Source organism: Dipodomys merriami, unplaced genomic scaffold (assembly GCF_024711535.1).
Source record: "Dipodomys merriami isolate MVZ:Mamm:240054 unplaced genomic scaffold, mDipMer1.0.p SCAF_3, whole genome shotgun sequence".
NCBI classification, from domain to species: Eukaryota; Metazoa; Chordata; class Mammalia; order Rodentia; family Heteromyidae; genus Dipodomys; species Dipodomys merriami.
This window is the reverse complement of record NW_027204492.1, coordinates 92,483,355-92,627,533: the sequence shown is the minus strand read 5'-3', so window position 1 is coordinate 92,627,533 and position 144,179 is coordinate 92,483,355. Positions and strand designations below refer to the sequence as shown.

General features: G+C 39.7%; 1 protein-coding gene and 1 non-coding gene across 6 annotated transcripts; both read left to right on the top strand.

The window, feature by feature from the left end:
- Positions 1-24,871: 24,871 nt before the first annotated feature.
- On the top strand, positions 24,872-139,243 carry Usp9x (ubiquitin specific peptidase 9 X-linked). Of its 5 annotated transcripts, none has more exons than XM_070040612.1 (46): positions 24,872-25,026; positions 25,619-25,718; positions 54,711-54,964; positions 59,394-59,539; positions 60,751-60,830; positions 64,131-64,243; positions 65,370-65,588; positions 70,662-70,777; positions 70,893-71,144; positions 71,220-71,358; positions 74,082-74,234; positions 76,049-76,153; positions 76,800-77,006; positions 77,543-77,679; positions 78,695-78,843; positions 80,294-80,381; positions 83,198-83,540; positions 85,443-85,538; positions 87,174-87,385; positions 89,092-89,332; positions 89,650-89,799; positions 91,461-91,581; positions 95,581-95,711; positions 96,143-96,415; positions 99,287-99,412; positions 102,025-102,150; positions 104,389-104,555; positions 108,100-108,208; positions 108,379-108,525; positions 109,053-109,199; positions 109,989-110,211; positions 112,116-112,336; positions 115,963-116,153; positions 119,436-119,609; positions 122,295-122,436; positions 124,076-124,829; positions 125,519-125,642; positions 126,997-127,222; positions 128,509-128,638; positions 131,028-131,213; positions 132,023-132,243; positions 132,326-132,414; positions 135,963-136,119; positions 136,274-136,534; positions 136,852-136,947; positions 138,871-139,243. In XM_070040612.1, exons 3-46 carry the CDS (start codon positions 54,869-54,871, stop codon positions 139,006-139,008), a joined length of 7,722 nt encoding a protein of 2,573 aa, XP_069896713.1. In that variant the 5' UTR covers positions 24,872-25,026; positions 25,619-25,718; positions 54,711-54,868; the 3' UTR covers positions 139,009-139,243. The 5 variants fall into 5 exon arrangements, with proteins under 5 accessions (XP_069896713.1, XP_069896715.1, XP_069896717.1 ...); XM_070040614.1 differs by having other exon boundaries at positions 24,873-25,026; positions 78,710-78,843; XM_070040616.1 differs by having other exon boundaries at positions 24,874-25,026; positions 78,710-78,843; positions 136,274-136,486.
- Positions 125,996-126,156, top strand: LOC138840556 (U1 spliceosomal RNA). Its single transcript, XR_011376122.1, has one exon. It is a non-coding gene; the product is annotated as a U1 spliceosomal RNA (small nuclear RNA).
- Positions 139,244-144,179: the final 4,936 nt, after the last annotated feature.

The following is a 144,179-nucleotide window of genomic DNA, read 5'->3' as shown; positions in this document are numbered from 1 at the left end:
TCTGTAATTTGTCTTAGAAGTCATTCCTTATGATAACATGTAGCTCATTCTTTTAAGCTGTTGTATAGTATCTCCCAGTATGTATTTACCATGTTTTACTTCACTGTTGCATATATTCACTATTAGAAAAGCTCTATGATTAATGTCTATGTTGCTGTCTCATTGTACTGGTTTGAGAATATTTCTTTAGGGCAGATATAACATAGTAAAAATGCTGAGTCAGAAAATGCATATTTCAAACATCTTATTAGATGTTCAAATGTGTTTTCTGAAACAGCTTGAAGTGTAATTCCAGTTCCAGTGTAGTGGAAAGGTGTCAAGGCCCTTCTTGCTACAAGATGTCCTAAGGCTGCATTTGCCTGCATTTCCCATCTGACAACTGCTATAGATTCCTTTTTTTTCTCCTTGAAGACGGGTTTTACTGTGTAGCTCAGACTGGCCTTGAACTTGAGATCCAAATGTCTTCACCTTCTGAGTGCTGGGATCACAGGCATGAGCCACCATACCCACTGCTTTGAAGACGGGTTTTACTGTGTAGCTCAGGCTGGCCTTGAACTTGAGATCCAAATGTCTCCACCTTTTGAGTGCTGGGATCACAGGCATGAGCCACCATACCCACTGCTTTGGGCTTCTTTAGCAGCAGCAGGAGAGAATTGTTCACCCTCTTACACCACAGATCACCAAGCACCTTCAGCAGTATATGAGCTCAGGAGGTACCAGGGCAGAAGCCCTGGTACCTCCATCTGAATAGCAGCAGTATCTGTGGTATCTGAGAGAAAAGTTTCACACAGACTGGGTGGACTTGTTCCTCAGTTCCTTCTTGACAACCCTTAGTAACTCCTGGAAATGATTAGATGCACTTTGTGGGGATCAGAGGTCCTTGCATGAACCAGGTGGCAGGATAATTAGGTTATTCCTAGCTTTTCTTTTAGGCCACCAACAGTGGACCTGGTTTCCCAGGAGAGTAGCAGCTGCAGGGAAAAGCTAGACAGGCTCTTTCCATTATTCCTGGCACTGAGATTCATGGTATATTTTGCACATGGATGTTAGCCGGGGAGTGAGGGTGGGAGGGGATTTTTCAGGCAGAGGAAACAGCCAAGGCAAAGGATTTGAAATGTTAGTGTGTTTCTCATGTGAAAAAAAGTGGTAAGGAGGCTACTTGGAGTGGAGGCAGTAAGAGAGAAAGGAGGAAATGAAGTCAGAGAGATAATGATGGGGGTAGAGACTATATCAACTTTCCCAATTCACTTCCTGCCCAGGAGTTGTTTTAAATCTCACAGCTTTCTGACCAGACTATTGGTTTCTTTGGTAATTTAAGTCCCTCACAAAACCATAGAAAGCCTCAGATCTGTTTGCTTCTAGACTATTCAATGTGCTGTAACCATACCCCAAGTTCTTTTCTAGATATAGTTGTAAAGTCTGCTTTGTGTATGTACCTGCTTTCCTGCTGTTATGGTTTTCTCTAAAATTAATCCTGGCTATCTTGATGCCATCTCAGACAACAGGCTTAGATGATTTTTCTTCAGTTCAAAAGTGTGTGTGTGTGTGTGTGTGTGTGTGTGTGTGTGCTGGTCCTGGGGCTTGAACTCAGGGATTAGGCACTGTTTCTGAGCTTCTTTTGCTCAAGGCTAGCACTCTACCACTTGAGCCACAGTGCTACTTCCTGCTTTTTCTGTGATTGAAGTCTCACAGACTTTCCTGCCTGGGTTGGCTTCTAATTGCAATCCTCAGATCTCAGCCTCCTGAGTAGCTCAGATTACAGGCATGAGCCACTAGTACCGCTGAAAGGGTTTTGTGGGGGGTGGGGGGTACTGGGGCTTAAACTCAAGGTCTAAGTTGGCACTCTACTATTTGAGCCACAGCTCCACTTCCGGCTTTTTAGTAATCAATTAGAGGTAAGAGTCTCATAGATTTGTCTGCCCTGGGTGGCTATAAACCGCAATCCTCAAATCTTAACCTCCTGAAAAGGTAAGATTGCAGGAATGAGTCACAGATGCCTGGCTCTAAAAGGATTTCAATGGGCCCTTACGTCAAGTGGTCAAGCAATCTCTAATCAGTGCCTAGGAGCTGCTATTGCTCCAGCTCTTAGACTGGCTTGCTACTTTTCTTTCGATTTGCCTGGTAACACACAAAGACACACAAATGGGGTTCGATTGTGTCTTAGTTACAGAGACTAAATAAGGGAAATCAGCATGGATCACACCAAGTAACACCTAACCTGAGGAGCCAAATGACAAATCACCCAAAGGAAGGGAGGGTGAGGGAGCCAACTCTAAACTGTAACCTAACAGTTTTATAGGACATCCCAGAAGCCTGCAGCTGTACTCTAGCTGGGAAAGTGAGGAAGGCCAAACAGATTGCCCTCCCTACAGTGGGGGAGCTAAGTGAGAAACAGCCTTGTGGCAGTCTCCCACAAGATAGGGAAAAGAAAGTGCTGTAGCAGCTCCCTCCTTATCTCCCCTTGTTCCAGGAGCAATCATGGGGCACACAGCCAAGACTCTGCTCATACTTCAGTCAAGCCTCATTCCTGTGGCCTACATGAAGATGTGCAATATCATCAGCATGCCCCCCTGGCACCATCCCCCTCCCACTGAATTACATAAAGCTGATCTCTAATTCTGCAGAATACAGAAATTTCTGTTTTTCCAACCTTTTATCCCCTGATTTCCTTTCTTTTACTCTTAAACCAGCCAGTTTTAGCCTAAGCGCTCTTCCCCCTTCCCCTCTCTGTTGCTCTCCCTCTCTGGTAATACCTTGCTAAACACAACAAATAACCAGCAGAACATACCTTTGCTTTTCCATCCTCTTTCCCTAAGGTTATTGGCTCCAGGAGGCTCTGGGTCTAGCTGCCACTTTATCACAGGTGGCATTTTAATCAAGAAGTGGGCTGCTTTTGAACATGGCTCTCCATCTTTCTAACTTCCAATATCAGTTCCCTCGCTGCCCATTGGCTCAAACACACTGAAATGTTTGTCATTGATCATTTTACAGTACTGGGTGGGTGACCAGGGCAATAGGGCAGTCCTCCTCCAGGCAGCTATTCAGAATCCCAGGCTGACAGAGGCTCTATTGTCTTCAACACCTTTGAGGGCAAGGGGCACAGCTGTCTCCAACATCACAAACTGAACAGGGAGAAAATCAGGTGAGAGTATGCTTGGAAGTTTTATAGGAACAGGCTAAAAGGAATATGGAATTGAATATGGAATCTGGTCTCATATTCTATTGCTTATATTTTCATCACATGGCTGCATTTAACTGCAAGGAAGGCTGAGGAAAACATGGATCAGGTGAGCAGCTAGCATGAATTAATTGGGAAGAATAGAGTTGCTATATATCAAGATGGAAAACTATCAATAACATGTGTGTGTGTGTGTGTCTGTGTGCGCGCGCGCGCGCATACGCCAGTACAGGGGCTTGAACTCAGGGCCTATGTGCTGTCCCTTAGCTTTTCCTATGCAAGGTTGAAGCTCTACCATTTGAGCCACAATTCCATTTCTGGCTCACCAATTGGAGATAAAAGTCTCACAGATTTCCTGTCCTAGTGAGCTTCCAATCTTGATACTCAGGTCTCAGCCTCCTGAGTAGCTAGGATTACAATGTGAGCCTCCAGTGCCTGGCTCAATAACAGTTCTTGAGATGCTTATGAATATCCACATGAAGATGTCAGATAAGCAGATAGATATGCAGGGCTACTATCCAAAGGAGTGGCAAGAATTGAAAATACATATTTAGGGCTCCTTGGAGTATAGACGATTTTTTGTGCCAATCCTGAGGCTTGAACTCATGACCTGAGCATTGCCCCTGAGCTTTTATGTTCAAGGATTTCACTCTACTTGAGCCACAGCTCCACTTCCTGTGTGTGTGTGTGTGTGTGTGTGTGTGTGTGTGTGTGTATGTGTGTGTGTGTGTGTGTGTGTGTGTGTGTGTGTGTGAGAGAGAGAGAGAGAGAGAGAGAGAGAGAGAGAGAGAGAGTTTAGCTGGAGATAAGAGTCATGGACTTTCCTGCTCAGGTTGGCTTCAAACCATGATCTTTAGATCTCAGCCACCATCTGGCTCATAGATGGTTTTGATTATTTTTGTTTTGCTTTGTTTTGTTTTGTTTTTGTGGGTTGTGGGGCTTGAACTCTGGGCCTGGGCGCTGTCCCTCAGCTCTTCAGCTCAAGGCAAACATTCTACCACTTGAGCCAAAGCTCCACTTCTGATTTTCTGATGGTTAATTGGAGATGAGTCTCATGGAATTTTCTGCCTGGGCTGGCTTTGAACCATGATCCTCAGATCTCAGCCTCCTGAGTAGCTAGGATTACAGGTGTGAGCCACTGGCACCTGGCTCATAGGTGATTTTTTAAAGCCAGTGAACACCAAATGCAAAACTGGATACTCAGTAGTACTGACTTTTTTTGGTCAGTCATAGGGACTGAATTCTGGGTGTGGGCACTATCGCTCAGCTCTTCAGCTCAAGGCTAGCGCTCTACCACTTGAACCACAGCACCACTTCCAGCTTTTTCTGCTTATGTGGTGCTGAGGAATCGAACCCAGGGCTTCATGCATGCAAGGCAAGCCCTACACCACTGAGCCAACTTCCCAACCCAATAGCACTGAATTTTATTCATTCTACAAAGTACACTTTCTCCTATCTTTGATAAAAGGTAAATGTAACTGAATTGTATGTTATGTAATTGTATACGTGTGTGAAAATATAATGTAACCCATAATTTTATATAATATACACTAAAAATTGAAATGGTAGGGCTGGGAAGGTGGCTCAGTGGTAGAGTGCTTGCCTTGCATGCATGAGACCCTGGGTTCAATTCCTCAGCAGCACATAAGCAGAAAAAAAAGCCGGAAGTGGTGTTGTGGCTCAAGTGGTAGAGTGCTAGCCTTGAGCTGAAGAGCTGAGGGACAGCGCCAAGGCCCAGAGTTCAGGCCTCACGACCGGACCCAAGAAAAAAACAAAAACAAAAAAACCTGAAATGGTAAAAAGAATTAAAGAAAAAATTATAACATCCCAAGATAATTTCTATTTCTGTATTTGCCAATAGAAAACAAAATGGAAATCCTATTTTTTATGGTAATGGGTTTTGAACTCAGGGTCTTGAACTTGCTAAACAGGTGCTCTACCACTTATGCCAGCCCCTTTTTGCATTGGTTATTGTTTATTTATTTGTATTTGTTTGTATTATTATAAAGATGATACATAAAGGGGTTTCAGGTAATTAATTGAGGACATTTCTTTTTGGATGATGTCGTCCCTTCCTTGGCTCTTGCCAAGTTTTTCCCTCTCATCACCTCACCCACAAGTTGTATAGTTCATTTTCAATATAGTGTCTAGTGAGTAGCACTGCTGCATTTGTTTGCATTGGTTATTTTAAAAATAGAATCTTGCTTTATGCTCAGGTCAACCTGGGCGACAATCTTCCTATTTGTGCTTCTCTTTGTTGCTGGGATGACAGGCTATGGCCACCATGTCCAGCAATTGGTTGAGAAGAAATCTCAAAAACTTTCGTGCATCACTATCTTTGAATCTCCACCTCTCAAGTAGCTAAGATTACAGACTTGAGCTACTGTAACTACTTGCAATTTGTCTTGAAGACAGAGTCTTGCTAACTTTGCCTCAAACTCAAGATGCCTTTCTGCCTCCTGAGTAGCTGGAATTAGAGGTGTGTGACACTCCATCTAGCTTGATTTTCCTTCTTTCAGAAGCACTTTTTATAGCCATTTTTTATTGTGATTAAGTGATTGCATAAATTTCACAGTATTGTGAAATAGTGATACTTAGTTAAAGTCACAAAGATATTCTAACATTCATGGGGCAAATTGTCTTTATTGTAGTCTATAAAGTTTATGAGTTCTATGAGCTTTGACAATACAGTTATTTCTTCCACATCCAGTGATATGTACATTTCTTTCCTTTGCTTAGTGTCAGCTGTTCCCTCTTTCCCACTCATTCCCTCCCTCCCATTGCTGCCATTGAGTTGCTTAGTTCATTTTGATCAATGACCAGCTGATGGGTCCCGCTGTTGTATGTTTTCCCCTGTTTCCCTCTGTTTCTGTGTCCTCCTAGTTTCCCTCAGTTGTAAACATATATACCATATATGTGGTCAGCAGCATGGGGTCATTTAGTAATGATTTGACCAGATGAGTTGAGGTCCTTTGTTTCTCGAGTCTTGTTTACTTTGTCATATCTCCTTATGTTTTGGGTTTAACATCCACTTATCAGGGAGAACATGTGCTCTTTGTCTCTTTGCTCTTGGCTTACCTCACTCAACATGATTTTTCCAGTTCCATCCATTTCCCTGTAAATGCCATTATTTTGTCCTTTCTAATGGCTGCATAATATTCCATTGTACATACGTACCACAATTTTTGGATCCATTCATCTGTGGTGGGGCATCTGGGTTGTTTCCATATCCTGGCTATTGTAAACAGTGCTGCAATGAACATGGAGCTGCATATGTCCTTGTATCCTGGTTCCTGTTGCTCAGGGTAGATGCCTAGGAGTGGTATGGCTGTGTCACAAGGGAGGTCTATATTTAGCTTTCTGAGGACCCTCCAGACTGCTTTCCAAAATGGTTGTATTAGTGTACATTCTCACCAGCAGTGCAATAGGGTTCCTCTTTCTATGCATCCTCTCCAGCATTTGTCGTTGGATGAATTTAGGTTGCGGGCCATTCTGACTGGGGTAAGGTGGTATCTCAAGGTTGTTTTTATTTGCATTTCCTTTATAACCAGGTGTTTCTTTGCCATTTTTATCTTTTCTCAGAAGTCTCTCTTTAGTTCCCTTGCCCATTTAGTAATTGGTTTGTTAGGTTTGGGAGGGATTAGTTTCTTGCATTCCCTGTATATACTAGATATTACCCCCTTGTCTGATATATTGCTGGTAAATATTTTTTCCCAGTTAGTTGGCTGTCTTTCTAGTTTGGTTGCTATGTCTTTAGCTGTGCAGAAACTTTTTATTTTAAGGTAGTCCCATTTGTCGAGTCTCCAATTTGTTGTGACCCTGGAACTCTGTTCAGGAAGTTCCTGCCTATGCCTATAAGTTCAAGTGTCTCTCCTACTCTGTCCTGCAGTAGTTTTAGAGTTTCAGGTCTGATTAAGGTCTTTAATCCATTTTGAGTTGATGTTGGTGCATGGTGACAGGCTGGGGTCCACTTTTAGTTTTCTGCATGTGGCCACCCAGTTTTCAGAGCACCAGTAGTTGAAGAGGCTGTGCTTCTTCCACTGTATGTCTTTGGCTCCTTTGTCAAATATCAGCTGACTGTAAGCGTGTGGTTTTATTTCTGGATCTTCCATTCTGTTCCATTGGTCTTTGGGTCTGTTTTTGTACCAAGCTGTCTTTGTTATTATGTCTCTATAGTAGAGTTTGAAGTCACAGAAGCACTTTTTAAACCATTTCTTTCAAGGCAATTCTGCCAGCAACAAATTCCTTTCATGCTTATTTGTCTAAGAAAAAAATCTTCACTTCCCCTTTACATCTGAAGGATAAATTTTTCTGAATACAAAATGTTAGGTTAGTGAGGTATTTCTTTCAACACTTTTAATATTTCACTCTATTTGCATGAGTTGTGAAAAAAGTCTTACATAAGCCTTAATCTTACTCCTTTATAGGTAAGATGTTTTCCCTGTGGCTCCTTTCAAGATTTGTATATGTGTTGATACAGATTTTTATTTTGTTTTTAATCCCATTTAGTGTTCTCTAAGCTTCTTGGATCTGTACTTTGATGTTTGTCATTAATACTGGGAATTCTCAGCCATTATTACATCATATATTTCTTCTGTTCATTTCTTCATTTTTTAAATGGCATTTCCAATACGTGAAAGTTGGAGTTTTTGTAATCATCCCACAATGCTTGAATATGCTTGTGGTTCTATTCTTTTTTTTCTTCTCTTTGCATTAATGTGGAGTTCAAACTTGGGGCCTGGTACTTGCTCAGCTTGCTTGCTTAACTGTTCCTCTACTACTTCACCTGCACTTCAGCCCTGTTTTATCTTGGTTATTTTGGAGATAGAATCTCAGAATTTTCTGCTCAGGCTGACTTTGATACTCTTCTGGATCACAGCCTCCTGAATAGTCAGAATTACAGGTGTGAATTCTCAGTGATATACAGCATTAAGTGTGGGTGTGGGTGGGTGTGGGTGCACACGCGCAAGTGTGTGCATGCTCGCACCAGACCTGGTGCTTGCCAGTTCTGGTGTTGAACTCAGACCTGGGCACTATCCCTGAACTTTCTTTTAAGCTCAAGTCTAGCCCTCTACCACTTGATCCACAGCTCCCTTTATGGCTCTGTTTCTGTTTAGCATAGCAGTTAATTGGAGGTAAAAGTCTTGTGGACTTTCCTGCTGGGCTGGCTTTGAACTGCAACCCTTCAGATCTCAGCCTCCTGAGTAGCTGGGATTACAGGAATAAGCCACCAGCATCCAGCTTGCTTTAAAGTTTTGTAAGTTACTGCTGACGTATCTTCAGACTCACTGATTACTTTCCCTTAGCCATTGCTGGCCTATTGATAGGTACAACAAAAGCATTCTTCATTTCTGTTGCAATCATTGTCTTTGGAGCCCTTGCTCTACCACTAATTTATATCTCCACACCAGATATACTGTTTTTTGTTTCTAGCATTTTTTTCTTTCTTTCTTTTTTTTTTTTTTTGGTAGTATTGGGATTTGAACTCAAGGTCTCAAGCTTTCAGGTCCTTTATCTCTTCAGCCACATCCCCAGTTCTCTAGCATCAATTCTCAATTCTTAGTTTCCAAATTTTTGTTTATATTACTCATTTGTTCTTGTATATCATCTCCTGTTTTTTAACTAGATCCCTTAGCATATTAATCATAGTTGTAATTCCAACATCTCTGTGGTATCTGAGTCTGGTTCTGATGCTTGGTTCTTAGCTCTTCAAACTGTGCTTTTAAATATTTTGTTATGTCTTTTTAAAAATTTATTTATTGTTATTGTGAAGATGATGTACAGAGGAGTTACTGTTACTTAAATCAGATAAAGGGTACATTTCTTTTTAAACAATGTCACCCTTTCCTCATGCTCTTCCATTTTTGCCCTCTCATCCCCACCCGTAAGTCTATAGGTTATTTTCAACATAGGGTCTAGTGAGTATCACTGCTGCATTAGTTCACCCTTTGTCCCTCCATTTTTGTGCCCCCTTACCCTCCCAAAGGCAAATAAACAAACAAGGCAAAAGGAAGTAAAAACAAAAACAGCAGCAAACAAAAATAACCCTCTTGTTTCCACTTCCTGGAGTTCATATCAATAAATATTATTTTATTTTATTTTATTTTGTTATTCTATGCAATCAGATGCACATAGCTATTGCACCTATGAGATTCTAAGAATATCCTCCTTGGGTCTCACTCTGTATGCATGACTAGAGACCTATATAATTTATAATTTATACCAGTGTATATTTTTCTTTTACCATCCAGTGTGTTTACTTGTAGATTGGACAATAGACATGAAAAAATGTTCAACATCTCTGGCCATAAAAGAAATGCAAATCAAAATAACATTGAGATTCCATCTCACCCCCAGTTAGAATGGTCATTATCAAGAAAACTAAGCTGTGTGCCAGTGGTTCATGCCTATAATCCTAGCAACTCAGGAGGATGAGATCTGAGGCCCAAAACCAGGCCAGGCAAGAAAATCCAAGGATACTCTTAGCTTCAATAAACTACTCAGAAAAATCTGGAAGTGGTGCTGTGGCTCAAGTGTTAGAGCAGTAGCCTTGAGCAAAAGAAGCTCAGGGACAGTGCCCAGTCCTGAGTTCAAGCCTCAAGACTGACAAAAGAAAGGAAGGAAGGAAGGAAGGAAGGAAGGAAGGAAGGAAGGAAGGAAGGAAGGAAGGAAGGAAGGAAGGAAGGAAGAAAGAGAAAGAAAGAAGGGAGGGAGGGAGGGAGGGAGGAAGGAAGGAAGGAAGGAAGGAAGGAAGGAAGGAAGGGAAGGAAGGAAGGGAAGGAAGGAAGGAAGGAAGGAAGGGAGGAAGGAAGGGAGGAAGGAAGAAAGGAAAGAGAGAAAGAAAACTAACAACAACAAATGCTGGCAGGGATGTAGCCAAAAGGGAACTCTATTACACTGTTAGTGGGAATGTAAGCTTGTTCAACCTCTCTGGAAAGCAGTATTCTAAATATAGTTTCCATATTACCTTCCATTTCCACTCCTGGACATTTATCCAATAGACTACAAACAAGGCCACATTAAAGCTACCAACACAACCACGTTCATTGCAACACTGTTTACCACAGCCAAGATATGGAATCAGGGCTGGGAAGGTGGCTCAGTGGTAGAGACCTTCCCTTGAATGCATGAGGCCCTGGGTTCGATTCCTCAGCACCACATAAGCAAAAAGAAAAAAGCCAAAAGTGGCGCTGTGGCTCACGTGGTAGAGCGCTAGCCTTGAGCTGAAGAGCTGAGGGACAGTGCCCAGGCCCAGAGTTCAGGCCCCACGACCAGACCCCCCCCCCGCAAAAAAAAGATATTGAATCAACCCAGATGTCCCTCAGTGGACAAATGGATCAAAAAAATGGAGTATATATACATGTGTGTGTGTGTGTGTGTGTGTGTGTGTGTGTGGAATTCAATGCTTCCATTAAAGAAAATAATACTGTACCATTTTTTTTCCATTGTAGTTCAATTTTTTTAATTCTGAAAATACTGTACAGAGGGGTTACAATTACATGGGTAAGATAATGAGTACATTTCTTATCAAACATTGTAGCCTCCTCCTTTGTTTCCCGTTCCCATCCCTTCCCATCTTCACCCCGCCCCCCTGCCCAATTCTCCCGGCTCCCCCCACCACCCCTACTGTACCATTTTTAAGGAAATAGAAAGACTTGGAAAAAATTATATTAAACAAGGTAAGCCAGGCCTAAAGAAACATAAGGTGCATGGTTTCCCTCATTTGTGATAACTAATATGCCTTTGTTGCTGTTGAAAGGTAATTATGTCCTGTGTAAAAGGAAATGGGGCAAATGTATCTTTAGAATATGGAAATAGTGTGTGGGGGAGGATTCTATAGGTCTTAGTGTTTTAGTGAGCCTATGTAGCTAACCACCTGGCCTGTGAACTTACTACATTTTCCCCATTCCTACTCCCACTTTAGGTAAGTGAAAACTAGAGGGGACTGGAGTTGGGTATCCTTTTCCCCAATGTGGAAGGCTATGGTAAAATTGTTTTCCTTGCTGGAGCATTTTGTTTCATTTTTATAATTTTGTATTATCTTTAAGTAGTTGTACAAAGGGCTTTCAATTCAACGTGTCAGTTTATGACTATAATACATCCTCAAGGTCACCCCCTCCATCATTTCCCCCAATTTCTCTCAACCTTATGCTAGCACATTTTGTTAAAGAGGATAGAAGGATAGAACACTCTAGGCATATCTACACATACACACACACACACACACACACACACACACACACATATGCAGGCATGCATGCACGCACCCATACATACACATACATACTCTAAGAAACTGGGAGGTTCCTGGAAAAAATCTGGTCTCCACCTGGAGATTTTTAACTCTTAAGCTTGTCCACTCCAGCCCCCAGAAATTCATCAATTACAGCTGAAATTTTTTGGCTGCAGCTGCAGGCTGTCTTCCAAGACTTCTGCTCCTGTAAGGTATGGTGTGTGTGTGTGTGTGTGTGTGTGTGTGTGTGTGTGTGTGTGTGTGTGTGTGTGTGTGTGTGTGTGTGTGTGTGTGTGTGTGTGTGTGTGTGTGTGTGTGTGTGTGTGTGTGTGTGTGTGTGTGTGTGTGTGTATCTGTGACTCTAATTTAGGGGAGGACAGCAGTTAGCCCTCAGACTTCAGTTTTCTGAAGGATCTAAGTAGTTGTTGATTTTCTAGTTTGTTCTGTTTTTTGGTGGTGGTGGTGGTGGTAGTGTCAGGTCAGAAATAATGAATTCCAAGCCTCTTACATCTACGATCAGAAACCGGAAGTCAACATAATCTTATCATTCATCCCAAATATACATTGGTAAAGGATTGGTTGTCCAATTATGCAGCATCCACCCATCCAGCTGAGCAAAAACCTCAGTTCTAAACGTTCCTGATGTGGAATGATCAGCAGGATAATTGAGGCAAAAAAAATTAGAGGTACAGACAAGGAAAGAGCATGCTAACATTTGCTGAATGTTCACTATAAAGGGAATGAACATTTCTTTGAAAAAACAGATATGCATACACACCTATCGTTCTTCAGAATAAATTTTAATATGAAGTTTTGAAAGATTAATAATCAATATTATTGTAATCACATTTTAGCATTAAAGTTTTTTTTGGTAGGTCATGGGGCTTGAACTCAGGGCATGGGCTCTGTCCTGGAGCAATTTTTGTTCAAGGCTAGTGCTCTACCACTTTGAGCCACAGCTCCAGTTTTGGTTTTCTGGTGGTTAGTTGGAGATAAGAGTCTCAGGGACTTTCCTGCCTGGGCTGGTTTTGAAACACAATCCTCAGATCTCAGCCTCATGACTAGCTAGGATTACAGGCATGAGCCACCAGCACCAGAGTATATAAGATTTTTTTCCTTCAATTTTTCGAACTTCTTTAATTTTATATATTCTTTCTATAATTAGGTTCTCCCCCCAAAAAATTGTCCTTACAAATAAATCTGGGAGCAAATATACAAAAATGACAGTGGTCACTGGTTTTGATGGTAGAAATAAGAAATATGTCTCTTCCACTTGTTAGACATTTTATAATGGCATCATATTACATTTACAGTAATGTTTTGTGTGTGACACCTAGACAAGTTTTGTTTGGTTTAAGTCTCTAGTGTCCAGATTACATAAACTAAAGTGGAAAGACTTTTAACAGAATGCTACTTGAGCCAGGCTGCTTCTGCTAGTTACGCCACCTGTTTCCCAGCCATTTATAGCACACGTTTAAAAGCTGTCATATATCACCATTGCAATATGCAATCCTATGTTTGCTGAAGGACTTGACCAAGCAGAAAAGGCTGACTGTATGCTTAAGCAAATTGAATGAACAGGCAGCCACAAACAGCAGCTTGTAGAGCTGGCAAACCGTAGAGCAGAGCTGAGATGCCTGGCTCAACCACCCAGCTCAACCCCTCAAAGAAGCAAGAGGTCCTGCAATGTACCCAAACATATAAAGATGAAAGAAGAGACTTGGCACTAGACAGTTGATGATTCACCATTTGCATTTTTCTCAAAAGAATAAATTGAAAAGATGGGAATGCAGCTTAGTGGTAGAGTGCACTTGCTTAGCATGCATGAAGCCCTGGGTTCGATTCCTCAGCATGACATAAACAGAAAGAGTCAGAGGAGGTACTGTGGCTCAAGTGGTAGAGTGCTAGCCTTGAGCAAAAAGAAGTTTAGGGATAGTGCCCAGGCCCTGAATTCAAGCCCCAGGACTGGCAAAGAAAGGATAAATTGAAAGGATATATGCCTAAAACCCAAGAAAAGATCATTGTTTTTGTTTGTTTGTTTATTTTGTTTTTTGTTTTTTTGGTCCGGTCATGGGGCCTGAACTCCCGGCCTGGGTGCTGTCCCTCAGCTCTTCAGCTCAAGGCTAGCACTCTACCACTTGAGCCACAGCGCCACTTCAGGCTTTTTCTTTTTGCTTATGTGGTCATGAGGAATTGAACCCAAGGCCTCATGCATGCAAGGCAAGTGCTCTACCACTGAGCCACCTTCCCAGCCCAAAAAGATCGTTTTTTAGCAATAAAACATGTTTAGAATACAGAAAATAAATAAATATACCAAAATCTTACCAGCACCAAGAAAGCCTTTTTGAGTTAGCAAAAAGTTTGAAGGGCATAATGTCTTTAGAGAAAACACACACACACACACACACACACACACACACACACACACACACATGAGAGAGAGAGAGAGAGAGAGAGAGAGAGAGAGAGAGAGAGAGAGAGAGAGAGAGAGAGAGAGAGAGAGAGAGATCCTGAAACAAGTGGATGTCTAACTTTAGTGGCCTGCAGGGGACCAACTTGGGAGTTATCGCTTTAAACTTGGACCCTTAGTGCTTCTTCTCATGATTCTAGAACATTCTATGTGGAATAGATCCCTCACATCATTGATATGCTGGTTCCAAGGACTTTAGAGAAATTTTTCTTGTGTGTGCCAGGATTGGAGCTTGAATTTTAGGCCTCTTGCTTTCATTTGGCTTTTGAGCATACCTTTAGTTCCAGCTTTTTGCTTGTTAATTGGAAATAACAATCTCATGGATTTGTCTGTCCAGGCTGGCCTCAAACCGTGATCCTCCTATCTCAGCCTCCTGAGTAACTAGAATTACAGGTATGAGCCTCCAGCACTGGGCTGGAGAAATTAATAAGAATGACTGAACAGTTTGTTCTATTTTATTTTATTTCACTTGCTTATCGTCTTATTTGTTTATCACATTGAGTCTCACTATGTAGCACAGAGTAACCTGGAATTTGCTGTGCAGCACAAGCTGGCCCGAACTTGCGATCCTCCTGTCTCAGTCTCCATCCTGCTGAGATTACAAGCCTGTTCCATCATGCCCAACTGAGAGTTTAATATTTACATTTTTCTAAAATATTCAAAACAACTGTATTAAGAAGTTGATTATAAATAATTCTCATAATGTGGTTGATACTGTGGATTTTTCTCCCTTTCCTGCAGTGATAGTGCAGCATGAGATTCAAGACACTTGCTACTTAGAGTACCATAATCTATTTTAGGGAGATCCAGATTAATACTGTTCTACTATATAAATTGGTAGCAAATAAGCATATTTGTTTGTGAACTTAAATGTATTTGCTTTTCTTTTAGGACTCATAATAGTATTTCCAGATTCGAGTAGACGTTGAAGAGAACTCTGGCAAAAGGAAGAGTGTTGAAAATTTGCATTTTTAAAATAAAATTTCCAGCCTGGAAAGTGGAGGTGTGGTTTGAATGATTAAAGCATCAGCCTTGAGCAAGCAATGCCATGCAGGAAGGAGCACAAGGCCCTGAGTTGAAGCCCCAGTATCAGCCCCAAAACAAAACAAACAAAAATTTAAAACACACACATACACACACACACACACACACACACACACACACACACATTTTCTAGCTTGGCCATGAAGAAATAGGAATGTGTGGTATCAGGCAGAAAGCAAGGACTGATTCTAGTCTGCAACGATACAGAGAAAATGTACAAGACTTTGACTTGATGCCTGACTTAAATTACTAAGTGGTTGGTCCTGGTAACTGCAGTATGGTTTTGATTGTGGAAAAAAATAATTGAGAAAATCAGATTGTTTTCACTGCCCACAATGAAATCACAAGACTTATGTTTTTAGCTAGGTAACACCTGGAAATTTCAGAATCTTCCGGACAACACAAGTCAGAAATTAGCTATACCACTGTTAAGAAGCAAGCAATTTATGAGAACTAGGGTCAGAAGTGAGGCATAATTTGTGCTAGAAAGAGATAATGGCTTCCACTGAGAAAATAGGTACTTTTCAGACCTAGACAAAAGAAGCAAGACTATGCTTCTGACTAAAAATGAAAGGATCAGATTATTTTGCACGGTGATGGTTTATAAAATATAGAAAATTGAATCTTTCAAATTTTAAATAAAAGCCAGAAGATCCAAAACTTCTAGAGTAAAAGGATTGACAGAATGCCTTTAATAATGACTAATAGCTGCTTTGGTAAAAATCTTCAATGATCCCTGTTGCCAGGGGTATAGATGCCAGAGGCAGATTGACTTAGAATCAACTTCTGCAGTTCAGCCAACCTGTACAGGTCTTGAATGTTTAATGCCCACAGATGATCAGGATACCTGTTAGTACCAAACTCTTAAGCCAGGTGCAGCGACTCATGCCTTTAATCCAAGTTACTACAGAGGATCATAGTTCAAGATCATCCACGGCAAAAAGTTAGTTTAGTGAGGCCTTATCTTAACCAATGGCTGGGCATGTGCCACCTGCTTGCCATCCCAGCTATGTGGGATAAGAGGCTTTCAGTCCAGGTGATCCTGAGCCATAAACATGAGACACTAATTGAAAAGTCAAAAGGGCTAGGGGTGTTATTCACATGGTAGAGTGTCTGACTAGTAAGCACAAGGCCCTGAGTTCAACCCCAGTACTATAAAAATAAATGAAAAAGTACTTTGTAGTTAAATAGCTGTCCATTGCCTAGGCTTCTCTGTGGCCTGTCATCTACGGAAGTTTCTGTCTCAAGCCTCCCAGCTGGCTCCTTCTGCCCTTCTGTTTCTGCCATTCTGCTCCTGCCCTGACATTCTTCTTTGTGTTTCCTGCAGAGCTAATCTGTCTGATGCCCTGGCTCTGGGTCTCATCAGTCACCTCCTCAGCTTCTCAAAGTTCTTCAGAAAAATCAAGATAAAAATGATGTGCCAAGCACTGATGGCTCACATGTGTAATCCTAGCTACTCAGGAGGCTGAGGTCTGAGGATCACAGTTCAAAGCCAGCCTAGGGAGAAAATTCTGTGAGACTCTTACCTCCAATTAACCACCAGAAAACCAGAAGTGGTGCTGTGGCTCAAGTGGTAGAGTGTTCCCCTTGAGCTGAAGAGCTCAGGGACAGCACCCAGGCCGAGTTCAAACCCTACAACTGACCAAAAAAAAAAAGTGATGTTACCTTGGCCAAGCATTAGTGGATCTTACCTTGAATCCTAGCCACTCTGGAAGCTAACTTTTGAGAATCACAATATAGAGCCAGCCCAAGCAGATGAATCCAAGAGACTCTTATCTGCAATTAACCAACTAAAAGCCAGAAGTGGAAGTGTGGCTCAAATGGTAGAATGTCAGCCTTGAGGAAGCATGAAGCCCTGAGTTCAAATCCCAATACCAGCACAAAAGAAAAATAATATTTCACCTTACCCCATGTATATTATTTTGTTGTGTCAGATTTTCTTTAATGACAGTATGCTATAGTTGATCTTTTTATTGTTTTGTTTTGTTATTGTTGTGGTGGTGGTTGTACGGCTTGAACTCAGGCTCTAGGCACTGACCTTGAGGCTCTTTGTGCTCAAGGCTAGTGCTCTACCACTAGAGCCTCAGCACCACTTCCGGATTTTGAGTGGTTAATTGGAGATAAGAGGCTCTTGAGGACTTTTCTGCCAGGCCAGCTTCAAACCACCATCTTAGATCTCAGCCTCCTGAGTAGCTAGGATTATGGGCATGAGTCACCAGTGCCCAGCTATAACTTGATCTTAACCAATAGGCTGAGAAGTAATTTTTGTATGTGCTGGTATTGGGGCTTGAACTCAGGGTCTAGGTGCTGGTCCTTAGCTTTTATGGCTCCAGGCTAGTACTCTATTACTTGAGCCATATATCACTTCTGGGTTATTGATGGTTAATTGAAGATTTTCAAGACTTACTTGCCTGGGCTGGCTTTGAACCTTGATCCTAAGATCTCAGCCTCTTGAGTAGCTCAGATTACAAGCATGAGTCACTGACTCCTGGCTAAGAAGCAATCTTTTTTTTTTTGGTCGGTTATGGGGCCTTGAACTCTGGGCCTGGGTGCTGTCCCTGCTCAAGACTAGCACTCTACCACTTGAGCCACAGCGCCACTTATGGTTTTCTGGTGATTTATTGGAGATAGAGTCTCATGGACTTTCCTGCCCGGGTAGGCTTTGAACCGTACTCAGATCTCAGCCTCCTGAGTAACTAGGATTACAGGAGTGAGCCACTGGTGCCCAGCTAAGAAGCATTTTTTAATGACTCTAGGAACATCATCATAGATTAGCATATTATTTATGATTATTACAATATGCCTTTTATTATCATTACCTTTTCCCTTTGAACAGGGACAAATCTGAGACTTATGACATCTGACACATACATACTGGGGAACCTTCTGGAGGAAAAACATTTCAAAATTACAAATGCAAAGTTAAGTACAAAAGGGAATATTTGCAATGAAAAAAAGGACTCAACATACCATTATAGTTGATCAAACTTCCTTTTTTCTTTTTCTTTCTTTGTTTTTGTTTCTGCTTATGTGGTGCTGAGGAATTGAACCCAGGGCCTCATGCATGCAAGGCAAGCGCTCTAGCACTGAGCCACCTTCCCAGCCCTTCTTTTTTTCTTATTAGAGAATTTTGTTCAGCTTTACCACTTGTCTCAAGCACATGGCTAAGATTATTATGAAATTTGAGGCAACTATCAGGTTTCTTTCATATATGAGCTGTGTACTCTTTTTTTATTTTAGTTTAATTTTTTGTGAACATACTGTACAGAGGGGTTACAATTACATGGGCAGGATAATGCGTACATTTCTTATCAAGCATTGCAGCCTCCTCCTTTGTTTACCCTTCACATCCCTTCCCAGCCTCCCCCCCCATCCTCCCCCCCCTTCCCCCCCCCATGCACCAACGTTGTAAAGCACGTTTTCGACATGACAACTTGTACTTCTCATTGTTGCAACAGGTCCACCTGTATCCTTAAACGACTTGTTTTTCCCCATAGCTGTGTACTCTTAAGACATGTAGTTACTAACTTTGATTTGATAATACTCATTAACTAGCTTATCCTTGATGTTCTCCTTGCAATGGCAATAGTATTGGATGGTGAATGAGCCTAAGACTAATTGGGCTGGAAAGGTGGCTCAGTGGTAGAGTGCTTGCCTTGCATGCATTAGGCCCTGGGTTCCATTCCTGAGCACCACATAAGCATAAAAAGCCAGAAGTAGTGCTGTGACTCAAGTGGTAGAGCACTAGTCTTGAGCTGAAGAGCTGGAGGACAGTGCCCAGGCCCAGAGTTCAGCCCCCATGACTGACAAAAAGACTAATTGGTCTATGCCAGATGCTGGTGGTTCATGCCTGTAATGCTAGCTATTCAGGAGGCTGAGATCTAAGGATCACGGTTTGAAAACATCTGGGGCAGGAATAAATATGGACTTGTTAGTCTCCCTGAAGTAATTAGGTATAGGGAAGTTTTGCTTTAGAGCCCTATATGTCTCCCCCCAGAACACAGGAATGATTCAAGGTTAGGGTTATTCCTGTGTCCTTCAAGGACTGTTTTCAAGTCCTTAGCTGGGACTAAATCAGTTTCAGATAGGTTCCAACAGAGCAATTATGGAGCAAGATGGACAGATGATTTCTAACCATGTATGTAAGCACTGGTATCTAAAATTCAGTTGAATACCATGAGCAATAGCATGTTATAAACTGCCATATTTAATTAATTAATTTTTTTTGTCAGTCATGGGGCTTGAACTCAGGGCCTGGGTGCTGTCCCTGAGCTTCTTTTTGTTCAAGGCTACCAGTTCAGCCACAGAGCTACTTCTGCCTTTTTCTGTTTATGTGGTAATGAGGAATCAAACCCAGGGCTTCATACATGCTAGGCAAGCACTCTACCACTAAGCCACAGTCCCAGCCTAACTGCCATTTTTTTTATTGTCCCTCATTCTCCTTAGCTAGTTTTTCTGCCCTGCCTGTAATCATGAAGGGAGATAAAATGGAACCAACCACTTAGATTCCTAGTTGCTGTACTTAAATATTAAAACTTCTAAGTCATCGTGGACTCTCTTCATTCTATTCAATCTCCAAGTCTTCTCTAAGAGACAATATTATGAAGACTCTTGCCTCTTTTGTATTTGTTTGCTATTTGTCCAGAAGGTATTTCTACAGACATAAAACATTTAACTCATTTTCTATAGAATTTCTTTGAAATCTGTACTCCTGAAAGTATTAAATAATATCAACTTACCCAGGAAATTCTGTGTGTTCTTTAAAATGTGTCTTAGTAAACAAGGGCCGTACTTATCAAAACTTTCTGATACAGTGGTGAGATGGAAGAGATTGTAGTGGAGAGACTTTGTGAGGAATGTAATAGAATAAAGCATTTTAAGGCCAGGCGCCGCTTGCTCACTCCTGTAATACTAGCTACTCAAGAAGCTGAGATCTGAAAATCATGGTTCAAAGCCAACCCAAGCAGAACTCAGTGAGACTCAACTCAGCTCCAATTAGCCATAAAAAGCTGGAAATGGAGCTGTGGCTTAATTGGCAGAGAAACAGTCTTGAGCAAAATTGCTCAGGGATAGTGCCCTGGCCCTAAGTTCAAGCCCCAGGACCAGCATAAACACACAGAAAGGTTCTTTGCTAATGACGTAGAACCAGGAAGTAAAAAATTATAGTCTTAAAGCTAAAGGACAGAGGTTACAGAAGAGAAACCAAAACAAAGGAAATAAAAAAAAATGCCTGCGCTGTCTGAATTTTAATTGGATTTGCACAGTGGCATTGAACTTATTCGAACATAGAACTGTTTCTTTCCTATCCCATTTACTAGGTGGAAGGAGGAGGCTGTCCTGTGAGCCATGCCCACTCTGAAGAGCTAGACTCATAGTTTTGGTAGCTCCACAGAAGTGCTGGTTAAAGTGTAACTTATAGATTCAGTCACCGGAAATGACCAGTATTTGAATTCATTGGAGGAGTACTGAGAATTGAATCCAGAGCCTCACACATGCTAAGCACGCTTTCTACTATTGAGCTACATTCCAGCCTTTTTTTTTTGGTAGTAAAACATTTATAAAATGTACCAACATAACTATTTTTATTTATTAACATGTATTAGTTATACAAAGGGGTTTTCTGGTGGTTTATTGGAGATAAGAGTCTCATGGTCTTTCCTGCCTAGGCTGGCTTTGAACCTCGATCCTCAGATCTCAGACTCCTGAATAGCTAGGATTACAGGTGTGAGCCACTGGTGCCTGGCAAATGTAACTATTTTTGTTTGTTTGTTTTTTTGGGTCTGGTCGTGGGACCTGAACTCTGGGCCTGGGTGCTGTCCCTCAGCTCTTCAGCTCAAGGCTAGTGCTCTACCACTTGAGCCACAGTGCCACTTCCGGCTTTTTTCTTTTTTCTTATGTGGTGCTGAGGAATCAAACCCAGGGCCTCAGGCATGCAAGGCAAGCGCTCTACCACTAAGCCACCTTCCCAGCGTGGGACATTTAGTGACATTAAATACATTTATAGCATTACATAACTTGTCATTTTCCATTTCCACATTTTTTATGATCCCAAACTCCTTAAGCCATACCTCCTCATTCCCCTCTCCCCAGTCTCCAGTAGTAGCCTCTATTTTACTTTCTGTCTTCATGAATTTGACTACTCTAGGCACCACATGGAAGTGGAATCATATGTAGACTTTTGTGTCTGGCTTTTTACCTAATATAATATTTCTAAACTTTATACACGTTAAATTCACATCAGAGTTTCTTTCCTTTTAAGGCTGAACATTCCATTACATGTATGGTACATTTTGTTTATGTTTGATTATACGTGTTCACCATCACACATACCCAGCTTCCTTGACCTAGTTTTAGTTGATTTTTTTTTTTTTTGCTTTGCTGTGTTGAGTTGTAGTTATTTATATAGTCTGGATATTAATCCCCTGCCAGACACATGATTTTCATATATTTTTTACATCCTATAGGTTGCCTTTTTACTTCACTCTTTGGTAGTATTGTGTGTGTGTGTGTGTGTGTGTGTGTGTGTGTGTGTGTGTGTGTGTGTGTGTGTGTTTATGCTGGTTCTGGGGCTTGAACTCAGGGTCTGGGCCCTCTATCCCTGAGCTTTTTGCTCAAGGCTAGCACTCTGTTGGTAATATTTTAAAAATATATTTGTATTTGACATATAGAAATTATTCATATTTATATGTATAGTATGATAGAATCTTTATATTAATATATATATATATATATGTATGTAAACTCCAGTTTTCCCAGCATCATTAATACCAGGAAAACATTGGAATTCTTGCTGAAAATCAATTGACCATAAAGGGTTATTTCTGGGCTCTCTATAGTATGCTACTGGAGTACTCTATTGTACTCCATTTGGTACTCACTTTATGTGACTACCAAACTATTTTGAGTAGTGTGGCTTTATAATAAATTTTGAAATCAGGAAGTAGGACCCTTTAACTTTGTTCTCAGTTTTCAAGATAGTATTGGCTATTGTGAGAAGGGGTTTCTTATTATTTTGTTAATTTCTGCAAAAAAAAAAAAAGCATGTTGATGCTAGTAGGAATTACATTTACTCTTACTAGTAGTCTATGCTGCCTCTGGCTAGCGTCAAACTTTATCCTCCTGCTAACAGGTAAACGTCAACAAGATCAGCAATATCAAGTGGTTTTTTTGTTTTTTTTTTTTTTTTGGGTCCGGTCGTGGGGCCTGAACTCTGGGCCTGGGCACTGTCCCTCAGCTCTTCAGCTCAAGGCTAGCGCTCTACCACTTGAGCCACAGCGCCACTTCCGGCTTTTTTCTTTTTGCTTATGTGGTGCTGAGGAATCGAACACAGGGCCTCAAGCATGCAAGGCAAGCGCTCTACCACTGAGCCACCTTCCCAGCCCCTTTATCAAGTGTTTTTATCCTTGAGCATGGGACGTTTTTCCATTTATTTTGGTCTTTATTTTAATGCTTTATAGTTTTCAGTGTATTTCAGTAGTTATTTTTTGTTAAGTTTAATTCTAAGTATTCTTTTTATGTCATTTGTAAATGGAATTTTTGTAGTCTCACTTTTATATTATTACCAATGGATGAAATCAAATTTATTTTAAAATATTGGTCTTATATCTTGCAACCTTGCAAAACTCATTTATTAGCTTTTGATTTTTTTTTTTTTTGTTGGTCCTGGGGCTTGAACTCTGGGCCTGCACATTGTCCCTCAGCTTTTGAGCTCAAGGCAAGTGTTCTACCACTTGAGCCACAGTGCCACTTCCGATTTTCTGGTGGTTTATTGGAGATAAGAGAGTCTCACAGACTTTCCTGCCCAGGCTAGCTTTGAACCGTGATCCTCAAGATCTCAGCCTCCTGAGTAGCTAGGATTACAGTCCTGAGCCACCGGCACCCAGCTAATAATTCCTTTTTTGTCTGGATGACTTTTCTTTTTCTTGCCCTGGTTAGTACAATGCTGAATCGAAGTAGTTAGAATGGACATAATTGTTAAAGATGCAGTTTGATAGGGTTAAAAGGCCTGTGTAAGCCAGGCCTTGGTGGCTCACACCTGTAATCCTAACCACTCAGAAGGCTGAGATCTGAGGAACTTAGTCAAAGCCAGCCCAGGTAGGAAAGTATTCGAGACTCTTATTTCCAATTAACCAACCGAAATCTGGAAGCGGTAGTGTGGCTCAAGTGAGCCACACTAATCTTAAGCAAAAAAAGTTCAGGACAGTGCCCAGGCCCTGAATTCAAGCCCTAGGACCAGCACGTGCACATGTGAGACTGGGACTTGAATTCTGTATTTGATGCTTTGCCCCATTGGTTGGTACTATACCACCTGAGCCATGCCTCCAACCACTTAAATAATGTATTTTGGACATACTGTTTATTTTGTATACAGTATAGTGCCGTAAAAAGAAGTGGTTTAAAAATTTAAGACACCAGTAATGTTCTTTCACTGCCATCCATACTAGTTTAGATTCCATTTAACACTCCTTTATTAGGTAGTAGCATAACTAAACTCAGTACTATCCTATACAAAATAATAATAGATCTTGCTTTATAGGGTCTTACTATGATTTGGGGTGTAATTTGGTTGCCTGCAGGTATTTCTAATTCAACAAGCAATTGGCAAATTAAAAAAAAAACTGCACTTATTTCCTCTTCATTTGGACATTCTACGTAGACTATAGAACTGTTTCAAGTTCTCCTTTTATTTTAGTCTAATAAAAATTTCCTCTGTAGCCTTGCACCTTAGATTATAGATATGTAAAAAAAAAAAAGTCCCTGGCAGCGGATGGGTCTGTCAGTCACTTCCGGGTTCTCACGCTGAATGGTGCAGATGATTTGGCAATCCTACCACCTTTTAGTACTACCTAGTCGCTGTGCGGTCCACAGCCCTGTCTAGCTTTCGCATTTCCTGGTCTATGGTCAAAAAGTGGTCGGTTACAGTTAAGCGAACCTTTCAGGGAGCCATAGTGCTTTCAGCTGCGGCTGCTGCAGGATCCTGTGAATGAGTACTGAAAGCACCTCCCTCGGAGGATGGGAAAAAGGTCCTTCACTTCCCAACGGCCCCCCCTCCTCCCGCCGCAGGAGATATGGCCACACCTTCCCCCTATCGGGGAGGAGCAGGTGGCCAAGCCCGTGGGACCTCGCGCCACTGCCGCCCGCAAGCCCGGGTTCGTTCTTGTCACGTGGCGCGAGTCAGCTGCGCGATCGGGACCCCTCAGGCGTCGCGGCGCGACCGCCTAGAGCGCTTGGTGGATGGATCTCTTCTTTCCGCCAACCCCCTCGTCCTCCCTCCCGCCTCTCAATCCCGGAAAAGGGGGAGATCGGTGACGTCATCATCCGGGCATTTGTCGGCGGGGCCACAGTTCACAATGGAACAAAAACAAGCGGCCCAAGTCAAACTTAGCGACGCGGCTGCGGCTCAGGCGGTTAACTATGTCCTAGCCTGTACACACCCAGTCAATCCACACAGCCCAGCCGCTTCACCACCGTTTCACACCACGTCTCTGGCCTCCCTTTCCCCCCGACGTCGGTTATTCTTCGTGCCACCTTTGCCCTCACCCCGCTCCCCAGCTTAGGGGTAAGGAAGACAGATTCTAGCCGTCAAGTGACCCTTCCTGAAGGAGCTGGAAGAAACGCTATCTCGTGAACAATCTTTACCGCATTGTCTGCCCCTCCCCCACCCAACTGGGCGTTCCAGGCGTCTTTAGGTCGGCAGCGCCGTTCTAGGCTCCACGGGCCCGGGTGGGAGGGGCGGGGCGGGAGGGGGTAGCTGAGTGGGAGGGGGCTAGGGGAGGTCCAGGGGGCGGGACCTGGGAGGGGTGGGGCTTGAGGGGGGCGGAGACCCTCTGGGCCTTGGGCGGCGCTGGGGCTAGTGGGAGTCTGCGCCGCCGCCGCCACCGCCGCCGCCGCCGCCGCCGCCGCCGCTGCCGCCGCCGCCACTACCACCACCACCACCGCTGTTGCTGCTGCTGCCGCTGCCGTCACCACCTCCACTGCTGCTGCTGCCGCCGTCGCCGCCGCCGCCGCCAGTGGCAGAGCGGCTTTTTCTTCTCTCTTTTTTTTTTTTGGCCTTGCTGGATCCGCCATATTGACGAGGACTGGTCTCCGGGGCTGCGGAAGGTAGTCTCCGCCGCCCCCCGGAGCTGCACCCTTCTCCTCAGCTGGCCCAGTCCTGGGCCTTCTATCCGTGTCGAGCCCCTCCCGCCTAGCGCAGCTCACGGGCCTCGCGGGAGCCCGCTGCCGCCGCCTCTCTCTCTCTCTCTCTTTCTCTCACGGGAGGAGGCGGCTGCTCTATCGCTCGGTGAATCTAGTCAGTGTCGGGTGTGAGCCGCGGCAAAAACGACCAGGCCGGGAGCGGGGACAGGCGGCGACTAGGGGAAGGTGAAACTGCCGCTGTAGGAGGAGGAGGAGGAGGAGCAGGAGGAGGTGACGCAGGAGAAACGCACCGCCCGGAGCCTGACTGGGCTCCGCGAGAGCCCCAGCCTGAGGAGAGAAGGGGGAAGAGGGCCGCCGCCGGCCGCGGGGAGGAGGTGGCGGCTGCGGCCAGGGCCGCTTCAGGGTGGGCAGGGTGAGGAGCGGATTTCTGCTGTCGCTGTGCAGCCTTTTTTTTTTTTCCTTTTTTTTTTTCTTTTCATTTTTCAAGCCCGGAGCCGACACCCCCCCTCCCCCTCCGGCAGCCTCTCGACACACTTTTGTCGCCCGTCTCCCCCAGGTTTGGGATGCGCCCCGGTTAAGGCCTTGTTCTTGAGACCGACTTTTGCTGCCTCCCGCCTCCGCGTGTCCTGGTTCTGAGAAGACGCCCGTGTTGTGCGGTGAGTAGCCAAGCCCCGCCGGGGCGACGCGCCTTTCCGGGGCCACCAGCTGGATGTGGGTGAGAGAAGGAGGACGAGGGGGTGTGCGTGTGTGTGTGTGTGTGCGCGCGCGGGTGCGTGTGTGTATGGTTCCTTCCTCGGTGGATGCGGGCGGAGAGGGGGGTCCCCGCTTCCCTCCCGCAGCCCTGGCAAGGCGTTTGCGCGCGGGCCTCCCCTCCCCCGATTCCATGGCAAGCCGGTGTCCCGGGAGCGTGTCTGTGTGTTTTGGACTGTAAGGGAAAATGGCTGACGGCTCTGTCCCTCCCCCTCCTCCCCCTTCCCCTCCCCCTCCTCTCCCCTCCCCTCCCCCTCCCCGTCCTGTCTGGGGCTGAGAAGGGAGGATGGAGTCTCCCGAAGCAGCGAGCAGCGCCCCCCATCCGCACCGCAGGCCTAGCCAGCTCTGAGGCCCGCACCCTGGAGTCTTGTGGCCCGGCGGCACTCGACGGCCCCGCGGCCGCTCTCCTCCTCAGACTCGTTCCACTTGACACCAAACGCCATTACTGAGGTGGAGTGATTTGAAGCAGTAGAGCTAGGCCTCGGCTACGCCTGGCCATTAGGCCTGACGACTTGTCCGCCTCCCTCTCTCCCCCCCCCCCCCCCAGCCTCCCACGGTAACCCGCAGTTTCGTCGCGGACTCAGGGCCGCTTATCGGCTGTCTCCACCGCCCTCGGCTCCCCCCCCCCCATCTGCCCGAGGCCACCGAGCCGCGAAAAAATATTTCAACTGTCTGCAAAAACCATTAGCATGGACATGGCAAATTCGTGAGTGAGAAAAACCTTCGGATTCTAGGCATTTGAGGCTTTACGTCTGATTCGCGGTTTTATTTTTTCATTCATTGGGAAATATTTCGAGAGTTAAGGAGCAGGTGTATAGTGAGGTTTTGTTTCATTGTTTTGTTTTTTTGGTATTTGTATGAATTTCTGCAAGGACGAGAATTTATACAGGAATTTGAAGGTGGGTTTTTTGTTTGGTTGTTTTTGCTTGTTTTAGGAGATCCTACTTAAACATTTTAGTTTTTGGAAGTTCGATGGTTATAGCATTAATTAAATTTTCACGGTGCACTTTACAGGTGTATATAATTGCTTCAGATTACCTTAGAATTTAACTGTGACCAAGTTGTCGATTTAGGTTAAATATTCAGGCTTTGTTTTTGGAAGCGGGAGATATTTGTAGCTTTCTTTTTACCTGGAAACTTACAAGTGTCCTAAAATATCGTTTGTATAATTTCACTTTTGAGAAAGAATAATTTGGGGTGCACTGGATTAGGAAACTTTACGCAGGTACTTAATCCCCTCTTGAGGCTCGTTGTCTATCCTTAGGTTAAGGACTGGTTAACTATGACTAGCTTGGCTTTCTTAACTCATCCGTATACTGGAACTTAAAAATAGAGACTACAGGCTCTCCTTTAGATCTCACTCGTCTTCTGATTCACTAGGCTGCCATTTTGGGTTAAAGCAAATAACTTCTATCTTGGAAGATTTAAGTATTAATTATGCAAAGATGTTACCATTTGTTTTCTTAAATTTTAAATTTGTGTGCTTTGTCATACTTATAACTTTAACCCTTTAAACTTTATTGTTCCAGTGTTTGGGTAGAACGAAAGCCTTCATGAAGTATTTGGAATTGGTGTTCCAAGGGTGAGCTCAAAATGTTTTTGATGGTTTTTTTCCAGTATATTTCGATTTCTCCTATTTAAAAATACAACTTTTGATAATGCAAATTTATTCATTTTTTACAGGAATATTTAACTTTTTGTATTTCTAGTTATCTGATGCTGTTTTCTTTCTGCCTTTTGTTTTCTGACCTTGGTAATTTCTTAGAGAATTTCTGGAGGGATTAAGCAGAACAGTATATGTGGGAATCTTGAATTCTTCCAGAAAGTAACTTTAAGGGCAGATCTTACCTTTTCCCACTTACTGGAATCTCTTGGTATTTCACGGTTTTGTTAATATCAGTGGAATGCTCAAGTAGGATTTACTTTTACCTTTTGTCTCAGGATCTTGAAAGACATTTTCTGATATCTGGAGAAGATATATTTAGTGTCTCCTTGGAGATTGTTCTTCTTTGACATGATTTTGTAGTTTTGTAGTTTTAAAAATGGGTGTCTGTCAAGAGTTTGCCAGTTACCTGTTTCTTCATTGGTTGGACACATGCAGGTGGTCTTTTAGCATTTTTTTATTTCAAGAGATATTTTCTAATAGTTTTATGCTTTGGGGATTTTAAACTTTGAAAATGAATATTTAAAGCATTAAAGAAAGTTATTTGAAATATAAAGGGAGTGTGTGTTAAAGGTTTAGTCCTTTGTGTTTGGGGCAGTCAACTGGAGAGATGGTAGGATAGATGTGGTTTATTGATGTGCTTGATTTTTAAAATTTTTGTTCTAAAAATATACTTTCATGATAGCCTGCATTTTATGTACTTTACTGCTGATAAGTTTTCTGAATTTTGAAATGTTTTTCTTTCCAAAAACTGAGAAACAAGATTCTAATTTCCTTTTGAGTATTTTAGGAGCTGTATCTTCGAAAGCTCTGTATTATTGTAATATAGAGTCTTTGGGGAAAGAATTAATGTGTTGGTCTTCAACTCTATGAATTAGAATCATTTGGAGAAATGTTTGGTTGTTTAATCCTTATCTCTGGATCCCACCCACATAGGCTAATCAATTTGGTCTGACACAAGTATGTATATTTTAAATGCATTCTGTATGATTCAGGCATGCAGTCAAGAGTTGAAACCACTGGGCTATTTTTTTTAACATGTTATTATAGAACTTTCAAGTGGATGAGTAAGAAAATGAATTTTTCCAACTGCTTTCCATTATCACAATTATCATTGACTAAATATTAATTATATGTCAGCACTGGTAAACATTTCCATTTATTGTGTTATGTAGGTAGTATTGTTTCCACTGTACCTAAAAAGTCTGATGTCTGAGTGGTATTTCAATTTTTGTGGGAGTACTGATTACTAATTAAAAAAAAAACAACTGCAATTTGAGAAATACCTTGATTGGCCAATGGAGATATTAAAATTCTGTAGCAAATAGTACTTTGCCAAGCGTGAGAGAGAAACAGACAGTATCAGGAATTAGGGTTTGAACTAAAGGCCTTGTCTCTACCAGTTCACACATACCTCCAGCCTTTCTTTTTGCTTTAGTTATTTTTCAGATTAGGTCTGTGGCCCTTTCCCTGGGGCCTTTTACACAGGCCAGTTTCCTATAATGATCCTTCTACCTACGGCCTCCTCAGCTGGGCTTATAGGATGTTAACATTTTGCATTTTGTAACATACATTTTTCTAACATTGGTTGACAATGAATAGTATCACTTATTTGTTGTTTGTGTCTCTTAATCCCTTTGATCCATTCTGCAAAATTGTGTATAGGGGGAGAGAAGAAGTCCACTAGTGAAAGCTTACAAACTCTTCTTTTTCTGTGCTGGATCTAGGGCATGTGCATGCCAGAGGGCTCTGTCACTGAGCTGTGTCCCCAAACAAACATTTCCCCACATGATTCTAGGAGCATTTTTAATAAAAAGGAAGATTTTCTTATATTTTCTAACACTTTATTGGGGTTCAGATATTTTTTTTGTTGAATACAAAGTGATAACCACTTTAACTTACCTAAAATTTATTCTTGAAACTTATTAAGATCCATAGCCCTTAGCCACCTACTATGTGTGTGTATATGTGTGAGTGAGGGGGGAGGGAGAAAGGATAAGGTTCCATTTATTTTTTTATTGCACCATTCTAGGGCTTGAACTCAGGGCCTGGGCACTGTCCCTGAGCTTTTTTGCTCAAGACTACTATTTAGTGCTCTACCTCTTTGAGCCATGGCTCTATTTCCTTTTTTTTTTTTTTTTTTTTTTTTTTTAAGCAGACAATGCCATCTTTATCAAAATACGACAGATTTTTTTGGTAGCTAATTGGAGGTGAGAGTCTTACACCTTTCCTGCTGGTACTGGCTTTGAGTAGCTAGTAGATGTGAGTCACTAGTGCCCAGTTTCCTCTTAGTTTTGAGACTAGGTGTTAGCTTAGTATGGCCTTGAACTCTTGGGCTCGTGATTCTCCCATATCAGTCAGCCTCCTTCTTAAACACTAGGACTACAGGTATGTGCCACCTGTGCCCAGCTGGGTTTCTAATTTTATTCTCAGTTACTTCCTAACAGTTTCTGCATCAGTTGTATATCAGAAACATAGTTTGTTTTCAAAATATATTCACCTAGATTTTACTCTAGATTATAGTTGAGTAAGTTTGGCGAAGGAACTGGGCATTCAAACAGGTGAGTCTGATGTGTAGCTAGAGGGTTTTTTTGTAATTCATTGGAGAGGGTGGGGAGATCTGATAACTTTTGTATTTTTTATTCTACCACTACCACTCTTGCTTGAGTTTATTTCTGTCATTCATGTTGTCAAAAATCAGATTCAAACATAATGGAGAGTTCAGGCACTAGTTTAATTAGGTATGAAAGACACAGATTACACTCACTTTGCATGCATATATCTCATGTTTTTTACTCCTGAGCACTTTCTCATAATTAGGGTTCCAACTCTAAAACTAATGTTTGAAGTAGAATTTTATTCTGAACTTGTCTCCAGTGAATTCAAATGTCAAGTATACTAAGAATGGATTCTTTTAGAATTCTTGGCATATTGGCTTTAGGAATAGCTGAATTTATATACTGTACTTTTAATTTTTGGCCAGAAATGACATACTCTGGTACATCTTTTTATCCTGTCATTCTTTTTTGTGTTGATGCTCTGTTATTGCTACCCTATTTTCTGTTTTTGTTTTACTCATTTTGTTCAGATGCTTTGGTTACTTTTGTCCTCCAAAACCCTGTGCAGTGATACATGCTAGATTGGGTGACTGAGATACTAGTATTACTGAAGCCCAGGAGATCAACAGAACCTGGATAACATAGTGAGATCTGGTCTCAAAAACCGTTTTTTGTTCTGTAAAATTTTCTAAGTTGGTGGTTTCCATCTACTCAAACTGATCATCCTAAGTCTTTGATCTTAACATATAAAAAGACCCAACACATAGATATATGATAACTGCTGAATTGATAAGGTTTTTTTGTATACTTAGAATGATTTTTTTTTGCATTTTTGCTAATTCTCTTCACTGTTTTGTCAGTTGACCTGATAATCCTTTTATGATAAATCCTGGAATGGATCTTAGTTCTAGTCAAACTTCTCGTTTTTCAGCTGAGGAAAATGGCTCGAAAGATGAGGAAACATGATTAAAGTAGCATGCATACACTGCCTTCTTTATGAACCTATTTTCATACCTAAGAAATCACATTTTCTAAACTATTACCTTTGTGGTTACTAATACTAAATTCTCTTCTCTGGTAATGGTTAAGGATTCTGTTTTTTACCTTTGGGTATTACAGAGCACCTAAAATAATACTGTTTACTACAACTTAATTGATTGCCTGAATGGCAAAAGCTGGAGCTATAATTTAACTTCGAACTGCTTGTACAGATTTGATGATGCATCATCATTTTGATACTTTCCAGTGTATCCTTTTTGTAACTGACAATCACATGAGATTTGAACACATTAGGCATGTGTTAGGAATTATATTTTTGGGTAGTACAGTATGAATTGGGAAGGAAAAAATAGAAGAAAAAGGGAGTAGGGAAAGTCCCATTCCTGTCCTTTAGGCCTGTTTCCTAACTACTTGACTTGTGGCTATTGGGAGTTTTAGTTGTAAATTCAACGTTACTCAATTTTTTTTGATGTAATGATACTGGAGTTTGACTGGACTGTCCTTATACACGATAGGTAGATGCTCAACCACTGTAACCACACTCTTCAGATAGGGTGTCATTTTTGGCCTGGCTGGCTTCAAACCTTGATCCTCCGGATCTCTGCCTTCCTGGTAGCTGTGTTTACAGGTGTGAACAACTGCTCCCAGTCTACTTGTTACCAGTTGATACTAAAGAGAGTGAAAGTTGCCAAATGGCATTAGACCCATGGTCTACCTAGCAGAATATTTTGTCTCTGATCAAGATAGTGAAGAAAGATTTGATTGTTCTTTTTGATAGCACCTAGAATTCAGAGCACAGACCACATAATAAGTATTTTGGACTTTGTGGGCTAAGAAGGACTTTGGATAAATTTGTATGATGAAATTAAAAATACTAGTGATAATGAGGTACAATTAAGTGTAATTCAGGTCTAGTGAGAAACAATTTGTTTTGGGGGAAGTAATAAGCCAGTATTTTGCTTAAATGGGGTTTTAACTTAATGTTCCCTATCACCAAATTGTGAATAGTCCTTTGTGAAATACCGTCTTAGGTATCTGGTGAACTGAACAAAAACAGGAGACTGGATTTGTTCTATAGCTATAGTTTGTTAATTTTGGGTTTAGAACAGTGATTCTCAAACCTAGAAGGCTTGTTAAAAGTAGATTGCTGCATCTACCTCCAGATTTTGATTCAGTAAGTGTGCAGTATGTATATATTTCTAATACGTTTCCAGATAGAGTACCCCTAGAGAATTACTAATTTAAAGATTAATTCCACCTTTTAAAAAATGTCATACTTTTCTTGGTCTTATTACTATGTAACTGTCTTGAATCTTTTTTTTATTGTGAAAATACTGTACAGAGGGGTTACAATTATATGGGCAAGATAATGAGTACATTTCTTATCAAGCATTGTAGCCTTCTCTGTTTCCCCTTTCCATCCTCCCCCCTGCCGCCCCCCCCCCCCGTCTTGAATCTTTTGTACTTTTAAGTCCAACAGTTAAATTAAGTGTCTACATTATAGTACAATCTGGGTATTGTACTATGTATTAGGTATTGAACCTAGTAACAGGAATACAAAGTAAGAAAAATAGAATTGTACTAGTTAAAGTGAGTTTAAAAATCGGTTTCCATGGGCTGGGAAGGTGGCTCAGTGGTAGAGCGTTTACCTTGCATGCATGAGGCCCTGGGTTTGATTCCTCAGCACCACATTAGCAGAAAAAAAACTAGAGTGGTGCTGTGGCTCAAGTGGTAGAGCGCTAGACTTGAGCTGAAGAGCTGAGGGACAGTGCCCAGGCCAGAGTTCAGGCCCCACACCTACCAAAAAAAAATGTTTCTACAAATACTTCAGAGATTAGAACCTGTGAAAGAATTAAAGATTTTTTTTTTGCCAGTCCTAAGGCTTGAACTCGGTGCTGTCCCTAAGTCTCTCTGTGCTCAATGTTAGCACTGTACCACTTGAACCGCAGCACCACTTCTAGCCTTTTCTGAATAGCTTATTGGAGTTAAGAGTTTTATGAACTTTTCTGTCTGGGCCGGTTTTGAACCAGGTGTGAGCCATCAGCACCCAACTAAGAATTCCATTTTGAAAGCAAGCCAGTAAAATAAGCAAAATTGGAGAAGGGCATTATTAAATTCAATAATATTTCATTAATTTATTGAAGGATGTTGTGTATAAATTTTCAAATTTATTTGTATTTAAATATCTTGTGTTCAAATAGCTAAGCTATACTTTAATGTTTAATGGAAAGCTTTTGAAAAATTTTATCTGGCCACGAAACTAGTATATTCTGTTTTTTAAAAGATTGGCACCCAACACTGGTGGCTCATGCCTGTAACCCTAGCTGCTTAGGAGGCTGCGATCTAAGGATCACAATTTAAAGCCAGCACAGGCAGGGATGTCTCTGTGAGACTATTATCTTCAATTAAACACCAGAAAGCCAGAAGTAGAGCTGTGGCTCAAGTGGTAGAGCACTAGCCTTGAGCAAAAAGTGCTCAGGGACAGTGCCCATGCCCTGAGTTCAAGCCTTAGGACTGGCACACACACAAAGAGAAGAAAAAAAGATTGGGGCTGGGTGCTAGTGGTTCAGGCCTGTAATTCTAACTACCCAGGAAGCTGAGATCTGAGGATCACAGTTCTAAAGCTAGGCAGGGCACACAAGTTTTGAGTTCAGGCCCCAGGACTTGAGCCTGCCATTTGAGCTACATGGGAAGCTGGGCGTCAGTGGCTTATACCTGTAATCCTAGATACTCAGGAGGCTGAGATATGAGTATTGAGGATCAAAGCCAGCCTGGGCAGAAAAGTCTCCAATAAACCACCAGAAAACTGGAAGTGGCACTGTGGCTCAAGTGGTAGAGCACTCCCCTTGAGCTGAAGGCGCAGGGACAACCCCCAGACCCAGAGTTCAAGGCCTGGAGGTGTGGCTCAAGTGGTAGAGCACCTTGAGTTCAAACCCTAGTACCAAAAAATAGTTCATAAGACTCCATCTCAACAGAAAGCTGGGCATCCCTACTATGGTAGGAATCTTAAATAGCATTGAGGTCCTGGCTCACTTGGACAGAAATAGGACTCTTATCTCAAAACCAGAATAAAGAGGCCTGGAGGTGTGGCTCAAGTGGTAGAGCACCTTGAGTTCAAACCGTAGTACCAAAAAAAAAAAGGAAAAAGTTGAGGTTTATAAGGGGAAAGAAAACAAAACACCTGCTCCACCTGAGCTGATAAGTCCATTTACATCCTATTATTTGTTTTCATCTTTATTAGGTGGTAGGTGGGGAATTATATATATATACTTTCTCCGTTTTATTTTAAAACTTGACAAATAAATTAGTTTATCATTAGTGTTTTCTGGAGCCTTTTTTCAAATTATTTTTTGCCTTTATATTGTAATGGGCATTTTAAAGTGAATATTTTTCTCTGACTTTCTGATAATTATTGGGTTAATTCAAAGTTTCTCGTGTGTGTATGTGATAAGTTTAATAAGTTAATCACATTTTCATGGGCCCTCTGCCTCATGATTTAATCATGTGCCATTTGGTTAGATTTGTTTGTCCTGAGAGACTCTCCCACTCTTTTTTAGACAAGATCTTCATATATTTATCCAGACTGGTCCTTAACCTCTAGCTTTAAGGAGTCCTCCTTCCTCAGCTTCCCAAGTACCTATAAATTACTAGTACATGCTACCATGCTCAGCTAAGAGACATTTTTATGATTCCCTATTTTTTAATGCTGCTTTTATGAATACTCAAAACACAAAGTTGAGCTTAGTTTTTTACTTTTATTATTATTTTTTTGTTTATGTGGTATTGAGAGCTCAAACCAAAGCCTCATGCATACTAGGCAAGTACTCTATCTCTAAGCCACAATCCCAGCCCCACAAAGTTGATTTTAATATTCAAAACTCTCAAAGTTGACTTTCCAACTTGATTTCTCACCGTTTTTCATTCCCCCTATTTTCCACTTAACTCTCAGTTCTCCATAAACCCTGCATGTTTTCCCATGGGTTGTTTTGTTTTCTCAATATCCTTTTTAGAGGATTCCTATTGTTTCCTAATACCAGTCATATCATGAACATGATTTAATTGCTCTGTAGCCTGTTTCATTTTAGGCATCTGTTGCTTTTCATCTTCAATGGCTCTTGAGTTTTACAGGATGGTTTACATGTATACTAAAAGGCTTTAGATTCTTTTTAGCTGTCTTTTTCTGGTTTTCATTGTTGTTAGTCATTTTTTCAGTCTCTTTTGTTGGTGGTGGTGGTAGTGGTCATGCAGCTTGAACTCAGGGCCTAGACGCTGTCCCTGAGCTTTTTTTGGTCAAGGCTAGCACTCTGCCACTTTGAGCCACAGTACCACTTTGGTATTCTGGTAGTAATTGGAGATAAGAGTCTCACAGACTTTCCTGCCTGGGCTGGCTTCTAACTGCAACCCTCAGATCTCAGTAGTTAGAATCCTGACTAGGATTATAGGCAAGAGGCACTGGTACCTGTCTCTGTTTCTTTCTTAGTTACTGTGCTGTGGGTTGGGAAATGTGATGACATTGTGTCTTATAGTTTAGTATAACGAGTGAGAGTCTTGTGAAATGTGATGACTTTGTGTCTTATAGTTTAGTATAACGAGTGAGAGTCTTTGAGACTCTTGTATGAGAACTTCAATGAGCTCTGTTTCCTGTTCTGTACCTTTTACCCAGAATCGTGGCCTGTGATGTATGTGAAATCTCAATTTTCATATACATATGTTAAAAATCTCCTTTCCTTAAAGTTCAAACTTACTGTTCATTAGCTGATGGAAGTCCCTCCCTCCCTCCCTTTCTCCCTCCTTTCCTTCCTTCCTTCCTTTACTTAATAATAGTTGTAATAGCCAGGCACTGGTGGCTCATGCCTATAATCCTAGCTACTCAGAAGGCCTAGATCTGAGGATCAAGGTTTGAAGCCAGTCTAAACAGAAAAGTTCGTGAGACTCTTGATCTCCAATAAACTACTCAGAAAAGGCTGGAAATGGCACTGTGGCTCAAGTGGTAGAGTGCTAGTCTTGAGCAAAAGAAGCTCAGAGACAAGCACCCAGGCCCAGCAACAACAATTAAAAAAAAATAGTTGTAATCATTTCTTTTCTTCCTATTTTGAAAGGGTTATTTTGGTTTTTATTTTTGTTTTTGTCCATCATGGGGCTTGAACTCAGGGCCTGGGTGCTGATTCTTTTGCTCAAGGCTTCAGCTCTACGACTTTGAGCCACTGTACCACTTCTGGTTTTCTAACGGTTAATTGGAGATAAAGAGTCTCACGGACTTCTTTACATGAGCTGGCTTAGAACCACAGTCCTCAGATCTCAGAGTCCTGAGTAGCTAGGGTTACAAATGTGAGCCACAAGTGCCCAACTTGAAGGTTTTATTGTTGATTTTAACAATGTTCGGAAATAGCACTGTAGTTCAAGTGGTAGAGCGCTAGCCTGGAGCTGAAGAGCTCAGGGACAGCGTCCAGGCCCAGAGTCCCACGACTGACAAAAAAAAAACCACACACACACACACACAATGTTCATATTTTAAGTGCAAATGGGGTAATCAGTGGAAAGGTATTGGAATTGGTGTCTTGGGTCCTTAAAACTTTTAGTCTGGGGGCTCAGAAGTTGGCTCAGTGGTAGAGCGCTTGCCTTGCATGTATAAGGCCCAGGTTTCGACTCCTCAGCACCACATAAGCAGGGGGAAAAAAGCCGGAAGTGGTGCTAGGCTCAAGTGGTAGAGAGCTAGCCTTGAGCTGAAGAGCTGAGGGAGAGTGCCCAGGCCCAGAGTTCAGGCCCCATGACCGGACCAAAAAAAAACCAAAAAACTTTTAGTCTGTAAAATGAGATAATTTAAGGTTTGCTCTTTTGTCTTTAAGTCCTTAAATTTTTATAATTATTTTTATTACTGTCTTATACAAATGGGTTTCAGTTGAGCAAGTCAGATTAGGAGTAAATTGCATCAGTATCCCACTTTCCATCTTAATCCCATCCGCATTCTTAAGTTACCATTTTCACGTAAGTCCTTACATTTTTATCTTTACCCTAGAGATGTGTGAAAGAACTAGAGTCTAGAGAAGAAAAGAAAAAAAAGGTAAAAATTGTTTAATGAGTTTAGAAGTTGTTAGGTTGACAAGTATATAGAGGGGTAATCCAACAACATGAGTGTTTCTTCCTCCCCATTTCTAAGCATGTGTGGAATCAGAAGAGGGCTTTATTTTTGTTAGAATCCTGACTTGATTGTGGTTGATAAACAGCTTATAATGTGAATTTAGGGACCATAGACTTGGTAGTAAGGAGTATAATTTCTTTATTGACATAGCAGCTTAGAGCTTGGTTAATTTTTTTTCATCCTGAAATCTAGTTTAAGCATTAAGAGCATCATTGCTCCTAAAATGAAGTGTAGTCTGATATGGAAAATAATATGGGGAGTTATTTTTTTAATTGAAGATGAAACTACACAAGTAAATAGTAGCAGTGATTTTTGTAGTATAAATGATTCAGAGAAAATAGTGGTAGCTCATTTTTATTACTGTAAGAGAACTAGCAAAAGCTCAATGGGGTTTGTTTTTGTTTTTGTTTTTGTTTTTTGCTTTTTTTTTGTGTGTGTGGCGGGGTACCAGTACTAGGGCCTGAGTGCTTTCCCTTAGCTGTCCCAAAGCTAGTGCTCTACCACTTGAGCCACAGTTCCACTTCTGGCTTTTTGGTATTTAATTGGAGACCAGTTTCATGGACTTTTCTGCCTGTACTGACTTCACAGTGATCCTGAGATCTCAGCCTCCTGAGTAGCTAGGATTACAGGTGTGAGCCACCAGTTCCTATCTTGTTCAGTGATTTTTAGTTTGCTTAATCCAGCATTCTCAAACTTCATGACCTTGGGACCCCTTCATACTTTTAGATTAAGGACGAAGAACTTTATTTACATGGAGATTATCCGTCAATATTTACTATGTTGAATTTTTTTAAATTTTTATTATTCTAGAAGGTTCCTTCATGACTCTGTCTTGCTCTATGGCCAGAAAACAAATACTCTAACCTCTATACTTGCTTCTGAACTTCATATGAATACTGTATACTTCTAGACCTGGCTGCTTTTACTTATGTGAGTCACTAATTTCTTATTCATCACTGTGTAGAATTCTATTGTATGGTTTACCATTCTCTTGTATATAATTAAAACATGTATTTTGGACTACCTGGATGATTATCTCATAATTGAGAACTTCCATCCCTTTTCAATATTTATGTTAGCTATATGTTTTTAATACCATAGCAATCAGTTGTACCATTTGATTGTAGGATAATGAGAATAACAGAGGCAGACTTGACACATGAATGATGTGTTGGTGCCAAGGGCAAATTATGTCATAGCACACCATGTGTACAAAATGGTGTAGTAATTGGATTAAGAGAGCTAAGTCTATTACATGGCATATGGTAGTGGCATAAGAACTACATGCTATCCATATGAATATTAGCAATTTTGTTTGTATTTTGTTCATAAATTTGTCCTGGTTTTATAGTTACATAAGAGCAATAAACATAAGGAGTTTAATCCTTGTTTAATATCTGCATATATTTAAGCAACATTAAAGGTAGTTAATTTAGCTTTAAAATTTTTGTTAAGGTAGAACCAGCCTGGAATTGTTGATAGAAACCTGGCACTTGGAGTTGAGTAATTAGAACTGGTACTACAATTCCATACTTACTGGTCTGTTTTTTTTTCTATTTTTATATTAAGTGGAAAAGATCCTTATATTTCTACTAAATTGGTGGTTTGTTTGTATATTCTTTGATTGAACAATTAGATTGGGTAATTTTTATATCCTGCTTTTTTGTCATTGTTCTTATTTTTTGTTTTGTAGTACTGAGATTTGAACTTAGAGTTTCATTTTTACTAGGCAAGCACTCTACTGCTTATCCGTGCTTCCAGCCCTGTTTTATGCCTATACTGGGGTTTGAACACTGGGCCTGGGTGCTGTCCCTTAGTTTTTCTGGTCAATGCTGGCCTCTACCACTTGAACTACAGCTCTACTTCTGGCTTTTTGGTGATGTATTAAAGAGTCTCATGGACTTTCCTCCCTCACTAGCATCAAACCACAATCCTGAGATCTCAGCCTCCTGAGAAGGTAGGATTATAGGCATGAACCACTAGGGTCAAGCTGTACTGGTTATTTTTGAGATACTGTCACTCTTCCTGCCAGGCATAGCCCTGAACCCAGCTATGGATTGACAAAGGATCTCACAAACTTTTTTTTTTTGGCCTGGTCTGATCTTAAACTGTAACCCTCCCAATTTTAGTCTCTCAAATAGCTAGGATTCTAGGCATGTATCTCCAAGCACCCAGCTTACTGGTCTCTCTCTTTTTTTTTTTGGTCAGTCATGGGGCTTGAACTTGGGGCCTTAGTGTTGTCCCTGACCTCTTTTGCTCAAGGCTTGTACTCTACCACTTTGAGCCCTAGAACCACTTTTCTAGTTGTTAATTGGAGCTGCCCAGGCTGGACTTGAACTACGATCATTAGATCTCAGCCTTTGATAAGAATATTACTCTATGAATTGTATTACAGAGGGGAAGATTGATTGTTGATTTGTAATTTACCTTTTAGTAAAACAGGCTCTGATATATGAAAGTAGAATAATGAAATCTTTTGAAAGAGAAAGCTAGGCACGGTAGCTCACTTCTGTAATTCTAGCTACTCAGGAGACTGAGATCTGAGGATTATGGCTTATAGCCAGCCTGAGTAGGACATCCAGTTAATCACCAGAAAAGCCAAAAGTGGAGTCATGGTTCAAATGGTAAAGTGCTAGCTATGAGCAAAAATGCTCAGGGACAGTGCGCAGGCCTTGAATTCAAGCCCTAGGACTGGTACCAAAAAAAAGGGCGGGGGGAGGACAGAAAGGAGTAAGGGAGAATGATATAAGAGGTGAGATTGATTGGGATGTATTACATACATATGTGGAAAAGTCACTGTGAACTTGCCCTCCCTTTGTAAAATTGCTATATGCTAGAACAAGAGAAGAAATTTACCTTTTAAATAGTAGAATGGGCTGGAAGCATGGCTCCATTGGTAGAGGAATTGCCTAGCAACCTGAATTCAAACTCAGTGCTACCAGAGGTAAAAATAGAACAGTATAGTTATAAACTGTGATAGTATTTTGTGTTAATGCAGTAGAAAAATAGGTGCATTGGTACAACTTTATTTTCTTAATCTGTATATCAGGAGCAGAAAAATCCTGGTAATTTATAGTTGAGAGAGCAGATAATAAGGAGCCTCTGAAGGTTTAAAAGTAAGTATTATCAAAGTGGGCAATAATCTAATCAGCATTTCAAGAAAGATCTAACCAGCATCTTGTTAAAATACCTACCAGTTACCAGGTCCCTTCTGTGTACCAAGCACTTTATGTACATTCTCTTATCAAAGCTTTCCAACAGTCCGTAAGAAGTGTTAGCTACCTTGAGAGAGCAAGATATTTGAAGATTAAACATCAGCATTTGTAGGTATATTTCACTGTACATGCACTGCCAGAAAACCATACCATCTACAAAATAATTTACGTGCGTGACGCACGCGCACACACACGGGAGGGAGGAGGGAGGGAGAGAGAGAGGGAGGGAAGGGGGAGAGGAGCAAGCTGGGCATCATGGCTCCTGCCTGTAATCCTAACAGCTCAGGGAGGCTGAGATCTGAAGTTTAAAGCTAGCCTGGGGAGGAGAGTCTGTGAGACTCTTGTCTCCAATGAACCACCAGAAAACCAAAAGTGGTGCTGTAGCTTAAAGTGACAAAGCATTAGCCTTGAGGGGAAAAGCTCAGGTACAGCGCCCAGGCCCCGAGTTCAAGCCCCATGACTGACAAAATGAATAAATGACAGGATTCATGGAAAAAAAACCAATGAGATAAAGAACAAACTGATCATTCAAAACTATGTTGGTTATATTAAGTACTAACAAAGCAATAAAAAGGTTCTAAATATTTGACAATCTATAGTAATTATAGGACTTTTAAGTCAGTGATGTGGTAGAAGTAGGAATAAGGAAGGGTTGAAACTCCCAAAAAGTAAAATAAGTTGAAATGCATAAGGATCAGGTAGAACTGCATAAATATTTTATTTAAAGCAGCCAAAGCCAAGAAGAATGTAAAGCAATAAGCACTTGGTCCACCTAGAACCACTTCCATACTGCATTCAATTTCTGTAACTTTTAGGGCAAAACATTAATGTTTTAGGGAAAACTGACAACCACACCATTCTACTTTCTCTATGAATTTGGTCACTGTAGGTACTTCATATAAATAGAGGCCTACAGTATTTGAGTCCATTTGTAACTGTCCTGTTTTGTTCTCAGATTTTGTTCATGCAACAGCATACCCTTCTAAAAGCAGAATAATATTCTGTTGTTTGTGCATAGTACATTGTTGGCCTATCTGTCCATGGATGTTTGGGTTGTTTCTACCTTTTGACTGTGTATAATGTTGCTATGATCATGGGTATGCAAATACAGCTATTCAAGTCTCCTCTTTGAATTCTCTGGGTATGTACCTAGAAGAGGAATTGCCATATCATATGATTATGCTTTTGAGGAATTGCTATACTGTTTTCCATAGCAATTGTACCATTTCACCTTCCCACCAGCAACACACAGGCTACCAATTTCTCCCCATCCTTGTCAGTTTTATTATAACATCCTAGTGTATATAAAGTAGTATTGCGTGTGGTTTTGTTAATACATTTCCGTGGTAGCTAATGATAAGCATCTTTTCATGTGGTTATTGGCTGTTTGTATATCTTTGAAGAAATGTCTTTTCTGATCCTTTGCCCATTTTCAGATGAACTCTCAATTGTTTAGTTGCATAGATTCTTTGTATATTTTAGATACAAATCTCTTAAGATTTTCACAGGTTGTGATTTTTTTTCTTTCTCTTTTTGGGGTTGACTTTTTATTGTCCTTAGAGCCACAAGTCTTTGTTTTGAATTTTAAACTTCCTTCTTTTGGTGCTGACTGTTGAACTCAGTGCCTGGGTAGAAACAAACACTCTACTATTACTGTGCTACATCACTAAAAAAGTTTTTAATTTGGAGCTGGGAAGGTGGCTCAGTGGTAGAGTGCTTGCCTTGCATGCCTGAGGCCCTGGGTTTGATTCTCCTCCCTCCCTCCCTCCCTCCCAGAAGTTGTAAAATTCGTTTTCAACATAGTGTCTTGTACATCTCATTGTTACAATGGGTCAACCTGTATCTCTATTTAAGCATTTTGTTTTTTCCCTTCCCCTCCCCAAAGGGCACCAGCATCAAATACAGTGAAAACAGGGGTTATACCATGGGGTTGGAACATACCAAAGAAACAAAAAAAAATCACTAATATATAAGTACGTTTAAAAACAATAGCAAGAAAGAGAAAGCCACTTGTGTCCAAGTTTTTAATTTTTTTCAGTCAAGCTTCCTTATGTATGTATGTATGTATGTATGTATGTATGTATGTCGGTTGTGGGGCTTGAACTCTGAGCCTGGGTGCTGTCCCTCAGCTCAAGGCTAGCTAACTCTACCACTTGAGCCACAGCACCACTTCCGGTTTTCTGGTGCTTTATTGGAGATATAAGTCTCATGGACTTTCCTGCCTGGGCTGGCTTTGAGCTGCGATCCTCAGATCTCAGCCTCCTTAGTAGCTAGGATTACAGGCGTGAGCCATTAGCGCCAAGCTTTTTCCTTATTTTTTATTGGGTTGTGTTAATGAGGAGTGCAGGAGCAGGAAAAGGTCTGCTCTGCTTTGCTTGCCTCAGATCATCAGATTTGGAGGAGACCAGTAAGTCTCTGAGATTCCACTTAGCTAAATACCTGCATACCCAACTCCCATGTACTGGATCAGATTCCTGTGATCATAACAAACGATTTTAATAAAGTCTACCTTCTCTCTCTACCACCCCCTCCCTCTCCCATCTCTCTGTCTTGATGGTCCTGGGGCTTGAGGCTTGAACTCAGCCTGGGCACTGTCCCTGAGCATTTTTTCCCAAGGCTAGCACTCTACCACTTGAGCCAGCTCTGTTTCTGGCTTTTTGGTGGTTAATTGGAGCTAAGAATCTCAGGGACTTTCCTGCTCAGGCTGACTTCAAACCACAATCCTCAGATCTCAACTTCCTAAGTAGTTAGGATTACAGGCATGAGACATAGACACCTGGATTTACCTGTTTCTTTTATTCTTACTTGTGATGTTATAGCCAAGAAAAGCCATCATCAAATCCTATAGCATTGAGATGTGCCCCTGGTATTGTTTTGTTTTGCTTTTTTTCTTTCTTTCCTTGTAGTGTGAAGAATTGAACCCTAAGCCCTTTCACTCATAGTAGCCAGTGCTTTGCTACTAGACTTCATCCCCAGCTCCTGGGTGGTGGTAGTGGTGATTTTGTCAGTTGTGGGGCTTGAACTCTGGGCTTGGGCTCTGTCCCTCAGCTCTTCAGCTCAAGGCTAGTGCTCTACCACTTGAGCCACAGTGCCACTTTCGGTTTTCTGATGGTTCATTGGAGATAAAAGAGTCTCACGGACTTTTCTGCCCGAGCTGGCTTTGAACCATGATCTACAGATCTCAGCCTCCTTAGTAGCTAGGATTACAGGTGTGAGCAACTGGCACCCAGCTTTCTTGTTGTTGTTGTTGTTTTTTTGGGGGGGGGGTCTTGTTGTGGGGCCTGAACTCTGGGCCTGGGCGCTGTCCCTCAGCTCTTCAGCTCAAGGCTAGAGCTCTACCACTTGAGCCACAGCGCCACTTCCGGCTTTTTTCTTTTTGCTTATGTGGTGCTGAGGAATCGAACCCAGGGCCTCAGGCATGCAAGGCAAGCGCTCTACCACTGAGCCACCTTCCTAGCCCTCTTGTTGTTTTTTGAGAAAAGTTCTTTGCCAGATATCCTAGGATAATCTAAAAATCTCTTGATCCTCTTTCTCAACATCTCAGTATACTGAGATTTCAAGTGTGCACCACCACACCTGATTGAGATCAGTAGTTTCTTATCTTAATAATTAGGTCTTTGATCCATTTTCAATTGTTAATGATTAAAAATGAGCCGTTAGTCTTACTGAGAGATCTTTGTATATGATGTTGTGTTTCTGGCCATTTCAAGATTCTATATTTGACTTTTGGCAGTTTGGTTATGATGCTGCTCCATCTGGATTTATACATTAGTCCTGTTTGAAATTTATCAAGCTTCTTGAATGTGTAGATGTATGTTTTTCATTGAAATTGGAAACAGGTTTTGACCATAATTTCTTCACCTTCCTTTTCTATTCCTTCTCTTTTCAGGGACTCATTACCCATATGTTGGCATTCTTAATTGTGCCACATACTTGTTTGATATTCTGTACACTTTTCTCTTTGTTCTTCAAGTTGCTTATATCTAACAATGATTCTTCCCTCTTTATAGTTCTGCTCTTGAACCACTTTTGTGACTTTTTCATTATATTTTTCAACATAAAATTAACATTTGGGTCTCTTGTTTGATTTATCTCTTTTTTTCTCCTTATTGTCTGTTTAGAAATGTCATTATTTTTCCTTTAAACATGATTTCCTGTAGTTCTTTGAACACATATACACATATATATATACACACACACACACGAGCTTTTTTCATTTCTATAAATATTTTATGTGATCAGAGCATGAGAACTGTTTTGAAGTCTTTGCTGAGTCTGACATCTGGACCCTGCAACAGCCTACTTTTTTCTGTATGTGGGCCATGCATTTCTCTTTGTATGTCTTATAATTTCTGGGTTAGAACTGAACCCTTCATACAATGTAGTAACTTTGGGAACTGATTCCTTATCTGCCACCTCCAACAGAGACTTTAACATTGTTTGTTTATTTATGCATTTATTGACTAGCTTATTTATTGATTGGAGCTTGGGAGGTCTTATATTTGCCAGGCAGGTGCTGTTAACATTTGAGCCAACTCCCAGCCCAGTATGAACAGTTTTAGGTGAAGTCTATCCCCTGTGGCCCCACCCACTCAGTATGTGGCCTATGATTAGTTTTTATAAAAAAAATTTTTTTGTGTGGTTGATAGGTTGGTGGTACTACTCCCACTCCACTTGCCCTGTCCCCACTTCCACCTTAAACTGATCCACCTACCTATGCCTTCTGAGGATTATCTGTGTTGAGTGATTTATTCGGGGGGGGGGGGGGGGGTGTGTGTGTGTGTGTGTGTGTGTGTGTGTGTGTGTGTGTGTGTGTGTGTGTGTGTGTGTGTGTGTGTGTGTGTGTGTGTGTGTGTGTGTGTGTGTGTGTGTGTGTGTTATCTGTGTTGAGTGATTTATTCAGGGTGTGTGTGTGTGTGTGTGTGTGTGTATTATCTGTGTTGAGTGATTTATTCAGGGTGTGTGTGTGTGTGTGTGTGTGTGTGTGTGTTTTATATTCCAAAACTTAGTCTCTAATTACTTGCTGACTGATAGCTCTATTGTTTTACATGATGCCTCAGGATATAAATTGCCCCACAGTCAGATTCAATTAAATTCTCATGTTTTTCAGTGATAATGTTTGATGCCAGTTTATGAGGTTTTTATTCTGATCCAGGAAGTGTGTTCTTAGTTCTCTCTTTCCCTGATTCTCTTTGGTGAAGTACTAGATGGGTGATTTTTTATTTGTTTGTTTTCATGAAACTCCAGTCTCTTGGTCTAAATGAGGTCAGTTCTTGAGAGAACTTAAGAAATCTGTTCTTATGGGCTTCTTTTCCCTCTTAACAAAGCCTGTGTATTACTGCTTCAGAACTTGAGGTAGACTGTACCACACCTGCTTCTTGAGCAAATTGCTGAGTCAAAGAATTGGCCTCTGGTCTCAAGCTTATCTCCTGTTGTGGGACCTTGGCCCCTGTGGGTGAGATGGAGTGAGCACAGTTGAAACTGTACTATTATTGGCTTGCACCTGTCCCACAAGGAGGTAGGAGGAAGGAGACTGGGTGGAAGAAAGGAGCCTTAGACAGGTCTGACACTCATTCCTGCAATAGAACCTCTGCAACTAAAAGTTGGAGGTCATAAGAAATGCTGGCTGCTTGCCTTTTCTGGGGAGATAGCATCAATTGGGGGGAGAGCCTGTATTCTTTGCCTAGAATGGAGCTTTTGTTCTGCTGAGCTACCAAAATGTCAGATTCTCTTCTTTTTTTTTTTTTTTTTTTGGGTCCGGTTGTGAGGCCTGAACTCTGGGCCTGGGTGCTGTCCCTCAGCTCTTCAGCTCAAGGCTAGAGCTCTACCACTTGAGTCACAGCTCCACTTCCGGCTTTTTTCATTTTGCTTATGTGGTGCTGAGGAATCGAACCCAGGGCCTCAGGCATGCAAGGCAAGCGCTCTACCACTGAGCCATCTTCCCAGCCCCCAGATTCTCTTCTTACTGAAGTGCAGTACATTTTCTTGATTAAAAGTTACATTTTCTTTATATCCTTAAGGATAATTTCTAAATATTTAACAAAAGTTTTTTTTTTATTTCTTTTTGTCAGTCCTGGGGCTTGAACTCTGGGCCTGAGTGCTGTCCCTGAGCCTCTTTTTGCTTAAGGCTAGCACTCTACCACTTGAGCCACAGTGCCACTTGTGGCTTTTTCTGAATAGTTTATTGGAGATAAGAGTCTCACTGACTTTACTGCCCAGGGTGGCTTTGAACTGTGATCCTCAGCTCTCAGTCTCCTAAGTAGCTAGGATTCAGGTGTGAGCCACTGGCACCCGGCTTAACAAATATTTTTAAAAATAACTTTCACCTGTGGTGTTAACAGTGATTTCAAGGGAATAAACTGTCAACAGCTTCTAATGCCACCATTGCAGAAGTCAATTTTAATTTAACATTACTCAAATTGACTACAACCACTTAAATTTTTTTGTTTGAGAAATACGTAGCAAGGATGCCAAAGTTTAGTGAAGCTTTTACGTACATATAAAGACTTGCAGTACCCTAATTGTGTACACATGATTTGACAAACCTTGGGATGGAGTTTGAGTAAGAGTATTTGATCAATTACCAAGCATTTCTAAATGAGCATATTTCTGCTGCCACAAAGAATTTTGAGTGCAGGATATATAGTTCTGTTGCAATGACTTCTAGGAAGTATTATCTATGGGTGAATAATGACTTAGTGACAAAATTTAAGGGAGGAGGTTTAAATAGTGTTGTAGATACAATGTGAACATTTAGCTCAAGTAACATTTGAATTTAACAATTGGATGTCTCATTTACATTTTTGTGAATTATTGGTTGGATATGAAGCTGTCTAGGAATAGAATCATACTTGAGGGAAAATCATGTGCTTAGTTAATATAGTTGCCTTGGCTTGTGTTTTCATTTATCATGATAATGTAGGATAAGAATGATTGATTCTGTACTGGTAACAATAGCGGTGCTGGGGGAACTATGAAACCGTTTACCTTTGAGGAAAGATTACATTATTAAATTACTTTAGAGATGTTTAGGTTTATGGCAGTGGACTTAATTGTTAAATAAAATAATAAAATAGTTTTTTATTTTTTATTGTAAAAATAGTGTACAGAGTGGTTACAGTTACATGAGTAAGGTAATGAGTACATTTCCTATGGAGCATTGTTATCTCTTCCCTACCATCCCTTCTCTCCCCACCTCCCCAACTCCTCCCTCCCTTCCCCCCCAAGTTGTAAGATTCGTTTTCAACATAGTGTCTTGTACATCTCATTGTTACAATGGCAATCTGTATCCTTATTTCAGCATTTTGTTATTTCCCTTCCTCTCCCCAAATTAGAAAAATGTATATACAAGATTCAGGGCACCGACATCAAATACAGTGAAAACAGGGGTTATACCATAGGGGAAGCACTAAAATAATAAAATAGTTTTTAAACTCCTTAACTTGACTTCTTATCTCGCCATTGAACAATTATCAGAGAGAGAGAGAGAGTTTGTTTGTTTGTTTGCTTGCTAGTCCTGGACTTGAACTCAGGTCCTGAGTACTGTCTTTGAGCTTTTTCAGCTTGAGGCTAGTACTCTACCACTTGAACCACAGCTCCGCTTCTGTCTTTTTGGTGATTAATTGGAGATAAGAGTCTCACGGACTTTACTGCCTGAGCTGGCTTCAGACCTCGATCTTCAAATTTCAGTGAGCCATGGGATTCCCACCCTTGACCGGGGGTTTGTTGTTGTTGTTATTGTTGTTTCTGGTACTGGGGTTTGGACTCAGGGTCTCACTTGTCAGACAGGCACTCTTCTACTTAGCCATGCCTCTAACCATTGAACAGTAATTACAATTTTTGAAACATGATTGTTTTGTGCCTTCCTGGGGCCTGGGCTATGTCACTGAACGTTTTTTTTCAAGGCTAGCACTAAACCACTTGAGCCATAATAGCTCCACTTCCAGCTTTTTTTTTTTGGTAGCCAATTGAAGATAAAAGTCTCACAGACTTTGTTTCCTAGGCTGATTTTGAACCATGTCCTCAGATTCAGCCTCCTGAGTAGCTAGGATTATAGGCATGAGCCACCTGCATCTGGTACAGCATGATTCTTTTTTTGGTTGGTCGTGAGGCTTAAACTCTGGGCCTGGGCACTGTCCCTCAGCTCTTCAGCTCAAGGCTAGTGCTCTACCACTCGAGCCATATTGCCACTTCTGGCCTTTTCTGCTTATGTGGTGCTAAGGAATCGAACCTAGAGCCTCGTGTATTCAAGGCAAGCGCTCTACTACTGAGCTACCTTCCCAGCCCCCCCAGCATGATTTTTTTTAAGCTGTATTTCTTTGGAATATAACTAGTTGTATTTTACAAGAATATTTAACAGAGAACTGCTCTGTTGAATGGCAATTCCTTTGTGCAACTACTTGAAGAAAATAAAAATATTTTTAAAAAAGAATGTTTAACATGGAAAATTTGTGGATTAAGTGCTTTTTATAAAACATTTCTGCAGCAATAAATTTTAATACCACTTACCTCCATGGTGGGGATAAGATGAGAATAGTGATAGTTTTTCCCTCTTATTCTCTAGTACTATTAATGTATGATGTGGTGGTACTTTAAGACATTGGAACTTGTATTGCTTGGGTTCAAATCTTCAATCTACAACCTTGACATCTATTGCCTCTGGTTAGTCAAATCTCTTTAAACTGCCCCAGTTTCTTCATTCATTAAGTGAGACTACTTATATGAAGATTAAATAACTTAGAATTGTACCTTATGCAAAGTAAACGCTGAAATTTTAACTATTTTTTTGGTTTTTATTTTGCTTTGTGATGGTCCCAAGGCTGGAACTCAGGGCTTGGGTACTGTCCTTGAGCTTTTTTAAAGCTCTCACTCTACCACTTGAGCCACAGCTCCCACTTCTGAAATTAATAAGGAATTTTTTCCTTAAAATTTGAAGTGTGTCAGCCTAACTGCAATGGTATGAAATAGAGAAATGAGAGAAAGCGTTGGAAAACTAAGTTAACAGTTGATTTTGAGTATTTTTTTTATTTTATTTATTGTCGTCATCACGCTTGCTCTGGGCCTGGGCACTGTCCCTCAGCTCTTCTTCTCAAGGCTAGTGCTCTACCACTTGAGCCACAGCACCACTTCCCTCTTTTTCTGTCTTTTTCTGGGGCCTCATGCATGCTAGGCAAGCACTTTACCACTAAGCCACATTCCCAGCCCATGAGTCTTTTTTAAAGTTTATGTTTTGCTTTATACAGTTTGGGGGCTTGGGCAGTTTCTCTGCTGTCCATACCATTTATGTTAAGCTTGTAGTTCCTGTCAGTGTTCTTTCTCAAGTTGTTCAGAAAAACTATTGCATCAGATACGTTTTTTTCCTAAACAACAATTCATAAACAGTTTGCCTATAAAAGCATATTGAATCTGTCATAGCCACAGAAACTATGCTTTAAAATTGAAAAAGTCTAATTACTCTTTGCTTAAAAATAAGTATTTCATTTGAAAGAAAGCTTTATTACTTAAAAAATGGTTCTAGCCAGCTGGCACCTATAGCTCATGCATGTAATCCTAGCTACTCAAGAAGCTGAGATCTGAGAATTGCGATTCAAAGCTAGCCTTGGCAGGAAAGTCTATGAGACTCTTATCTCCAAATAAGTACCCAAAAAAGCTGGAAATGGAGGTGTGGCTCAAGTAGTAGAACAAAGTGTGATCTGTGGTATTTGCTCAGTACATATTTCTTTTTTTTCCCGTATATATTTTGTATTGTAAAAATACTGCACAGAGGGACTGGGAAGGTGGCTCAGTGGTAGAGCGCTTGCCTTGCATGCCTGAGGCCCTGGGTTCGATTCCTCAGCATAAGCAAAAAGAAAAAAGCCGGAAGTGGCGCTGTGGCTCAAGTGGTAGAGCTCTAGCCTTGAGCTGAAGAGCTGAGGGACAGTGCCCAGGCCCAGAGTTCAGGCCCCACGACCGGACCCAAAAAAAAAAAAAATGTAAAAATACTGCACAGAGGGGTTACAGTTACATGAATAAGCTAATGAGTACATTTCCTATCCAGCATTGTTACCTCCTCCTTTGTTTTTAGTACATATTTCTTTTTTCTTTCTTTCTTTTTTTTTTTTTTTTTGTCGGTCATGGGGCCTGAACTCTGGGCCTGGGTGCTGTCCCTCACTCTTAAGCTCAAGGTGAGCGCTCTACCACTTGAGCCACAGCACTACTTCTGACTTTTTTCTGCTTGTATTATGCTAAGGAATGGAACCCAGGGCCTCATGCATGCAAAGCAAGCACTCTACCACTGAGCCACTTTCCCAGCCCCTAGTACATATTTCTCTCTTTGTGTTTTTTTTATTGTGAAAATACCATATAGAGGGGTTACAATTACCTGGTACATATTTCTTAAATGACTAAATTTTACGTTTTTACTTAAGAAGCTTTTGTTTCTGAGTGTTAAGGAAGAGGACATCACTATGTAACTACATAAGGAGACACTGTCACAAAAAAAGAGAAAGATAAGTAATTTGAAGTACTGCATATTGAATGTGGTCTTAGAGAAAGGTATATTAGAAAGGGGGTAATCTCACTACCACTTTTCCAATTTACTTTAAAGTTCCTTTGTTAAAAAGAATTGCCTCTTAGCTCTATGTATAGTGTCCCTTCAAGGAATAGACAATTGTGGTTTGTTTGTTTGTTTTTTGGTTGGTCATGGGCCCTGAACTTTGGGCCTGGGCACTGTCCCTCAGCTCTTCAGCCCAAGGCTAGCACTCTACCACATTAGTCACAGTGCTACTTCAGCTTTTTCTGCTTATGTGGTGCTGAGGAATTGAACTCAGGGCTTCATGCATGCAAGGCAAGCACTCTACCACTGAGCTACCTTCCCAGCCCTGGAAAGGCTTTTAAAAAGATGGTTGATTTAGTGTGGACATGGTGATAGAATTACTTGTTAAGCATATCCACTTTTTACCTCCAGTTAACCACCAAAAACGCCAAAAGTGGAGCTGTGGTTCAAGCAGAGCTGTGGCTCAAGCAGTAGAATGCCAGTCTTGAGTGGATAAAGCTGTGTCCAGACCCTAAATTGAACGAACACACACCCGAATTGAACGAACACATACACACCCTCTGAATTGAAGTCACACACGTCACTGCTATCTGCTACCTTTCCTCTTTAAAAAAAGAAAATAATCTGGAATCCAGTCTCCTTTAAGTCTAAGAGGCTTACAGTTTTAAGGGACAGAATGGGTGGGGGGAGAGTAGGTTACTACTGGCTGCCACTTGTGTCTGATGATAAGAGGGCAAAGTAGATGAGTACTGAGAAGCAGTTTGATTATGGACAGAGCTTTCTCATCCTTGCCAATGAACATATTGCACAAAGCTTCATATGCTCTTGTTAAAATAATGCAAACCTATCCATAGACACTGTTCAATGAAAGATCCTTTAATTTCAAGCAATTTCATTAGCTTGGATCATGATCATTATCAGAAAAATACCAGTACTGAGTCTGAATGCAGGACTTCTCACTTAACTCAGCTGACATACTACCGCATGAGCCATGCCTCCAGCCTAGCTTTTTTTGCTGGTTATTTTGGAGATGGGATCTCTCAAATATCTCTTGGCTTCAAACAGCAGGTCTCACCTCCCTGAGTAGCTAGAATTACTGGCGTGAGCCACTGGCCCACAGTTAGAGACATTCTTTTTTTTAAGACTAGTGTTAAGAGGCAAAGGTGATTTTTAAGTAGTGGGGTGTTAATGGTTTGATTTTGAAATATCTCCCACAGGTTCGTGTATTGAGCTTGGTCTCCAGCTGGTGATGGTATTTTGGGAAGTTCTGGAAAGTTTAGGAGGCTGGGTCTAACTATAGGAAGTAAGTTCTTGGGGGGGGTGGTATTCTTGGGTGCTATATGTTGATGGGCAGGGTTGGCTCCCTCTTCCTGACTGCAGTCAGGTAAGTAATCCTATTTCACATTCCTACTACTATAGGCTGAGAATCCATGGAACTAGGGACCATGGACTGAAGCCTTGAGCCAAAATAAAAATTTCTGTATTTATGTTGTTTATGTCAGGTATTTTGTCTCAGTTGTAACAAATGAACACTGGGAGATTGAAGCAAGGTTTTTGTGTTTTGTTTTTTAATCTGAGAAAAGCTGGTGGTTTATGCCTGTAATCCTAGCTACTCAGGAGGCTAAGATCTAATGATCACAGTTCAAAGCCAGCTCCAGCAGGAAAGTCCGTGAAACTCTTATCTCCAATATACCACCAGAAAACCATAAGGGATGCTGTAGCCTAAGTGGTAACTAGTCTTGAGCTGAAGAGCTGAGGCCCAGAGTTCAAGCCTCATGATCGACAAAAAAAATTACTGACTTTATGTAACACTTTTTGTAATTTAGGGTATATAAAATGGAAGACAAAAGTGAGAGCTTAATTGTATCTTCATTTTTGTTTGTATTACTTTTATGAATTGATTAGTTCATGAGTCTGTTCACAGCCTCAGTCCTACTTGGCATTATCAATTATCAGTCCTTTTTTCTTTGCCAATTTGATTAGTGAAACAAAATGTTGGTTTTATAATTTATATTTTCACAGTTACTAATGAGACTAAGAGGCAGGATAACATAGCAGTTAAGAGCTGTGAGTTCTCTGAGTTAGAATCCCACTTAGCCACTTACTGATAAAGGTAGTTTATTTTCTTATTTTCACTCTCCTCATCTGTAAAGAGGGATGATAGTTTCTACTGTATACATTTATGAGGATTAAGGTGCTTCATGTACTACCCAACATATGAAAAGCTGTGTTGTATGTTTACATATTCATGTGTTCAGAAAAGTATTCTGATACAGTACTTTTCACATCCCTTTCCTACATTCATACTGAAATATCTCCTTTTTCTTATTTTGTAGTGTTTTGGATATATATATAGTACAGGTAACTTCTATACTATGTGTGTGCGTGTGCACACGCACGCCGGTCGGTCCTGGGGCTTGAACTCAGGGCCTGGGTTGAACTTTTTTGTTCAAGGCTAGTGGCTCTACCACTTGAGCTATATAGCTCCACTTCTGGCTTATTTGGAGCTTAATTGGAGATGAGTCTCACGGATTTTCCTGCCCAGGCTGGCTTTGAACCACATTCCTCAAATCTCAGATGTGAGCAACTGGCACACAGCTCTTTTCAAATTTCTGTTTTTCTGGTGGTTAATTGGAGAGAAGAGTCTCACAGACTTTCCTGCCTGGGCTGGCTTTAAATCTTGATCCTTGGTTCTCAGCCTCCTGGGTAGCTAGGATTATGGGCGTGAGCCTCCGGGATCCAGCTCAAATTTTTTAAAAAAAAAGTTTTAAGGCAGCAAATTGAGGGTAGTTTACCATTCCATAATGTGATCAAGTGGCTATTAAGTGGTGGTGGTGGTGGTGGTGGTGGTGGTGGTGGTGTGTGTGTACTCATGGAAGTAAGAATATAAGAGAATTGGGCTCTAGTGTGCAGTAATACTCAGTTGTAAAGGTATTATGGGATGAACACTCTTGAATATAGTTGCTGGGAAGGAACTAGAGTTGAATTTGGCAAAAAACCAATAAGTGGAGGCTCAAATAGTTGAGCCGCCAGGCTTAAATGGATTAAAAAAGCCATGCCAGGCACTGGTGTCTCATTCCTATAATCCTAGCTATGCAGGAGGCTGAGATCTAAGGATCATGGTTCAAAGCCAGCCCAGACAGTAAAGTGTGAAACTTTTTTTTAATCTCCAGTTAACCACAAAAAGCCAGAAGTGGAGCTTTAGCTCAAGTGGTAGGGCTGGCCTTGAGCACAAAAGCTCAAGGATAGCATCCAGGCCCAGAGTTTAAGCCCCAGTACCAGCACATAGACACTTTAAGTCTTGGGGCTTTGTCTTCCCCAGGCTAGCTCAAAAAAAAGTCTTAGATCTCAGCCTCCCAAGTAGGTAGGACTGACCTATGAGCCACTGGCATCTAACCAAGTATTTTGATAGTGTCTTTGGAGGAAGTTTCAGGAGAAAAGGGAAACAAAGATTACTCTTTCCCCTCCCTCCCCCCCAATCCCTCTTCTCTTGTACTGGGAATTGGAGCTAGACAGATTTCTAGCTTATGCATGCTGGGAAAACGTGCTATTGCCTAAACTACACCAGTAGCCCCTAAAAGCATTCTTGTATGTTTTTGTGGTATAATGCCATTGGGCCATCATCAGTTTATGAAGTTTGAATAAGGTGATGCAACTGTAACTTTTCACTTTCCCCTGTCATTTATATATTCACATTCTCTTGACTGGGTACATTCTTGATACTATGTTTGAACTGTAACTTAATATATAGGTCCTTAATATCTAAAACAAATGAACTTTTTTCTTGCAGGTTATGCAATGGTCTCTGCAAGATGGTTTATTCTTGAATTGGAGCTTTTTAAGACTGACAAATGCTGGTACTTCATCTTCTATAAGTGGACTATAATTTCTTTTCTCAAGACAACTACATAAGCAGACAAAATTGCAAAGATCTGCCCTGTGTCGAGTATGACAGCCACGACTCGTGGCTCTCCAGTAGGAGGGAATGATAACCAGGGCCAGGCTCCTGATGGACAGTCTCAGCCCCCCCTCCAACAGAATCAGGTAGGATGTTAAAGGACAGTAGTTAAAGCTGTATTGGTATGTCTACTGGTGGGGTAGGTACTACTTGAAGAAGCATATTCTGAATGATTTTGTAAAGTAGCTACTAGATGGTCATTTTTAAGGATTTTTTTTGTCCAAAACTAGGACTCAAACTTGGTTTCTGACACTTTTGCTCATTGGCTAGTTCTCTACCAACTGGAACATACCTCCAAACCCCTCATTTTAAGTCTTGTTGATGAAAATTAAACCATAGGCCTCACAATAATAAGATAGCTCAAAATAAATAAATAAAGCTTGTGTTGTAGATAGTGATGCTTTGGTATATAGCCCATCTTTTTCTGGTGATTTATGTACAGTACTCATAAAATTAAGTACTTAAGCCCTCTTCCAATTCTAGGGGAAAGCAATGTAATATTTGCTCATTGTAGCCTATTATATCCCCTGTACATTGTCAATTTACTGTAAAAAATTTTTTTTAACAGCATAAGCTCAGTCATACTGCTAGCATTCAAATTTCAGCTTTATACCATACTAGCTTTATGACTCCAGGTAAATTATGTAACCCGTTTTTCATCTTTTCAAGGGGATTATAATGTAGCTTTACAGCATTGTTATAAGGATCACATGAAATAATGCTTATAAAGAACTAGAAACAGATTTTAGTATCAAGGTTTTAGACTAGTCTTAAAGCTCAAAAGTAACATGCTTTTTCTATTTTCCGGATCAATTTTGTATAAGGTTTCTGTACAAATTTTTTCCTGTTAATTGTCTGGGAGATTTTACTGGTGGAATTTTCTGTCCTGAGATTTTACTTGTGGAAAGGTTTTACTTTTTCTTTGAATTTTCTGATTTCTGATTTTTTGGTAAGTTGTGTTCTTCCAGGAATTTGTCTGTTTCATTAAAATTATCAAGTTTATTGAAGTATAATTAGTGTCTTGGGGCCTATGCAGTATCTCTTTATCTCTGATACTGCTAGTTATGTTCTCTCTCCTGATGAATCTTTCTAGAAGCTTTCCAACGTCTAATTTTCCAACGTCTAATTAAACCTTCTCCAAAAAGCTTTGTTTTGGCTTTGATAACTGACCCAATGCATAGACACACACACACACACACACACACGTGTTTTTATTTCTACCATTATTTCCACATTCTTTTTACTTTGGATTCAGTGTGATATTTTTCTAATTCCCTAAAGTGGAAGTTAGATAATTGATTTCAGCCCTCTTTTTTTTTTTTTTTTTTGTCGGTCGTGGGGCTTGAACTCTGGGCCTGGGCGCTGTCCCTCAGCTCTTCAGCTCAAAGCGAGCGCTCTACCACTTGAGCTACAGCGCCACTTCCGGTTTTCTGGTGGTTTATTGGAGATAGGAGTCTCACGGTCTCTCCTGCCCGGGCTGGCTTTGAACCGCGATCCTCAGATCTCAGCCTCCTGTGTAGCTAGGATTACAGGCGTGAGCCACCAGCGACCGGCTTCAGCCCTCTTTTTTAACAAACATAGTTTTAATATTGCAAAATATTGAGCTGAATAAAGCAAACATTAAAATTTGTGATAGAGCTCAAATACTTTTTGGATAACTTAGACGAGTTGTTCAGGTGTTATTCCTAAACATGCATCTTATAGTTGATACATGGTTTTGTTGAATTTGAATAAATTTTAAGCCAAAAAAATGTTATTGTACTTACATTTGTTATATGAGGATAATTTCTTACTGTTACATAGTAGGTAGATGATTCCTATCATTAGTCTGACTTCTTTTTCTTTCTCCCCTTTGTCTGCCATTTTAGAGAAATGAACAAGCTAGATTCCCAGCCCAAATAAGTATGTCAATTTTGTTTTTCAGTTTTCATGTTTTGTTTTTTTGTTTGTTTTTTTGGACTGGGGGTTTGAACTTGTTACAATGGCAAGATACTGCTGACCCCCCACCTCCAGCCCTATTTTTTACTGATTATTTTTGGGATAGGGTCTTGCCACTTCTAAGGCACACTCCTGTCATCCCTGGAATCGCAGGGTCATGCCACTGTATTCAGCATCCTTTCCTTGGATACAATCTTGTGAACTGTTCTGGCTGGGCCAGCCTGGCACTACAATTCTCCCAGTGTCAACCTCCCATGTAGTTTAAGGTAACAAATGCATGCAACCTTGTCCAGATATGGGATAATAAGGGATCTTTTTGCTGCCCAGCTGACTTCTGCCCCAGCCAACCCTGAACCTTGATCTTCCTGTTCTCAGCCTCACAAATAGCATGAGCCACCAGTGCCTAGCTTCCATTTCATACACACACCCCTTTTTATTTATTTTTTTTTTTTGCCAGTACTATGGCTTGAACACAGGGCCTCATGTTCTCCTGAAAGCACTCATGGTGCTCTAGTAGTTAAGAGTTCCAGTATTTTCCCCTCTTTCTTTAGCATTTTATTATTTGCATTATACATGGAATTCTAACCCCTTTTTGCAATGTTTGTAAAAAATAACCTTTTCTTTACCTTAGATTTATTTTTTATTTAATAATTACTAGAGCATACATATATATAGTATACATTAATCCATACATTACACACACACACACACACACACACACACACACACATGCACGCACACACACTTGATGGTATAGTGAATAATTTTAGGCTCTGTAATCGAGCCCACTGGAAAAAATTAAGATTAACATATCTAGACCAATATGACTATTAATTTCTGTACAATGCCAACACAACATGGTAAACTGGAATACTCTTTTCCAAAGTAACAACACAGCTGACCTTTTAAAATATATACTTGATTTTTAGAGCTTGAATTTAGAATACTAACAGAATATATTATGTATTATATACCCATTTTTTCCTATTTAAGGATGACTAAGTTTAAAACAAAAGAACAGAAACAAATTATATTCTATTTTTTTTATAGAACTGCTCACAGTAGAATTTCTCACTTTTGCTTTGGTATTCTCTGCTTCTTAATGGTAGGATTTTAGTTATTTTACTAGTTTTGACATTTTTTTGGCCATAAAGGAACCAAAGCATTACTGCCCAACTTAGGGTGCCTGTGCCCTTGCTCATGTTCTCTCCATCCCTCTCTCCCTTTCTCCTCTCCTTCCCTCCCCTCTTTCTCCCTCCCCCCTCTTTCCCCAAGTGCCAGGTTAATTCAGGGCCTCACACTTACCAGGCTTGCTTGGTTGGCTGGTACTCTACCACTTAATTGAGCCACCCCACTAGTCTGGCCAGTTTGGCTTTTTGCTTAAAATTTTGGAGATGGAGTCTCACAAACCTTTCTGTCCTGCCTAGCAAAGACCCTTCATCTCTCAGCTTCCTGAATAGCTAAGATTGTTGGCATATACCACCAGCACCTGGTCAGGACTTGTTTTTTCTTTTATTTTGTGCCAGACCTCAGGCTTGGGACCTGGGGACTGTCCATTAGTATTTTTGCTGAAAGCTAGCACTCTACTACTTGAGCCACAGCTCCACTTCCAGCTGGTTTTTTTGTGATTAATTGGAGATAATAAGCTCATGAACTTTTTCTCCTGAGCTGGCCTTGAACCATAGCCCTCAAATTTCAACTTTCTGTGTAGCTAGGATTATAGGTGTGAGCCATTAACACCTGGTAGGATATGAAAGAAAATTTGGGACTCTGGCAAGCAGTAAAACATAGTGGTAATGGTATTACGGGGTGAATATGGTTGCTGGGAAGGTACTAGAATAGAATTGGTCCATATGCCAGTAGTCTTGTAGGGTTGTTTTACAGTGGTCTTAGTAATTAAATTTCTAGGATCCTATCCTAAGAAAAAAATTGAATTTTTTGACCGGACGTCAGTGGCTGACACCAGTAGCCTGTAATAATAGCTACTCTCGGGAAGGTGAGATGTGAGGATCAGGGTTCAAAGCCAGCCCAAGTAGGAAAGTCTGTGAGACTCTTATTTCCAATTAGCTAGCGAGAAGTGAGAAGTGAAGGTATGGCTCAAGTGGTCAGTAGAGTGCTAGCCTTGAGCAAAAAAGCTGATTTCAAGCCCTAAGACCAGTACAAAATTTTTTAAAAGGTAGAAACTTCTTAATTTATAGAATTTGATGTTTTATATTTACACAAGAATTTCTATATCATACTCACATTATGGGAAGTAAGCAGAGAGGAAGTATGAGTTGTGATTAAGGCACAAACTTTAGAGTAAACCTGAATTTAGCCTGACAGTTTGAGCTGTGTGACTTTACAGATGGAACTTGTTTTCTTATTAAATAACCATAAGATTCTTCAGTAGGGTGTTGAATGCAGTTCAGTGAAATTATTTTAAATCATCAAAGATTGAAACATAAAATTTCAATATTATCTTTGTTTATAGTGTTTACAAAAAACTTAAAATTTACATTAATCTGTTGGTGTTTGAATTATTGAAAAATTGTAAATTATAGAAACTTAAATCTGGAATATTTGATTTGTATCAAGACTTCATCGCCTGATTCTTCCAATGAAAATTCCCCGGCAACTCCTCCAGATGAGCAAGGTCAAGGTGATGCCCCACCACAGATTGAAGATGAGGAACCTGCATTTCCACATACCGACTTGGCAAAGTTGGATGATATGATCAACAGGTCAGTTCATTGTGTTTGGTTTTGTATAATATGTGCAATATACAAGAAAAGTTTTTCAGTGTAGTGTCTTATGGTAGTTAAGAAACTGAGAAATCTGAAGAGGAATGCCATAGTAACTGCACTGCTGCCTTAATGTTTTTCACATGTTTGTCACTACCAAGTACTTTGTAGCCATACTTTGTAACCATTCTTAATGGATTTAGTAAGTGAATAGTGGCTATCCAGAGGGATAAGGGAAACTTTGTCATTGATGTGTTAGTTCACTGGTTGACTTTAATAACTGGTATGGCCCTGAAGTTATGAGGAGACTGAGTTCCTTAGAGCCTGCCTTTTGTGAATCCTTGAGAGTGCAGGATCTTTTTTGCATGTGTGTATACATGTAGTAGGGATCAGACCCAGGGTCTGGGGCCTCTTAGGCAAACACAGGCATACTACCTACCACTTCAACTGTTTGCAGCCCTGCAAAGGGTGTTTTTAAATATAAATAAAAACAATGAAGAAAGTAGTTTACATTTGTAACCAATAAGTTGGTCAGTAACAGGATACCTCTTATTAAAATGTGGGGATATTTGGGGGTTTTTGCCAGCCCTTAAGACAAAGAATGAAAAGAAGAGGAGACTGCCTTTTCTGGGTATGGTGAATAAATTGGGTAATAATAAGGAGGAAGTACTTGGAAAGGCATGGAGAACTAGATAGTTTGGGTAGCCCTGGCAAAAGAGATGGGGTGCTACTTGAGTGTAGGCTGCCTCCTTGATTAAGGGAAAGTGGCACTTTATGGAGATCACAAGACCCACAGCTCACTTAGTCTTCTGAGAAAGGTAATGCATTATGGGACATTAATCAGCCTTGACTCGTAAATTTTTTTGCTCTTTGTGAAGAAGTTCAAGGCTGTGTCATCTAAATCCTGAAAGAACCCATTCTTGTGAAATTATACTAGACATCTATAATGCCTAATTCAGTTGATTTTTATTATCATAGTAATCTCATACTGTGTTATTGAATTAATTTAGTTTTCTTCCCTCATTGCTGAATCTTTCTTTGGTGATGACCCTTAATTATACAAAACAGATATTCTGCCAGCCTTGCATGAGGCTTAATGCTATTTTAGTATTAATATTTGTATATTGAGATAAATTGTTATAATTTGTACCTCATTTATAGTACCAATAGTACAATCAGTAAACCTCTCTTTATTATATAAAACCTGTCAGGCCTCGATGGGTGGTTCCTGTCTTGCCGAAAGGGGAATTAGAAGTGCTTTTAGAAGCTGCTATTGATCTTAGTAAGAAAGGTAAGTTCTACAACTATGCTTCCTCTTTGCTTTGTTTCTTTTGTTTCCCTTCTTTTTTTTTTAAACAGGTATTGGGGCTTGAACTCAGCACCGTACTCACTTTTACCTGTTTTTTCTACTCAAGGCTGGCACTTGAGCCCCACCTCCACATTTGGCCTGGTTAATTGTAGATAAGAGTCTCTCAGATTTGTCTACCTGGTATGGCTTTGAACATTGATATTGATACTTAGATCGTAGCCCACTGAGTAGCTAGAATTATAGGTGTGAGCCATCAGTACCCAGCTATTGTGCTGTCCTTAATATATGCTACTAAAGTTTCACTTTGTCCTTGAAAATTTCATCTGTTAATAAACACTTTCATCAGCCGGGCGCAGGTGGCTCACACCTGTAATCCTAGCTACTCAGGAGGCTGAGATCTGAGGATCTCGGTTCAAAGCCAGCCCAGGCAGGAAAGACCATGAGACTCTTATTTCCAATAAACCACTAGAAAACTGGAAGTGGCACTGTGGCTCAAGCGGTAGAACGCTCGCCTTGAGCTGAAGAGCTAAGGGACAGCGCCCAGGCCCAGAGTTCAAGCCCCATGACCGACAAAAAACAAAACAAAACACTTTCAATGGCTTATATCCTTTCAGCAGCCTTCAAAGGTGTTTATGAATTCCAGTGTTAGACAAGAAATATGTGTGTGTCATTCCTGGGGTTGAATTCGGGTCCAGGGTGCTATCCCTGAACTTTTTTGCTCACTGTAGCACTCTGCTAATTGAGCCACAGCTCCACTTCTGAATTTCTTTGGGGGGAGTGATTAGTTGGAGATAAGAGTCTCAGACTTTACTGCCTAGGCTATCTTTGAATTGTGATCCTCAGATCTCAGCCTCCTGAGTAGCTAGGATTACAGGCGTGAGCCACTGGCACCTGGCTTCACATGTTTTAAATACACAGAAAGTACATGGTTTTTCCTACAAGATTTGAAGGATAGGATTCTATGGTTAAAAAGTTATAAAAAGGAGGAGTCAAAGTAGGAGAAAAATGAGGGAAGGGTTAATAAGTTTGACAAGTACTTATTACCTTATGTAACTGTAACCCCTCTCTGTACATTACCTTGACAATAAAAAATTATAAAATTATCCAAATGTAAAAGTGTAACATTGGAATTAGTATTTTTATTCATTTACTTTGGTCTACTATAGGTACAGTTCTTTCAGCATATTTTAGAGTGATATAGTACTAAGGAAGCTGAGATCTGAGGATTACAGTTGAAAGCTAAGCCAGAGTAGACAAATCCAAGAGACTCTTATCTCCAGTTAACCATCAAAAAGTTGAAAATGGAGATGTTGCTTAAGTGATAGAGCCAAGCTCTCATGCCAAGCTCTCGTGCCAACACACACGTACACACACTGAGTAAAAGTACTCTAAATTCTTTTTGTTGGTGATGGTGGTCATGGGGCTTTTGAACTTGCAGCCTCGGCACTATCCCTAAGCTCTTTTTGTTCAAGGCTAGCACTCTATCACTTTGAGCCACAGAACTACTTCTGGTTTTCTGGTGGTTAATTGGAGATAAGAGTCTCACAGACATTTCTTGCCTGGACTGGCTTAGAACTGCAATCCTCAGATCTCAGCCTCCGGAATAGCTAGGATTACAGGTATGAGCTACCAGCACCCAGACTCTAAACTCATTTTAACACATCAGAGATAGAAATAAAAAAGCAAAGTTCATTTTTAAATACTTAAAGTATATTAGCCTTTTGTTATTATAACAAATACCAGAAACAATCTGCTCATAAAGAGAAAAAGGTTATTTTGGTTGACAGTTTGGGAGATTTCTTTACATAGTTGATTGACCCAGTTGCTTTTAAGCCTGTGATGACTCAGTACATCATGGCAAGGAGTATATGGTAGGGTAAAGCTCCTCACCTTCTGGTAGCCAGGGAACAAAAAAGATGAAGAAATTACAGTTCTTTAATTGCTTTTGAAAGTGAGGGCACACTCCTTACTGACCTAAGACTTCACACTAGTCTACCTCTTAAACATTTTACTACCTCCATAGTACTACAGACCAAGGCCTTTGGGGACACATCCAAACCATAGCACCTTGGATGTGTTATAACTAGTAACCACTATAATAAAATTAATATCTTTAGTACCTTGCCCTGGGTCTATCCTCCCTGGCAAGAAATATCATTTATCTTACAATAAACGTTCTCATGTTTAAAGAATGTCTTATGTGACACCATGTTGAAAAACAAACTTTACAATTTGGGGTGGGGGGAGTGTAGTTGTAGAGGTGGGAGGGAAGGGATGGTAGGGGAAAAACAAAGGAGGAGGTAACAATGCTTGAAATGTACTTATTACCTTGCTCATGTAACTGTAAGCCCTCAGTACAGTATTTTTACAATAAAAAACGTATTAAAAATGTCTTATGCTTTGTTAATCTTGTAAGAAAATAAAAATAAATTATAAGATTACAATGGAGCCAGGCGCCAGTGGCTCATATCTGTAATACTAGCTACTCAGGAGGCTGAGATAGGAGGATTGTAGTTCATAGCCAATCTAGACAGCAAAGGCTGTGAGATTCTTATCTCCAGTTAACCACCAAAAACCAGAAGTGGAGTTGTGGCTCAAATGGTAAAGTGCCAGCCGTGAGAAAAAAAGCTCATGGACAGTGCCCAGGCCCTGAGTTCAAGCCCCAGTACTAGCCATCAAAATGTTTATTTTTCTTCCTGAATCTAGTTTCCTTTTTGACATAAGAACCTTGAAATAACAAGTTTTTTTTTTTTAATTTTACAATTGTCAGTGAACAATTTTCTTTTTTCTTTTTTTTTTTTTTTGGTGGGGGGGTCCAGTCATGGGGGCCTGAACTCTGGGCCTGGGCGCTGTCCCTCAGCTCTTCAGCTCAAGGCTAATGCTCTACCACTTAAGCCACAGCGCCAATTCCGGCTTTTTTCTTTTTGCTTATGTGGTGCTGAGGAATCGAACCCAGGGCCTTATGCATGCAAGGCAAGCGCTCTTCCACTGAGCCACCATCCCAGCCCCTCAGTGAACAATTTCTAATACTTAAACTTTCATCATATAATTGAACTTTGTAAAACAGTGTTTATTAGCTTAGTTATAGGGGAGAATTTTATTGTTTCATTTTCACACATTTACACTATATACCAATAAACTTCTTCCTCTGTCACTCTCCCCCAAAAAGCATCCCTAACAGGTTTCTTATTCGATTTTCATAATTGGAAATAATTTATTTTAACATTGTTCAATTTCCTTTTAACAAGTATTTTTGTTTTTATTTTCCTCCCCTCTACTTAGGCCTTGATGTTAAAAGTGAAGCATGTCAGCGATTTTTTCGAGATGGGCTAACAATATCATTCACTAAAATCCTTACAGATGAAGCAGTGAGTGGCTGGAAGTTTGAAATTCATGTGAGTTTGCTTTTGACTTTAAATAAGCAAATTTATATAGGTGAGAAGGACAGTTAAAGAGGGGGATTTGGATGCATATTTGGCCCATTAGTTGAATTAGAGTATAAAATGAATCTTTGAAAATAATTTTTATAAATTGTTGTTTACTAAATATAACATGGTCATTTACAAGGAGCATAAGATCTAGAGTTAGAAAACTAAAGCTTAATTTGTCTCCTGGGTTTTCAAGTGCCTCGTGACCTTAAGCAAGTCATAATATTTCATCCAAAATGCAAGGTGCATTGTAAGGTGCACCATAATTTTATGTACCTTTGAAGAAGAAAAATAGACCAAACAGGGAATATAACACATTTCAGAAAGACCAGTGTAAATGGTCTTTGTGGAGGTGAATAAGAAATGTGTATTTGGACCTTGGCACCTGGCAGAGGCAGGGGAAAATTAGCTGAAAATTTATACTCGCCAGAAGACAAAGAAGCAATAAAATACCTAAAAGACGTAAGTTGAGATTCTAGGGATCTTACAAAGTAAAATAAATAAATGTATGTGTTATATGTGTTTCTTAGATTGATAAAATGTCATAATTGCTCCAATGCTCTTTCTTGTTTTATAGTTATAAGTTATGAAGCAAATGATGTTTTTGTGGTTTGTGAACTTTTTCAACTATGACTGGCATAAAGTCCCAACAACTTCTGGTTTATAATATAATTTTATAAGTTTAGAAGTGAAAATTTGAAAGTGGTGTCATTGAAGATAGTAAATCTACTCCATCTTGGATAATAGACATGTTTAGATTTTAGAATTGTTGCTTCTGGTATATAGATTCCAAGGAGAAAAAATTGAAATTGTATCTTGTCTATAGACATAGAACAGAAATAATTGATGACTTATGGCACCCACTTCTCAAGCCACAGACTATGGCTTTTGAAAGTAGCTAACATGTAAATAAATTATGGTATAAGTAAATGCTCATATTTGTTGTTTGGTGGTTAGTTTGATCCCAGTACTAGTGAAATTATACTCCAAGCAACCAATATAGAAAGTTCGTTTAATATTAAGATAAAAATGATTAGGATTGTGTTTATTTGAAATTGCAATCTCTAAATCACCTTTCTTCCATATATAACAGAGATGTATTATTAACAATACTCATCGCCTGGTGGAGCTATGTGTGGCCAAGTTGTCCCAAGACTGGTTTCCACTTCTAGAACTTCTTGCCATGGCCTTAAATCCTCATTGCAAATTTCATATCTACAATGGTACACGTCCATGTGAATCAGTTTCATCAAGTGTTCAGTTACCTGAAGATGAGCTCTTTGCTCGTTCTCCAGACCCTCGATCACCAAAAGTGTGTTGGTTTGTTATTTTCAAATTAAATATTACAGTTGTTTTGCTCTTCCACAGAATTTTTAAGTAATCTGAGCCTCCTGTTAACATGACAAAGAGTAATTTTTTATTACTCTTAAAGTGATTCTGCATTACTTTATGGTTGGACTCTTTATTTTGTGTAAAAGTTGGTATACTGTTTCTGTGTTGAAATGTCTGACAGATGTGGTTTGAGATTTGAATGAAAATTAAGCCACTGGTGGCTCACAACTGTAATCCTAGCTACTCAGGAGGATGGAATCTGAGGGTTGCAGTTCAAAGCCAGCCTGGGCAGGAAAGTCCATGAAGCTCTTCTCTCCAATTTACCACCAGAAAACTGGAAGTGGTGGTGTGGCTCCAAGTGGTAGAGCACTAGCCTTGAGCATAAAAAGCTTGGGGATAGTGCCCAAGCCCTGAGTTCAAGCTCCACAACTGACAAAAAAGGAAAAGAAAATATGTAAGATTGGTAGCTTTCTTGAATAGCTGTAACATTTTAGTTCAGTGCTTATGGCCTTTTTTAAAACAGAGAAGGGGATTACTTGTTTAATTAAATAAAAACTTCAGCTGGGCCCCTAATCTTAACTGCTCAGGAGTCTGAGATTTGAGCATCTCTGTTCAATGTCAGCCCAGGCATGAAAGTCTTTTGTGAGCCTCTTATCTCCAATTATCTCCAATTGAGCTGTGACTCAAGTGGTAGAGTGCTAGCAGGGACAGCACCCAGGCCTTAAGGTAAAGCCCTACAACCACAAAAAAAGACCAGATGTTGATCATAATCATTTTTCAGTTTTAGATTTTGAGAACAAAATCAGGTATATCCTATAAACCCTTAGTAATATGGAAAGAAAGTAAAATTACGTAAATTAATAAATGAAAGCAAGCTAGTTAATCTTTCAAATCTAAAATATGTATGTTCTGTATATAATTGTCCTATGTCAGTCTAAACAGACTACTGTATTTGAAAATGCATCCTTAAAGCTTGATATGGTAGCATATGCCTATCATCCCAGAACTTGGGAGGCTATGATAGAGGGATTGAGTCCCCTTATAAGCCAGGGGGCTGGGAATGTGGCTCAGTGGTAGAGTGCTTGCCTCACATGCATGAGGCCCTGGGTTCGATTCCTCAGCACCATATAAGCAAGGGGAAAATGCTGGAAGTGGCGCTGTGGCTCAAGTGGTAGGGCACTAGCCTTGAGCTGAAGAGCTGAGGGACAGTGCCCAGGCCCAGAGTTCAGCCCCCATGACTGACAAACAAAACAACTCTTTCCCTTCTCCCTAAAAAATACTAATCAGAAGAAAAAATAATGACAACTGGAAAATTAAAAAAAAACTAATATTCTTAACCCAGAGATCAAAGGAAGGCAGAAGAGTTTATAAGAGTAGAGGGAATATAGCATGTAGACCCAGAAGCTAAAGCCAGTACTATTGATGAGGTGCTAAGGGAGGAGAAAAGGAGTCCTCTTTACCTTGATGGCTTCCTAAATACCTGATGAAGGATGTGAAGAGAGACCATGTTTAGATAGGACCAAGGTCCTCTAACATTATGAGATGGTTATGACATGCAGTGCTAGTCATGACTAGGTGATAGGATTATGATAAAACAGAAGCACAACTAGGCCTCTGTGGTATTAGCTAAGGAAACAGTGTAATATTGTGGATCTTTCAGAGAATTACATTTTTCTAACCAGTCACAAAAATTATAGGTCCTATACACAGTGAGTGCTTTGTTAAAAGCAGAAAATAGCCAGAATGTGTTGAACTTTGAGCTGGTATTTTCTGATATTTCCAATATGTGTTGTTGCCACTAGGTGGATTATTTTTTCCTTGAGTAAATCAGATTAATGTCAAAATGACAGTCTTCAGGATCAAATTTTTTATACCTACCTGTATTTATTTTTTATTTTAAATGGGTCAGTAAATATACAACTTAAATTCACAGGGAATAATTGGATTTTTAACATGGCTAACAAAATATTTTTGGATGACTTCTCATTGAAGATCATTTTTAAAATATGAAGTCAAGTTTTGTTACAATTCAATGACTTGTAGGTGTGGCTAGCCTTTCAACATAGTTGAGAACAGTTTTGATATAGTCAGACTATGAGTTGCCTGCTTTTTTACTTCCTACTAAAATAAAGACTTTTGTGTTTTCTCATATTGTTAAATGTCTTCTATAAAAAAATGTTTTGAGGTCTGGGAAGGTGGTTCAGTGGTAGTGTGCTTGCCTTGCATGCATTAGGCCCTGGGTTCGATTCCTCAGCACCACATAAGCAGAAAAATCCAGAAGTGGTGCTGTGGCTCAAGTGGTAGAGCGCTAGGTTTGAGCTGAAAAGCTGAGGGACAGCACTCAGGCCAAGTTCAGGCCCCTCAACTGATAAAAGAAGACAAATGTTTTGAAAATTGATTAAAAGTATATTTGGAGAAATTATTGATTATATCCCTAGTTGGATGCAGATAACATGATAAAATCAAAATGAAATGTAAATGCCTGTTTTTCTCCAAAGGTTAGGTACCCTTTACTTTTTGGACCACAAGTAATTCAGGTTTTGTATTTTTTTCCTGATTTTGGTATATTTACATAGATGATTCACTGATTTAATAGCCCTAGTCCAAAAATTTGAAATGTGTTGTTGATCAAGTCATTTTAGATATTCTGGAGCATTTAATTATTTTTTTTTCATTAGAGGTGCTTAACCTGTAAACAGAATTCAAATAATAATAAAAGATAGCTGATACAAGTAAACCTTTTGAACAGTAAATTGCCTTACAGATCATGTTATGTAGAGTTTGATCAGAACTGTTGTAGTTTATCTTTGAGAAACTCCCCTCTCCCCCCAGGATCTTTGAAGATGTTTAAGTGAAACTATATAGGTGTTTAACATGTAGTTAAAACTTAATTTAGTTAAATAAAAAGTCTGAGGTAAAATTCACATATGCTATCTTTTAAAATAAGATCTTGTAGTAATATTATAGTTAAAACTACATTAAAAGAACAGCATAGCCGGGCACCAGTGGCTCATGCCTGTAATCCTTGCTACTCAGGAGGCTGAGATCAGAGGATCTCAGTTCAAACCAGCCTGGGCAGAAAAGTCCTTGGGAGACTCTTATCTCCAACAAACCACTCAAAAACTGGAAGTGGGGCTGTGGCTCACTTGATAGAGCACTAGCCATGAATACAAAGAGGCTCTTGGGGACAGTGCCCACGCCCTGTGAATGTATGCTGGTACTGTCTTGAACTTAAGGCCTGGGTGCTGTCCCAGTTTCTCTGCTCAAGACTGGCACTCTACCAGTGGCCACAGCTCCACTTGTGACTTTGGAGATTAGAAACTGATGGACTTTCTTGCCCAGGCTGGTGTCGATCTGAGTAGCTATGATTACAAACATGATCCACTGGCACCCAGCCCATTTGAATTTTTCTATCTAGGGCTCCTGGTCAGTCCTCTCAAGTCTTGACAACTTAGAACCAGATAAAGAAGACCCTTATTTGCCGCTGGTGAGCCAGTTTATTTAGCTGCATTTTAGTTTGAAGCATTGGTAATATTTTTTAGTACTTCTAATTACATAAACATATTATAATTAAAGAAATATGAAAAGATTCAACTAATTCTTTACTGTGTATATTCATTATTTGATATACACAGAATACTTAGCTTTGTATCAGCCCAATCTCATTCTTTTTACTGAAGAAATAAAATATATAATGAGCATGTACTATTTAAAAGTTATAACTGCTGAATCCCAAAAGAAATCTGGTGAGCCAAGTACTAAAGAGTTTTAGTTATTTTCAATTAACCTTTTAAAATCAAATAAAAATACAAATTTAACAAAAATTCAAACATTAACAACCAAAATTGTTTTTACTGAAGGCTTAATAGATAAATGGTGCTTTTCTCCATTTTTTCTCCTCAGTGGCTTCTGAAATGTGGCCACCTAAGGAGGCAGCAAGATATAAAAGGTCATATTAGGTACATTACATTTTAGATCTATTTGATCCTTACCAACCTTTTTCTTGTTCTTACCAACCTTTTAATTGACTTTAATTGTATATAGACATTCTTTTAGGTATAGAACTGTTACCTCTCTCACCTATGCTATACTCTGAGCAATTTCTTTGACTTAAGTTGAAAGACATATTTATGGGGCAAACTAAATATGAGTAAACTTAATATAAATCATCGAAAGTATTAGTCTGTTCTAGTTAGAAATACCAGCTATTAGTACCAGGGATTAGTAAGGTTATATTCTTTTATTTTTATTTTTTAGTGTCTGGTTGTGGGGCCTGAACTCTGGGCCTGGGCGCTGTCCCTCAGCTCTTCAGCTTAAGGCTAGCTGCTCTACCTTTTGAGCCACAACGCCACTTCTGGCTTTTTTCTTTTTGCTTATGTGGTGCTGAGGAATTGAACCCAGGGCCTCATGCATGCGAGGCAAGCAAGTGCTCTACCACTGAGCCACCTTCCCAGCACCAAGGTTATATTCTTTTAGTTTGGTTTGTTGTAGGTGGTAGTGAGGTTTGAACCCAGGTCCTTAAACTGTACTACATCCTCATTCCACCACAAGAGTTGAGGGGTGGGATTGTTTTTGGTAGTACTGGAGTGTGAACTCAGAGCCTTGAGCTTGCTAGGCAAGTGCTGTTCTTGAGCTAACCCTGTAGCCCTGTTACTTTTTAATTACAGTTTGGTATTAGAGGTTAAGATTATAGTATTCGTAGAAAAAAATTTACAAAAAAATGAATTTGGGAGTACTAATCTTTTTGTTGACTTATTATTTGAACTGCTTTTATGCAAGGTATTTTCTGGTAAGTAGAAGACACTTAATTCTCTTATAGTGGGATCGTTAAAAGAAAAGCATAGCTTTTAATTCCTGTTCCTCACCTCTGTTGATATAAATTGAGCTGTGCCTCACTACTTAAATGGCTTCTATCTCACAGGGGGAATTGCTGTTTGAGACCTTTTCAAAGATTAACATAATTGGCTTTATTGAATTTACTATTTCTAATATTTATCAAGATAGTAGTTTATTACCCTAAAAGTAGAAGCTAACTTTATTCATTATATTTCAGGGTTGGCTAGTGGATCTTCTCAACAAATTTGGCACATTAACTGGGTTCCAGATGTTGCATGATCGTTTTATAAATGGATCAGCATTAAATGTTCAGATTATAGCAGCCCTTATTAAGTAAGTTGTAATTCAAAAATGAATATTCACCGTACTACAGAAACTTTTTTTTTTCCAGAAACTATTTCTTGGTGAAAAACTGAGGCATTCTCTTATTTCATATCTTTTATTTCAGACCATTTGGACAGTGCTATGAGTTTCTAACTCTTCATACAGTGAAAAAATACTTTCTTCCAATAATAGAAATGGTTCCACAATTTTTAGAAAACTTAACTGATGAAGAACTGAAAAAAGAAGCAAAGAATGAAGCCAAAAATGATGCCCTTTCAATGATTATTAAATCTTTAAAGAATTTAGCTTCAAGGGTTCCAGGACAAGAGGAAACTGTAAAAAATCTAGAAATATTTAGGTTAAAAATGATACTTAGGTGAGTTATTTATCTGTGGAAATAATTACATATGTAAATTTTAGGATCATACTTATCACTAAATTTCTCTTATAGATTATTGCAAATTTCTTCTTTCAATGGAAAGATGAATGCACTGAATGAAGTTAATAAGGTGATATCCAGTGTATCATACTATACCCATCGTCATGGTAATCCAGAGGAGGAAGAGTGGCTCACAGCTGAACGAATGGCAGTAAGTCTTTTGGTTGTTTCTTTTTAATAGTGAGAATCTACTTAACACAAAATTTAGAATAACTAGCTAAAATTGTTAATATTAATATTTTAAATTGAACTCTTGAATTGAAAGGTGTCCTGAGAACTTTATATAATAACACTTTAAAATTTTGTAATGGTGCCATTAACTTAGCATGTCTCAGATACACTTAACTCTTAATGTGGTGTTGCAAAATACTTTAATTAACTTGTTGAAGAAGTTTCTATTGAAAGTGATCTGGATCTGGGCGTGAATGAAATGGGTTGTTGTTCATTTGCCTAATAATAATTGAAGGTTTTAAAGCAAGAATGATTACTACTGAAGTAAGAGCTACATGAATTATTTGTTTTCTTGACTTTCAGAATTTTATTTTTAAAGCACTTAGGTTTATATTATTTTGATTTTGTACATTCATAAAACAATTTACTACTGGGGCTGGGAAGGTGGCTCAGTGGTAGAGCACTTGCCTTGCATACCTGAGGCCCTGGGTTCGATTCCTCAGCACCACATAAGCAAAAAGAAAAAAGCCAGAAGTGGCGCTATGGCTTAAGTGGTAGAGCGCTAGCCTTGAGCTGAATAGCTGAGGGACAGCGCTCAGGCCCAGAGTTCAGGCCCCAGTACCGGACCCAAAAAAAAAAAACAAAACTATTTACTACTGATATTTTTTTTTAGTGGGGCCTGAACTCTGGGCCTGGGCACTGTCCCTCAACTGTTCAGCTCAAGGCTAGCGCTCTACCACTTGAGCCACAGCGCCACTTCCGGCTTTTTTCTTATGTGGTGCTGAGGAATCGAACCCAGGGCTTCGAGCATGCAAGGCAAGTGCTCTACCACTGAGCCACCTTCCCAGCCCCAACTACTGATATTTTATACATTGTAGAAATCATAGAACTTTTTTTGTTTTTGTTTTTATTTTTTGGTTGATTGTGGGACTTTGAACTTAAGGCCTGGGTGCTCTCCCTGGGCTCCTTCACTCAAAGCTAGTACTTTATTACCACTTGAGCCACAGCACCTTTTCTGAGTGGTTGGTTGGAGATAAGAGTCTCTTGGACTTCTGCCCAGGCTGCCTTTGAACTGCAACCCTAAGAGCTCAGCCTCCTGATAGCTAGTATTACAGGTGTGAGCCACCAGCATGTCCAGCTCCTAGAACTTTTTTTTTTTTCATGTATACTGTATGACATTCCTGAAGAGACATCCATAGAGGACCTATATCCTTAACCTTTAAGGATCTCTCAGTTAGTAGAAGAAACATTAATTTGAATGAAATAAAAGGTTTTGGAAGGGCTGAGGGCTTAGCATAGCCCTGCATTTTATCTCCAACACCAAGAAGAAAAGTATTTGGAGAATCCTGGTACTGGTCCTTGAACTTTTGCCAGGTTCAGACAGTATAGAAAATGGCATTAAATGAGTAGGAATTTTTAATGTAAAAATGTGGCAATCAATTGGGTTCTGGTGGTTCATGCCTGTAATTCTAGCTACTCATGAGGCTGAGATCTGAGGATCATGGTTCGAAGCCAGCACTAGCAGGCAAGTCCATGAGACTCTTATTTACAATTAACCAGCAAAAAGCCAGAAGTGGAGTTGTTACTCAAGTAATAAAATGCTAGCCTTGAGCAAAAAGACTCAAGGACAGTGCTGAGCCACAAAGTGGCAGTTGCCATTTTTATTATAGTTTAGAGCAGTATCTGCAATGGATTAAAAATTTTAAAATCTCATCCTTCATCAGCTGAAAAGTTTACTTTTGTAGCGCATTTTAGACCTGACTTTTCCTGGACTTGCTAGGCAGATACTCCTAAGCATTGAGCCACACCTCCAGCTCTGATGTTTGCTAGTGTCTTGCTTCCTGCTCAAATGCACACAAGATCTGCCCTATATCAGGCAGATTTTGTCTTAGCTAAGATACCAGATGCACAGCTCTTCCTTGAGAAAGGGACTCTCTGAAATTCAGCCTCACAAGGGAGCCTCTGAAGCTCAGCTTCACAAGTAGCTAGGATTGAAGGCATGAGCTACTGGCACCTGGATAGGCCTCAGAAAGTTTTGTACTGGCTGTGTGCTCATGGCTCTCATACCTGTAAACTACTTGGGAGGCTGAGACCTGGAAATTGTCATTTGAAGCCAGCCTTGGCAGAAAAGTCTCTGAGACTCTTTATCTTCGGTTAACAAGCCAAAAGCTGAAAAGACGTATAAAAGCTGAAGTGAAAAGACGTATATATCCTTAAGCAAAAAAGCCAGGAAAAAGTACTAGACCCTGAATTCAAGCTCCAGTACTGGCACAACAATAAATTAGAAAAGAAAGTTTGATGCAGTGTGGATTACTACCTTTTTGTTGTTTTTCATAATCATAAATTTGTTGTTGTAAGTAAAAGTTGTGAAATTTGTGTAAGGAATCCAAAAATCCTAAAATTGGTCCTGTACCTACCCTGCCTAAACCATACTGATTTTTTACACTTGCTCTTCTGAGTAAATACTGCTTTTTTAAATAATATCAATATTTCTAACTTAAGAGCGTTTCTGAAAGTGAAAACTTCAATGTCAAATTTTCTTATTACAGCAACACAAGCATACTATATTAATGTATTTGTATTTCCTAAATGTGTTTTAGAATTCCTACTTACATTGTTTAATAGTGTGTACATACAATTTTTTTAAAAGCTTCATTGTTTTAGTAGACTGAGTTTGAATTATTTGGTTTTTAAAAAATTCAGGAGTGGATACAGCAGAACAATATATTATCCATAGTTTTGCGAGATAGTCTTCATCAACCACAGTATGTGGAGAAGCTAGAGAAGATTCTTCGTTTTGTCATCAAAGAAAAAGCACTGACCTTGCAAGATCTTGATAATATCTGGGCAGCACAGGTAAGTTAATATGGAAGTTATTTTGTTTCTTAAAAAAAGCTACTAAAACTAAACCAAGTCATCATGAAATGAGATATAGGCCTGTTAATTGATTTTGAAATTAATTTTGTTATATTACAGAAATCCTGTCAGGAAATTTCAAGAAATGTCCAGTAATATATTTTAAGATGAAAATATTCTTTATTATTTGTATTTGGGGAAAAGTAGTTTGTAGCAAACAAAGTTTTTTTTTTTTTTTTGGGTCCGGTCATGGGGCCAGAACTCGGCCTGGGCGCTGTCCCTCAGCTCTTCAGCTCAAGGCTAGCGCTCTACCACTTGAGCCACAGCGCCACTTCCGGCTTTTTTCTTTTTGCTTATGTGGTGCTGAGGAATCGAACCCAGGGCCTCAGGCATTCAAGGCAAGTGCTCTACCACTGAGCCATCTTCCCAGCCCCGCAAACAAAATTTTTTAAAATAAAATAATCTCTATGCATAGTGGCACATGCCTGTGATCCTAACACTCAGGAGGCAGAGACAAGAGGATGGTGAGGTAGAGACGAGTCTGGAATCAAAATAGAGATAGGTACATACATGGGTGAGTGTGGTGGTGGCAGGAGAGCACTGATCAAGGCCAGCCTGAGCTATTTAAGGATATGTTGAGTTACAAAACCACAGACTGAAGATGTAGTACAATAAGAATGCTTGCCTAGCATGCCTAAGGTCCTTGTGTTTGATCATTAGTACTGCAATGAATGAGGGAATGTTCATTAAAAGTGTGGAAGACATCTATAATTGATTTCTTTGTATACCTCTAATGAAAACCTCTTCAATATCTTTATAAAGATCTATAATGACTATCACCAAGGACCTAGAACTTTGCAGAATAATTAGTAACCTGTTTGAAATGTTTGAGTTGGAAAATACATAAATCCTTTCATTATACAGATGATAGATTTGTATTTAGGATTATTTAGACAGCATTGGTGAGTTCTAAGTTCCTGTAGAATGTTTTGTTTTGTCAGTCGTGGGGCTTGAACTGTGGGCCTGAGCCCTGTCCCTCAGCTCTTCAGCTCAAGGCTAGCGCTCTACCACTTGAGCCACAGCGCCACTTCCGGTTTTCTGTGGTGGTTTATTGGAGAGAAGAGTTTCACGGACTTTCATGCCCAGGCTGGCTTTGAACCACGATCCTCAGATCTCAGCCTCCTGAGTAGCTAGGATTACAGGCGTGAGCCACTGGTGCCCAGCATTTCCTGTAGAATGTATAAATCCTTTGGTTATGTGAATGATAGATTTGTATCTAGGGTCACTTAGCAGTGAGTTCTAAGTTACTATAGATATGTCAAAAAATAGTTGATTTTGCTTTTTAGTGATTAAGGCTCCAGTTTTGGAACAGTATCATTAGACTGCTATATTACCACAGAGCACCAGTAGCTCATGCCTGTAATCCTAGCTACTCAGGAGGCTGATATCTGAAGATTGTGGGTCAAAGCCAGAAGTGGAGCTCAAGTGATAGAGTGCTAGCCTTGAGCACAAAAGCTCAGAGGCAGCAACACCTGGACCCAGAGGTCAAGTCCTAGGACCAGCAAAAATAAATAAATAAAATCAGTATGTTAAATGTAGTAAACTGTAGTAAAAGTTTAAATGAATTACCAAAGTTTATATTAACCATGTATATTCAGAAATGGAGTCACCACATTTTATATTTAAAACACAGTATCAGATACTTTGTTGTACAGTAAGTGAAAGAGATAGAAATAACTTGTCATCAGTCAATATATACTACTTTTCTGTTACTCAAATTATAGTGTTCTATGGTTTTCTTTGTTTCTTGATAGGCAGGAAAACATGAAGCCATTGTGAAGAATGTTCATGATCTCCTGGCAAAATTGGCATGGGATTTTTCTCCCGAACAACTTGATCATCTTTTTGATTGCTTTAAGGTAATTAACATAGTGCAATCATTACCATGTGGTATGTCTATCTCTGCCTCTGTTTCTGTGTGTGCCAGTATTTGAGCTTGAAGTCACTGCCTGGCCACTGTCCTTGAGGTTTCTTCTTTGTCAGTCGTGGGCCTTGAACTCTGGGCCTGGGCGCTGTCCCTCAGCTCTGCAGCTCTTCAGCTCAAGGCTAGCGCTCTACCACTTGAGCTAAAGTGCCACTGCTGGTTTTCTGGTGGTTTATTGGAGAGAAGAGTTTCACGAACTTTCATGCCCAGGCTGGCTTTGAACCGTGATCCTCAGATCTCAGCCTCCTGAGTAGCTAGGATTACAGGTGTGAGCCACCAGCGCCCGGCTTCCTTGAGCTCTTTTGCTTAGGGCTAGCTCTCTGCGATTTGAGCTACAACTGCACCTCCAGCTTTTTGGTGGTTAATTGATGGTAAAAGTCTCACAGGCTTTTCTGCCCAGGCTGGCTTCAAACCACAATCCTCTATGAGTTGTTCTATGACTCATGATAGAAACCATCATTGAGTGAAAAAACTAGGACTTTGAGGCCCTCAGTTTAATCCCCAGTACTGGCAACATCACCAGAAAGACAAAAGGAGATGAGCGAACATGAATAGTCATTATCATTTAAATTTTTTTCCAGGCCAGTTGGACAAATGCAAGTAAAAAGCAACGTGAAAAGTTACTTGAGTTGATTCGTCGTCTTGCAGAAGATGATAAAGATGGTGTGATGGCACACAAAGTGTTGAACCTTCTGTGGAATCTGGCCCACAGTGATGATGTGCCTGTAGATATCATGGACCTGGCTCTTAGTGCCCACATAAAAATACTAGATTACAGTTGCTCCCAGGTAGGGTATTCTGCTTTGCTCACTTCCTGTGACTTTTTTTCTTCATAGGAAAGGAAATCTATAGAAATAAAGCAAATAATAGAATTTCCTAGACAGTAAACAGTTAAGATGTTAATGCTACTTTCTGAAATATGGTAAAATCTTAAAATACTGGATAAACATCTGATCTATAAAATAATATTTATCGAAATGAACTCCAGGAAATAGGAAAAAGTGTGTGTGTGTGTGTGTGTGTGTGTGTGTGTGTGTGTGTGTGTGTGTGTGTGTGTGTGTGTGTGTGTGTGTGTGTGTGTGTGTGTGTGTGTGTGTGTGTGTGTGTGTGTGTGTGTGTGTGTGTGTGTGTGTGTGTGTGTGTGTGTGTGTGTAAAACACAGTACCATCCAGCAAACTTAAAGTATATTAAACATTTATGATAGTGCTTTACTTTTTGAAGTTTAGATAGTAAATGTAAAGTTAAAGCTTACAATTCTGTAAATAACCTAAAAGCAGAATTATCCTATTAATCACTATAAATTATTTCAATGATTTGTTTCAAGGACCGGGACACACAGAAGATCCAATGGATAGATCGCTTCATAGAAGAACTTCGCACAAATGACAAATGGGTTATTCCTGCACTGAAACAAATTAGAGAAATTTGTAGTTTATTTGGTGAAGCACCTCAAAATTTGAGGTAAGACTTAAATGGAGGTAATTTTGATACTTTACAATTATGTATTTTGTTGAAAAGAAATAGCTTTTTAGTAAAAGCAAAATTTGAAGGAAAAAAATTGTGCAGTGACAGGAGCCTAAGAGAAAGGTTAGAACAAAACAATCCTTTACCATAACCACTTCCTTTGTTTTATTCATGAAGAAGTAAGCCACAATATTAAATAAGTATTAGAATCAAAATGAAATGCCACTTTTAGGGTATTGATTTAGAGCTCTCTTGTTTCTAGCAAGTTAGACTGGAATAACATTTAAATGATTGAAAATGCCAAGGTATAGTTAGGCAACAGTGGCTTACACCTGTAATCCTAGCTGCTCCAGACACTGAGATCTGAAGGATTGAGGTTTGAGGCCAGCACAGATAGAATAGACTACAAGACTCATCTTCAATTAACTAACAAAATGCTAGATATAGTTCAGGCCATGCACTGCGAAGAGAAAAATCATTAGGAACTTGGTGGGACAGACATATATGCTTCTCCTGTGCTTCTTGTTGATTGCCTGCAGATGTCTGCCATAAGAGTACTCTTCTCTTCAACAGAGTATTAGTAGTGGATCTGAACATTAATTTGTTTCAGTGAATATGGCACAACAGTTTGGAAAGGAACTTAGGTATCTTTCTGGTGATACTGTTGACAAACTTTACCAACCAAGTGCCCTGATATTTGCTACTCTTCACAAAGAATTTTCTATTTTGTAACTCTTAAGCATGTAATATAACACAAGTGTTCTGGTACTAGTACTGTATAGATGTAGAAGTCAATAAGTAAATACACTCCTATGACAAGTGTACTCTAATGTCAGAAAATACTGATATTGGTTTTTTGGTAAATAATAAAAATCTCTCTTGTGATGTATTGATTAATTTCTTTGAATAATAATGTTACTAAATGTAAATGGTCTTGATTTTTAATTAGTAACTTAGTAGTTAGTGTGAACTCTTGATTACAACAGTTTAATTGCCTAATTATATTGTTAAGTTCTTCTCGTTTCAGTCAAACTCAGCGAAGTCCCCATGTATTTTATCGCCATGACTTAATCAATCAACTTCAGCACAATCATGCCCTAGTTACTTTGGTAGCAGAAAACCTTGCAACTTACATGGAAAGCATGAGACTGTATGGTAGAGGTATGTATTTAAAGATAAATTGAGCTGTGGAAAATAACAGTAATCTCTTCACAGTAGTTAATGATTTTAATTAATTAATTTTGTCGGTTGTGGGGCTTGAACTCAAGGCCTGGACACTGTCCCTAAGCTCCTTTGCTCTAGGCTTGCACTCTACCACTTTGAGCCACAGCTCCACTTCCAGTTTTTGAGTGGTTAATTGGAGATAAGTGTCATGAGGGTTTTTCTGCCCATGCTGACTTCAAACAGCGATTTTCAGATCTCAGCTTCCTGAGTTGCTAGGATTACAGGCATAAACCACAAGCGCACAGCTAATTATTATTTTTAAAGATATAAGGTAGCTGGGCGCCGGTGGCTCACGCCTGTAATCCTAGCTACTCAGGAGGCTGAAATCTGAGGATCGCAGTTCAAAGCCAGCCTGGGCATGAAAGTCCGTGAAACTCTTCTCTCCAATAAACCACTAGAAAACCGGAAGTGGAGCTGTGGCTCAAGCGGTAGAGCACTCTCCTTGAGCTGAAGAGCACAGGGATAGTGCCCAGGCCCAGAGTTCAAGCCTCACGACTGACCAAAAAAAAAAAATATTAAAAGAAAAAGATGTAAGGTAGTTGGTTTTATGAATTGTGTTTATTGGTTTATGATCCAATTTTGCTTCCATATCTATGTAACCTAAACTCTAGTAGCCTAGCATTTCAAGGCTCTTTACTCAATGTTTTCCTTCTGCACTTGCCTTTTTTAGTTGTTGTTTTTTTTTTTCCACTCTGCTTGGGGAGCCCTGTCAGTTTGTACTGTTTGGTCGTTACTTTCTTTTTTGGGGGTCCGGTCATGGGCCTGAACTCTGGGCAGCTCTTCAGCTCAGGGCTAGCACTCTACCACTTAGCCACAGTGCCACTTCCAGCTTTTTTTTTTTCTGATTATGTGGTGCTGAGGAATCGAACCCAGGGCCTCATGCATGCAAAGCAAGTGCTCTGCCACTGAGCCACCTTCCCAGCCCCTGGTTGTTACTTACTTTTTTTGGGGGGGGGGTCCGGTCATGGGGCCTGAACTCTGGGCCTGGGCACTGTCCCTCAGCTCTTCAGCTCAAAGCTAGCGCTCTACCACTTGAGCCACAGCGCCACTTCCGGCTTTTTTCTTTTTGCTTATGTGGTGCTGAGGAATTGAACCTAGGGCCTCATGCATGCAAGGCAAGCACTCTACCACTGAGCCACCTTCCCAGCCCCCCTGGTCGCTACTTTCTTAAGGATTAATTTTTACTACTATCACTTTTAGATTTGCAAGAAAATGTTTTTTGTCTGTCTTGGCATATATTGTAGTTCTTTTAACTATGTAAATGTGTGTTTCATAATTGCTTCAGATTTTATGAAGCAAAAATTGATGAATAGAGATGGAAGGCCATAAGATTCTGGTGTTTACATTTATTTTGAGAGTGTAATGCATGGTTTTTCTTAATTTGCAGATCATGAAGACTATGACCCACAAACTGTCAGGCTGGGAAGTAGATACAGTCATGTTCAAGAAGTCCAAGAACGGCTTAACTTCCTTAGGTTTGTTTTATGTAACTCTTGCGTTCTTTAAGACACAGATAAGGAATACAGAATGAATATTCTATATAGCTATGTCTTTGTTGGTGGTCATTTTCTTTCTTTTTTTCTTTTTTTTTGTAGTAGTTGTAAAAGGAGTTTCAATTCAACGTGTCAGTTTAGGAGTATAGTACAACTTGATTAATATCACCTTTTCCATCATTCTCTTGAGTCCTATATAATAGTCTTTGTGTTAACAATGGCTGTGAAAGGCAGTTCTAAATCATATTATTAATTACCGTTTTTCTGATGAGGTTCATTCTATTAAGCCAAAGTGAAATGTCCAAAGCTGGATTTGCTCAATGATATTTAAATTTAATTATTATCCTTTTAAAATATTTGAAAAGTGCTTTTGATGATGGAAAGGTATCCTATGAATTCAAAACATGTCATATGCAAGAGTTTATTATTGTCACATGCCTGCTAACAACTGCCAAGACTACTAATGCTGCAGGAAAACCTATTGCAGTTGTTATTTTGAACCAGGTTCTAGAGAATTTTCCCTGTTAGTTATGCATGTTTTATTGAACTCTGTGCTTGTTAATTGGGAAATTTTTAATTACATAATGATTTTAACCTGAGAAAAATTCTCTAGCAGATTTTAAGAAAAGTGGCATTTGTTTAAAGTGGTTTTTATGTTTGTTTTTCAACGACCTGAATAGAAGGGGCTGCCTCTCTAGATTGAAAAATGCTACCCTAGTGAACTGTTGTTACTGATGTTTGCATGTGTTCTATCCCTTTGGTTTGCTGACCAACTCTGCTTTTATATATCCTATTTCCAATGAGATTTTTCACTTGAAGCAGTTTCTTTTGTCTTTAGAAAAAAAACTGAACACACATGGGTATCTCATTCCTGTAATCCCAGCCAGGCTGAGATCTGAGGATTGCAGTTCAAAGCCAGCCTGGAAAAGCAATTCCATTTTATCACACTAGACCTATTTCCTTCTCTATAGATTAATAGGTTAGAGGTGGGACAGGATTGTTAGAACCAAATGTTAACCCTTATTAAGGTCCAAAATGTTATGAAAATATCAAATTCCCTAAAACATTAGATCCTAAAACATTTTGAAGTTGAAAGGGAACTACTAATATTAAGTACAAGCACCTTATTCTGTAGCTGAACATGCAGCCACCATTATGATAGCTCAAAATTAGATTTTAAGTTATTCAGAATAAAGTTGAGGTATTTTCTTTGTCTTAGACATGGCAGGTCAGGGTAGATGGTGCATGCTAAAAGAAAAAAATTGGAAGCTAATGAAATAGACTGTAGTCTTTCTCACAGTGGAATTCACCTTAATTGTCTGATTTTAATGGACAACTCAACCGCCACAAAATAAATAAAGCCCTAAGGAACATCACTGAATAATTGATAAACATCCTGTTGATGATTGGTATAAAATGTCTAAATCATACATAAGAAATTGTATTTAATGTGTCAGGTACTGACTGATGAATAATAGATCATTAAAAAGTATCAGAATTGCTGGGCGCCAGTGACTTATGCCTGTAATCCCAGCTACTCAGGAAGCTGAGATCTGAGGATCATGGTTCAAAGCCAGCCCTAGGCAGGAAAGTCCTTAAGACTCTTATCTCCAATTAACCACCAGAAAACCAGAAGTGATACTGAGGCTCAAAGTGGTAGAGATCTAGCCTTGATAGAAAGAGTTCAGGGACAGCACCCAAACTGAGTTCAAGCCCCAAAACTGACAAGAAAAAAAGTATCAGAATTTAAATAACTCTCAATGTGTTACCTGTGAAAGACATTCAGTTAAATACCTCATTTTCCAGTGAAGCCACATACCAAAAAAGCAGTATTTCCTAGTGGGATTTTTCATTTGAAGAACTTTGTCTTTAAAAAAAAAACAAAACTGAATAGGCATGGGAGTCTCACACCTGTAATCAATCTTAGCTACTTAGGAGGTTGAGATATGAGGATTGTAGTTCAAAGCCAGCCTGGAAAAAGCGAATCCATCAGTCCTATTTCCTTATTTCTAGATTAGTATGTTAGAGGTACTACTAACTATTAACCATATTTTCAGAATGACTAGTTTCAAAGACTATTTGAATTCAGCTAGCCAGTTCCATAGGGTTTATATAAAATTGGCGCCTTCATGTAGGGTTCTTGAGTAAACTAATAGCCAGTATTTTTAATACCAGATCAAAGTTGAGAAATAGGTTCTTTTGAAATAAGTAACACCATCTTTTTATCTGTGGTTAAAAATGTAATTGTTGCCTGGTGCCAGAGGCTCAAGCCTGTATAATAGCTACTCAGGAGGCTGAGATCTGAGGATCACAGTTCATAGCCAGCCTGGGCAGGAAAGTCCATGAAACTCTTAACTCCAATAAACCACCAGAAAACTGGAAGTGGCGCTGTACCTCAAGTGGTAGAGCACTTGTCCTGAGCTGAAGAGCTGAGGGACAGCGCTCAGGCCCAGAGTTCAAACCCCACGACTGACCAAAAAAAAAAGTAATTGTTAAGACTACTAGTGGGTAATGGTGGGTACTAGTGGCTCAGCCTGTAATCCTAGCTATTCAGGAAGCTGAGAGCTGACCATTACAGTTTGAAGCCAGCCCAGCACAAAAGTCCATGGGACTCTTGGCTCAAGTGGTAGAGTGCTACCCTTGAGCCAGAAAAGCTCAGGGACAGTGCCCAGGCCTTGAATTCAAGCCCCAGAACAGGTACCAAAAAATTTATATGTTTTAATGTAGTTCATACATATATAGATTGCCTTTTAGGATAAGTTATGTAAATCTAATTGCTAATTTTTTGTTTTTCCAAGATTTTTGTTGAAGGATGGCCAACTGTGGCTATGTGCTCCCCAGGCAAAACAAATATGGAAATGCTTAGCTGAGAATGCAGTTTACCTTTGTGATCGTGAAGCCTGTTTTAAATGGTATTCCAAATTGATGGGGGATGAACCAGACTTAGATCCTGATATTAATAAGGACTTCTTTGAAAGTAATGTGCTTCAGCTTGATCCTTCCCTATTAACTGAAAATGGAATGAAATGTTTTGAACGATTCTTCAAAGCTGTGAATTGTCGAGAAGGAAAACTAGTAGCAAAAAGGAGAGCCTATATGATGGATGATTTGGAGTTGATAGGATTAGACTATCTTTGGAGGGTAAGTCTTAGGAGCTTTGTAAACATATCTGATGTAATTCTCAGAATAAGTATGAATTTTAACTTTATAAATTGTGTATGGGTTCTCCGATGCTTGTCCTCGGTGTCTGGGTTAGTAAACATTCATCTTTATCTTATTTGTCATTTAAAAAGTTTTCCTCTCACCAGGCACTGCTGGCCCACACCTATAATCCTAGCTACTCAGGAGGCTGAGATCTGAGGATTGCGGTTCAAAGCCAGCCGAGGCAGGAAAGTCAGTGAGACTCTTCAGTTAACCATCAGAAAACCAGAAGTAGTGCTGTGGCTCAAGTGGTAGAGTACTCTCCTTGAGTTGAAGGGCTCAGGGATAGGCCCAGGCCCAGATTTCAAGCTGCACGACAGACTCCCCCCCCCCCCCCCCAAAAAAAAAAAGTTTTCCTCTCTTCTATCTCCTTCATTCTGGGCTGGTGTTCCTATTGCCTAGACTTAAGATACCTGTTTTCAGGGGCTGGGAAGTTGGCTCAGTTGTAGAGCACTTGCCTTGCATGCCTGAGGCCCTGGGTTCGATTCCTCAGCACCACATAAGCAAAAAAGAAAAAACTCGGAAGTGGCACTGTGACTCAAGTGGTAGAGCGCTAGCCTTGAGCTAAAGAGCTGAGGGACAGTGCCCAGGCCCAGAGTTCAGGCCCCACGACCGGACCCCCCCCCCCCCCAAAAAAAAAGATACCTGTTTTCAGATATGTTTTAGGAGTGTACTGTCTTTCATAAAGCTCCATGGAAATTAATTCCCCATCCCGATTTTTGTTCAGTGTAGATCTCAGTTTATACACTGAATACTAAAGAGCCTTTATATAGATGAAATTATGAGTAGTGTGTACTTTATTGGCACTATTTAACTGAAGACATTTATAAATACCAGGAAAGTATTGGTAAAGGCTAATTTTCCACATTTTATTATGTTTTATATGTATGAAAGTGGCTCATACCTGCAATCCTAGCTACTCAGAAGGAAGAGGATATTGGTTAATAGCCAGCCAGGGTATTTAAGTCTATGAGATACTTATCTATAGTTAACAACCAAAAATCAGGAAGTGGAGCTGTGGTTTAAGTGGTAGAGTGCTAGCATTGAGCATAAAAGCTCAGGGACAGCACCCAGACCCTAAGTTCAAGCCTAAATAGCAGCACAAAAAAGGGGGATAGGAGGGGTGTAGTTCATATGCAAAGGCCTGGGTTAAATCTTGAGTGCCCTCCCACACAAATACAACACAGTCAGACAGATTATACAGTAGGGTTTTTTTCTAAAGTTTTTTTTGCAAACCAGAGACAGACTAAGGTATTTATTGTACTATTTGTTTTAACACTTTTGGGATTTTTTTTTAAACTCAGAATTTACATGTTGAGCATAGTGGTACACACTTGTAATCTCAGCCCTTGGAGGCAGAGGTAGGAGGGCTGCTAGTTTGAAATACTTAGCAAGACTGTCTTAAAAACAAACAAAAAAACATCCAATCAAAATGTAAGATCTAGTTGATAAGGGAAGTCTGCATTTCTTTGCTCAATGTCCCCATGCTTTCTTTATTCCCTTTCTCCTCCTTAAGCTGCTTAACCCTGAAACAACATCTCTAAGTCCTAGGGTTCTGAACAGTTTAAATACCACTAATGTAATCAGATGAGTAATAAAGATTTATAGGTATTAGGGGTGGAGAAAATAGCCTTTTTTATGCTAAACTGTGTTTCTTGTAGTCTTAATCAAGACCTTAAGTTACAGGCTTAAGTAATACAGGCATATTGTTTTACTTGATTGTCAAAGTCAGCTTATCATTAAACTGTTAATGTATAAAATAAATGAGGATATGGTTTGTATTTAAATGTCCAACTAAGACTTTTCTTGAGAAGAATTAACACCTCAATTTTTTGAACCTAGGTTGTGATTCAGAGTAATGATGACATCGCCAGCAGAGCAATAGATCTCCTTAAAGAGATCTACACAAACCTTGGTCCAAGACTACAGGTCAATCAGGTGAGCACCGTTTAGAATTCTAAGAGTGAAAATTGTATTGTTGATAAGAACTTTTATCTTGGGCTTAGGAGCATGCTTTAGGTGGAGAACCTTTACTAGCTTGGGAAAAGCCCTGAACTCAATCCCCATTACTGCCAAAAAAAACCTTTTTAAGAACTTATTTTCTTTGGCATTAATTAGGACTTACTTTGTTTTAGTTCTTATAAAAGATATATGTAATGACTGCTATGAGGGGCTGGGAAGGTGGCTCAGTGATAGAGTGCTTGCCTTGCATGCATGAGGCCTGGGGTTCGATTCCTCAGCACCACATAAGCAGAAAAAGCCAGAAGTGGCACTGTGGCTCAAGTGATAGAGCGCTAGCCTTGAGCTAAAGAGCTGAGGAACAGCACCCAGGGTTCAGGCCCCATGACTGGCAATAAATAAATAAATAAATAAATAAATAAATAAATAAATAAATAAATAAATAAATAAATAAATAAATAAAACTGATATGATCCCAGTGCTGATGGCTCATGGGTATGATCCTAGCTACTTAGGATCTGTGGTTCCAGCCCATGGAAGGGATGTCTGTGAGACTCCCAACTAACCAACAAAATGATGGAAGTGGAACTGTGGCTCAAGTGGTAGAGCCCTAGCCTTGAGCAAAAAAGCTCAGGTATTGGTCCTAGGCTCTGAGTTCAAGCCCCAGGAACTGGCCCGCACAAAAAAGGTATGTTGGTACATGCCTGTAATCCAAGTCAGAATCAAAAGTTTCAGGCCATCCTGGGCAATGTTTATCTCAAAATGTATGCTGTGTGTGCACATGTGTGTGCATGTGTTGTTATATGTGGGTGTTTGGAGAAAGACAGACATAGACATACCATGTATATGAATCTTGTTTATTGATAATTATAGTGATTGTATTCTTTTTTCAAATATGTTGAAATGTCAGAGATTGTACTGTATTTGTTTTAATAACTAGCACCTAATCCTATAAAGCTCATTTTTTACTATTCTAGCTCATCTTCCTTAATTAGTTTCCTTTTGGAAATGTGGGGTTCTTTTGTTTGTTTTGGTTTGGTGGTTTTTTTTTTGTTTTTTTTTTTTTTTGGTTGGTCTTTGGGCCTGAACTCTGGGTCTCAGCTCTTAAGCTCAAGGCTAGTTAGCACTCTACCACTTGAGTCACAGCACTACTTCCGGCTTTTTCTGCTTATAAAGGAATCAAACCCAGGGCCTCATGCATGCAAGGCAAGCACTCTACCACTGAGCCACCTTCCCAGCCCAAGGAAATGTGTGTTTTATTATCACTATCGATTGCCTACTTTTTTCATGGTGATACTGAGGCTTTAACTCAAGGCCTGAGTGCTGACCCTTAGCTTTTTTCACTCAAGGCTGAAGCCACACCTCTTTCCATCATTTTGCTGGTTCTTTGGAGGTAAGAGTCTCAGACTTTGCTGCACAGCCTAGCTTCTAACTCAAAATCTTCAGATCTCATCCTCCTGAGTAACTAGGATTATAGGTGTAATCCAGCACCCAGCTTTTGAGATCAGCTTTAATGTTACCATCTCCAACTGGATTAATATATATATTTACTTTTTTTTAATTTTTTTCATTTCAAAGCAGTTTGAATCTTTCTCTTTGGCCCATTATTTGTAGGTGGTCATCCATGAAGATTTCATTCAGTCTTGTTTTGATCGTTTGAAAGCTTCTTATGATACATTGTGCGTTTTGGATGGTGACAAAGACAGTATTAATTGTGCAAGACAGGAAGCTGTTCGAATGGTTCGAGTATTAACTGTTTTAAGGGAATATATTAATGAATGTGACAGTGATTATCATGAGGAAAGAACAATTCTACCTATGTCAAGGTTTGTGAAAAACTGATCAGTTGCTGCTATTCCTTAATTATTTATCTCTTGTAAAACCATCTGTTTGGGGAGGATTGTTTTGTTTTCTTTTTTGAGACAGGATCTCACTCAAAATCCTTATGCCATCATGCCCAGCACAGAATTTTTTTTTTTGTCTTTCCTGGGGCTTGAATGAACTCAAGGCCTGTGTACTGTCCCTGGGCCTCTGTGTGCTCAAGGCTAGAGCTCTACCACTTGAGCCACAACACTATTTCTGGCTTTTTCTAAGTGGTTTATTGGAGATAAAAGTCTCCCGGACTTTTTTGCCCAGGCTGGCCTTGAGCTGCAACCCTCAGATCTCAGCCTCTTGAGTAGCTAGGATTACAGGCGTGAGCCACTGGTGCCTGGCAGAATATTTTTAAATTGTTGGCTTTATTCCTCCATAGTTAGTTCTTATTTTGTTTAGGTTTAAGTGCTGTTTTTTATTGACTAGTTTTGTTATTTGTACTACTAAAAATAATAGCATAGTCAGATTGCATAATTATTGGAATGAAACCATAAAAGCTGCCTTGACAGATAGCTAATAGGAAATATTTTCAAGTGGTCTAATAAAATTTCTCATTAGGTTTATTCATCATTTAATAATTCAATGAGATTTATATACAGTTGCTCACTGAGTGTGATTTAATATGCCAATATAAATACCATGTGGAGTGAGTTACTAAATTTTTTTCAGAAAAATTACGTCAACCTTTTTGTTGATATAAACTTGTTGTTCTCTAGGTAAAAGTTACGTTACCAATTCTTGTCTTAATTTGTGGTTTGGGGGATGTTTTGTTTGTTCAGGGATGTTCTGTTTATGTGGGATTTTTTTTTTTTAATACTGGTCCTGAGACTAGAAATCAGGGCCTGGGCACTGTTGCTGAGCTTTCTTTGCTCAACCACTTGAGCCACAGCTCCACTTCTGGCTTTTTTTTGGTAGTTTATTGGAGGAGATAGGAATCTCACAGACTTTTTTGCATGGGCTGGGTTTAACCTCAATCTGCCATTGAAGCTGAGTCCTTCTCTGTAGCTAGAATTATAGGCCTGCGCCATAGGCATCCAGCCTTGTGTTTTCCCTTTTTGAAAGTCTCACTGTGTAGCCTAGACTGACCTGGAATTCTCCATCTTCCTGGCTCAGCCTACTAAGTACTGAAATTACTGGCATGCACCACCACATCCTGCATTTGTATTAATAGATACAAAAAGTACTAACAAAGAAAGATACTTGGTCATTGTATTTTGAAGATTTGCAATAAATGTAGGTAAAAGCAAATCAGAAGCTGGGTGCTTATGGTTCATGAACACCTGTAGTCCTAGTTACTTAGAAGGCTGGAATCAGAGAACCAAAGTTCGTAGCCAGCAGAAAAGTCCATGAGATTCCTATCTCCAATTAACCAGCAAAAAAGCCAGATGTGGAGATGTGACTCAATGGTAGAGTACCGGCCTTCAGAGGAAAAAGCCTAGTGTGAGAGCATGAGGTGTCCTGAGTTCAAGCCTTAGGATCAGCATTGGGGAAAAAATCAGTTTTCATTTTCAGGATGCTAAAAATAATCATCAATAATCGATTTTTTTTCTTGTTTAATAAGAAAATTGTCATTTTTAAAATTCCTAGCTTAATTTTCTTGAGAAGATTTAAATGTCTACTGAATATCATATTATCCTTTTTTTTCCCTCCCCAACTTCAGAGCTTTCCGTGGTAAACACCTCTCTTTTATAGTTCGATTTCCAAACCAGGGCAGACAGGTAGATGACTTGGAGGTATGGTCTCATACAAATGACACAATTGGTTCAGTTCGACGATGTATTCTCAATCGTATTAAAGCCAATGTAGCCCATACAAAAATTGAACTTTTTGTGGGCGGTGAACTGATTGATCCTGGAGATGACAGAAAGTTGATTGGACAATTAAACCTAAAAGATAAATCGGTAAGTATATATCGTTCCCAGACTTCTTAATTACACTAAACTTGAGAGTACTATTGTTTATTCAGTAAATGTTGATTATTTGTTAGGTATAAGGCATTGTGGTTAGGTGCTTGGATTATAATACTAAAAAAGACATTGTGACATGATATATCAAAGAATTTCCAAAAATGAAACTTAAGTGGCTATATGAGACAATACTTTTAAGAGGTATTTGAAAGTTTACCATGTAGTTTTTTTGGTATGTCACTAGGTTTTGGATTCTGTGTTTTAAGTTTTTTTCCCATGTCTTTGATACTAACATAGTTTATCAATTTCAGCTAATTACAGCCAAACTTACACAAGTAAGTTCCAATATGCCTTCAAGCCCTGATAGCTCTTCTGATTCTTCAACTGGATCTCCTGGAAACCATGGTAATCATTATAGTGATGGCCCCAATCCTGAAGTGGAAAGCTGTCTGCCTGGAGTGGTGAGTACCTGCAGTTGTACAAGCCATTATGCTAGGATTTTTTATAATAAAAATATAGGTAGAATATTTTTTCTTGGTATTTATAATTTAATGGGGAAAAATATCAAATTAACCATCAGTTCACAGTGGGTACCTGTTAAAGCTGATTGTAACTCAAATTTAAAACAAAAATTTTCAACAGATATGGTCATATTTATATATGTAATGTATTAGAGAGTAGTTGACACTTGAATATATACATATAAGAAAATATTATTGTCTTGTGTATTTGTACCATAAAACGGACTCTTTAAAATTAGAGAAGTATGTAAAGTCTTAGATTGTCAGTAAAATATCCTTATGCCCCAAGAAAAAGTGACTTCTTTTTTGCTCTTGCACTTTTTACCACAAGGGTTTTATTTGTTTGTTTGTTAGCAACTCCTGAGACTTGAACTCTTAAGCCTGGGCACTGCCCTGAGCTCCTCTTGTTCAAGGCTAGCATTCTGCTACTTGAGCCCCACTCACAGTGCCACTTCTGGCTTTTTCTGTGATTAATTGGAGATAAGAGTCTCACAGACTTTCCTGCCCAGGCTGGCTTGAGATTGAGATCCTCAGATCTCAGACTCCTGAGTAGCTAGGATTACAGGCATGTTCACATGTGGGAACTTGTCAGCACATGTGCCAGTACTGGGGCATGAACTTAGGGCCTGAATACTGTCCCTTAGCTTTTTCCACTTAAGATTGACACTCTGCCACTTGAACCACAGCTCCACTTCTGGCTTTTTATTGGTTAAGTGGACATAAGAATCTCACTGACTTTCTTACCTGAGCCGGCTTCAAACCAGGGTTCTCAGCCTCCTGAGTAGCTAGGATTATAGGTGTTAAAATAATATTAGGCACTCGTGTCAGAAGAATTTGGCTCCCTACAAGTGAATTCGAAATTTACTAGTTAGCATGGCAGCCTTTTCTGTGTCGAGTGTGAGTTGAGTATAAAAGAGAAATAATTTAATAGAATATAAAAAATTATCATGGGCTGGGAAGGTGGCTCAGTGGTAGAGCACTTGCCTTGCATGCCTGAGGCCCTGGGTTCGATTCTTCAGCACCACATAAGCAAAAAGAAAAAAGCCGGAAATGGCGCTGTGCCTCAAGTGGTAGAGCGCTAGCCTTGAGCTGAAGAGCTGAGGGACAGTGCCCAGGCCCAGAGTTCAGGCCCCACGACTGGACCCAAAAAAATAAATAAAATAAAAAATTATCAAAAGAAAAGTAACTAGAAGTTATTAGAAAAATTATTTAATAGAATATAAAAAATTGTCAAAAGAGGGATTGGGGGGGAGGGGGGAGGCTGGGAAGGGACATGAAGGGTAAACAAAAGGAGGAGGCTGCAATGCTGGTAAGAAATGTACGCATTATCCTGCCCATGTAATTGTAACCCCTCTGTACAGTATGTTCACAAATAAAATAAAATTAAATTTAAAAAAATTGTCAAAAGAAAATTAACTAGAGGTTACTTAAAATGATGTGGTCAGACTGCATCATGAAGAATTTGTCAAGGTGAAATGAGGAAATCCAACCATCTTTAAAGAGCAGAAATGACATACGTTATGTTACAGATATTCACTCTTGTGGTTACCAATTCTGAAGAGTAATTTATAGGTAATTATCATGTGTGTTCTGTATTCTAGATAATGTCACTGCATCCCAGATACATCTCTTTCCTTTGGCAAGTTGCAGATTTAGGTAGCAGCCTAAACATGCCACCTCTTAGAGATGGAGCAAGAGTGCTAATGAAACTTATGCCACCAGGTAAGAATTTTTAAATGGTGATAAAAGTACATGCCAAACAATAAAGGGATATACTAGCTAGCAAACTCCATGCAAGAAGAATTGGTAAACTATAGCCCAAAGGTGAAATCCATCCCACTACATCTGTTTTTTGTTTTGTTTTATTTTTTTGCCGCTCCTGGGCTCTGTCCCTGAGCCTTTCTGTGCTCAAGGCCAGCACTCTACCAGTTGAGCCACAGCGCCAATTGCGGTTTTTTTCTGTGTATGTAGTACTGAGGAATTGAACCCAGGGCTTCATGCATGCTAGTCAGGCACTACCACTAAGCCATATTCCTAGCCCCCACATCTGTTTTTGTACATTCTAGAAACATAAGAAAGATTTCTAAATTTTTCGATTTTTTTTTTTCTTTTTTGCCAGTCCTGGAGTTGAAACTCTGGACCTGAGCACTTTCCCTAAGCTCCTTTTGCTCAAGACTAACACTCTACCACTTGAGCCACAGCACCACTTCAACTTTTTCTGTGATGAATTGGAGTCTCACAGACCTTATGTTCCTGACCTGGCTGGCTTCAGACCACAATCCTCAGATCTCAGCTTCCTGAGTAGCTAGGAATATAGGCATGAGCCACCAGCGTCCAGCTTAAATTGCTTTAAGAAAATTAAATGAAATATTATTTTGTGACATGAAAATTACGTGAATTTAAACTTTAATGTCATATGATAATGTCATAACCAAAGTTTTATTTGTAAACAGCCATGCTTATTTATTCACAAACTTTATCTTCAGCTACTTTTTTTTTGGGAGGGGGGGTCCTGTTGTGGGGCCTGAACTCTGGGCCTGGGCACTGTCCCTCAGCTCTTCAGCTCAAGGCTAGCGCTCTACCACTTGAGCCACAGCGCCACTTCCAGCTTTTTTCTTTTTGCTTATGTGGTGCTGAGGAATCGAACCCAGGGCCTCAGGCATGCAAGGCAAGTGCTCTACCACTGAGCCACCTTCTCAGCCCCTACTTTTGTCTTGAAACAGCAGACCTCAAAAGAGATCATGTCTTTCAAGCCTAAAATACTTAGTCTCTGGCCCTTTACAGAAAATGTTTGTCTGCGCTTACCCTATCCTATGGATTATGTGTCATCAACATCATTGCTCTTATTCCTTTGAAACAGTCACTTTCAACTTTAGCCTTTTAACAAGTTCTCAGAATAACTTTCCATTATTTTGTACATTATATAATGAATCCCTCTTTTTTTTTCCTGAATAGTTACCTGAAGTCTAGTAACTGCCTCTATTGTGACTTACTATTAAACTTCAGATTTCTCTGGATAATTTAATGTGTCTGTCTGATAATTTAAAAAGTGTCTGTGTTCTCTTTCTACATGCAACAGCAAAAATAAATTCTTGTTCCATAGTAAATAAAGAATATTTTGCTTCACCAAATAGAATAAGTTGCTTTTCTTCATAAGAGCTTCTATTTCCCAGTGGCTTACACCTTTAATCTTAGCTACTTAGGTGGCTAAGGTCTGAGTCATCCTGGTTCAAAGCCAGCCCTAGTAGGAAAGTCTCTGAGACTCTTAATCTCCAGTTAACCACCAGAAAGCTGGTACTTCCAATGTGGCTTCAAGTGGTAGGGCATCAACCTTAACAAAAAAGTTAACAGATAGCAACCAAGCCCTGAGTTCAAGCTCTAGTACCGGCACACACACAAAAAAATTAAACTTCCATTTTATAGCAGTTAACAGCAGTTTAGTATAACTGTATCTTCAAATATACTCATGTCTGCCAGGGGCAGTTGGTATACACTTGTAATCCTTGCTACTCAGGAGGCTGAGATCTGGGATCAGTTTTGAAGTTACCCCAAGTAGGAAAGTCTATGAAACTCTTATCTCCAATCAACCACCAAAAAACAGAAGTAACAAGTGGCAGAGCACTAGCCTTGAACATGAAAGCTCAGGGACAGTGTCCAGGCCCGGAGTTCAAGTCCAAGATCAGCCAGAAGCAAAGCTGTGACTCAGGTGATATAGGAATAGCCTTAAGTACAAAAGCTCAGAGACTGACAATGCCCATGCCCAGAGTTCAAGCCAGCACCAAAAAAAGAGTTGACATCTATTATAAGTTCTTCACTGATGAGATTGCTTAAACCTCATCACATCTCTGTGTGAGAAGTACTTTTTTTGAGAGTGTATTGGTCCTGAGGCTTGAACTCAGGGCATAGGTGCTGTCCCTGAGCTGCTCAAGGCTAGTGCTCTACCATTTGAGTCACAGCTGCACTTCCAGCTTTTTAGGTGATTAATTGGAGATAAGAATCTCACTTTCCTGTTGAGGTTGGCTTCAAACCTTAATACTCAGATCTCAGCTTCCTGAGTAGCTAGGATTGCAGGCATGAGCCACCAATGCCTGGTAGAATTACTTTATTTAATAATATGTTGCTTTATTATCATGTAATTGCTTAGACTTGAGTATATTGTAAAACTATCTTTGGATGACAGCATTATGAGTGGTTTAAATTGTTTCCATCTTAACCTATTTCATAATCAAATGAACATATTTCAGGGACCTAAAATGATTTTAGTACACAAAGAGCTGAAATGGCTGCAGAATGGTCATTTGTTTGGTTCAGACTTGTCAGATGAATAAATTATAATCTGAAACCCATTAAACATCTTGCTTAGAATTCAGAGCTTCCTTTTCCTGAGTCTCTTTTCTCCTCTTTGGTTCCATTCTTCACTTGGTATTTTGAAATTCTCATGTATAGCCGTTAGTTGTATTAATTGGTTTGTTTTTAGGGAATAGGTTGTCACTGTTTTTATGTCTTAAGAGTTTAGGTCCAAGCTCTTGGGGCTGACAGGATTTTTTTCATGATGAAATGATTTATCTGCTAGGATCTTAGCGTAAAAGAGAGGAGGGGGAAATCTAAGTCCCCAGTAATTATAGTTCTGCTTACTTTGAGGTAAAAATTAGGCAGGTTTTTTTGTTTTTGTTTTTGTTTTTTGTTGGTCGTGGGACCTGAACTCTGGGCCTGGGTGCAGTCCCTCAGCATTTCAGCTCAAGGTTAGCACTCTACCACTTGAGCCACAGCACCACTTCCATCTTTTTCTCCTTATGTGGTGCTGAAGAATTGAACCCAGGGCCTCATGCATACAAGGCAAGCACTCTACCACTGAGCCACCTTCCCAGCCGCCAGGCAGGTTTTCTGTTTCCTTTTTAGAGTTTAGTTTCTTGGGTACCACTATGTCTCTTTAAGTGAAGCAGGCTTGTTAAAACATAGTGTCACAGAAATGATGAGACAAAGGGTGAACAAAAGCAGCAGTGATACTCACTAGACACTGTTGAACTATAGAACTTGTGGGTGGGGACATGATGGGAAAAACTGGGAGATCGAAGAAAAGGGTAAAGTTGTTCAAAAAGAAATGTACTCTTCATCTGACTTACATAACCCATTTGTACATCACCTTTACAATAACAATAAAATTTAATATATAATGTCATTGGGCTGGGAATGTGGCTTATTGGTAGAGTGCTTGCCTAGGATGGGTTCGATTCTTCAGCACCACATAAATAGAAAAGGCCGGAAGTGGTGCTGTGGCTCAAGTGGTAGAGTGCTAGCCTTGAGCAAAAGCAGCTCAGGGACAGTGCCCAGGCCCTGAGTACAAGCCCATGACTGTCAAAGACAAACAAAAAAATATATAATATCATAAAAGTAAGTAATAGAGAAGTTAAAAAGTAAAGCTAATTATTTTTTCTTAGTATATGGTGCTTTGTTAATCTCTGGCAGCTGAGAGGGCCATGTTGTGTAGAGACTGAAAGACTTGTTTGTTCCTTTGTACTTGAGCTAAATGATTAAAAGGCCCTTCATAGGGTTTATTTCTTTGGGGGTCAAAGGTAGATCTGTTTCTGGATTTTTTTATTTTTGGAGCTTGTGGTTCAACTGATTTGATTGCTATTTCATTTTAAATCCTATTCAAAATCTCAGTGCAGTATTATGAACACATGAATATATTTTGTTTTGAACCATTTCTCTTTCTTACAGATAGCACAACAATAGAAAAATTAAGAGCTATTTGTTTAGACCATGCCAAACTTGGAGAAAGCAGCCTTAGTCCATCTCTTGACTCATTATTCTTTGGTCCTTCAGCCTCACAAGTGCTATACTTAACAGAGGTTAGTATTTTCCTTTTGAATTTATTTTTAAGTGTGATTGTGTGTGTGTGTGCACACGTACAGTACTAGGGCTTGAACTCAGGGCCTGAGCACTGTCTGTGAGCATTTTTGCTCAAAGCTAGCACTTCTTTATGTTTAATTGAAGGTAAGAGGCTTATGGACTTCCCCTGGCTTCGAGCTGAGATCCTCAAATCTCTGCATACAGAGTAGATAGAATTATAGTCATGAGCCTCCCAACTAAATGAGATCTTTAAAATCTGTTGTAGAAAACTATAGCAAAGCATGTAATAGGACATTTTTTTAAATGGTCACAAATGTCTTGGCTGTAATGATAGGGGATATACAAGTTGTTGTTTTGTATGTGTGTGTATATATGTGTGTATTTTTTAATACTTTACACAATTCTTTCTCTTTTTTTCTTTTTTTTCCAGGTCATCTATGCCTTGTTAATGCCTGCTGGTGCACCCCTAGCTGAGGATTCCTCTGATTTTCAGTTTCACTTTTTGAAAAGTGGTGGTCTACCCCTTGTCTTGAGTATGCTAACAAGAAATAACTTCCTACCAAATGCAGACATGGAAACTCGGAGGGGTGCTTACCTCAATGCTCTTAAAATAGCCAAACTGTTGCTAACTGCCATTGGCTATGGCCATGTTCGGGCTGTGGCAGAAGCTTGTCAGCCAGGTGCAGAAGGCGTGAATCCATCGGTAATACAGACTTTTAAGCTCCCTGTTAACAGTAGATAGTAATTTTTTAAATTATATTTCTTGATAACTTGAAAGTATACCGTTCAAGATTGACTCAGTGTTGAAAGTTCTTTCCAATGAATACCTTGTTAATATGTTATCCTCTGTTAGACTGTATTTGTATTTAAAGTGCAAATGCTCTTCACTCTGAGAGGGCAGTTCCCCCTCTGCCTACTTAAATCTTCCTTGGCTCTCAGTTATTTTAAACCTAACCCCATGTCTCTTATTATCTTGTACCTAGCAGATAACTTACAACACAGATGATAGAAAAAAACATAGTTGATTTAACCTGTTGTCAGCTTCCCTTCCCACTTTAATCAACTTAACCTCCAGTTCTGACCTTGTTCTGACTCTTTCTTTGCCTTGGTGTGATACCCTGATCCATGTCACAAAAGTCCTCAAGACATGCCAGAATTTGATATTTATGAGAGGTTGGTTTGACTAAGTTATTGGTGGAAGATAAAAGTTCAGGGGGGGGGGTGTGGTGTGGTGTGGTGTGTGTGTGTGTGTGTGTGTGTGTGTGTGTGTGTGTGTGTGTGTGTGTGTGTGTGTGTGTGTGTGTGTGTGTGTGTGTGTGTGTGTGTGTGTGTGTTACTGGGTTTGTACTCAGCCTCATGCTTGCTAAAAGTTCAGAGGTGTGTGTGTGTTACTGGGTTTGTACTCAGCCTCATGCTTGCTAAAAGTTCAGGGGTGTGTGTGTGTGTGTGTGTTACTGGGTTTGTACTCAACCTCATGCTTGCTAAGTATCTATCACCTGAACCGGGCATGCAGCCCTTTTCACTTTAGTTTTCATATATACTCTCCATCTTTTGGCCCAAGTCATCCTTCAACAAGTACTCTCCTCTCCTCTTGAACAACTGAGATTTTGAGTGTGTACCACCCAGGCTTATTCTTTAAGATGGGGTCTGTCTTCCTTTTTTGGACTAGGCTTGCCAAAATGGTGATCCTTCCTATCTGTCTCCCAAGTAACTGAGATTAAATTTTCTTTAGAAATGGCTTAGGTCTTGAGGAAGAAACAATCCTGTGATGAGGAGGGAGGTCAAGTACCTAGATTTTGGTCCCTTGTTAATGGTACTGAAGCTGTGGCTCAAGCCTTGAGCAAAAAATCTAAGGGATGCTGCCTAGGCTCTTGAGTTCAAACCCCAGGATTGGCACCAAAAAATAATAAAGATGAGTTGATTTTTTTTGCCAGTCCTGGGCCTTGAACTCAGGGCCTGGGTGCTGTCCCTAAGCTCCTTTTGCACAAGGCTAACACTACGATTTGACCCAAAGCACCAATTTCTGGCTTTTTCTGTGATTAATTGGAGTTAAGAGTGTCATGGATTTTCCTGCCTAGGCTGGCTTTAGATCTTGATCCTCAAATCTTAACCTTCTGAGTAGCTAGGATTATAGGTGTGAGCCACCAGTGCCTGGCAGATGACCTAAATTTTACATTGGTTCTTTCACTCTAAGATCATTTTGTTAGGGCCAAGGGCTAACTTGGTTGTACCAGGGAATGAAATCAGGGCCAGGTGACTTGAGCCACACTCCTACCCTATTGTTAAGATTTTTTTTTTTTCAGCCCTGGGCACTGTCCCTGAGCTTCATTTGCTCAAGGCTAGCACTTAGTCACTTGAGCCACAGCGCCACTTCTGTTTTTTTTCTGTTAATGTGGTACTGAGAAATTGAACCCAGGGCTTCATGCATGTTAGGCAAGCACTCTACCACTAGGCCACATTCCCAGCCCCTTGTTAGGATTTTTTAAAGAGTGCTTTTTAATTGGCTAAAAGAATACAGTTTCTTGTTAGGCCAAAAACAAACAGATTTTTGCTGTTCTACACTATCTCATGCCTGTGGATCAAGATTCAAGGACAGCCTGGGGAACAGCAGAAAACAGAAGTGTGCCTTAAGTGGCAGAATGCCATTATAGCAAGCTGAAAGACCTGAGTTCAAACCCCAGTACTGCCAAAAAATTTTTTTTGTCTTGATCCCTAATATGGGTGCTTAATAAAGAGTGTACACACACACACACACACACACACACGCACGCACGCACGCACGCTTCCCTTTTTTACCCTTCCTTCAGGACTTAGAGAAAGGTAACTCTCTCTCTCTCTCTCTCTCTCTCTCTCTCTCTCTCTCTCTCTCTCTCTCTCTCTCTCTCTCTCTCTTCCATTTTTTACCCTTCCTTCAGGACTTAGGACTTACCTAATTGCTTCTAATATTAAGGGCACACAGTCAACAGGAAACTAAATGTAAAATATAGGAATATCTCAAATGATGTTATAAAGTGAAAACTTAGAAATGCTTTAGTCAATTTATTGCTTCTTATGCATAGATTTACAAAAGTAATATTATTAAGTAAAAACTTCCTTTTTTTTCTGAGGTGCTGGTCTTTGTTTTTTCCCTTTTCAAAATAGAATTTGGTAAGGCTTCAGATATAATACAGAAACCAGACATCTGAAGAAGAAAAAAATAGAATTTGATTATAGTGGTGAATATGAACAAGGTCTTCCTGGAAGCATGTATGTAAAAGATGTGAAATTCTTTGCTGAGTCTAAATGAGGTTGGACTCAGTCTATTCAGTTTATAGTTTTTCTACTGCAAGCCAAAGTGAACCCAGATGTAGAGACCTGGTTGGGTTAATCTAGAATGGAGGTTTGTAGAGATATTACAATGGAAGTGCACACTGTATTGATAATGCAAAGTGAATTTTACATAAGCCACTCCAGGTGATACAGTAAATATATGGTAGGACCTGTTCTTGAGAGAGAGTTGATAGATGTAGTATAAATGGTTGTTTCTAGTTATGTACAGATTATTTGCTTAAGCAAAATGGTTAACATTTTTCAGGTCAACCAGGTTATTCATGATCAAGCAGTGGTGCTACAAAGTGCCCTTCAGAGCATTCCTAACCCATCATCTGAATGCATGCTTAGAAATGTGTCTGTTCGTCTTGCTCAGCAGATATCTGATGAGGTTAGTATTTTAAATTATACACACACACATACATGCGCATATGTGTATACACATTTAATGTGTTATAAGGATTATTAAAAGGATAATTTTAATTTTCCTTGACTCATTTTACTCAAGTATAAATAAAAATTCCCTTTAACATCAGACCTTTTTAAAATTTTTTGTGCTGGTACTGAAGCTTGAACTTAGATCCTTTGTACTCTCCCTTTTTTGCTAACAGCTGGTGCTCTACCACTTGAGCCATTCCTCCATTTCCAGGTTTTTGCTGATTAATTGGACATAAGAATCGCATGGACTTTACTGCCTTGGTCTGGCTTTGAACCTTGATCCTCATATCTAAGTTTCCTGAGTAGCTAGGATTAGAGACCTCAGCCACTGGTGGGTGGGCAGGCAGGGAGGGGGGTTTGGGGGTGGTAAAGGTGATTTTTGGTTTTTTTTTTTTGTTTTTCTTTTTGTTTTTTTGGGTCCAGTCGTGGGGCTTGAACTCTGGGCCTGGGCGCTGTCCCTCAGCTCTTCAGCTCAAGGCTAGCACTCTACCACTTTAGCCACAGCACCACTTCCGGCTTTTTTTTTCTTTTTGCTTATGTGGTGCTGGGGAATCGAACCTAGGGCCTCATGCATGCAAGGCAAGCGCTCTACCACTGAGCCCACCTTCCCAGCCCCGGTTTTTGTTGTTGTTGTTGTTTGTTTTTGCCAGTGCTGGGGCTTCAACTTAGGGCATCAAATATATATCTATAGATCTATAGATCTATGTCTATAGATCTATAGATATATATATACATATACATATATATAACGTATTTCCAAAAGTACATAGATCAGGAAATTTTGACAAATATATATATGAATAGTGCATGATTTTTTATTTATTTAATTTTTTTTTGTCGGTCATGGGTCCTGGGTGCTGTCCCTCAGCTCTTCAGCTCAAGGCTAGCGCTCTACTGCTTGAGCACCACTTCCCGCTTTTTCTGCTTATGTGGTGCTGAGGAATCGAACCCAAGGCCTCATGCATGCAAGACAAGCACTCTACCACTGAGCCACCTTCCCAGCCCTGCATGAAATTTTTTCTCTGTGATTCTGGGGATCATTATCTAAACCAGATCTCACGCATGCAGCCCCAAAACAGAATAGTTCTGTCATTTTTTTCTTAAATCCTTTGCAATTCTCTTTTAGTTTTATCTTCTTGTCCCAGTTAATCACTGATCTTTTTGTTCCTAGAAGAGTTTTTATTTTCTAGAATTTTTTATGTATGTGTACTGGTCCTGGGACTTGAGCTCAGGGCCTGGTGCTGTCCCTAGCTTTTTTGCTCAAGGCTAGTGCTAGACCACTTGAGCCACCACTCTACTTCTGCTTTTTTTCTTTTTTTTCTTTTTGCTGGTTAATTGGAGATGAGTCTCACAGACTTTCCTGCCCAAGGTGGCCTTGAACTGTAATCCTCAGATCTCATCCTCTTGTAGCTAGGATTACAGGTGTGAGCCACCAGGGCTTGGCCTTTTCTAGATTTTTTTTTTTTTACACAAATGTGCCATATAGAGCTTTCACGGTTGCACACCTGTAATTCAGTACTCAGGAGGCTCATGACTTCAAGGCCTGTCTGGGCTACATAGTAAGACTCTGTCTCTAATAAATTAAGTAACAATTGAATGGTTACTTTGAGAATTCTTTGTTGTATAGATAAATTTTTTTTGGGGGGGGGTCCAGTTGTGGGCTCTGAACTCTGGGCCTGGGCGCTGTCCCTCAGCTCTTCAGCTCAAGGCTTAGCGTTCTACCACTTGAGCCACAGAGCCACTTATGGTTTTTTTCTTTTTGTTTATGTGGTGCTGAGGAATCTAACCCAGGGCCTCATGCATGCAAGGCAAGCGCTCTACCACTGAGCCACCTTCCCAGCCCCCAAAATAAATTTTTATTGCTAAATATTGTCCCATTATGAATAGTCTTTCATATACTTATCAAGACTGGTATTGTTAGACTGATCAAGATGCATTGTACACATAAATTGACATGTTAAACTAAAGCCCATTTGTAAAACAATTTAAAGATAATTCTTTTAATTGTAAAAAAAAAGTTGCTTGCCCTTTTGTGACAAAAGCTGCTATGAATATTTTGTGCAACTGTTTGAACATAGGGTTTTTTTTTTCTTTTTTTATCAGTCATAGGGCTGAACTCGGGGCCTGGGCACTGTCCCTGAGCTCTTTTGCTCAAGGCTAACACTCTACCACTTTGATCCACAGCACCACTTCAGGTTTTCTGGTGGTTAATTGGATATGAGAGTCTCACAGAGTTTCCTGTCTGGGCTGGCTTTGAACTGCAGTTCTCAGATCCATCCTCCTGAGTAGCTAGGATTACAGGCATGAGCACCAGCACCCAGCCTTATTTTTCTTGAGTAAGCAACTGAGAGTGATATGATTGTCATCTCAATAGTCTTAAGATATTAAAACAGTTCAGGACCAGGTATTAACGTAACATACTTTGTTACATTGCTGTGGGACAAAAAACTTAGGAACTTAAGACTTAAGACACAATATATGGGAATTTAAGGAGAAACGTTTTGATCTTTCTAGTGAATTCTACTCTAATACTCCTTATGGTTTTAAATACTCATTATCTTGTAGGCATCAAGATATATGCCTGATATTTGTGTAATAAGAGCTATTCAAAAGATTATCTGGGCATCAGGATGCGGAGCATTACAGCTAGTATTTAGCCCAAATGAAGAAATTACTAAAATTTATGAGAAGGTAAGAATTATGACAAATATATTCCTTTTAAAAATAAATGCTGCCTAATTATGCATTTACTGTTTACTATCTATAAAAATCTAGTCACTTGCCGGGCGCTGGTGGCTCACGCCTGTAATCCTAGCTACTCAGGAGGCTGAGATCTGAGGATCGCGGTTCAAAGCCAGCCCGGGCAGGAGAGACCGTGAGACTCCTATCTCCAATAAACCACCAGAAAACCGGAAGTGGCACTGTAGCTCAAGTGGTAGAGCGCTCGCCTTGAGCTGAAGAGCTGAGGGACAGCGCCCAGGCCAAGAGTTCAAGCCCCATGACCCACAAAAAAAAAAAAAAAAAAAAAAATCTAGTCACTTGTTTTTAGTTGTGAAAAAATTCACTGGTAGCTATCATTCCGAATTTAGTAAAAATTTCATTTTGGAAAGTATTTTTAGAAACCTACTATGAAGGGTTGGGAAGTTGGCTCAGTGGTAGAGCTCTTGCCTTGCATGCATGAGGCCCTGGGTTTCATTCCTCAGCACCTCATAAGCAAAAAGAAAAAAGCCGGAAGTGGTGCTGTGGCTCAAGTGGTAGAGCGCTAACCTTGAGCTGAAGAGCTGAGGGACAGCGCTCAGGCCCAGAATTCAGACCCCACAACCGGACCCAAAAAAAAGAAAGAAACCTACTATGAAGCTACTTATTAATGGGTTTTTTTATGTTGTTCTGTGCCACTAAGGGCTTGATTGAACTCAAGGCCTTGTGTTCTTACTTAGCTTTCCACTCAAGACTGGTGCTCTACCACTTGAGCAATACCTTGAATTGCTGCATTTTGCTGGTTAATTGGAGATAAGAGCCTCAGATTTGTCTGCCAAGTCTGGCTTCAAGCTCCAGTCCTCAGATCTCAGCTTCCTGGGGTAGCTAGGAGTATAGGCGTGAGCCACTGACTCCAGCCTGAACCTGTGTTTTTCTTCTTACTGAGATCAGACATAATTGTCTCACAATGAATTTGCTTTCTCTCATTCTTTTTATTTTTTTTTCTTTTTCTTTTTTTTTTTATTTTTTTTATTTTTTTGGGGGTCTCGTCATGGGACCTGAACTCTGGGCCTGGGCACTGTCCCTCAGCTCTTCAGCTCAAGGCTAGCGCTCTACCACTTGAGCCACAGCGCCACTTCCAGCTTTTTTCTGTTTGCTTATGTGGTGCTGAGGAATCGAACCCAGGGCCTCATGCATGCAAGGCAAGCACTCTACCACTGAGCCACCTTCCCAGCCCCTCTTTTTATTTTTTTTTCCAGTTGTGGGGGCTGAACTCTGGGCTTGGGCACTGTCCCTCAGCTCTTCAGCTCAAGGCCAGTGCCCTACCACTTGAACCACAGTGCCACTTCTGGCTTTTTTCTGCTTATGTGGTGCTGAGGACTCGAATCCAGGGCCTCATGCATGCAAGGCAAGCACTCTACCACTGAGCCACCTTCCCAATCCCTCTCATTCTTTTTATTATTTCATCCTTTTCAGTCCTGTGTAAGTTAGTGTTTTGTTACCTGTCAATTATTACATTATGGCTTTTTAAGTGTTTTTGGATGTGGATGTGTATGCGCATGCTAGTATCATAACCTGAGCTATACCTCTAACTTGGCTTTTTTAGGTACCAATCCTGGGGCTTAAACTCAGGGTTTAGGTACTGTCCCTGAGCTTTTGTCCTCAAGTCTAGTACTCTACCATTTCAACCACAGCTCTACTTCTGGCTATTTTGTGGTTATTTAGAGATAAAGAGTCTCTCAGACTTTCCTGTCTGGGCTGGCTTTGAACCATGGTCCGCTGATCTCAGCCTTCTATGTAGCTAGGATTATAGGCATGAACCACCAGCACCCAGCTAGTCAGGCTTTTTTTGTCAATCATGGGGCTCAGATCTCAGCCTCCTGAGTAGCTAGTAGGAGATAAAGGCAGGAAGATCACAAGTTACAAGCCTGCCTTGCCTTCTAGTAAGACTGCCCCCCCAAAAAAAGGATGACTAGAGTTGTAGCTGGAATGACAGTGCCTGTCTGGTAAGCACAAAGCCCTGAGTTCAAACCTTAGTTCAGAGACAGATTGATTGCTTGATTGACTGACTGACTGACTGACTGACTGACTGACTGACTGACTGACTGACTTGTAAGGAGACTTTGAGGTTGTGTGGTTTGAGTAGGAAAGTTTTTAAGCACTAACTTAAAGTTGTATGAGATTTTTTTTCTTAAATGCTTCTCTAGGTAATTTATTGTTATAAATTTACAGACTAATGCAGGCAATGAACTGGACTTGGAAGATGAACAAGTTTGCTGTGAAGCATTGGAAGTGATGACATTATGTTTTGCCTTGATTCCAACAGCCTTAGACACTCTAAGTAAAGAAAAAGCTTGGCAGACATTCATTATTGACTTATTGTTACACTGTCACAGCAAGTAAGTATCTTTTTTAAAGAAATGTGATTTTATTTTTGTAAGCAGAATTGAATTAATTTGTGCTGCCATTATGGCAGCAATCAAATAATGCATTCCCTTTGGCACACTGGTGTTGAGGAAGAGGGGTGTGTGTGTGGCTTGAACTGCTAGGCGTTGTCCCTGAGCTCATCAGCTCAAGGCGAGCCCTCTACCACTTGAGCCACAGCGCCACTTCTGGTTTTCTGGTGGTCAGTTGGAGCTGAGTCTCATGGGCTTTCCTGCCTGGGCTGGCTTTGAACCATGATCTTCAGATCTCAGCCTCCTGAGTAACTAAGATTACAAGCATGAGCCACTGGTGCCTGACTGAGGAAGGTTTTTTAAGTGTTTTGTTTAACATAAATTTGTTTTAGTCTGCAAAATTACAAAAGACAATAGCTTTCCGTCTTGTATTCCTAGATGCCATGTTTGGGTTTTTGTTTTGTTTGGGTTTTTTTTGCCAGTCCTAGGGCTTGAACTCAGGGCCTGGGCACTCTCCCTGAGCTTCTTTTGCTCAAGACTAGCATTCTACCACTTGAGCCACAGTGCCACCTCTGGCTTTTTCTGTTTATGTGGTACTGAGGAATCAAACCCAGGGCTTCATGCATGCTAGGCAAACACTCTACCACTAGATCACATTCCCAGCCCCACCATGTTTTCTTTAGTCAAACTATTAATCTGTGTGGGTGCCAGTCACTCATGCCTGTAATTCTGCTACTCAGGAGGCTGAGATCAGTCATAGTTCAAAGCCAGATGGGCAGAAAAGTCTGCAAGACTCCAAGCCCTATTAACTAGCAAATAGCCAACCTGGAAATATGGTTTAAGTGATAGGGCAATCTCAGTAAGAGATCCTGAGTTCAAGCCCAGAACCAAAACCAAAAAAGTAAAAAAAATACTTAGATGAAAGTTATGAGTTTTTGTTGTCATAGGAACTTTGGTATTTTATACTAGAATAAAGATTATTATAAATCACTCATTGTGATTTCAAGAACATTTAATCAGCCGGGTGCCAGTGGCTCACACCTGAAATCCTACCTACTCAGGAGGCTGAGATCTGAGGATCATGGTTCAAAGCCAGCCCATGCAGGAAAGTCTGTGAGACTCTTATCTCCAATAAACTACTAGAAAACTGGAAGTGGTGCAGTGAGGCTCAAGCAGTAGAGTGCTTGCCTTGAGCCAAAGAATGCAGGGACAGCGCTCAAGCCCAGAGTTCAAGCCCCACGACCAACAAAAAAGAAAACATTTAATCAGTGACAGTAATTTTGTTTTGAACTTGTTTTTATATGAGTCAGATTTGTAGAAAATGTTGGTTTCCATCCTTTCCTGTCAATCTATTCCTGACATTCATACGAAAGGTAAACCTTTTAAACTAATTAGTGTCAATGTTAAATGTAATTAATTTGTCTTACATTTTATGATGAACAAACATTCAGTTTATCATTTCTGTTGTATGCCATTCAACAATGGCAAAATGATGTAAAGTTAGCATAAAATAATAAGCAATTTGCCAAAATGAAGTCTAACAATAAAAGTTATTTTTTATTTTTTTATTTTTTTGCCAGTCCTGGAGCACTGTCCCTGAGCTTCTTTTGCTCAAGGGTAGTACTCTGTCACTTGAGCCACAGAGCCACTTGCGGCTTTTTCTGTTTCTGTGGTACTAAGAAATCAAACCCAGGGCTTCATGCATGCTAGGCTAGCACTCTACCACTAAGCCACATTCCCAATCTCAGTAGATATTTTTTTTTGGGGGGGGGGGGGTCTGGTTGTGGGGCCTGAACTCTGGGCCTGGGCGCTGTCCCTCAGCTCTTCAGCTCAAGGCTAGCGCTCTACCACTTGAGCCACAGCGCCCTTCTGGCTTTTTTCTTTTTGCTTATGTGGTGCTGAGGAATAGAACCCAGGGCCTCAGGCATGCAAGGCAAGTGCTCTACCACTGAGCTACCTTCCCAGCCCCTCAGTAGATATTTTTTAAATGCACATGATGTAATGGAATAGGTTCAGTTTGCCCAATACTGAGGATTCTCAAAATTAATGTAGGTCTCAAGTGGGAATGTTTACTGTTCAGAGAAGTTCTTTGGGTAATTTCCTTGAAGGCAACCAGACTTAGCTATTCAGGAACTCCTCATATAGCAAAAAGTGAGAAGGCTTGCTAATTCCTTTGAGATTTTTTTTTATCATGGATAGACAACTATACACTGAAAAAGATAAACATGTTGAACAACTCTTAATTCCATTTAGTAATAAAGGCAAACCTGGAAGTAGCAAATTTTTACTCCTTGTGTTACTGTTTTGTTACGGGGTGGGAGGGGGGTTGGTGTGTGTGTGCCAGTCCTGGGGCTTGAACTTAGGGCCTGGTGCTGTCCCTGATCTTTTGTGCTCAAGGCTAACACTCTTATCACTTAAACCACAGCTATACTTTAGGCTCAAGAGTCTCACATACTTTCCTGCCCAGGCTGGCTTTGAACTGCAGTCCTCAGATCTCAGTCTCCTGAATAGCTAGGATTTGGTTTTTTTAATACTTTAATTAGGAGTGTGTTTCACCTCTTAGGCAAACAAGAATTAAGGAACTTGATTTAATAAGTTCTCTGCCTTCTATTGTTGATAATGTTTCCCTTATATAAGACGGAACCAGTTCATCCTCCTCCCTGAAACATGTATATAATAATGTAAGATACTATAGAAAACACTTCATTTCATTATGTCTGTTATCTTTTCTGCAATGATAAAGAAGTGTTTTACAGTTAGGATCTTGTGTCTTGATATTTCACCTCTCTTTTGGCACCTGATTTTTTTTCCTGTAGTGTAGGTTGAAATGCTTTTCTGAAATGATTGGGCCAGAAGTGTTTCACATTTGAAGATTTTTCAGATTTCTAATACTTACATATGCTTTTCCATTTGAGCATCCCTACTCATAGACATGTACCTAAGTATAAGCATCCATATACACAATTACTTAGATGGTTAAACATCAGTCAAACTAAGAGACTATTGAGGAGGAAAAATGGGGAGAAGAAAACAAAGGGGGGGTGAATTAACTGTAACTGTATTGCAAGTATATATGAGAGCAACATAGAGAAACTCAACAAAAGCTGGATGGAAGAGAAATAAGACTCTTTGGGTAAGAACGAGCAAAGGGGATATGCTTGGAAGGAGGATAAAGAAGATTGAATACTGTTGAAACAGATTGTTTGCAACTATAAAAATGTAACAAGAAAACCTGTTGGGGATGCTGTTTCTTAGAGGCAAAAAAGGGAGGTAAAATTGATTAGAATACAGCGTAAATGTATAGACATGTAACAATGATATTGGCCCCTGTACAAATGATATAAGCCCAAAAGATACATTAAGCTTTCTATTTTGTATCTTAAGTTTCCAGTTTGTTCAAAGGGATGGAGGAAATATATTAGAAAGCATCTCTCAAAATTCTTAGGTCATAGTCCTAGACATACAGCTTAAGTACCCCCACACACAAAGTGTTAGAGATTTTTTTCTTTAATTAGAATTCATTAAATGTGAAACATTTCTATTTCAGAACTGTTCGTCAAGTGGCACAGGAGCAATTCTTTTTAATGTGCACCAGATGCTGCATGGGACACAGGCCTCTGCTTTTCTTCATTACTCTACTCTTTACTGTTTTGGGGGTGAGACTTTTTTAAAATATGTTTACCAGTACAATTCATTCTTTCAGCAACGATATTTAAGAATATGTGGTTTTAATAACTGGAAGTTTCTATGGTTATTTTAGTAACTTGCTCTTATTAAATGGGATGATTTGAAAAGTGAATTTATGATTATGCTTGATTGTTTTCAGAGCACAGCCAGAGAGAGGGCCAAACATTCAGGCGACTACTTCATTCTCTTAAGGCACCTTCTTAATTATGCTTACAACAGTAATATTAATGTACCCAATGCTGAAGTTCTTCTCAATAATGAAATCGATTGGCTTAAAAGAATTAGGGTAAGTTGCAGTTAATACTATTTGTTGTATCTTTGTTAATAGTGTGTTTTATTAATAAGTGGTTTAATAGTTTTTAACATTTTGGTGAGATAGTTAATTCCAAATTAATGAAATAGACCAAAGAATATATACCACCTCAGTCACTATTGGTAACTCATGAAACTGCTTATATAAAATTCCTTGAAGTTTTTAATACCAAGGTTGAGCTGCTTCAAATTTAATACCTTTGGCCTTTTTTAACTATCATCTTTTTTAAATACTAGATTTTCGTCAAAAATGCATATTGTAAACTAGCACTTTTGATTAGCTCTTAGGCAGAACGTGTGAGAATTTATAGTTGTAGCATTCAGATTAGCATTTCTCTTAGCAGTTTAGTAAGCATACTTCTAGAAAGTTCTGAAGATAACTTAAACTTGTTTGAATGGAAAGGCTCAGGTGAATTTATTTCATTTCCCTTTAGCTCTTTTTCTAAATCCGCTTTTCCTCCCTTTCGTATGTTAGGCACTTAACATACTTTTCTTTGGCAGGATGATGTTAAAAGAACAGGTGACACAGGTGTAGAAGAGACAATTTTGGAGGGCCACCTTGGAGTAACAAAAGAGTTACTAGCCTTTCAGACTCCTGAGAAGAAGTTTCATATTGGTTGTGAAAAAGGAGGTGCTAATCTCATTAAAGTAAGTTCAGTGTTCTTGGTACTAAACTGGGTATCATATCCTTCTGATGTTAATCATTAAATTTGACTGAAATAAATCTGACTGGTAATATCTTAGGTATATTATCTTGACCTTTGGTGTGTTTTGTTTTTTACTTTTTTGTGTGTATGTGCAGATTTGGGGTCTTGAACTCAGGGTATGGGTACTGTAGCTGAACTTTTTTTTGGGGGGGGGCGGTCCGGTCATGGGGACTGAACTCTGGGCCTGGGCGCTGTCCCTCAGCTCTTCAGCTCAAGGCTAGTGCTCTACCACTTGAGCCACAGTGCCACTTCCAGCTTTTTTCTTTTTGCTTATGTGGTGCTGAGGAATCGAACCCAGGGCCTCATGCATGCAAGGCAAGCGCTCTACCACTGAGCCACCTTCCCAGCCCTATAGTGGTGTTTTTAAGTCAAATTTTTTTTCGATTACAAATCGAAGTAAGCTGGGCACCAGTGGCTTACTCCTATATTCCTAGCTACTCAGGAGACAAGAGACCCAGAGGATCTCAGTTCAAAGTCAGTGTAATTGGAAAAGTCTGTGAGACTCTTGTCTCCAAAATAACCATACAATGCTGAGCCTGAAGCATTCATGGCTCAAGTGGTGCTCAAGTTGTGCATCAGTACTACCCACCCCCAACAGAAACAAGGAAATCGAATGTTTCTGAGATATAATAGAATCTAAAATTCCAATAAAATGTAGGATTATTTTCTTATAAGACACATTTCTGAATATATTGTTGCTAATATGTAATCCTTTTTTTAAACTCCTCAGGAACTAATAGATGATTTCATCTTTCCTGCCTCCAATGTTTACCTGCAGTATATGAGAAATGGAGAGCTCCCGGCCGAACAGGCTATCCCAGTCTGTAGTTCACCAGCTACAATTAATGCTGGTTTTGAGTTACTTGTAGCATTAGCTGTTGGCTGTGTGAGAAATCTCAAACAGATAGTAGACTCTTTGACTGAAATGTATTACATTGGCACAGCAATAACTAGTAAGTATTTTAAAGTATAAAATTGTGATGATTGATAATTTTTCAAATTCCACTTGATGATTTTTCTTTTAGGGAGTATCTTCAAATCATGTTCTTTTTTTTCTTTGAACTAGTTTAATGTTTTAATGAATGAGTATGTTATTAAGATCACTATAACCAAGGAGATACTGTGTAGTAAAAAATTTTCAAATGTTTGTTAAATGTCATCTTATAAGTGGTATGAGAACTTTGTAAATTCAATGTCATCTTTTAGATCTACAGTAAAACCTAAACTCTAGAGTAATAAGCAGTCAACGTAAAAGCAACTTAAATTACATCATTAGAAAACCTTTCAGGACATCACTTAAAATTTTCTCCACGTTATTTTTATATTTCATCATTTGCCAGGAGTTTTTAGCAAATTGGAGCTTTTTTTTTTTTTTTGAAGAATAGAGTGTGAGAAGATACTATTTTAGTGTATTATATGTATTACTTTGTTTTGCTAATCCTGAGGCGTGAACTCAGAGCCTGGGCACACACTGTCCCTGTGCTTCTTTTTGCTCAAGGCTAGCACTCTACCATTTGAGCCACAGTGCCACTTCTGGCATTTTCTGTATATGTGGTACTAAGGAATCAAACCTAGGTCTTCATGCATGCTAGGCAAGCACTCTACCACTAAGCCATATTCCCAGCCTCTCATGTATTACTTTGAACAGATTCCCTCCCTCTGGTCCCATGCATTTGTAGCTGTTTGTTTGGTTTTGGTAGTCCTGGGGCTACCAAAACTGGGCCTATGTGCTGTCCCAGAGCTTCTTTTGCTCAAGGCTGGTGCTCTATCACTTCAGTCACAATGCTACTTCTGGCTTTTTCTGAGTAGTTTTTTGGTGATAACCGTCTTTCCTGCCTGGGCCGGCTTCAAACTGTGATTCTCAAATCTCAGCCTGCTGAGTAGCTAGGATTACAGGCATGAGCCACTGTCCCTCAACTGCTGTTGTTGTTTTTGAGTTGTACATTTACATGGGGGAAAAAAGTATGTTTTTGCAATAATTTTTATTGATTTGTGTCTTCTCAACTTCTCTATATGTATGTTAAATCTATATACAAAATCTATTTTCAAGCAGATTGAGATACAGTTTTACAATGTTCTTTTGTTTTTCACTTAAAAGTACTTCTTTTGGTTCCTTGTCAAACATATTATTTGACTTAATTGCGTTTATTGATTGTATACCTTTCAATTTAATATACTATCATTAATTTAACTGGTCCCCTAGCAAATGATAATATTTGCAGTGTTTCCATGTTTATGCTAGGTGGAGGGAGATGAGATATATAGTGATTTACAGTTTTTACAAAGCATTCAAATCTTCTCTCTGGTTTTCTCCTTATAATAGCTCCGTGTATATAGGCAAAGTCAGTGTTGCTATTATTACATTTGCTAGGAGAAAACTAAATGAATGAAAAATTAGCATAAGCCAGGTGCCGGGTTGCTCACACCTATAATCCTAGCTACTCAGGAGGCTGAGATCTGAGGATCACAGTTCGAAGCCAGCCAGGCAGGAAAGGCTGTGAGACTCTTTATCTCCAATAAAACCACTCAAAAAACAGGAAGTGGTGCTATGGCTCAAGTAGTAGAGCGCTAGCCTTGAGCTGATGAGCTGAGAGACAGTGCCCAGGCCCAGAGTTCAAGCCCCATGACCGACAAAAGTTAGCATATGTAGCATATTGGCACTATGCCATATTATATGATTGCTTATGAGGTTACTATTTATTTTATATGTATTGAGGGGGAGATGCCAAGTAAAAGCATGTGACAGGTGACTGCTGGAGCAGTAGAACTATTGTTAGTGTTATTTTTGTCAGCTTAATGGAACTTGAAGGATAAAATGGTTGTATTTGTGCTATAAAACTCTTTTTTTCTTTATTAGCTTGTGAAGCACTTACTGAGTGGGAATATCTACCACCTGTTGGACCCCGCCCACCAAAAGGATTTGTGGGGCTGAAAAATGCTGGTGCTACTTGTTATATGAATTCTGTGATTCAGCAACTCTACATGATTCCCTCCATCAGGAATGGTATTCTTGCAATTGAAGGCACAGGTAGTGATGTAGATGATGATATGTCTGGGGATGAGAAGCAAGACAATGAGGTAAGTTTTAGTTACTTCTGTTTTCTGTTTGAAGTTGTGATAGTAAATACCATTTTCTGTTACAAGAGATACCCTTCAGTATTGTCAGAACACTGACGCTTATATTAAAAAATGTATATAACCTACACATATCCTCCACATATTTTAAACTATGTCTATATTTTAAATTATTCTTAATGCAGTGAAAGAAACCTGTATGTATTCAGTGCATACCAAATTTTCTTTGTGTGTGTGTGTGTGTGTGTGTGTGTGTGTGTGTGTGTGTGTGTGTGTGTGTGTGTGTGTGTGTGTGTGTGTGTGTGTGTGTGTGTGTGTGTGTGTGTGTGTGTGTGTGTGTGTGTGTGTGTGTGCTTGCGTGCATGCGCACGTGCATGTATGTATGCACACTAATCCTAAGGCCTGAATTTGAGGCCTGGGCACTGTCTCTGAGCTTTTTGTTGTTGTTGTTGTCAATCGTGAGGCTTGAACCCAGGGCCTGGGCACTGTTCCTGAGCTTCTCTGTTCTCAAGGCTAGCACTCTACTATTTGAGCCACAACGTCACCACTTCCAGCTTTTTCTGTTTATGTGATTTTGAGGGAATTGAAACCAGGGCTTCATTCATGCTAGGCAAGCACTCTGCCACTCTAGCCACAATCCTAAGTCCTGTACTCATCTTTTAATCCAGCTATACCCATTTTTTAATGTAGTATTCAGTATAATTTGTGCTTTTGTGTAGTGGTAAGGATCTTCATTGTAAGTAAGTTTTAAATTATATTTTCACCTTTTATTGTTACTTTGGGGTTTTGGGGGGTTTTTTGTTTTGCTTTTCTTAAACAGGGTCTTGCTGTAAAGCCCAGGCAGGCCTCTTGCTTTAGCCTCCCTAGGATTACAATTTTATACCACCATGCCCAGCTATATTTTCATTTTTCTATTTTATATTTTTAATTACATCTTCAGTAATTTATACCAAGTTGTTTAGTATCTGCCAATTTTATTATTTGCGCTTGCTTTTAGGTTATAGTTCTCCAAAATCATGAATCTTCTTGGTTAGAAAGCCAATTGTTCTTCAAATAGTGTTACATGATCTTTTGCCAAAATTTAAACTGTGTATAGAGTATTCAGTGCAGAATAAAGCACTGAAGATAGGCTACAATGGTGGATAAGAGTTAATATAACCATGATATGGTTCTTCAACAAAGAGAATATAGCAAGACTTAAGTTGTGGTTATGTTTGTGCCCACCCTATGTTTCTTTATCTTTTTCTGTTTCTAGTACTAATGAAAAGAGAAGCCAAAATGTATTCTTATTATAGTAAATGTTAAGTGTGTTTCTTAGTACCTTCCCTTCAGTTATCAGAACTGGATTTCTCCTGATGAGATAGTTTGCCATTTATAAGGCTTTTATAAAATACATACTTCAACTTTTTCCCCCAGACCTACTGGATCAGATCATTCAGGGATTGGGAATGAAATCCTTTTACTTAGTTAAAAAAGATTCAGCCAGGCACTGGTGGCTCATATCTGTAATCCTAGCTACTCAGTAGACTGAGATTTGGGGATCACAGTTCAAAGCCAGCCCAGGCAGGAAAATCCATAAGAATCTTATCTCCAATTAAACACCAAAAATCCAGAAATGGAACTATGGCTCAAAAGATAGAGTGCTGCGGGACCAGTGGCTCATGCCTATAATCCTAGCTACTCAGGAAGCCGAGATCTGAGGACCGAAATTCGAAGCCATCCCAGGCAAGGAAAATCTGTGAGACTCTTTTTGTTGTTGTTGTTGTTGTTGTTGTTGTTGTTGCTTTTGCTTTTTGCCAGTCGTGGGGCCTGAACTCTGGGCCTGGGCGCTGCCCCTCAGCTCTTCAACTCAAGGCTAGCACTCTACCACTTGAGCCACAGTGCCACTTCTGGCTTCTTTTGCTTATATGGTGCTGAGGAATCGAACCCAGGGCCTCATGCATGCAAGGCAAGCACTCTACCACTGAGCTACCTTCCCAGCCCGTCTGTGAGACTTCTATCTCCAACTAACCACCAGAAAACCAGAAGTGGCACTGTGTCTCAAGTGGTAGACCACTGACCTTGAGCTGAAGAACACAGGGACAATGTCCAGATCCAAAGTTCAAGCCCCACTACTCACAAAAAAAGAGTGCTAACCATTAGCAAAAGGAGCTCATGGACAGCTCTTAGGCTCTGACTTCAAGCCCCAGAACCAGCACCAAAAGAAAAATATTTATAATTCAAATTGTAGTTTTGTCACACACCATACATAGATAATAGCTAATTATACTGTCAAGAAATAGAGAAGTGCTTGGGAATAGCTCACTAGTAGAATGCTGCCTAACATGCATGAGGTACCCAATTTTCCATCTCCGGCACTACAAAAAATAAAGCAAATGAGGAACACAAAGTATGATACAATCTAAGATGTCCCACTTTTGCTCCTGCATCTGTGTTCTATGTTGTATTGGCACCATACTGCAAAGTAAGATTGGTAATGTTGGCAGACATGTCTTGATTTTCACTTGTTTTTGTTTTCTTCCCTGGGTTATGAGTTTCTCAGGCAGGGACTAGTTATTACCTGTTTCTATACCAGAGGTTTTAAACACAGTATTTTGAGTTGTTTAAAATAATGTTAGGTAGGTGTCTTTTACTTATGTATCTGGTTTTCACTACTTACTATCAGTATTTTGTTGAATGTTTATAGTTCTGAGCCCTTTTTATGAATTATTTCACCCTCACAATAACTATATGACAAATGTATTATCCCTATTTACATATAAGGAAACTGAAGCTTGGAAAATTTTAACTTACTTGGCCAAAGTTACTTAGCTCATAAGTGGTAGAGTCTTCATGTTTGCCTAAAATTTATCGATTCAGTTTTAAGTGGGGGGCTGGGAATGTGGCTTAGTGGTAGAGTATTTGCCTAGCATTCATGGAGCCTTGGGTTTGATTCCTCAGTACATAAACAGAAAAGCCAGAAGTGGCACTGTGGCTCAAGTGGTAGAGTGCTAACCTTGAACTAAAGAAGCTCAGGGATAGTGCTCAGGCCCTGAGTTCAAGCCCCAGGACTGGCAACCAAAAAAAAAAGTTTTAAGTGGGGCTGGGTACCAGTGGTTCAATGCCTGTAATCCTAGCTACTTGGCTGGCCAAAATCTGAGGATCACAGTTGAAAGCCAGCCAGGGCAGGAAAGACCATGAGATTCTTATCTTCAATTAAGCACTGTGCACTGTGGCTCAAAGTGATACAGCACTCTGTAGCCTTGAGCAAAAAAGCTCAGAGACAGTGACCCCATCATGGACAAAAAGTAAAATTTTAAGGGAAATCAGGCTTTAAAGGCTTGTGCCTGTAGTTCTAGCTACTCAAGAGACTGAGATCTAGAATTACAGTTCAATGCTAGCCCAGTCAAGAAAGTCCATGAGACTCTTTATCTCCAAAAATCTTCAAAAAGTCAGAAGTGGATGTGGCTTGAGGGATATCACTAGCCTTGAGCAAAAAAACAACAACAACTTAGGGACAGCACCCAGGCCCTGAGTTAAAGCCCCAGGACTGGCACAAAAAAAAAAGTTAAGTGACTAGAGATCATTGGTTCACTAATTGAAATTTGTCTCGTCATATTTAGATTATTAACGATATTTTTTATTTCTAGAGTAATGTTGATCCCAGGGATGATGTATTTGGATATCCTCAACAATTTGAAGACAAACCAGCATTAAGTAAAACAGAAGATAGGAAAGAATACAACATTGGTGTCCTAAGACACCTTCAGGTCATCTTTGGTCATTTAGCTGCTTCTAGACTACAATATTATGTACCCAGAGGATTTTGGAAACAATTCAGGTAAACTATGAATAGATAATAAAGATATATGCTTTAAACTGGGGCAATAGCTCAAGTGATAAAAAAAAGTACCTACCTAGCAATCATGAAGTGCCGAGTTCAAACCCCATTATGACCAAAAAGGATTTAAAGTAAAATAAAAATGTCTCAAATACAATTCAAGACATTTTTATATTCAGGATTTAAGCAATAGTAGTATTATAGCTTTCCTTTTTAGATTTTTGTTTTTGTTGTTTCCATAGGAGGTAAAAACTCACAGAAGGAAGGCCAAAGTACATTGATCAACCAACTTCAACAGTTGACAACTCATAGCCAATCCTATTTAATGTATATTCCTATGCATTTTACAGACTGTTTTGAAAAAGTTCCCAATACAATTTCACCTTTAAATACTCTAGTTTGTATCTCTAATGTGTTTCAAGCATAGTCATGGTACTACTGTGATGTCATTCAAAACCTTCCTTAGTATTAAATACATTGATCAATTGTACCAACCCAAATAACTCAAATGATTTTCACTGGTATTTTTTAAATCTAGATCAAAATGAGGTCCATATGTCACAAATAATTAATAATGACAATGACTCATGAGTCTCTTAAGTTTCTCCTACTTCTTTACAGTGGTTTATTGGGGATAAAAACAAGTAGTTTAATCCTATAGGTTCTTCCCATGTTTCCTGTTTTCATCTGTGCTTCATGAGATCCAAAGGCTTGATCAGATTGAGGTGTTGGTTTTGTTCAGTGGTTAGGCAAAGCTATTTCATGGGTGATATGCCTCCATGCTCACCTCTGTGAAGAGTCTCATATTATTCTGCCTTTCTTGTGATAGTAGCCACCATCAATTATCATCTTGTGTAATCAGTTTTGTGTTTTTACAATGAAAAGTTTTAGAGATTCAAAGCCGAAGATTGGGCAGGGTGGGAGCATGATTTGGCCTCTGATAAAGAGTATGATGGTTTATTATGGAAGGATGTATAAGAACAAGGAGTGAAATGCTTGAACAGAAATATGAGGGAGGGGGAAAAGGATAGGGCCAGGTTTTTATTTCTTTTATAATCCTTTAGCAAGAACAGTCCTTCATTTATTAACTAAAACAAATCAGGAAAATCAGGATAAATGTGCTTTGACTTTCTTCTTTAAAAACACCCCCAATTAATATCTAAGACAGTGCCTATCATGCTAAAATATTCTAGTGTACCCATATAACTCATTTCTCTATGGGAAGGCTTTAGTATATACCATTGTGTGGTTTGGGATTTTTTTTGTATTATATTTGTTAGTCTTGGTTTGGATTTTCTTGGTTTCTGTAATTTTTCCCTCATAATTAGATTCAGACTATAAATTTTTGAGAGAATAAAGCCAGAAAAGTACATTAGTGGTCTTGTATTCATGGATTAGAGTATACATAGTATCCATTTGTTTAGTTGCTAGTATATCTGTTTTTTGGGGTTTGTTTTGTTTTGTTTTGTCACTGGTCCTTGGGCTTGAACTCAGGGCCTGGGCTCTGTCTCTGAGCCTTTGTGCTCAAGGCTAGCGTTCTACCACTTGAACCACAGTGCTTTGTGACTTTGTGGCTTTTTCTCTTTATGTGGTACTGAGGAATCTAACCCAGGGCTTCATGCATGCTAGGTAAGCACTGTAGCACTAAGCCACATTCCCAGCCCCAGTATATCTGTTTTTAAATTTAATATGTCTAAACTTTATCTAAAATGTAATTAAAATTATTTAAGCTGGGTGCCGGTGGCTCATGCCTATAATCCTAGCCTCTGAGGAGGCTGAGATCTGAGGATCACAGTTCAAAGCCAGCCTGGGCAAGGAAAGTCCATGAGACTCTTATCTCCAGTTACCCACAAGAAAACCGAAGTGGCTCTGTGGCTCAAGAGGTAGAGCGCTCGCCTTGATCTGAAAGCTCACGGACAGTGCCCAGGCCCAGAGTTCAAGCCCCTTGACTGATTTTAAAAGGGGGGGGGGCTGGGAAGTTGGCTCAGTGGTAGAGCGCTTGCCTTGCAAGCATGAGGCCCTGGGTTCGATTCCTCAGCACCACATAAGCAAAAAGAAAAAAGCTGGAAGTGGCACTGTGACTCAAGTGGTAGAGCGCTAGCCTTGAGCTGAAGAGCTCAGGGATAGCGCCCAGGCCCAGAGTTCAGGCCCCACGACCGGACCCAAAAAAAAAAAAGTATTAAACTGGTGGCTCACACCTGTAATACTAGCTGCTCAGAAGGCTGAGATCTGAGGATTATGGTTCAAAGCTAGCATGTACAAGAAAATACATGAAACTCATATCCTATGACCACCTAAAAAGAACAGAAGTGGAGCTGTGGCTCAAAGTGGTAGAACAGCACTAATCTTGGGGTGGGGGGAGATGGGGAGCTCAGGGACATCACCCAGACCTTGAGTTCAAGTAGCACAAACCAACAAAAAATAATACCAAGATTTCTGGTATGTCCAACATGCATTTGTCCTGTCTCGTAAATTAAATAGATTTGACATACCCTGTGTGTTATTTCACAGTCAGACATCATTGATAGTTTTCAGGAGCCACCCACATATTAGCGTCACTGCTTGTGGTCCATACAAATAATAGTTTTGTTTATTCAGTATTGATTTGCCAAACTTAAGTCCTCAGATTACTTAACAGATTTAAGTCTATAATAAGTCAAACCTTTCTTTATCACTTAGGAAAATCAATTTAATGACTAAATATGTATACTCTTTCTACTGAATAATCCAAAGTTGAAGCAAGATAAAAGAAATACATTTATATAAGAGATTCTCCACCTCATTTTAATGGCATCTTCAGCTGGATTCAAAATATGTGTGGCTAGGAAAGTGACTTCATGATGAGTCCTTGCCTAGCATGCATGAAGCCCTGGGTTCGATTCCTCAGTACCACATATACAGAAAAGGCCAGAAGTGGCACTGTTGCTCAAGGGGTAGACCACTAGCCTTGAGCAAAAGAAGCTCAGGGACAGTGCCCAGGCCCTGAGTTTAAGCCCCAGGACTGCAAAAAAATGCATGTGTCATGTTATCTGAACCAACCACCATTGGAGCAATACTATCCATCAGTAATTTCATGGCAGTTCTTGCCACTGGAGTACCACTTTCCCTCTGAGCTTCTCTGCATGTAAAGTGCATGACCCTCACATTCCTAATTCCTTATGTGATTGTTTTTATATATTGTCATTTTATATAGTGTCATTCTCTCCTACCCAAAAAATATATATAATACATATATTTTGGTGAGTGTTGTGTGTTACATGTTTTGTTCCATTCATTTCTTAGGCTTTGGGGTGAACCTGTTAATCTTCGTGAACAACATGATGCTTTAGAATTTTTTAATTCATTGGTGGATAGTTTAGATGAAGCTTTAAAAGCCTTAGGACATCCAGCTATGCTAAGTAAAGTCTTAGGAGGTTCATTTGCTGATCAGAAGATTTGCCAAGGCTGCCCACATAGGTAAGTGCTAATTACGTATCAAAAGTGTATGTATTACTGTTTATATGCTAACAAATTATAAAATTATTACTAGTGCTTTTGTACAAAAGTGGAGTGTGCCAATGTTTATGAAATACCTAGGGATTGGCAACATGGCTCAGGTGCCAGTAGGGTGTCTGTCAAACATCAGTGAGTTCGATTAAGACCTGGAGTTTTCTTTCGATCAGATGAGGGGGAAAAATACCTAAAACTGAATTAAACATTATGTATATCTATTACTATTGGGTATCCTTTGGTTTTGCTAAATATTATTTTTACTCTGCTTAATTTCTTATCTCTTTTTTTGGGGGGGAGGGGGTCCAGTCATGGGTCCTGAACTCTGGGCCTGGGCACTGTCCCCCAGCTCTTCAGCTCAAGGCTAGCACTCTACCACTTGAGCCACAGTGCCACTTCTGGCTTTTTTTCTTTTTGCTTATGAGGTGCTGAGGAATTGAACCCAGGGCCTCATGCATGCAAGGCAAGCGCTTTACCACTGAGCCACCTTCCCAGCCCATTAATTTCTTATCTCTTACTCTTAGATACCTTTAGGTATAGTTATTCTTGGGGAAATAAGATGGCATTTTTTTAATCAGAAGGCTGAGGATCATGGTTTGAAGCCATGCCCAGGCAGGAAAGTTCATGAGACTTTTATCTCTAACCAGTAAAAAGCCAGAAATGCAGCTGTGGCTCAAGTGGTAGAGCATTAGCTTTAAGTGAAAATGCTAAAGGATAGCACCCAAGCCCTAAGTTCAAGCCTGAGTACCACAACAGCGACAAGGAAAAGGCATTTTTCAGCCAGTGGTTCACGCCTATAATCCTAGCTATTCAGGAGGCCGAAATCTGGCTTTTCCTTGTCACTAAGGTATTAATTATAAATGTGCCCTTTAAGAATTTTGGCTCAGGCCTATAATCCTAGCTACTCAGGAGGCTGAGATCTGAGGATTGTGGTTCAAAGCCAGCCGAAGCAGGAAAGTCCATGAGACTCTTATCTCCAATTAACTACCAGAAAACAGGAAGTGGCGCTGTGGGTCAAGTGGTAGAGCACTTGCCTTGAGCTGAAGAGCTCAGGGACAGCACCCAGGCCCAGAGTTCAAGCCCATTGACCAACAACAACAACAAAAAAAGTAAATGTCCATTTGTCATGAGACTTTTATCCCCAATTTACCACCAAAAAGCTGTTAGTAGAGGTTGGCACTTGAGTGGTACAAGTTCTAGAGCAAAAAAGCTCAGGGACAGACAAGCAATCATAATAATAATAATAGGGCTTGGGAATGTGGCTTAGTGGTAGAGTGTTTGCCTAGCATGCATGAAACCCTGGGTTCAATTCCTCATTACCACATAAAGAGAGAAAGCTGGAACTGGTGCTGTGGCTCAAGTGGTACAGCACTAGCCTTGACCTGAAGAGCTCAGGGACAGCGCCCAGGCCCAGAGTTCAAGTCCCACCACCGACCCAAAAAAAGCCACCCAAGCAGGAAAGTCTTCAGTTAACCACTAGAAAACCAGAAATGGAAGTGAAATAAATTGCTAATAAGCACACATTTATGCCTTTCATGTCAAAGTTTTACTTTGGGACTTAACCTCACATATGTTGTCAGTGTTTTGTGATCTCATTTCACCAAATCATAGTGAAGTGGTTTTTGTACAAGCCAAACTATTACCTGTAGTGATGGACTCTGTGTATATGGTTATCGGAAGCACTCTGTTTTTGAGTAATATTGGAGGAAGAGAATACTATAAATGATATTTTATGAGGTTATAATCTTACATAGAATTTGGCATGTATTTGTACACTTAATCTTGGATACTTTTGTTTTAAGTCAGATTTCTTGTCACTTCTCAGTTTGTTTTAGAGAGTTTTCCAAATTATTTTAAAAGCATTTTTGTCAAGTGAAAATATTGAAGGAACATGATTTTTTGTTGTTGTTGGTTGTGGGGGCTGAACTCTGGGCCTGGGTGCTGTCTTTCAGCTCTTCAGCTCAAGGCTAGCGCCCTACCACGTGAGCCACAGCACCACGTCATGCATGTGAGGCAAGCACTCTACCACTGAGCCAACTTCCCAGCCCAGGAACATGATTTTTTTTAAGATGTATGCATGTGTGAGTGCATGCATGCCTGCCAGTACTGGGGCTTGGGTTTAAGAGTTGGCACACACAGTTGGCTTCTTCACTAAGACTGGCCCTCTACCATTTGAGCCACAATTCCATGGGAATACAATCTCAAAGTTCTTTTTACATACCATAAAGAACCCTAGGGGCTTTATTTCTGTAGAACAGAGGTGAACAAAATGTAGAACATGGTTCATATCAAGCTTATTACCTGTCTCTGTCATTTTTATTGGATTTTGCTTGTGTATAGTGGCTGGTTGCCAACAACCATACATAAAGCAGCATGGTATAGTATAATCTTCAAGTTAACCTTTTTGAGCCCCTATTTCCCTGAAGTGGGGATAGTAACAATTCTTTAGCACATTTGTCATAAATTCAAAGAACTCAGTTTATAAAATGTGTAAGCCACCTAATATAGTGACACAGGATAAATAGTAAATATTAACTGTCACTAGTGGTGACATTCTGAATTAAGGGTTTATTAACTCTGTAGCTAATGAAAATATCTAGAAAACTAAGGAATAAAGTCATTTCTTTGTCCTTCCTTAAATAATATCTTTAGGTACGAATGTGAAGAATCTTTCACGACTCTGAATGTAGACATTAGGAATCACCAAAATCTTCTTGACTCTTTGGAACAGTATGTCAAAGGAGATTTATTAGAAGGGGCAAATGCATATCATTGTGAAAAATGCAATAAAAAGGTAAGAATTTTCTAGTTTTGTTTCGATTGGTTTTGATGAATTTTATATAATGAATTTTAAAGAATGTTTTTGTTCATACTAAAAATTCACCTTTTTATTCTATTCATAGTGATAATAAAGAGATAGCTAACATAACTGGCTTATTGAGGAAAGAAAATTAAAACGTAGTGCCAGAGAGGCTAGGGAAAACAGGTAAATAAATATGAGTGGATATTAGCCAGGCACTAGTGGCTCATATCTATAATCCTAGCTACTCAAGAGGCTGAGATTTGAGGATCAAGAATTAAAGTCAAGGTCTGGGAAGGTGGCTCAGTGGTAGAGCGCTTGCCTTGCATGCTTGAGGCCCTGGGTTCGATTCCTCAGCACCACATAAGCAAAAAGAAAAAAGCCGGACGTGGCGCTGTGGCTCATAGTGGTAGAGCGCTAGCCTTGAGCTGAAGAGCTGAGGGACAGCGCCCAGGCCCAGAGTTCAGGCCCCACAACCGGACCCAAAAAAAAAAAAAAAAAAAGAATTAAAGCCAAGCCTGGGCAGGAAAGTTTATGAGACTTAACTTTGATTAGCTACCAAAGAGCCAGAAGTGGAACTGTAACTCAAGTGGTAGAGTGCTAGTCTTGAACAAAAAAGCTTAGGGACAGTATCCAGTCCCTTAGTTCAAGCCCAGGACCAGCACAAGAATAAAAAAGAGTGGATAATTATAGACATGGTAATCATTTGATACTATACCATAGCATAGTATCAAAACTAATACTATACTATACTCTCAGAGTTCACATAAATATTTTCTATTTCTGCCAAGAAACAAACAACCTGTGTGTTCATAGCTCATACATTGCTTGAAAGGGTTGTGAGAATAGAATGTGAAGCACTTTCTTAGGATATTCTCTGGTATCTAATTGCCCAATGAATAATAACTACTACTGTTATTAACCTAAAAACACCTTCATTAGATACTGGGAAGGTGGTTCAGTGGTAGAGTGCTTGTCTTGCATGCATGAGAGGCCCTCGGTTTGATTCCTCAGCACCACATAAGCAGAAAAAGCCAGAAGTAGGGCTGAGGTTTAAGTGGTAGATTGCTAGTCTACAGCTGAAGAGCTGAGGGACAGCACCCAGGCCCAGAGTTCCAGCCCCACGAATGACAACAACAACAACAAAAAATACCTTCATTAAGATGACAGGTTGGATGCTATAATCCTAGAGATCTAATGATTGTGGTTAGAAGGCAAGAAAGCCTTATCTCCAATTAACCACCAAAAAGCCAGAAGTAGAGCTGTAGCTCAAGTGGTAAAGTACTAATGTTGATCAGAAAAGCTCTGGGACAGCACCCAGGTCCTGAGTTCAAGTCCCAAGACCAGCAACAAAGAAAAATGGCAGTATACATAAAACAAGTAATGACAGTATAGAAACCAGACAACATGTGTGTATCACTGATTTTTGCTGTTTGTAATAGGTACATAGGCCATTTAGATGAAATACCACAGGAATGCCTTGTGTTTATTAGCTTGTATTTGCAGTTAAAAATCCAAATAAGTCCTGAGGATTTGGTAATATTTAAAAGTTTGATTGGATTTCTTTTTTGTTACTATTTTTGTTTACTTTTTTACAGTGGGTTATATCCAGTAACTTTCTCTGTTTATTTAGGTTGATACTGTAAAGCGCTTACTAATTAAAAAATTGCCTCCTGTTCTTGCTATCCAACTAAAACGATTTGACTACGACTGGGAAAGAGAATGTGCAATCAAGTTTAATGATTATTTTGAATTTCCTCGTGAGCTGGACATGGAACCTTACACAGTTGCAGGTGTTGCTAAGCTGGAGAGAGATAATGTAAACCCAGAAAGTCAGTTGATACAACAGAATGAGCAGTCTGAAAATGAGAAAGCAGGGAGCACAAAATACAGACTTGTGGGTGTACTTGTACACAGTGGTCAAGCAAGTGGGGGACATTATTATTCTTACATCATTCAAAGGAATGGTGGAGATGGGGAGAGAAATCGCTGGTATAAATTTGATGATGGAGATGTAACAGAGTGTAAAATGGATGACGATGAAGAAATGAAAAACCAGTGCTTCGGTGGAGAGTACATGGGAGAAGTATTTGATCACATGATGAAGCGCATGTCATACAGGCGCCAGAAAAGGTGGTGGAATGCTTATATACTTTTTTATGAACGGATGGATACAATAGACCAGGATGATGAGTTGATAAAATACATATCAGAGCTTGCTATCACCACAAGACCCCATCAGATTGTTATGCCATCAGCCATTGAGAGAAGTGTACGGAAACAGAATGTACAATTCATGCATAACCGAATGCAATACAGTTTGGAGTATTTTCAGTTCATGAAAAAACTGCTCACGTGTAATGGTGTTTACTTAAACCCACCTCCAGGTGAGTGTCTTTAGTTTCTTGCTGCGGGTGTGGCTCAAAAGTTAAAGCACTTGCCTAACATATATGAGACCCTAAAATTCAATCCCCGGTATATAAAGTTAGATTCTTAAGAGATGGGAATGTGTCTTAGTGGTAGAGTGCTTGCCTAGCATGCATGAAGCCATGGATTTGATTCCTCAGCACCATACACAGAAAAAGTCAGAAGTGGTGCTGTGGCTCAAGTGGTAGAGTACTAACTGAGCAAAAGCAGTTCAAGGACAGAGCCCAGGCCTTGAGTTCAAGCCTCAGGACTGGCAAAAAAAATTAAAAAATAAAGTTAGCTTCTTAGTAATATGAGTAATTATTACTTGTAAGATTTCTTAGTAGCATCAACATGTTTTAAGTTCATAATTAACCTTTTCACATTTAAAATCATTTTTACCTTTGAGCAATATATATTGACATACTATTTAGAAATGGAGCTTTTGTCGTAACAATTTGGTTTTGGCTCATACATTAGCTTCAAACATGTAGGTAGCTGCTAAAATTAGAAGTAAAGATTATTTGATAAATTGTCTGGGGAAAGGGTTGTGATTTGGGTTTTGGGTTTGTTTTTTTTTTTTTTTTTTTTTACATTTTGAACTTCTCAAGTACTTGTTTGAAATTTTGACTTGATATTTGATTTTTCTTATTCTACATTTTATTTATAGGGCAAGATCACCTGTTGCCTGAAGCAGAAGAAATCACTATGATTAGTATTCAACTTGCTGCTAGGTTCCTTTTTACTACAGGATTTCACACGAAGAAAATAGTCCGTGGCTCTGCCAGTGACTGGTATGTTACTTTCGCTTTTCATTCTTGTTATACTTGTATTTGGTATGGTTCTTCAATAGACTGCTTTACTTTTTCCAAAACATAATCTTGTTTCAGATTTGAAATGCAAAATAAATCCTTGATAGCAATAGTAAAAGCTGGTCACTGGTGGCTCATGCCTATAATCCTAGCTACTCAGGAGGCTGAGATCTGAGACTCTTATCTCCAATAAACCACCAGAAAACCAGAAGTGGCACTGTGGCTCAAGTGGTAGAGTGCTAGCCTTGAGCTGAAGAGCTGAGAGACAGTGCCCAGGCCCAGAGTTCAAGCCTCACGACCAACCAAAAAAAAAGTCATATTAAAGTATTCAGTCTATATTTAACATGGCAGAGGAGATACCATCATCATGAAGGTGGTTTTCCCGGGGCAGGAGTATCATTGCACTCCAGATGTTCTGACCCTTGCAATTTCCCCAAATGTGGGAAACTTGACTACATAATTTGTGGTAGTGGGGGACTATATTCACACTCCCCCTTGGAAAAATAAAATGCTTGATGTACTTACCAAGCAAACTTTAAAAATAAAATACTTGGTCTAAACATGGCCTTTTGTAATTCAGAAACTGGCTTTTGCTTCTGTTAACAATTGATATTTAAGAGTTGAGATTTAAAGGTCTCATCTAGCTGGGCACCAGTGGCTCACACCTGTAATCCAGGTACTCAGGAGACTGAGATTTGAGGATCACAGTTGGAAGCCATTCCGGGTAGAAAAGTCCCTGTGAGACTCTCCAATTAACTACTCAAAAAACAAGAAGTAGAGTTGTGGCTCAAAGTGGTGGAGCACTAGCCTTGAGCAAAAGAGCTCAGAGACAGCACCCAGGTCCTGAATTCAAACCCTACAACCAACAAAAGTCTTAGTTATTTAATTATGAAATTATTAGGTTTTGGCTTCCCTAAGATAATTTCTGCCATAGATCCAAGGAGTAAAAAATGAAAATGGTCTTCTTGAGCTTCTAATTAGAAAAATATGGAAGCATTGATTTAACAAGTTTTCTTTATTCAGAAGTAACTTGGTGTTAAGGGAAGGAGACAGTGTTATTTGTCATTGGACCCAAGAAGAGTTTAGCGACTTGACACAGCTTTCATCTATTTTATAAGGCAGAATAGACAACGTTTATTCATCTGTCTTTTCATCTATTTTATGTCAGAATCGACCAAGTCATAATTTTCATCTGTCATTTTAATGTTAACATTAAAAGCAGCTGTTACTTTTCCTGCCAACAATGAAAGAAGGCCTTCGATTTTTGGTTCACATAACTCTGTAAGAAAAGAGTCATTGAATTTTTATAGTCATAGGTTTTATTTATTTGTTTCAGGTATGATGCATTATGTATTCTCCTTCGTCACAGCAAGAACGTACGTTTTTGGTTTGCTCATAATGTCCTTTTTAATGTTTCAAACCGCTTCTCTGAATATCTTTTGGAATGCCCGAGTGCAGAAGTGAGGGGTGCATTTGCAAAACTTATAGTTTTTATTGCACATTTTTCCTTGCAAGATGGACCATGTCCTTCACCTTTTGCATCTCCTGGACCTTCTAGTCAGGTAATCACACAGCTTTCTAACAATTTAATGCTTACCAAAAATCTTCTGGAATTTGAAGTCACAAACTTGTGTATATCCTCTTTGATATATTTGCCTAAAATATATGCCCAAAATCTAATGTCTCTTAATTCCATTAAAACTGATGCATAGAGGGTTCAAGGTATGACTCAGCAGTATTGTACCAAGCCCTAGCTAATGTGAGGCCATGATTTCAAATCCCAGTACTGCCAAAAAGAAAAAAATTAATGTATAAATAAATATAATTATATTCGTAGACATGAATAGTGATTATTGGTTCTTTAAAAAACATAAGGGGGGCTGGGAAGGTGGCTCAGTGGTAGAGCGCTTGCCTTGCATGCTCGAGGCCCTGGGTTCAATTCCTCAGCACCACATGAGCAAAAAGAAAAAAGCCGGAAGTGGCACTGTGACTCAAGTGATAGAGCGCTAGCCTTGAGCTGAAAAGCTGAGGGACAGCGCCCAGGCCCAGAGTTCGGACCCCACGACCGGACCCAAAAAAATAAAAAAAATAAATAAAAAACATAAGGGGTGGGGGCGCCAGTGGCTTACACCTATAATCCTAGCTACTCAGGAGGCTGAGATCTAAGGATTGCGGTGCAAAGCCAGCTTAGGCAGAAAAGTCCATGAGACTCTTAGCTCCAATTAACCACCAGAAAACTGGAAGTGGCGCTGTGGCTCAAGTAACAGAGTGTTTACTTGAGCTGAAGAGCTCAGCAACAGCACCCAGGCCCAGAGTTCAAACCCCACAACCAACCAAAAATTAAATAAATAAATAAACTTAAGGGCTGGAGTTGGAGGTATAGCTCAGATGGTAGAGCACCAGACGATGAGCAACAGCATCAGATACTGAGTTAAGTCTCAGTATCAGACCAAAAATAATAAGGGTATTTTTTCTATTCAGTTACATGTAGTAACTTAATTATAAATTTTCTGTTAAGTACATCTTTTTGTCTTAAGGAGGTTTATGGACATTTTGTTTTAATTACAGCAATCTAAAGGGTTTTTAATGAAATCTAAAGTCAGGAGTGGTGGTGCACAGGAGGCTAAGACCAAAAGATTGCCAATTGGAGGCCAACATAGGCCACATAGCAAGTCTATATATGTTCATTCCCTTTCCCAAGAAGCAATCCACCCTTTGTAATAGTTTGTGTGATCAGTCCTTCCCAAAATGTATGATGTTCAGTATGTATATATTATCTGTCCTTTTTTTATTAATTGAATTGTTCGTTCACCTTGTTGCTGAGAAACAGCTGTTTTATCCTTTACAGGCTTATGACAATTTAAGCTTGAGTGATCATTTATTAAGAGCAGTACTAAATCTCTTGAGGAGGGAAGTTTCAGAGCATGGACGTCATTTACAGCAGTATTTCAACTTGTTTGTAATGTATGCCAATTTAGGTAAGGATTTAGGTTTTCTTAATCTGTTTATTAATGAGTTATGTTCAGTGATGAAGTCATTTAAGTCAAATACACCTTATATCTTCAGTAGACACGTAAGAGTTTTGCTTTGTTTTGTTTTTGTGGTACTGGGCCTTGAGGAGCCTTGGGCCTTACCACATGTTAGGCAAGTGCTCTTCCACTTGAGCTATGTCTCCAACCCTGATCTTGACCTTTTGAACAGTCTGAATTTACTTAGGGTACTGGGCATATAGCTCAGGGGCAGAGCGTTTACCTTACACATGAAGCTCTGGGTTCAATCCCCAGTACCAAGAGAAGTGGGGAGAAAAGGAACCCTATTACACTGTTGGTAGGAGTGCAAAACTAGTACAACCACTCTGAAAAATAGTTTGGAGATCCTCAAAAAAACAACATAGAACTACCCTATGCTTCAGCAATACCACTCCTGAGCATTACAAGTCAGGATACTCACAGATGCCCTACAATAGATGAGTAGTAAATCAAGAAAATGTATAGATACATAATGGAATTTTACTTATCCATTATAAAGAAGAATAATACATCATTTTCAGGGAAGGATGGACCTAGAACAAACACATGAGGTTGAGTAAAGTAAGCCAAACTCAGGGAAACAAGTGCACATTTTCTCTCATATGTGGAAGCTAGACCTAAAATACAACTATGCCTGATAACATATACAGGGTTCACTGCATTTACACACAGACTGCAGGAGGAGTATACTTTGGAGAGGAATCCAAGGGTGTAACCTGAACAACTAAAATACTGTTTATTAAAACAAATACCAGGAAGTGGAAATATGAGGGTACAGGAATAGTGGGAGGAAGAGTAAGCAACTATAGTCATATTAATTTTTAAATGAACTATAAAAATGAAATTGTAAGGAGAAAAATGATTCACTTAAGCCAGATGCTGGTAATTCATACCTACAGTCATAGCTACTCAGGAGGCTCAAAGATGATTGAGGTTCAAAGCTAGCCCAAGCAGACAAATCCATAAGATTCTTATCTCCAGTTAGCCCACAAAAGATCTGGAAATGGAGGTGTGGTTAAAAGTAGTCTACTCTTTCTAACATCATTCAGATATTTCTTTTCAATTATTATTATGCTATACAGTCTTTTACTTAGTCTTTGCATTACTTCCCACCTAGATTGCAAAGATCAAACCTTTGCACAGGAGCATTTAGTAAAAGTTGATTGAATGATTGTTAATGAGGTCTTGGTGTATTGGTCCCAAAATGATCAATTTATTGAGACATGTCATCTTAGTAATTTCATGTATTGGGGAGGTACATGTACACAGTGTAATTTTACTTATCCATTAGAATAATGTGTCACTAGTTTTTCCTTAATAGAAGAACATATACCTTTTAGGAGCCAAGTACTGATGGTTCATACCTATAATCGGGAGGCTAAGAGCCTGAGGATGGCAGGTCAAGGCCAGCCCCAACCAGAAAAGTTGGCAAGATCCTATCTCAAAAATAACCACCAGGGGGCTGGGAAGGTGGCTCAGTGGTAGAGTGCTTGCCTTGCATGTCTGAGGCCCTGAGTTCAATTCCTCAGCACCACATAAGCAAAAAGAAAAAAGCCGGAAGTGGCACTGTGGCTCAAGTGGTAGAGCGCTAGCCTTGAGCTGGAGAGCTGAGGGACAGCACCCAGGCCCAGAGTTCAGGCCGCAGGACCAGACTCCTCCCCCCCCCCCCCCCCCCAAAAAAAAAAACCACCAGCCAGGTGCCGGTGGCTCATGCTTGTAATCCTAGCTACTGAGGAGGCTGAGATCTGAGGATCATTGTTCAAAGCCAGCCCGGGCAGGAAAGTCCGTGAGTCTCATCTCCAATAAACCACTAGAAAACCAGAACTGGTGCTGTGGCTCAAGCAGTAGAACACTCGCCTTGAGCTGAAGAGCTGAAGGATAGCACCCAAGCCCAGAGTTCAAGCCCCACGACCGACTGAAAAATTAAAAAATAGGCTGGGAAGGGAAAAATAAATAAATAAATAACCACCCAAAAATATAGGTTTTCCAGCCTAGGCTACATAGTGAGTCATTGTATCCAAAAGCAAAAACTTTCTACTAATTTTAGTCATCCTTAAAATAAGATTTACTTACAGATCAGTCCTTTTAGACTCCAGGCAATAGGGTCAGTATGATTCCAAGGTCATAGTCATGTTTAATAGTTTTAATATTTAAATATAGTATGCCCAATTGGTGAACTTTGTACCTTAATTAAATATGTCTCTGAATATTAAGTAAAAAAGGTTCTTCTGATCATAAAAATGATAGAAAAGTAATTTTGAATTTTTCTTCATTAAACTCTTGCCATCCTAATGTTTTCCTCTCTCCCTTCCTGCTTCTCCCCTGTCCTTTACTATAGGTGTGGCAGAGAAGACACAGCTGCTAAAATTGAGTGTACCTGCTACCTTTATGCTTGTGTCTTTAGATGAAGGTCCAGGTCCTCCAATCAAGTATCAGTATGCTGAATTAGGCAAATTATACTCAGTAGTGTCACAGCTAATCCGTTGTTGCAATGTCTCATCAAGAATGCAATCTTCAATAAATGGTAAATAGAAAGCCCTATTCTTGGAATATTACTGTGTATGCATGAATGCATATATTTGTTTTATTGGATTAAATGTAATTTTGAAGATTTTTTAACTATGAAGTAAGCCAGAACTAGTCTGAAAGAAGATCTATGCTTGAGAAAATTTTACAGTATTTTGGGTTCGTGTGTGTGTGTGTGTGTGTGTGTGTGTGCGCGCGTGCGTGCCGTGCGTGCGTGCGTGCGTGCGTGCGTGTGCGTGTGTGTGTGTGCGTGTGCGTGTGTGTGTGTATTCATGTTCCTAGCTGTCTAGGAGGCTGAGATCTGAGGATCATGGTTCAATACTAGCCAGGGCAAAAAAGTCTTTAAGACTATTACATACTCGAAGTAGTACAGTGCTGGCCTTGAGAACAAAAGCATAGGAACAGTGCCCAGGACCTGAGTTCAAAAAAAAAAGAAAAAGTCTCACAGATTTTCCTGCCCAGCTGGCTTTGAACTGTGATCCTCAGATCTTAACCTACTGAGTCGCTAGGATTCGAGGCATAAGCCACCAGCATGTCTAACCCTTTTTTTGTATGTTTGATGGGGATTTTCTTATCTGCTTGCTACTGGATTGACTTCTTGTTTATGAAGTAGTTGAGGAAATAACTTTGCATTTTATTGTCCTAGTATACCTGATCGTTGTATATCGTATTATTTTCTTCATTTGGCTTGAAAACTTGATTTTACAGTGCTACTTTTTAAAATAGACTATTTTCTGTGGTAAGTCTGTGTATTGTTATTGTGAAGAAGCTTATTAGTTGTTCATCAATGCCAAATTTGTATTCTAGGTAACCCTCCTCTTCCCAATCCTTTTGGTGACCCTAATCTATCACAACCTATAATGCCAATTCAGCAGAATGTGATAGACATTTTATTTGTGAGAACAAGTTACGTGAAGAAAATCATTGAAGACTGTAGTAACTCAGATGAAACTGTCAAATTGCTTCGATTTTGCTGCTGGGAGAATCCTCAGTTTTCATCTACTGTGCTCAGTGAACTTCTTTGGCAGGTAAAAAAGAAAAAAAACATAAGTGTCTGGTTTGACTTGCTATTCCTTTATTTTCAGTACTCACTATCCTACCTGTTTTTAGGTTGCATATTCATACACTTATGAACTCCGGCCCTATTTGGATCTGCTTTTACAAATCTTACTGATTGAAGACTCCTGGCAGACTCACAGGTAGGTCCTTTTTTTTTTTTTAATGGACTTGCCTCCAGGTATTAGACATAACTAAAATTAATAGTTACTCTTTTGAGGTGTCTTTTAATGTATGCCTTGTCTTTAAAAAGTGAGCAGGGCTGGGAATGTGGCCTAATGGTAGAGTGCTGTTTGCCTCACATGCATGAAGTGCTGGGTTCGATTTCTCAGTACCACATAAACATAAAAAGCCAGACGTGGCACTGTGGTTCAAGTGGTAGAAGGCTAGCCTTGAGCAAATGAACCTCAGGGACAGTGCCCAGGCCCTGAGTTCAGTCCCCAGGACTGGCCAAAAAAAAGTGAGAGCAAAGGCTGGGCACTGGTGGCTCATGCCTATAATCTTAGCTATTCAAGAGGCTGAGATCTGAGGATCACAATTCAAACAAAGCCAGCCCAGGCTGAAAAGTCTGTGAAACTCTTCATCTCTTACTAACCATTAGAAACCAGAAGTGACTCTATGGCTCAAATGGTAGAGCTCTAGCCTTGAACAAAAGAGCTCAGAGACAGCACCCAGATTCTGAGTTCAGGCCCCACAACTAACAAAAAAGTGAGAGCAAATATGAATAACAAGTACTCCTTCCCAAATTTTTATTTTCTGTTTATTTCTCCTTGTCCAAGTTTCACACAATATACTGATCATTTCTTTCTTTCTTTTTTCTTTTTTCTTTTTTTTGCCAGTCCTGGGGACTGTCTCTGTGCTGCTTTTCCTCAAGGTGCACTCTACCACTTGAGCCATAGTGCTACTTGTGGCCTTTTCTGTGTATGTGGTACTGAGGAATCAAACCCAGGGCTTCCTGCAGGCTAGGCAAGCACTCTTACCACTAAGCCACATTCCCAGGACAAGATAATCATTTCTTTTCAACAAAATTCTCTCCTTTTTTTGGAGGGGGACAGTACTAGGGTTTGAACTCGGGACCTTACACTTATTTGATTGGCACTCTACCACTTAAACCATGCTTCCAGCCCTACTTTTTGCTAGCTGTTTTGGAAACAGAGTCTGGCCAGTTTTTCTGCCCTGTTTATGACCTGTCCTTAAGCTATAATTTTTGGATCTCAGCCTCCTGAGTAGCTAGGATTACAAGGTTGCACCAACAGTGCCAGAATTATTTTTTAATGCCAGTTCTGGAGCTTGACCTCAGAGCCTGGGCTTAGTTTTTGTGTTCAAGGCTAGTGTTCTACTACTTGAGCCACAGCTACACTTCTGCATTTTTTTCTTTTTTTGATAGTTAATTGGAGATAAGATTTGTCTGTTCAGATTGATTTTTTTCACTGCTATCCTCAGGTCTCAGCCTTCTGAATAGGCACAAGCCTGTAATTTTTAAAGTATTATTGAGGTAAAATTTATATAACTCCCCATTTTAGCCACTTTGAAGTGTACGATTGAGTGTTTTAATGTACATACACAGTACAGTATCTTTACAATAAAAAAATATATATTTAAAAAGTGCATGCACAGTGTTCTGCACAGTGTTCTGCATCTATTACCACTAATTTCAAAACTTTTTTTTTTTTTGGGTCCAGTCGTGGGGCCTGAACTCTGGGCCTGGGCGCTGTCCCTCAGCTCTTCAGCTCAAGGCTAGCGCTCTACCACTTAAGCCACAGCGCCACTTCCGGCTTTTTTTTTTCTTTTTGCTTATGTGGTGCTGAGGAATCAAACCCAGGGCCTCATGCATGCAAGGCAAGCACTCTACCACTGAGCCACCTTCCCAGCCCTTTCAAAACATTTTTATGACTCAAAGAAAATCTATACCCAATTACATGATCACTCCCTGTTCCCCTGCTTCAAAACTACACAACCCTTAATCTGCTTTCTACCTCTATTAATTCATCAGTTAGCCATTTCATGAAAACTAAATCATTTAATATGTGACACTGTCTGCAGGCTTTCCTCAGCATGTTTTCAAGGTTCAACCATATTAGAACATGCATCAGCATTTTGGGGGTTTATGGCTATATTATATTTCAATGAATGGAGATACATATATCACATTTAGTTTACTGGTGGACAATGTTTTTTTGTTATTTTGTCAGTAGTGGGGCTTTGACTCAGGGCCTGGGCACTGTCCCTGGGCTTTTTTGCTTAAAGCTAGCACTCTACCACTTAAGTCACAACTCCACTTCGGGTTTGGTTAATTAGAGACAAGAGTCTCATGGACTTTCCTGCCCAGGCTGGATTCAAATCATGATCCTCAAATCTCAGCCTTCTGAGTAACTAGTATTACAGGTGCGAGCCATCTGGCCCAGGTAATGTTCTTTTTTGCCAGTCCTGGGCTTGAACTCAGGACCCTGGGCACTGTCCCTGAGCTTCTTTTGCTCAAGGCTAGCACTCTACCACTTGAGCCACAGTGCCACTTGTGGCCTTTTCTGTGTATGTGATAAAGAAGAATCAAATCCAAGGCTTTATGCATGCGAGGCAAGCACTCTACCACTAGGCCACATTTCCACCTAGCCCAGGTAAGGTTTTTTTTTTAACACAAAAGTAACAAAACACCCTGGCATGATGGTATATACTTACAAATCCCATCTATAATCCCAACCTTTGTCAGGGAGAGCCAAAAGGTTTTGAAGTTTAAGGCTAGGCTGAGTACATAGCAAGATCCTGTCTCAGTCTGACCCTACAAAATGAACCGACCTAAGGAGGAAGCAACAATGCTCAATAGGAAATGTACTCATTACCTTGCTCATGTAACTGTAACCCCTCTGTACAACATTTTTACAATAAAAAACATACAAAAAATGAACTGACCTCTAAAGCAAATTATTCTCAACTATGGCAGCTATAAACTTGATTATTTGCATTTCTCTAAATGCCCTAAACTCAATTCTGGTTATATATTTAAATTACATGTTACTCCAAAGAGCTCCCTTTCCACAGCTTAGCATGCTTCCTTGTTAGGCAAATGCTAGGCCCATGTAATAAAGGCAGTAAATAATCAGCTACCAACCCCCTTTACTTTGAGATGGCACTTCTCTGGGGCAGCTACCACCATATAAGGCAACAAGGGCCCCTTATCTACTATTTGGACGACAGCCATAAATCCTAGTCCACCATGATGAAGCCCCTGGCCCACCCGTCCACAGGAGAGTCTCCACCTCCTAGCCCCTTCTAGCCCCTCCTAAACTTCCTAGGTTATATAGGTCACCTCAGACAATAGCCAGCACTTCTTCTCACTTCTCCCTTGTGAGAAGGGGTCTTGCTGGCCCCTTTCCCAGCAATAAACCTTTCTTTGTTCTCTGTACCTGGATGTCTACACGGTTTTCTGGTGAAGTCCAAATATCTTAACATTACATGTCAATAATTTTGGGCTTTTGGTAAGTAAATCACACTTCTGGTTAGCTATATGACCTTGAATAAGCAGTTTAGCTCCACTCATTTTCTCATTTGCTCAAGGGTTTAATAATCATACCAACTGTGTAATGTTAAACTAAATGACTAGATTGCAGACATTGAGTGGCATGTAGACTAGACAGTAAATGTCAGCTGTTACCACATTTTAAGAGTTTTTAACTTATCTCTGGTTCTCTTTTAGAATTCATAATGCCCTTAAAGGAATTCCAGATGACCGAGATGGGCTATTTGACACAATCCAGCGTTCTAAGAATCATTATCAAAAAAGAGCATACCAGTGTATAAAATGTATGGTAGCTCTGTTTAGCAATTGTCCTGTCGCTTACCAAATCCTACAGGTGAGAGGTTTTTTCCTTACAGTTTGTTAGAAACCTGAATCAGAATGAAAAATTCTGATTTAAAAGATTCCTGAGAATATGGGGGTTCTCTCATTAAGTTACCTTTGAAGTATTCCAAATCCTCTTACTTATAGGATCTTATTTTCTTTTGAAGGGCAATGGAGATCTTAAGAGAAAGTGGACCTGGGCAGTAGAATGGCTTGGAGATGAACTTGAAAGAAGACCATACACGGGCAATCCTCAATATACTTACAACAATTGGTCTCCCCCAGTGCAAAGCAATGAAACATCAAATGGCTATTTCTTGGAGAGATCACATAGCGCTAGGATGACTCTTGCTAAAGCTTGTGAACTCTGTCCAGAGGAGGTAAAAAACGCCACCAGTGTGCAACAGATAGAAATGGAAGAAAGCAAAGTAATTCTTTTATTTTATAGGCCAGTGCTTATGTTAATGTAGAAGGGGATTATATTGCTTTATAAAGTTTTGTTTGTTTAAGTTAATGAGGGGACCTTCTGGAGAAATTTCCATTAACCTAAGAGATAATTTCTAAGAAAAACTAAATGAGAAATTTTTAGTTGCTTTAATTGTTCTAGTTTTTTTCAGTAAAAGAATTTGTGAATAGGTTATATTTGTAGATTGATTTTTTTAAAGTGTAGTTTAATTAGAAAAGGTAAAAAATGAGTTTAAATTTGCCCATATAATTTTATTTCCTTAAATATTTAATACATTAGGAGCCAGATGACCAAGATGCCCCAGACGAGCATGAATCACCTCCACCTGAAGATGCCCCATTATATCCCCATTCACCTGGATCTCAATATCAGCAGGTAAACAAGTCCATGCTTAATTTTAAAGGGTGGTCAAACTTTTAACTATGACTGAAGTAATGAAATTATAGACTAGCTTTAGAATGAAAAGCAGGAATGGTTAGGATGAGTTTGTGGTGCAAGATTGGATTTGCACTGGTAGTTTCCTTGTCAAGTAGGTGTGTTCTCTAGTGCTGGCAGTTGGTAAAACTGATGATTCACTAAGGTATAGTAATAAATTAAGAATTCTTTGAAGCTATGCACCAGTGGGTCATGCCTATAATCCTAGCTACTCAAGAGTCTGAGATCTATGGAAGTTCTGAGCCAGCACAGGCAGACAAATCCAAAGACTTACCTCCAATTAACTGGCAGAAAAAAAAAGTGTGCAGCCAGGCACCAGCAGCCTACGCCTATAATCCTATCTACTCTGGAGGGTAAGTTCTGAGGATCACTATTGGAAGCTAGCCCAGGCAGAAAAGTCCCTGAGAGATTCTTACCTCCAATAAAATACTCAAAAAAGTTGAAAGTGACATTGTGGCTCAAGTGGTAGAGCCTTGAGCACAAAGAGACTAGGGACAGCGCCCAGGTCCTGAGTTCAAGCCCCAGGACCAACAAAAAAGTATGCAAAGCCCTGATGATGATATTCATCATCCTCCAACAGTTTGAGATACATTATTTAAAGCATTCTTTCTTAGGTTTCAGGGTATAAACAAAAACATACTGAATGATTATACTTAGTCAACATACTTATTTTTAGAATACCATTTAGAAAATTAAGCCTAGGGCTGGAAAGGTGGCTCAGTGGTAGAGCACTTGCCTTGCATGCCATGAGGCCCTGGGTTCAATTCCTGAACACCACATAAGCAACAAAGAAAAACCAGAAGTGGCGCTGTGGCTCAAGTGGTAGAGTGCTAGCCTTGAGCTGAAGAGCTGAAGGACAATGTCCAGGCCCAGAGTTCAGGCCCCACGACCGGACCAAAAGAAAAAAAAAAGAAAATTAAGCCTAACATTTGGCTTGACTTGTGGAGATATACAGAGCTCCATATAGGATTTAGGCATTTTAAAAGGCTAAAGAGCCTGGGGCCAGTGACTACTCATGCCTATTATCCTAAAAACTCAAGAAGCTGAGATCTGAAGATTGCAGTTCAAAGCCAGCCCAGGTAGGAAAGTCCATTAGACTCATCTCCAATAAAACTATCCAAAAAGCTGGAAGTGAAGCGGTGGCTCAAAGTGGTAGAGCGCTAGCTTTGAGCATAAGAGCTCAAAGACAGCACCCAAGCCGAGTTCAAGGCCCATGACCATCCAAAAAAGAAGAAAAGAAGCTAAGGGACAGCACCCAGGCCCTGAATTCAAACCCCAGGACTGTCAAAAATAAAAGTAAAAGGCTAAAGAACAAACCCCACAAGAAAAATTACTTGCTCATTCCTGAGAGAGAAGCCTGGTTACTTTGTTGTCTTCAACATTTTTGTTTTTCTTAGCATTGTCTCAATTGTTGCTCCTGCAAATCACATATGGCTAATCTTTTTTAGATTTATAATATGGAAGAAATCAGAAATTAATGGAGGCCAGCTCACAAATTGTGTGGGGAAAAAAACGGTTTTTTTCTGATAACCAGAGGTAGATTCTCGCCTTATGCTCTCCCTCTGCTTTCTTGCTCACAGGTGGCACCTACCCCTTCAGGCATGCCCCAGTCCAGTATTCTAATGGTTAATTGGAGGTGGAGTCTGTCAGACTTTTCTGTTTGGACTGCCAAGAGCCGTAACAAGATAATGCCTTAGTTGTCAAACTTGCAGCTACATTTTTGACATTTTCTAAAAATCACTTAGGACAAAGATTATAAACAGAGCTTCAGAATCACTTTTATTTGAAAATTTAGAGTTTGTATTTATACTAAGTTATACTAAAGTTTGCCTACTAATCTGCTGATCTCTTCTCCCCTCCCAGAATAATCATGTGCATGGACAGCCATATACAGGCCCAGCAGCACATCACATGAACAACCCTCAGAGAACTGGCCAACGAGCACAAGAAAATTATGAAGGCAGTGAAGAAGTTTCCCCACCTCAGACTAAGGATCAGTGAAATGCACATACTTAACTGGTTCCATCAAGACTGTGCACCCAGGCCTTACAGTCCAACTTTTTTCTGTGTCTGGCTAATATTTAAAACTAGAAAAACTATTCCTAATCAACTTGGAGTGGAGAGTTTATTCACTGTCTTATCTGCAGAAATTTGCTGTCAATATATAACCCGCCTGCAGTGGAAAGTGTATAGTGTTTTGTAATAAATGGCCTGATGCTAATGTGTAAATGGCAAAGGTGTATATAGTATATTAATGTTTGACTGTTAATTCTTAAGCAAGAAACTTTTTTCTTGATGAGACTCACAGATCTACAAAAACTACAAAATTAATTTTCTTGTTTATACCCACTGCACTCTGCAACCAGTGTTGCCTGCCTTGTGGCAGTTGGATCAACTCCTTTACAAAAACAAAAAAATAAAACAACAGTGCAACAAAACAGCCCACTCATGTCAGCCACACCAATAGTTTCATGTTCAATGAATCTTTGCCACTGGAATCACTTTTACTATGAACGAAGGCTGGTAACCTTTAAATTATTTGGTTGATGTGGAAAATTGGTGATGTAACATTGTTTCTAGATCTTTTTTCATTGCCTTTTTATTCTGATATTAGGTTAATATCTTTGAAGCTATAGTTAATGCTGTAACATTTAGCATGGCTTCACACCAAGTTAGTGTAGCCAACAGAGGAAAAAATTACCATAATGACTGCAGTTGTCCTGAAGTGACAGCTGTATTGCTCAGAGCTTTTCCTTCTTATACCTAGAATATAAAATATAAAACAAGGAGAGAAATGTGACAGACAGTTTTCAGTTGCACATATATGTTCCTTTTAATGTTTGACAGTCTCTGGGTGGGACAAAGAATACATAAATATCAGTAATGGGAATTCTGAAAGATTTAAAACAAATATGCAAAAATGTGCTAGACCAGGAAGCTGGAGCATAATAGAAGACTGTATTTGGTGTGCTTGTTTTGTTTCTTTAGTAGAGCTTGTTAGGCGAAATCTTCTAAAACTTTCCTTCTGCTGGATCCCAGTGATGTGGAAGTCATCAGAATCCCACAGTACTTGGAGTACCTCTGCACCAAGATGTCTGGCTGATTTTTCTGCTCAGTCATAATTTTACTTGAAAATGAGAATTGTCCTAGCTCCTTTTCCATTATTCCAAAAATTTTAATGTTCAAAGCAGGGTCTAATTTAAAAAATATATTGGTTAATAAAATTGAAGTTTCAAATTTCAGAATAAACATTTGATTAAAGATAAGGAACTCATCAGTTAATACTGTATTTAAAAGAGAATTGGTGACTTGAATGTGTGTAATTTTTTTGGAATCTGTCAAAAAAAAAACAAAAAAACAAATACCCCTGCAAACAGATACAGCCCACCCTATTCTATTTAAATACTTTGCTGTTTTATTTTATAGAAATTATTTTGCTGGATTCACAAATAGAATTTGATTTAAGAAGAAAATTTTGTCCTGTGGTGTTTTTGGATTTTTTGGTTAATTTTTTGTGGGTTTTTTTCTTCTTTTTTTCTTTAGGACTACATATGGAAAATTAATTCTGTGCATAGCCTGCATAGGCATGACACCAAATTCAGTATTTCTATCGCATTGGGTTTTTGTGCACAGAAAGATTTGACCTTTGGCCCTTAACTAAAGACAGAAATAGAATGTTGACACTGTAAAAGTTTACTAACAATCTTGTACTTTTTGTATGTTTTTATATACATGTATATTTAATGAGCACAAGCTTGGTTGTATTTTGTACAATTCAGTTAAGTGTAAAGGCTGTAGTTGGAACTGAACAAAGAAAGAAATAATTGAGCATTGCATTATTTTGTGATTAAAAGGGGCAGGTACATAAGATAAAGCTTTAGGTATCTTGCAGTAAGCATTCCATAGTCAATCTGTGCTTTTAGGCTTTCTTTAATATTAGGAAATTTTGATATCAGATATTTTGTCTTTATTTCAAGTATGTTTTGGTTTGGGTTTTGTGGAGCTGGGGGTCCAGGGCCTGGAGCATGCTAGGCAAGTGCTCTACGACTAAGCTACACTCCCAGCCTGAATTTGCTTAAGCAAAGGTTGTACAGTGTTTGCAGTTGCAACTGGAAGTCTTAACTTAAAAGTTCAGTTCAGTTATAAGCTTCCTCAGCTAGTGAAGTGACTTAATTTGGACAAGTTTCTATTAATTATACCATCTTACCATCTGAAAGGTGGTTTTTACCTTTCTTGCGCCTTAAGAAAAGAAGGTATGCCGTGTACTTAATTTTAAAACAGTGACTTCCTAGATAAGGGGAAAAAAAAAACTTGACATTTTAAAAGGCTGTGAATTTTTCTCTTTGGAGGTGAATTCCCTTTGGTTGCTTTGAATTTACAAGCCTCATACTGCCAAGTGAGGGCTTGTGAATCCTGTTTCCCTCCATTTGAGTAAGTCTTGTGACCAGAGTGAGGGAGAGTGAACGGTTATTTTTGTTTGTTCGTGCAAATTTTCTATATATAACTCTTAGGCAAGCATTAATGTATAACCAGAAATTTTAAGATGCATGTTATTGTAAGAGCAATATAGTGGTGATTTTGAGGTCTTTTTCTGAACATAAATGGCACATTTTACATTTCAAGTCTTAAAAGTGCCTGAATATTATTTAATTCTCCCTCAGCTTTTTGTTTTGTTTTGTTTTTGTTTTGAGCCATGTTTCCTACTTTAAATATTTGTTGCTGAATTACTAGTTTGCCTTTGGAAAAAAATATTCCCAGGTTTCTAAATGGCATGATTGCTCTATAGAAAATGATAGAATCTGTTAACGTAAAGACTAAAGATATTTTAGTTGTAAAACTGTGTGAACCAGGGCTTCGCCCTATTGGATCTAAGTATTTTGGTGTACAACTTGGTAAAAACCACATTGCTGCTGTTTCTAAGCTCTCCACCAACCAACCAAATTTTCATGTTCAGCATCATAGAGGCAGAAATGAACCTAACCATATTTGGGGTTTTGTTTATCTTTCCTTGATTTTTTTTCTCTCAGTGATAATTTTCCAGCCTTGTGTCTTTAGCTAGTATGTATACAAAAGTAGAATTATTAAGATGTTTTCTATTTTTTTCATGATTAACTTTTATTAGTATAATTCTAATCATTATACTGGTTAAAAAGATGAAGTTTTTTTTTTTATTTCAATTACTTTTTTGAGGGAAACCAATGGGCTGAATATCCAGATGTCTATTTCAGAATAGTTCCTCCAGGTTTTTATTAGGATTTTTTCCAGCTTAAGTTCTCTCAACTATTTTACTTTGCTGAATTCTGCGGTTAATTTGGTGGATATATCCTGCCTTATTTAGAATTATAACTGGATAAGAAAATTGCCTTTTCATGATAAGTGCCCAGTTTTGGTCTCTAGTTTGAAGGTACCAGGACATACATACTACGATAAAGGAAAGACAACACCTCCTCTGCCCCAGCTTTTGTGTTACCAAGAAAAAACATTCAGTACTGGTTTTATCATAAGATTCAACCAGAATTGGTCCTATACCTACATGAGTGTTCCATGTTTGAAAATGAAGTTTTGGGTGTGATAAATCACTACAGAAGTGCTGAATGTATTAAGAACTTGCTACCGATTGTATTCATAACAATTATTTTGTGTTTGCAGAAATGTAGCTCTTCTCCAAATTTACAGGTGTAAGAAAAGGGGTAGGTGCACATTTTAAAGTCACATGAGTGCAAATTTTATTTTTGAAATCCAGATTCCAAAAAAGGAAATTTCACCACCCAAATCACACTTCTACTTCTTGGCCTTTTACAAGCCAACAGACTGACATAAAGATTGTCCACAGTTCCTAAGATTTAGCACATATACAAAAATAAAACTTTATAAATTAAATTTTGGTTTTTCCTTTTTATTTGTTCAGATAGGGTTTCTAGCATCCGAGGACTTTTGCATGTGTGCTGGGGATGGAACCCAGAGCCTCAAATATGCAGAGCTGTACCACTAATACCTGAAAGGAATTTTTCTAAAGAATCATTTATAGATCAAAAGTGTTTTCATATCTAATCAGCTCAAAAATTGACTTGTGATCTGGTTACTAATTTAATCGTTCCTTCTAAAGCATTAATAGTTGATAGGTTTTTTTTTAGATTTGAGATGAAACAGGTCATATGTTACTGCTAATATATATCTGAAAAGTAACTTGTCATTCCAAGGAAATGAAGATTTCTGTAGAAACCTACTGGTGTTTCCCAAACAATGGGTTGCTTCAAGGATGGCTGGTAAAGACATCACAAAATTTTTGTGACATTGAATTGTGCTGATGTATTTTTGTGTACATGTACTAGTCCTGGGATTTGAACTTGGCCTGGGCACTATCACTGAGCTCTTGCTCAAGGCTAGGTAGGTCTCTACCACTTGCTACAGCTCTACTTCCAGATTTTTTGGTAGTTTATTGGGGAGTCACTGCCCCAGGGCTGGCTCCAAACTGTGATCAGCTTCCTGAGTAGGATTACAGCATAAGCCACCAATGCCCAGCCAGCTATAACTAGATTTTGGAATATTTGCATGTATATGCTACATGCATATACATGCAAATATGTGTTATTTATAGTGGCTTGGGGATGGGACCCAAGGTAAACAGTTCACTTCCATTTAATATTCATACATGGCCTGTGGATCATTTTATACAGTGTTGCTAGTAGTTCTGCTTTTTGTTTATTGGTCAGTCATGGGGCTTGACCTCAGGGCCTGGGTGCTGTCCCTGAGCTCTTTTGCTCAAGGCTGGCACCCAACCACTTTGAGCCACAGGGCCACTTCCAGTTTTCTGGTGATCAATTGGAGATAAGTCTCATGGACTTTTCTGACTGCGCTGGCTTTAAACCATGATCCTCAGCTATCAGCCTCCTGGGTAGCTAAGATTACAGGCATGAGCCACCACCTCTGGACTATAGCCCTGCCTGAATTTTATGGGAGGTTTTTTGTTTTGGCAAGTGCTATATAGCTGGACTCTAGGGCCTAACACATGCTAAGATAATAACACGAATTTCAGACCCATGATTAAAGCATTATCTTATTTTTTGCCAGTCCTGAGGCTTGAACTCAGCACCTGGGCACTGTCCCTGGGTCTCTCTCTGCTCAAAGCTAGTGCTCTACCACTTAAGCCACAGTGCCACTTCTGGCCTTTT

What these genes read in the sequence shown, in the direction of transcription:
- Usp9x (XM_070040612.1), top strand. Translation starts at nt 54,869, where the DNA reads ATGACAGCCACGACTCGTGGCTCTCCAGTAGGAGGGAATGATAACCAG. An exon ending in TCACAGCTGAACGAATGGCA is followed by an intron (nt 71,359 to 74,081) that starts GTAAGTCTTTTG and finishes TAAAAAATTCAG; the next exon opens with GAGTGGATACAGCAGAACAA. An exon ending in AATGCAATCTTCAATAAATG is followed by an intron (nt 131,214 to 132,022) that starts GTAAATAGAAAG and finishes TTTGTATTCTAG; the next exon opens with GTAACCCTCCTCTTCCCAAT.